At 40.8% G+C, this 143,765-nt stretch overlaps 7 protein-coding genes across 9 annotated transcripts in view; 5 read left to right on the plus strand and 2 right to left on the minus strand.

The window, feature by feature from the left end:
* Window positions 1–41,780: 41,780 nt before the first annotated feature.
* LOC101174656 (zinc finger protein 420) lies at window positions 41,781–66,201 on the minus strand. The gene is made up of 5 exons (XM_020702802.2): window positions 65,972–66,201; window positions 57,974–58,994; window positions 55,858–56,450; window positions 51,116–51,368; window positions 41,781–43,573 (listed from the first exon to the last, which is right to left on the minus strand). Exons 2-5 carry the CDS (start codon window positions 58,143–58,145, stop codon window positions 42,000–42,002), a joined length of 2,592 nt encoding a protein of 863 aa, XP_020558461.1. The 5' UTR covers window positions 58,146–58,994; window positions 65,972–66,201; the 3' UTR covers window positions 41,781–41,999.
* Window positions 66,202–66,474: 273 nt separating this feature from the next.
* Window positions 66,475–69,481, plus strand: LOC110014848 (myosin-2 heavy chain, non muscle-like). The gene has a single exon (XM_020701958.2). It carries the CDS (start codon window positions 66,623–66,625, stop codon window positions 68,936–68,938), a length of 2,316 nt encoding a protein of 771 aa, XP_020557617.1. The 5' UTR covers window positions 66,475–66,622; the 3' UTR covers window positions 68,939–69,481.
* A 1,057-nt stretch (window positions 69,482–70,538) lies between these two features.
* sgta (small glutamine rich tetratricopeptide repeat containing alpha) lies at window positions 70,539–84,004 on the plus strand. 2 transcript variants are annotated; one of them, XM_023954034.1, is made up of 12 exons: window positions 70,539–70,668; window positions 72,832–72,979; window positions 73,777–73,880; window positions 75,354–75,444; window positions 76,593–76,692; window positions 76,793–76,897; window positions 78,302–78,437; window positions 78,506–78,568; window positions 78,649–78,686; window positions 80,027–80,206; window positions 80,276–80,399; window positions 83,236–84,004. In XM_023954034.1, exons 2-11 carry the CDS (start codon window positions 72,880–72,882, stop codon window positions 80,385–80,387), a joined length of 1,029 nt encoding a protein of 342 aa, XP_023809802.1. In that variant the 5' UTR covers window positions 70,539–70,668; window positions 72,832–72,879; the 3' UTR covers window positions 80,388–80,399; window positions 83,236–84,004. The 2 variants fall into 2 exon arrangements, with proteins under 2 accessions (XP_023809802.1, XP_023809803.1); XM_023954035.1 differs by lacking the exon at window positions 70,539–70,668 and adding an exon at window positions 70,910–70,932.
* A 109-nt stretch (window positions 84,005–84,113) lies between these two features.
* On the plus strand, window positions 84,114–88,861 carry slc39a3 (solute carrier family 39 member 3). Of its 2 annotated transcripts, none has more exons than XM_004067637.3 (3): window positions 84,114–84,658; window positions 86,129–86,389; window positions 87,509–88,861. In XM_004067637.3, the coding sequence occupies exons 2-3, from the start codon at window positions 86,183–86,185 to the stop codon at window positions 88,247–88,249; spliced, it is 948 nt and encodes a 315-aa protein (XP_004067685.1). In that variant the 5' UTR covers window positions 84,114–84,658; window positions 86,129–86,182; the 3' UTR covers window positions 88,250–88,861. The 2 variants fall into 2 exon arrangements, with proteins under 2 accessions (XP_004067685.1, XP_004067684.1); XM_004067636.3 differs by having other exon boundaries at window positions 84,114–84,504.
* Window positions 88,862–92,054: 3,193 nt separating this feature from the next.
* LOC101174903 (excitatory amino acid transporter 5-like) lies at window positions 92,055–117,203 on the plus strand. Its single transcript, XM_011473785.3, has 12 exons — window positions 92,055–92,229; window positions 96,827–97,323; window positions 104,542–104,621; window positions 106,164–106,379; window positions 110,225–110,267; window positions 110,339–110,546; window positions 111,247–111,346; window positions 112,972–113,205; window positions 113,280–113,474; window positions 113,788–113,922; window positions 114,011–114,113; window positions 115,827–117,203. The coding sequence occupies exons 2-12, from the start codon at window positions 97,072–97,074 to the stop codon at window positions 115,989–115,991; spliced, it is 1,731 nt and encodes a 576-aa protein (XP_011472087.1). The 5' UTR covers window positions 92,055–92,229; window positions 96,827–97,071; the 3' UTR covers window positions 115,992–117,203.
* An 11,342-nt stretch (window positions 117,204–128,545) lies between these two features.
* LOC101175144 (tetraspanin-33-like) lies at window positions 128,546–136,721 on the minus strand. Its single transcript, XM_004067792.4, has 8 exons — window positions 136,533–136,721; window positions 134,846–134,903; window positions 132,996–133,120; window positions 132,841–132,915; window positions 132,669–132,764; window positions 132,459–132,587; window positions 129,311–129,472; window positions 128,546–129,225 (listed from the first exon to the last, which is right to left on the minus strand). The coding sequence occupies exons 1-8, from the start codon at window positions 136,587–136,589 to the stop codon at window positions 129,088–129,090; spliced, it is 840 nt and encodes a 279-aa protein (XP_004067840.1). The 5' UTR covers window positions 136,590–136,721; the 3' UTR covers window positions 128,546–129,087.
* Window positions 136,722–140,567: 3,846 nt separating this feature from the next.
* The window catches only part of LOC105353881, a 3,489-nt gene continuing 291 nt past the window's right edge, over window positions 140,568–143,765 (plus strand). The window contains exons 1-4 of the mRNA XM_011473786.2: window positions 140,568–140,715; window positions 140,840–140,929; window positions 143,236–143,501; window positions 143,618–143,765. The exon at window positions 143,618–143,765 is cut by the window's right edge and continues 291 nt beyond it. Coding sequence (XP_011472088.2) covers window positions 140,577–140,715; window positions 140,840–140,929; window positions 143,236–143,501; window positions 143,618–143,765 — 643 coding nt within the window. The 5' untranslated portion in view covers window positions 140,568–140,576. The remainder of the gene's footprint in view (window positions 140,716–140,839; window positions 140,930–143,235; window positions 143,502–143,617) is intronic.

The raw sequence follows: 143,765 nt of genomic DNA on the forward strand, positions 1-143,765 counted from the left end.
GCTTTAAATGCTGCCCAGGATAAACAGCAGGGTTAGCCCTCTTTACCAGCAGTGAGCTGTCAGCCTAGAAGCAGACACCTCCAGAGTTTAAAACTGCAAATAAGCAGGTAAAATGCTAGCATTAACAGAAGGAAGAAACATTAAAATGTTAATGTGCTAATTTTTCTTTTTTTTTTGTGAAAGTCTGGGTTTGGAGTTGTGGGGAGGAGACTTCATTATCACATAAAACACCTTCAGACAACTAAAGCAGCAACTCCAGCTGCTGCTAAAAGTTGCATCTGGGCTTTGCACTCACACCTTCTCCAACAGAAACTCTAAAACTGGTTAGCCGTTTCACATGGATGGCATGTTTATGGTTTTTGTTGAATCACTTGATGCAAAAGATCTGTCAGAAATGTGCCTTGCTTTTCTTTTGCTCATATCTTTGTTAAAATAATCCAACTAAACGTCTACAGAATGGCACATTTTCTGATCCAAGTGCATCGCAGGTGGTTGTTCTCTATCTGCCACCGTGTGGGTGTTGGGGGGCTGCTGCAGCGGGGGCCTTGGTGTTTGGATGACTGGGCACTCTCCCTCCTTCTTTTCTACATTCCATCATCCATTTTAGAAGAACATAAACACTCACTCAAGCACAGGTGTTTTCTCACCTTTGCACAAATAGTTTGCGTGACTGAATGAAATTTTTTACATGTGTTGGTCTGAATGCATAAGTATGCGTGTGTGAACATTAGTTGTATTATGTCCATGTTGACTTGTTTGCATGTGCACTTTATTTGAGGCCAAAAGGTATGTTTGTATGGACAGGCTCCGCCCCTTTAAGATTTGTTATACATCTAAACCTAACTGATTATAGGCGTCCAACAACTTGTTGCTTTATTATGCTTTATGATTTCACCCGACCCCCTTTATAATCACCTTTCTACCCCCCCCTAACATCCCTCTCTTCTTCCCTTCTTTTCTTTTCCGTCAGGTCAGACAAGAACTGTTACGAGTATAATCAATATAAATAAAGCTTGGTCTAAATAACAAAAGCGGTTTATACAAATATACACCTTATGTGTCAGAAGATTCCTAACCCCATGCCGTAACAGTAAAATATGTCCAACACAAGAGGCCTTCAGCTCTCATCTGTTTGCTCAGCTGTTGGACAGGAGAAGTTAAAAAAAAATGTGGTCTAACTAATGCGGACAGTTTAGGTTCAGAGCATACAGTACATGAGGCTATCATAACACAATCATGTGTGAGTGATTCTAACTCAATGAGGACTTCCATACCATTGATATCCGTGGGGGAGCAGCTGGTAGCTGCAGGTTTGGCTGCTTCTTCTTCTGTAGCCACATGGCGGATCCATTGGGAAACACCCTGTTATCAGTTTTACAGTGGGGATGGAAATGGACATGGTCTGAAAAATGGCATGTTTTTATCTATAGTGTTGCCCTGCATTTATATTTATTATCTTTTCTCTCTTTTTTTATTAAATGACCATATTTTATGTTAAGTGTTGTGTCTAGTTGGGAAATGTTTTGATTTTCCTCCAAGTTAAACAGTGGTTTGATAATACCCTATAGCCCGTCTTCTTGGTTGGTCAGTTTAGGTTTTTTTAATTTCTTTTAATTTTTTTGTATAGGTGTCAAGTTAAAAATTTTTAATTTCCTTGAGTTGATTTTGTAAAAGAGCCCAGGTTTGTATAAATGTTTAGCAAAAATGTAAATCATACGTTTTTGGAAAACTTCCTGGAGACATGCAGGAGGGACTCCGGGTCTCAGCTGCAGGAAGTGGAGGTCTCTACTTTTACTGCTGCACCCAAAAATTACAACAAATGCTGAACTGAAAACCTAATTAGGAACAAATTTGCCACGCATCTAATTCTTGTAGTCATCGGAAGAGACAGACAACAGAGAAAAGCTGCAAACTACAGACAGAAATTAAACTTTACGTTCAGCAGAGAAGTTAAACAGAAACAAATATAACCATAAAAGAACCAATGACTCATAAAAGACAAATCTCTAAAAACAAAACATCACTTAAAGCCAGCAAGAAAAGCCAACAGTTTCAGCAAAGTTGTTTTGATGCTGAATAGAATCACACTCGTCTCGTCTGAAAGGTAAAATGTTTAAAAAAGATGTGAATCTATTCTTTTTTTATAATTTCAAACACTTTAGGAGCTGATTTTCTGTTAGCTTTAAGTTCAGCTGACAAACCAGCCTTAAGTCATGGCAGGAGTTTCAATAGTTGAGGTGTTGCATTGTAGAACATTAATTTTATTATCAAGCAAAGCTGTTGGTCCCAGCACGCTCTGAAGTCTGCTTCAGTCAGAGCCTCTGATTCGCTCTCATGTTTTGAAAGTGTTACTGTCAAAGTTTAACACAATTCTGTGTCTTCTGGGGGCCTTTTTCTCACATAAAATACACCACCTCATGCGAGTCGCACACAGCCACACACTACACACAATCAAAACAAATCACAGTGGCAGTGCTGGCTGTGATGCTGCTCTGCATCTCGCTTTATTAACTACTGTTGCTTTATGAGAAACACCAAGGGAAGTAAAAGCAAAGCAAGAAACATGATAATACACCAGGTTGTTTCATTTTAATATTCATCTTTTATAAAAGATGAGTAATTTAGTTTAGCAGATACGTTTATGCTGGGCATGTTTTTTCTCCTTTTTTTCTCAAAATTAGGCTTCTGATGGTTTCACTTTTTTTCTTAATTTTCACAACTGTTACAGCCCCCTCTATCAACGGCTTCTCTTTTTGTTTTTTTCTTTAAATGAACAACATTTAAAAGTACATATTACACTATTCAGTTGTTTAAAAATAGAACCTTTAGTGTTGAGGGAATCCAAGATCACATCCGAATTGCTTCCCTGCCCTTTCTGCTTCTCCCTACCCATGTATCCCTCTAAACAGAGAGATTTAGAATTTACTACCACTGGATGATGTCATCGATGGTCGCTGGTCATCTTCAGCTGCCAGCGCTGGAAAAAAAAACAGAACAACATCGTTTTTAGAAATTGTTACGGTATATCAGGATGATATTCCCTCCAAATTTGAGGGAAGATCCAGAGTTCATTTAAAAACAAAACATTTCAAATTAATTTTTATAGTTAATTTCTTCCTCATCAAGCTGAGCAGGGGCAACCTCACAAAACCCAACAACTCAAATACAGGTGAGAAAGTCTTAGATTTTTTGTACTTTTTGTAATGATGATATTGGTGAGGTATACATAACAGCAAATTAGACGATGACATCTCTTTCTCAAGGAGCTAGATGTTGTAAAATATGTTGTTGTTTATTGATGCTTGTTTATCACATTTGATTTTGTTTTCTGGTCTGTTTCAATGCAGGTTGGCTGTGAAATCTAGGGGTCTGTATTGGCAAGAGTCTGGCGACACGATACGTATCGTGATATTGTACTGGAACGCATTTTCTTTTTTTTTTTAAGAATATGACTTAGGAAAAAAAAAGCTCTACCTGAATATTAATACGCCTTTCATTGTAATTGTCATGGCAAGCTAGGCGAGGCAGACCCAGACGCTGGAACCCGGAAGGAAAACACAGGTGAGTTATAAGGTGAGTAATAAAGTTTATTTTTGATCCTGCATGGCTTGGAGTCATGGCGAAGCGGGAGGCTGGATAACGGCTCATGGTGTGACTGGAGATTCGTCCGAGGTTCGTGGCGTGACTGGAGTTCAGCAGAGACTTGAATTCAGGAGGACTGAAGACTCCGGTGACCATTCGTGGAAATGATGTCCTGAGAATAAGGCATAGAACGAGATTAGACAAGAGCAGGGATACATGAAATGAGTAAATTTAGCGACCAGATTATGCACCATCAGGGGCAACGAACTGGCGATGAATACTGGAACTGGACCTCCTTTTGAAGGCTGTTAGGTGATGAAGTGCATGGTCACAGCTGAGTCGAATCAGGAACCAAGCAGAGTGGGGAGGGTGACGAGAGCTGACAGAGGCACCATGACAGTAATAAAATTATAGAATTAATTTCCTTTTTTTGATCACAATGTTTAGCACTGCAACTGTATTGCAAGTTGCTTTGATCGAACCAAATTAATTGTGCTTTTATTTTGCTAAATTAGATATTTGTTCTTTAAGGGAACGGTCAACATTGTCTGATTTCCACAACAAAATATTTTTCGGAATAAAAAAAAGATAGACTGAATGTGACTTAACCAATAAGGTTCTACTAGTATGATTGAGGAAGTAAAGTGCCTTTTTATTTTCAACATTGTTTAATGTAGTTTCTCCAGGACTTGCTATAGGAGCCTGAATGGTACATCAACAATAAAATAAAAAATAAACAAAACAATTCTTTCCAGAGACATTAAGTGTGATGAGGCAAGCACAGGATGAAGGGGAGCGCTTTAATGCATCTAAAATGCTTTATTTACATGACAGTCTGCAATGCAGCTGCAGCTCCTCTTCTCACATGCAAAAGTAAACACTATTTCACCGCTCATCGCTACGACGTTGCCCTTTTTTCAGGGCGTTGTCAACATCACTCTGACCCATCAGGTCGCTGAACTAGAATCTATTGCTGGGAGGTTCTGCAGAACTTTAACCTGATTTGCCAACAACATTTTGACTGATGCTCCGTGCATTAGCCGCTGTGCAGCTGCAGTGCTTCACTTGTTCTTATCTGAACCCATTATAAAGCACCACAATCCGCATTTTTACATGATACTGGCAGCAACATGGCACAGAGTTTCAGTTCGGTTCCCATCCTAACTAAAAACTAAGTATATCATGTCTCATAACAACGAAAAAAGCTGCCTGTCGCTCAGATCTTGTAGTTGTTTTGTGTGGTGTAGAGCTGCTCAAAGAGGCTCTGTGTGCTCTGCTGCCAACTAGTGGTCGGAGGGTGAAGTGGAAAACATGTCAGACGCTGAAGGACGCTCATAAGTAATTAAATAAATATCCCCAAATAAGTATCCCCAAATGAACTATCGCAACATGATGCCAAATTGATATTTTCCTACACCCCTTACATTTCCTGGGTGCTCTGCCCCCTTCTAATGGGTTCCCACAGGGCTGTCACAGCTGCCGGAACTTGATTTGCCCTTTTTAGTATAAGTCGCTTGTTTCTGTGTTCTCAGAGTCAATTCCTTTTTTATGTTATCTCTGTTGTTAGTGTCCAGCACTATTTTGAAGATATTCATGATTTTCCTCAATGTGATGCTGTTTGTGGTAAAGTAAAGTATATTCCTTTCGAATGTGACCTATGTTTCCTGTATTTTGTTTATCTGTGTGCAGATGTAAAATAACAAAATGTGTTAAATAAATGTGGAGACTCGATGAAAATATCAGCTTTTCAGGAAGAAATCTTCAAATTCTATCCTGATTTGTCATAGTCTGATTTCCAGCATTTTCAGATAAAGGGCATGGGATTAGATTGGATTTTTACTAACAAATGGGCTCAGAAACAAATTTAGAAAGAACAAGAAACCTCACCTCTGACATCCCCATCCGCCCATGTAGATGTTGTTTTTATTTATTTAATTATTATTTTCACCAAGAAATCCCATTGAGATAAAATCTCTTTTCAGGAAAGACCTGAAAAAGACTGACGCTCTACAGCACATGTGTCAAACTCAAGGCATGTGGCGCCCCTTGTCATTTTATGTGGCCCGCAGAACATAAAAGATTTTAATTTCTTAAAATAAAAAATAAAAATTGGTGTGTATTTATTCATATGTAGGGGGAATTGGACTTGAAATATTGGATTGGGCAGCTTTATATTAGGACTTAAACACTGTCCATATATATAACCTAACCTGACAGAATCAAATGTAAAAGGATTTATGCTAGAATAACAAGCAAACACATTTTTTTCTATGCAACTGTAATTGTCACTGTAACCCTTGTGCTATCCTAGGCACTATAACTTTGGGAGTTGGGTCATCTAGACCAGTGTTTTTCAACCTTTTTTGAGCCACGGCACACTTTAACCTTGACAAAAATCCCGCGGCACACCAGCATCTTAAAAAAAAAAAAAAACAGAAATTCATGGTCTGTATTGATCGACAGCCCCCCCCCCCCCCCCCCCCCCCCCGCCCGCAATCTCACGTGCATTTTTGTGATAATTGTGGCCGGAAAAGCAGGAAGTTGCGGCGGTTTTTTCTAAGAGATGAAATGAAAGTTAAATTAGAAAATTTAGAAACTGTTTGTTTGTTGGGGTTTCAAGGCGTTTCGCAAGGACAACTCATTGTGCGCTGGGACACTGGCCCTTTAAGCCAATGCATCATGGGAGATGTAGTGTGAAAACTGCCGAAAACTTGCAGAAAGACTCGCGTCTCTGAGCTTCATTGTATTGTCCACTTGTTTCACGGTCTGACACCGGACTCTGTGAAAAGCTACACCGCTAAAGAAGAGCTTTAGCTGGTATTTTTGTTAGAACTGAGCGACTTTATCAGCAGAATTAAGAACAAGGAAGTGAAGACTTTAACCACTTCTGATTGGTCAGACTGATGACATGTGATTAAGCCTTCAAGAATGATTGGTGGAGACAGTTAAAGGGATGGGACTTTTCCGCAAACTGTCATAGCTGCAGGGAAATCGCGGTAACGTCATTCTTATCAAAATTTCTTTAATAGAATTAAATAAACACAAAGAAAAAGTAATTTTAAGATCTTTTATATTCCTAACTCCTCAGTGTTTTATCAGGGCCTGTTTGGATGAACAAAGAGCTGATATCCTGGAAATGGGAAATGTTTTTAGATCATTGAATGATTAATGAGTGCAATTTCCCACGGCACACTTGACCATCTCCCACGGCACACTAGTGTGCCGCGGCACACTGGTTGAAAAACACTGATCTAGACCCACTAGACAGTGCTCTGAACCTTTTTTCTTCAATGATTTGTGATCTTCACTGGTGTCCATGGATTACATGATATCTTTCCACCTTTATCCACCTTTGTCATGGTAGGGAGAACACGTCAATGTAAGGGTGGGGTCATCTAAGATAGCACAAGGGTTACAAAGTTATAGTAAATAAATAATGAGTTATTTGACAAAACAAGAAAAGCCCACTAACTTGGTCGCGTGCTGAAAAATGTGTCTGATTCAAAGTACATGCAACCTAAAGCTCACGCGGACTGCGAAGGTCCCACCTTCAGCACTGTGTTTTTGAGATCTTTGATTCCCTCCATAAGTTCTTGCAGCCTGTCTCAGAGAATAATGATGTTCCTCAGAAGAGAGTCACAGAACAAACGCCCACACGTGCGGCATATAAAGGCCTGTGAAGACTTTCACTCTTCACCTGATTATGCCTGCCTAAATGAAACATCATATATCTGTGGAATTGCTTTGTTCCTTGAAATTAACATTGCATGTTGTGCATGAAAAGAAAAGTGGATCCCCCTCTTCAAGTGCTCCACTTATGATGTAAAGTGGTTTCATCTTCAGGGTCATTCTCATCTTCATGATCCTCGTACATTAAAAACAGGAAGCTGTGTTCTCCCACAGCCTTTAGATGCCATTGTTCATTGTCTTTTTGTGCATCCCAGAGATTCCCTTGTCAGTATTTTCAACATCATCTGGTTTCTGGAAATGTCTGAAAGTGCAGTTATCCTTTTTTCAAACCGCCCAACAGGCTTTTTGTACTTTTAGAGTGCTTCTGTCTGTGTGGTTTCCAGCTGAATCCCAGATGATTACTTGAGAATTTTAATAAACATCTGACAAGTATCCCACCCGCTGCAGATCTTGTTTTTTTTGTTGTCTGTTTACCAAAAGGTTGGTTAATGTGCGTTAGTTCCACACTGTCAGGTGACGGCCGGTTTAGGCTCCTTCGCCTGGAGTGAGACAGCGGCGCGTTGACACCTGGTTGTGCGGCCGGTGTTTTCACGATGGGTCCCGCTGTGTTCTTCCAAGCGTCTGATTGAAGCTCACTGGGTGGCGGTAACACCTCAGGGCTCGTGTCCTTCTTCTCTTGCCACGTGGCATTCAGGACACTGTAGGATAAAACAGTGCCTTTGTTTAGGACACAGTGTATGTCTGAGGTAGGGTGTGAAGCAGGTCCATTAACAAGTGCTCCTGAAGGCAATGAATTGCCTGCATGGGTAACAGCAGGGACACTGCTGTATACAAATGGATTCAGCTGGGTTCCATTTAAAGGGTTTCCGTGTTCATCTGAGGACAGACCTGCAGCATTGTTCTTCTGGGAGGATGTGTGATTCTGTAAGGGCTCCTGAGTACGACCTGGGCTGTCAGACACACCTTCCATGTCTTTGTCCTCCTTTTGTACTTCAACACTGTGAAGTACAAAAATGCTCAAGAAAAAGAACCCAAGTGTCCCGTTCTAGATGCAACTACGAACAGAAACACAATGCCCAACAGGTACGATAGACTTTCTAATCCTGCCCACGAGGTAATGCTGTTATGAAAATATGTTTGTTCTGGTTCTTCCCACCACTTTGTAAAATGAGAAAGGTGTTGTTCAGTCCCGTATTATGATTTCCCAACACCCTCTGTCTCCACCTCTATTCATAACAAGTCCTGCTGTTAGCCCTGAATACCCTGGCGAGGATGCTTAATTATGTGAGCCTTCCTCCGAGATCTAACCTCCCTGCTTCCCCACCTAAACTTCTCAGTCATCTGCTAAAATTGACCAATTTCCATGGGAACAAAGTACACCTCCAATGAGATCATATTGTGTCTTGTCACTCTGTGATGGTGCCAACACGGATCCCAGTGTGAGGCTGTTGTTACTTGAATCCTGACAAATTGGCAAAAACGCTTCTGTCTAAAACACAAACACAGAGGCGCACAAAGGCGCACTTTTGCCCACACAGCCAACATGCAGAATTAGCTGAGACGCAGAAGGACTTTTGCTTAGTGTTTGCTTCTAATAAATCAGAGCTGAGTGGATAGGAATATAATTTCATGTTTGCCTAAATTTAAATCAGATTACATTATGCTAGAGAAGCTGCCTCAGATTATAGCCAATGCTCAGTGGGTTTGACGTACAGGGCTGGTCTGTCTCTACAGGAACCTGCATTGCTAACGAAGTGGTAAATTCAGTGTTAATGAGTGGCTTCACTGTTACCACCTCAGAGATAAAGCCTTCTGAGCTCCATATTCTCCCCATCTGTTGTGGTGTTGGAGGTTCGAAAGGAGAACAGACGCTCTGCATTTAAAGGAAACTTCCCCGTTTCCCCCCAAACAGCAGGGGTGGCAAAGCCATCAAAATATCATGGAGGAAAACGAGCTTTTCTCATTAACAGCCCACTCACACAACCTGCATCTAAATATAACAAGGAGCTCAATAAAAAAAGCCATTTTTAGATATGTATTGCTTTCATTGAACTCTTTGGTCAATGCTTAAAAAGAGACTATTCCACCCTGCCTGATGATATTTACAAAGTTTATAAGCTTCAGTGTATCTCTATGTGCTTCTTCTAACCCCTTTCCACTAGAATCCGTTCTGAGACACTTCTTTCCTCTCAGTTTGGCTAATAAGTATTGGGGGTTTTGCAATTACTGTTAAACAGTAGAAAAAAGTAATTAACCAAAAGAAACACAAATGTGACCTTTTACTGGCCGTCCTTTTGTGTCATTTATCTTTTATTCAAGTCATAATATTCTTATCATGCTTTTATTGTGAAAAATTCCCCCTTTTGACTGCTCTCTCTAATCAGTCAGGGGATCCTGTGTGACAGGCCTATACCACTCTTAGTGGATGTGTGTGTGTGTGTGTGTGTTTTTCTAAGTAAACATCCATTTCTACAGACAATGCCTCCACGGAATCTGTTGCTCATCTAGGTCCTTAATAAAAATGTTTGCCTCATTTGATCCGGATCAAAATGAACTAAACTCTAGAAATATTTCTAAATTTAGCAATCTTAAAAAATGTTGGTTAGACTTTCTATGGGAACTGGGCCATGTAAGTGTGATGTCACTCATAGAAAATGGTTTACTTCCAGCTCCAACCAAATAAAGTCCATTAAGTCTGTTTTTGTTTTTTGCCACCCTGATTGGAACCAGAAATTGTCAGTAAGCAGTGATTGGTCCAAGTTGCTCTGAGTCAACGTTTCTGTGGCAACCAATCTCACCAGTCAGGACTGAGCTTGTTGGAAGGCCACACTCATACCACTTGAAACTAAGCTCAGTAGAATCTGTCAATCAGTTTCAAATGTTTAGCGTGTGACCACACACTTTTATTTAGGTATCTGACTGGTAAGTTTATGTAAGGGTTAATGGCCGACGAAGTGTGCGTTATTACTTTTTAACGCACGCCGTGGAAACCTGAACCGTCCAACGCGAAGTGCGTTAAAAAGTAATAACGCACACTTCGACCATACCATGGTCACTTACAAAAGCAATACACATTAACCAGTTTTTAGTCCTTAATTCTTGTTTTTTTTCCGATTTGGATCGCTTTTCTCACAAAGAGCGGACTATTTGTTGCAACTGACTTGTTTTTGTCCAAATGATGAAGCAAAAGGTTGTTTTAAAGAAGCCGGCGCAGTGACACAAAACATTTAAGCTAGGTGACCGGAACGTCTTTTTTCACCGTGCAGTCATCAGGTTTTAACGCACACCCAGCAGCCAATCAGAATTGATTATTCACCCGGACCATGGTATAAAACTTGAATAACTTCTTCTATAAAAATACTTAGAGTTATCAAGAACATGTTAAAAAGGTATCAGAGCAAGAATGGTTATTCTGACAAATAGAATGACTGAGTAATGGCTATTTCTTTTTCTACAGACTTTTATAGGATTTTCGCTTCTTGGTACTTCCTGTGGTGAGGGAGGGGTCGCTCAGTCTAGCTCTCTTCTATAGTTAGTGGTTGTTATTTAACATTAAGCTCAAAACTAACACTCTAGCGAAAATCCATCAGATGTCTACGCATGCTAAACCCCTTTTGAGATCACTTGGTTGCTGTAGCCTACCCCAGCCACTGATGGAAGGTGTGATACACCCTGAACAGGTCACCAATCCATCACAGTGCTACACAACCACTCACATACTCACATTCACACCTAGGAACAACTTAGAGACACCAAAAGCATGTTTTTGGACTGTGAGTGGAAGCCGGAGTGTCCGGAGAAAAGTCACGCATGCATGGAGAGAACAAGCAAAATCCACATAAAAGGACCCGGGCGGGATTTGAACTAAAGCCTTCGTACAATGAGGCACCACCACTTTTTACACTTGGACTAAACACTTAAATCTCTCTGTGTTAATAAAATCCTTTAATTTATTATCAATTTATAAATTGTTTGCCTGGATAAAATACAGGATTTGGGTCAAGAATGGCATCCAGTATAAAGCTCTGTGCGAGTCAGTGGAAGCTGGGGCGACCCTTGAAGGGATAAAATGAATAAAATGCACATTTAGTGCTTTTGTTTAGATATTTTTGTCAGCAGATTATTGGGCATTCCCAGTGGGAAATTAAAAAAAGTCTTTTTTCTATCGGATAACTTTAAATAAGCTCATACTTCACCAAAGAACCTGAGCACACATGCTGCAGACTTTGGACACAACATTTAGTCATGATTTTAAATGTTTCATGGTTGAGGAGTTCTAATACATCGTTGACTTTCATTTGTGCTCCTACTCAAACTTTCATGAAGAATATCTGCAAACACTGTTCTACGTTTGCTTTTGTTGGGTAACATAATTACAGTAACGCAATGAAAGAGGCTGCAGCCCAATAAACCTTGGAAGTAGTAATAAGTAATAATGATAAGGTGGTGTTGATGACAAACAGACGCTGTTATTTTCTTTACACCATTATTCACCAGATTGGAAGCCAACTACACGGTTGAGCATTTCTGTTAACTGGGATTTTTGCGGGGAAAAGAGATCGTGTCAACCCTGTCAGCATCGCCGTCACAAAGTAGTGGACACGCTGGGCACGTTTGACAAATTTAACTGATAACGTACATGTTTGAGCCTCTGGTTGGTGTGGACAGTCCGATGGTGGAACTTGTTCAAAATAAGGGGTTTTGACCAAAGTTGCAGTGATTGGATGAAGTTACATTATAGAAAAAAGGTGTTGGAATTGGTGTTATTTATTTATTGATCGGTAAACCCGTCAATAAATAAAAAAGACCTGAAATTTAAACAGTCACAGCCAAGTCATACGCGAGCGTGCTGTTTGATGTTTTCATCCCAGTGTCCATTCTTGCTTATATTATATATTATATATATAATAATATATATGATATAATAATATATATATATTAATTTGCCGTAAACAACAAATGCGGGGGGGGGGGGGGTCAGCTGTTTATTTGACTCAAATCCTGCTGACAATGTGTTCACTGCAGAGCTGCACGTTCAGCTGCACAGTCTTTGCAATTAATCCCTGCAATTCACCAGTTGCTTGTTTACTACATTTACTAATATTACAGGGTATTCTGTTTTTCCATTCCTTTTTCCATCATATTTATTATGCTATCCATGTCCATCCAATGTCTGTGGTGCAGAGGTAGAGCGGTCAGCCTCTGATGGGAATATTGCAGGTTACTGCCCTGTTGGCCCATGTGTCTTAGTGTCCTTAGGCAAGACTCTGAAGCCAACATGTCTCCTAGGGGTCACAGGTTGGCACCATTGTTAAGCAGCAGAGCTGCCATTAGTGTGTGACTGTATGGGTGAATGGGACTGTGAAGTGCTTTGGGCCTTCTAAGAAGATAGCCAAGCACTATACACACCACTTACCATTTAAGATATTAACCACAAAGTAACCACAGTTTCTGTCAGATTTTCGTTTAACTCTTTGTTTCCATCCAGTTTGGTGATAGGGAACTGGTTCATGAGAACTGGACTCAGTGACCCCCTCCACTCTCACGTTTGAAGCAGGAAGCACCTGCTGGCTCCAAGAAGCCAAAATCCCACAGACTTTTTTTTTTCATGATATTTATCTGTAGTGCAAGTTATTCAAATTATAAACTGACCAATCAGATACTTCAATAAAAGTAGGTGGTCTCATGTGCAACTTTCAAAACGTTTGACAGTGCCCACTTTCAGCTGAACTTCCAACAAGCTCACTCCAGATTGGTTGTGTGTTTGCCATAGAAATGATAACCCAGAGCAACCAATCACTGTTAACGGGGACGTCCGGCTCCGACATGGCGACATCTGTATTGCAAAAACACCTGAATTGACTTAATCTGGTTGGAGCACAAATGAAGAAAATGGAGTGAGTCTATGGGTGATGTCACACTCACCTGGTCCAGTTTCCATGTCAATGGTTGCAGTCTGTGATGTCACATGTATACCCTCTACGATCCAGACATATCACCACATCGGCTACTCTATTCAGTTGCTCATAGCAACTGAAGGTAGTATTCCAATCAAACTCCATTCAACTGTTAAAAATGTTGAGCTTTTTATTTCACCTGCTCCTAACTTTAATTTGATTTAAGTCTGCTTAAACCTGACTTTATAGAAACCATTTAGCTAAATTAAAAGATCAATTAACTGAGAGCAGTTTGCTGCTGTAGATTTGTAAGGCTGAATGTCTGACCTAATTCCTTCTTCCTGCTCAGCTGAAGAACTGGCAGCACAGTGGAGACGGCACTAAAGACCAACTGGGGCCAGTCAGCCAAACCATTTCAACTGCTGTAGCTGTCTGTATGTATCAACAGCAAAGGGCGCCTCTCCTCTGCCGTCGCCTTTGCTGGAGAAACACCTAAACAAAGAGGGAGGGGCGGGCAAGGTCTCTCAAGTACTGCACTGCAACTTCCTCGGTTAATGGGATGTATTGATTTATTTGACACAATGTGAATTTATGAAGCTGCCTCTTTACTGTGAGAGTATCAAAGCTCAGCTCAAAACAAACAGACCCAGATTCGGCCTGACACTCCGGTAATCCCACAGTGAGTGCGTTATCTCAGTGAAGGTGCCATGGAAAAGAGAAGCACTGCAGAGTTACCCCTTCAGCACAGCATCGCAGCAGAAAATAAGACAAAATGATCAAAACACAGCAGATTTTTGCTCAAGGAAGCAAGTTCCCCAATAAAAAGCTCAACAATCTGATGCTCCTAAAGCATCTCTTAATTTGCAAAAGGAGAAAATGAAGAGAGGGCGGCGTCACACAACATCTTTGTCAGGATTACTCTTTCATCCCTCTGAGCTCTCGTCACCCAGAGGTCATTTCCATAACAATGCCCCCCCCTCCCAAATGGGAATTAGCCTGTGATTATGTATGCCAGCGCCTTGTGCAGACACCATCAGCCATGTCTTTCTCACTCACACAAATGTAATTACACAAATCCCCTAATAACTAAACAAATATAATTTACTGCTTGGCTGAAAAGACATATTGGAGTCCAACATGTGAACAAATACAAGGTGAAGTGTTTCCAGTGAAATTGATATGAACACACCAGGAAAATGACTATGATTGACCTTCATAAATCAGACTTTTAGCCCGGAGCATTTTTATTAAACAAAAAAAGCCAGAGTTAAGTTTTAAAAGAGACTTTACCGTTCAGAATGTGTCAGAGGTGATCCAAGAAGACCAGAACATTCGCTGCCCACCCAGCACCCAATCCCTGCAGTCCCTCCAGTGAAAATCCAGTCATGACCCTGAGCTCAAGGTTGTGAACGTTTGATCATGGATATAGGCAGCGGGTTTGTCTCCCTTCGATGCACAATGACGCTCCATCATTCCTCAATCGTTGCTCACACAGAGGAAAACTAAGGCTGTTTGGAATATTCCTGATCAGGTGTCACCAGCATGCCCAACTATAAGGAGGCCTCATGCTCCCCATCCCCAAACATGTTGGAGAGACTTTGAGCACACTTACACTGAGTAATCTACACCACACACCACAGTCAACATTGCTGAGGCAGGCTTGCAGAGCTGGTCCAGAATATGTTTCAGTGATCTTCCAACCAGCAAGGCCAAGCGGGCCCCATGGTTTCAAAGTGGACAGAAAATGTGGGCCCTGAATGTGTTTGCGTGGTGGCCCTACCTGTGTTTGCCCACGTTGGCTTAAGTGAGCACTCAGTGGGAGTGGGACTTTAATGTTTAATGTTTTTTTTCATAAGAATACATTCAAACTAAACATTTATTAAATGAATACCCACACATTGGAAACGTTTCAACTTCCACATCCATGTATCACAGTTATCGAGTTTCTATGCTATCTGCCTTTAGTTAAGATAGCAGAAGTCATTGTGGTCAAGCACAGGTGCTGCATCTTTCAGTCTTTTAATAAAAAACCGGAAAAGGAAATATGGGACACCATCGATTGGATGATGATGTTTGATCTTTGATGTTTTTCACATGTTTCTTCAATATCCGCCTTCTAAGAAAGGTTTTAAAACTGGTAAGGAACATAACCATCAGAACTTCATGGCGACTGACTTTTGGTTGAAATGATTGACAAATGTCATCATCCAATCAGCGATGTGCATGGTACTTACCGGTTTTTCATTGTGTTTCATTTTTTTTAACAAATTCATTTTATTTCCGGAAATGTGCTAAAAATTTGTGATGTTGTTTTCTTATTTGTTTTGCTTTTTGAATTGCAGTGATCGGTCAAATGTTTTTGCATTAAGTGATCTGTTGATGGGCCACCGTAGAAAACAAAGGACTGTCACTTTTGTGGGACATGGCAAAATTAATGTTCATGTAATGTGGTTTGGAGTAAATTACATTTTCTTTGAGATAAATTGTATTATTGTATTAAAATGTCCTCAATATTTTGGGGGTTTTTTTGTCAAAAAATGTTCACGTTGAGTTTTTATATCTGTTCTGGTCTCATGACAGCGTCTTTGTTAGAGACGTTTTATGACAAAATGTTGGGTATACAACATTATAGTTCTTTTGTTTACCCTGTGTGTCGCTCTTTCTCATTTATTTGTGGGATTGTAGTGATGTGCAGGTGTGATGTTGGAGCAGTTGGATTACTAAAACACACGTTACAATGGAAACGCAAAATAAGGGCCAAGTTCAGGCACAAAAAAACGAGGCTGAAACTGCTGAAAGATACAGACAGTGTGGTTCAAACAAGCAATAACCTTAAACTCTCTAAACCCTTCACACTCAACCAAATCCAGTCCTTGGCAAAAGGTCAACACTGACAAGAAGAGACGAAAAAAATCCCCTTGAACCCGTCCACAACAAACTTTCCTTCTGCAGCACCGGCGTCTGAAAAAAAAAGAGCGTGAAATGGCTGTGATGGAAGATTTACTGATGAAAAAAGGTGAGGCGAGAACATTCGGAGTGATAAAAGGGGACAGGGAGCGAGTGACAGTTGGGTTAAGACAGAAGTCATGTTCAATAGCAGGTAGAAACATCAAACGGCGAGTTCACAGGAAAACCATGCAACCTTGTCTGAAGGAGGATTTTCTGTTGTGTGGAGTAGATTATATCTGCTGAAGCTGCTGACACGGCCTAATTTGCTGCCCGTAGTGTTGGAGGGGGATTAAAAGATATAAACTTTAAAGCTTTAAACAATACCTTTCAAAATTAAATGGATTAAGGGAGGGATGTCTGATGGGGATTTCCCCGGGCTTTGTTAGTTTTAAACTCCACTCTTTTTGAAAAAAAGGGGAAAGAAGGAGTTAAACATTTCTCAGGCATGTGACGGTTTTAATGAGGCTGCTCTCACGTTGAGGAGGGCAGTGGGCACAGGAGAGCTGCCAAGCAGATGGCTCTCATAAACCTCATATCTGCTCTGTTTAGATACACGACTTCTCATCTCCCAACACTGAGAGGAAAACAAACCCGAACATCACCGCGAGCACTACCCACTTGCCTGCTTTTGGCAAGCTGTGTCGGCTTGTTGAAATGGCACATTTCCATTTTCCGCACTGCTCCCTCATAACAATATGCATGAGCTACGCAATTGATATACATAACCTCTAATCTGCTGTAAGTATGCAGAGGAGATGCAGCGATTGCAGTGGTGGGTATTTTTGTTTAGTGGCAGTTAGGATGTTGACTTTTATTAAATGTTATTATTACCATATAACTGTAAGCAAATAAATGCAAAGCGAGACAGAAGCTGTTGCTATGATTAGCCATGCTCAGAAGCTCTCCAAGTGATACGCCAAAGAAAATTAAATATATATCAAACTTTGCTGCTTTGCTGCAGACATGTGACCATTCTGATGAAAGGGAGTCGGTGTCAAACTGCTCTCCAAATTGAGGATGGGCTCAGAGCAGACATCAGTGAGCCTAAATTTGGAGGCATGTCAAGCAGTGCAGCTGTTGGGATGAAATATCTCATTATCTATCTTTAAAACATAATTTGAGTGTGGTGCAGCGGGGATGAAGGAGAGGAGGGGCTGGGTGCACGCCGCTGAAATGAAAGTGAAAGTCCCCGTGAATTCTGTTGTTGGACGAGGAGCAAAGGTGCAAACGGGAACCAGATTAACCCTTGTGCTATCTTAGATGACCCCACCCTTACATTGACGTGTTCTTCCTACCATGACAAAGGTGGATAAAGGTGGAAAGATTTCATGAAATCCATGGACACCAGTGAAGATCATAAATCATTGAAGAAAAAAGGTTCAGAGCACTGTCTAGTGGGTCTAGATGACCCAACTCCCAATGGTAAAGTGCCTAGGATAGCACAAGGGTTAGGCAAAAGCTCGGCAGAGTCTGACTGAGTCCAAGAAGAAGTGGTCAAAAAAGGGATCAAAGTGAACTACGGGGGTCAAACTAAGAACAGGAAGTGGGGCCTGAATTTTCACAATAAATTCACAAAATCAAAAGCTCCTAAAGGGACTTCAGACAGCTGAAGCTGCAGTGGGACGCACACATCTGCACAAGCTCACGGACGCATGTCAGGGGATTAGTCAGTGCTGGTTGTCAATTGCACCTTTTCAGTCAGGATCAGTGGGTTATCTGCAGCAGGGTCCTATATCAACTCCACTCATTAACATGAGAATGCCACTCCATCAGCCCCAGCTTCAAATAAATCAAAGGGTCGGCCACAGCAGAAACGGCGCTAATATTTCCTCAATAAGCCCACAGAGGTGCCATGGAGGGATGCAAATTGCCTCCCAGGAGACCCCCAGGGATGTGAAGGAGAAACTAGCTGGGAGGCAACAGGAAGCTAATGAGTCTAATGGTAAATGTATACAAGAAGTGGGAGATGCTCGTCTCTATTCATACCAATTAATACAATCTTATCAATGGAGGCGTACTGTAGAGGAAGAGGCTGGCTCCAACCCCTGATCCTCCTCCTAGCTTGCGCCTTGGAAGCATCTGTATCCCAGCGTGACCTGGGCCGCGGTCATTAGCCCTGCGGGAGGCTGGGACCGGCCTGGGAAGTTAAGGAGGTTTTAAAAACCACTCACTCCTCACATCAAAACAAATCGAGCCAAATCAAAGCGGCTCTAACATGTCCTCTCTGTGAGGGAGGGGAAGTGCCATTGTTCTGAGCGCCTGCTCTCTGTGGCGTTCAAGCAAAAACAAACGGAGGAAAAATAACTCCATCTATCCTGTTTTAGTTACAGGTAAAAATAAATAAAGTTAAAGTGTGGTTTGAAATGTTCAGGTCAAACGCTTTCGTGAAATAAATCTGACACTGATTTAATTAAGCGTTTGGGACATTTAAGAATTTATTTTCAATTTCACATTAAAATCACTTGTTATGTGCCTCTTTAAATTGATATACATTTTTTTTCTTTTTAGACTTTAATTTAATTTTTGACTTTAATGGTTATTTTAAAAAACGTCAAATTATTTTAATAAAAGGTGATTAAGGAGGTTACAATTTCCTTACATTTGCTCCTTGAAGTAAAACGGTTAAATTATTATTAATAGTAAAAACAACATTAACAGCTATCTAACTCAGACAGTCCTCCGCATTGCTATATTACGTCAAAAACTTTCCAGTATTTTAAAAGAAACCCTGTGGCTCATGGCAGGAAAAACGTGTGGGCCGGGCCATGCTCTGAGGAAGCATTTGAACCACTGAAAGGGCACAGAAACGATGCAGAAGACGAAGAAGAAGGACTTGGCTCGCTGTAACGCTGAAGGTCATGTATCGGGTTAGAGAACTCTATCCGATTGGGGGAGGATTTGCCTTCACGATATCACAGAGGAGACTGAAATGAAGGTTAATCACTGTAGAACTTCCAGCGCGTATAATCCTATACTTCAGATTTCATCGAGAACGCCTGTAAAAGCTCTCTGTCAGCATAATTGCACCTAACCTGTGCCCCACATGCTCAAAGCTCTAAAATATCACATCCAGCTCTGAGAATAAATGGGAAATTAATGAGGGAAGTGCTGAGCTCAACCTCAGATAGGTATCACAGAAAGGGGGTTAGCTGCCTCACGGCTCATGAACAATGGAAGCTGGATAATCCCAACCCCAGAGGATCCAGCTTGTTTGGACTTGTGAAATGTTCTGATAGATGAATACTGGATTTGACAGCCCTGCAGACGAGTGTGCAGTGGATCAGATGGAAAAGTGACATGAGGTTCATTGATTTTATGCCAATACATTAAAACAGGTTGGAGGTGCATCGTCTTCTTTACCCAAAATCTGCACCAAGACTTTATCGTCTTTTCACATTTTCCAACTGGATCTGTTATCGTCTGAATCCTGTCTGTCTTTTGATCTGCCCGGTTTTTAACTTCATCACTCATTATTCATCGATCTTTGAGCCCTTATTAACCAATGTTGTTTTCACAGTTCCATCCCTCAGAGGAGGGCTGTGAGCAACAGTGATCATAGTCTGCCCCTTAGTGGAGGAAACGGGCCACATCCCGCATGAAAGGAGAGAACCTGCAGCGGCTCATCCAGCCTACTAATAAGCAAGCTGCATCTGTGAGTGCTGGACATGCACTTTAATGCACTTCCAAATTAAATACAGGTATTATCCCAAATCGAGACAGTGATCCAGTTTTGTTGTTCGCCTGTTGAATTATTTTAAAAAATCTGCTTCAAAACAAATGCCCAATCCTCAAAAGTGAAAAACTAAATTTGATATGAAGATGAAAAAGTAAATCTGCACCTTTACAAGTGAGCAGTCTGAAAAATAAAAGGATATCCTAATCTCATCACTGTTTGCAACAGCTGCAGTAATGAAGCCTTAATGCAACAGAATAACAACAAACAATACTAAGCTGTTAACAGCTGTTTCAGCTCAAAACGCTAAAACTAAATGAAATCAACATGCAGTCAACCCTTATTTCAGGCTCCAAACATGGAACAAAAAGTGGACTTTCGTTACTTAAAAAAATAATAAAATAACTCAGGAAATGCCTGAAAAGTGCAATAACAAATATTTATATCTTAATTTTAGAAGACTTTAATGCATTCATTGTTTCAATTTCACTGACAGAAATGAATATAAACCAAATAAAAAAAAATGTTTCCTTAAAAGTATATCAAGGTCATCATTTCAAAATAAAAGCCAAGCCAGAACGGTTTGTTTATACACTATACCTTATCGAAAAGCCTAAGTGCAGTAACAAAGTAAGGAACAAAACTAAAACAAAAATAGAAATACATTAAGTGAAGAATAAGTGAAATGGAAGTGAAATAATTGTCTATCATTTATTATAAACAGTCCCATTTAGGAGAACATGGACTGAAAATGCTTCGTGGTCTATTTAGGTGTTTTGTAATGTTGGATTTTCTTTAAAAAGACAGAAACTAAAACCAAAAACCAAAATATGTATTTTTAATGTCAATAAGCCTCCTAACGGTTCCTTAAACCAAAAAAAACCTCCAGTACTCAGAAAGTCACTTTTATGTCAAGACAGGCAGACAAAGACTGAATATTATGAAGAGTGGCGGTGGCTTCACAGAGGAAAATAATCAACAGCCATCTTGTCACTCCCTACAACCTGCCAAGTGTAGGAGTGGAAGCACTGACACATGTAACTGACATCTCAGGTTTAATTTGACTGGTAATCACACCCACCTTTAGTTTCAGAGTATTTCACACGTCTGAGCCACAGCTTCAGGTGTTAAGCTGGTTAGAAGACGCACAACTGTGTCGCTGCATAACACCTCCCAACAGACGCTCGCGTTTTAGGTTCATGCTCTGCAGCCATTGTGATTTTAATGGGGGCGGCAGAAGGAAGCTGGACTCCAAAGCAATAACTGCCATCTGAAGTCAAACCTTTCATCTCAGAATATTTTCAGATGCACAAATAAAACACTCTTAGGCTACGTTCACACTGCAGGCTGAAACGACGAAATTCCAATTTTTTTTTGCCCCCATGCCACCTGTATGTGATCTTTTCATGACAGTCTGAACGACACAGATCCCATCTTTTCAAATGTGACCCAGGCCACTTGGGTTTGTGGTCCTGGATCCGATACTTATCCGATCTTTTGAAATGCAACCGCTGTCTGACCCGTACGTCATTGATACGCTACAAAAGTCATAATTCTGCGTTGAAGTAGGTGAGAACTAGAACATAAACATCAACCAAGGCTGACGATGCTGCTGAGACCAGTCAGTGGAAGGGAAACGATCACGACTAGATTCTTGTACGTCTTCGTCACAGAAAACCACACTTATTTTTTTCGGCAAAAAATGGCACACCATAAGTAAAGGACCAATGGGACTGCTTATACAATAGTTAAAGAGATGATCAGAGTGGGACTTTAAGTTATGGAGAAAATTGTTTCCTTAGTAACCAAATGCCACATGATCCTCCAAACAAATCTTTCACACATTTTGGTAACAACCTAAAGTAACAACATAATTACGTTTGGGTAATTAAACTCAGATTAAACTTAGATTCTCTGTAAGAGAACAAGAACTTTATGAAAACCAAATATTTTTAAATGAACCAAAGGTACATTATTAAACTGGACTCATAATGTCTTATAAGAGTCACATACTCACAAACAGAAAAGCTGCAGAAACGTTTGGAATATAAATGTTATATGTTTTTAAACATCTCAAAAATGTAACTACAAAAATTAAATGAAAACAACACAAACACTGACAGTTACACATACACTCCTGCTACTTGTATACAAAATTAATGCATTTACTGCATAACTTAACTATAGATATGAGATTTAGTTTTAAAAACAGAAACAAAAACACACATACAGTATAAAGTATAAATACATAAAAGCATTCATAATTTCATAAATATTCACACCAACACACGCATGGACACATTATATAGTATCTATATCTTTGCTGAAATTTTACTCTCAGCTCCAACAAAGACTTGCTTACTAATGTAAACATACTATACACTATCTCTTACACATACTACAACTATAAACCCCTTATGACTAAGTCACTTGCAAACTTGTACAGGGCATGCAGGAAATATCAAGGTTGTAGACTGCTCTGCAAGCCCCTGGTGTGAAAATGTTCTTGCATATTTTTCTAGGGGGAATGCTGCGGGTACAGCTTGTATGGAACACTTAAAAAACATACACAGAGGCTTTATGCAAAATGTCAAAGCGGTACAAATATCTCGAATATTGCTCCAGACTTTTTCTTTCACAGCCTTATTCTGATATATGAAAGTCTTGATGTCATTGAATTCTGGCTGGGCACAAACCACAATTATTAACTTCTCCTTTCATACAGCTGGCACTTAAATGTCTTGAAAAGAACGCTATCCATACGTCACTACCAGATCTGAGTCTGGTTTAACTTTCAGTGTGCATTCAATTGGCGCACATTTTGTATGTAAAGCCTGAAAACCGACTTAAAAACGTGCACAGCAATGCGTGAATGCAAAGGTTTTTAACGAAGAAGCCCAAAATGTGCATAGGTGTGCGTTTACACATACTTGAAGCAGTCGCTCAAACACGTGTTTTCATGCCCGGTGTAAATGTAGTTTTACAAATACGTCACGATACACTTACCACACAGATGATAATCGTACGTTCCATTTTCATGACATCGAATGTGTGTAACACTCGAAGCTGCCATTTCCTTCAAAAACATGGAGAAAGTGGTCTCCAGTGGTGGGTGGCGAACAGTTTTCAGAGTTTTTGGATGAAAGGGTATCTATGACACTTTTCAGTCAGGTTTTCGTGCACAGCACTCTAAAGAAACAGCCCTGTTGAAAATTTTGAGTGACATTTGATGTCTGCTGATTCTGGCAAACAAACTGTTCTAGTTTTACTAGATCGTTCATCAGCCTTTGACACCTTGAGATCTTATTGAAAAGCGGATCTGGTTGGCAGTTCTCCATTGGTTTTTTTCTTGCTTATCTGGCCGGAGTTTTAGTGCCATGGCTAACCATACAATGTCTTAAGTGAGCAAAGTTACTGTGTGGTGTTCCTCAGGACTCTGTTCTGGGTCCTGTCTTGTTTCTGTTATACTGTATATGATACTCCTGTCCTTAAAGGTCTTCATTGGCTCCCGGTTGCTTACTGCTTTCAACATCAGGCCGAATCCGAATTCTTCCCCTCCCCCACAGCTCCTCCCTATACCCCCTCCAATTGTAGAGAAATCTAAGGGGTAGATTGTCCAAAATTGTTTTTTTAAGGGCCAACACTTGTGGTACATTGCACTGTGCCGTGGCGGAGAAGCGCTTTTCTTCATCTGTGTGTGCTCTGAAGCACAGAAGTTTACATTTTACAGTTTTTCTCAGTGGGTTTAGTACAATTCTCAGATCAGAATTGAAGTTTGCAAATACGTGTGTGCATTTCTCAAAACAATTTGTACAAACAGAAAAACACTATGGATTTCTTGCAAAAGCCTGTAACTTGCTCAAAATCTTTGGTTCATCTATTAAAACTAAGTCTTTATGTCATTGAACATGTCAGTGCCATCAGAATGTCAAGTCCTTGTGTCATTGTCTACGAACAAGACAGTCAAATGACTTAGTCATGTTGTCAATATAACTGTGTACTTTAGAGGGAGGTTCTGATGTAAACTATGGCTAAAGTTTTGATGACAATTATTGTAAAATGTAAGTTACACCTTTTTTGTTTGATTACAAGAGACTGGACAAGATTCACATTTACACTTTTATTGTTCATATTGTAATTTGTTGACAGACCATGTCATACCAACATAGAAAAACCCACTGCAAACAGTAACACAAAGGGGAACAAAAGATAGGACAATATTCTGTACAACAGTACAGGCAGTGCAGTAGGAATTGGTGTGGTCTTCCTACACCTCTTCTCGTTCCTGTATGTTAGGCCACAAATTCTCATCCACATCACAGCGAATATCCTCTCTTGCAATGCAGCAAAATATGTTTGTCACATTATGACAACTTGGTCAACCATTTTGCAGTTAATGATTTATACGATGAACTAATGACTAGGTGTTTTGAGGAGTAAGACTATTGCACAGTGAACTATATAATACATTTTGATCAACATGACATGAACAATTGATAATGTAGCAAAGAGCAGAGAATTGTATACAATCATTTGCATGGATGTACCAAAGCAATTGCAACTTGTTCAAAGAAGTGAGAAACTGCTTATATGATGTGCACAAGTGACATCATGATGTGAAGATTGAACAAATAGTTTTGGGAATTTCATTCTGATCTGAGAATTGTACTAAAGTGACTGAGAAAAACTGTAATGTAAGTAATGGCTTTTTTTTTTGGCGTTACCTTTTTAAAGTTAAAAAATCAATGTTGTATTTTCCGAGCGCTAGCAGGTCCGCTGACCGCTGACCGGTGACTATTGATGATGTCATCAAGTGGGAGTAATGTCTGAATTAGAGGACACTATTTTTCCAAAACTCTCCGTTTGGAGGGCTAGATGTAGGGATAGGGAGAAGAGTTTACTAGACTCTGGGAATTCTTTTAACGAACAACTCAAAACATTTCATTTCACCAAGCATTTGAACTGAAACTGGTTTTATTTGGACTTGACATGATTGTTTTATCACAAGGTGTTTTAGATAGATAGATAGATAGATAGATAGATAGATAGATAGATAGATAGATAGATAGATAGATAGATAGATAGATAGATAGATAGATAGATAGATAGATAGATAGATAGATAGATAGATAGATAGATAGATAGATAGATAGATAGATAGATAGATAGATAGATAGATAGATAGATAGATAGATAGATAGATAGATAGATAGATAGATAGATAGATAGATAGATAGATAGATAGATAGATAGTTGTGGTCAACTGCAAAACATGAGATCAACTGTAAAATACATGTAAAAACTTTTTTTTTTTCAAATACAGAAATAAGTAATAAAGTTCCCACCAAAACATACAGCTGTTGAGGAACAAAAACAATTGAAAATTGAAAAACAACAACAACTACAACAAAAGTAAATAAATAAATGAGTGAATGAAAAACACCCTTGGGACCGTGGAGTGTCACTGTAACATGGTCTTGTACAGTCTGATGGCTGTGGGGAGGAATGACCTGTGGTAACGCTCCTTCTTGCACTGTGGGTGTAAAAGTCTGGTGCTGAAGGAGCTTGTTTATGCACTTTGTGTTGTCTGTCTGCAAAAGGTGCTATATAAATAAAAAAATACTTACTTTCTTTCCGTCACTGATCTGACCAAAGATGATTATCTCAGTCTTGTTTGTGTTTAGCTGCAGAATTGGTACATTATAACAAAAAGAACATTTATTACTACTATAATTCTCACACATATTTCTGCTAATACTACTTTAAACCCTTTACACAAACAACTATAAAACAAAATACTAAATAATCTTATACACATACTCCTACACTCACAGACACAACTACCACCACTATTGCAGACCCCATACACAAACTACACCACACACACCTCTACCTACCACATAATTATACAAACCTTTTATACGTATATTTGCTAACGCAATACTACAACATACAGACACCAGTGAAAACTTATGACACAATATAAATGAATTATAATAAAAAGACCACACTGCTATAAGTCTAAAGCAAAAAAAAGTAATACCAGCAACTTCAAACAGAAAACAAATCCCTCAAGAAGTTTAAACTTCAATGTGTTTTGGCAGTGAGAGCACTAATTATTGGAAAGAGACAATTTCCTACTGTTAATGAAATCTATGATGGCATAACTGCTAAACATTAGAAATGATTGGTGAGCTAAAGTTCATGTCACCTCAACTGTAGGTAAACCTGTAACTGTGTTTTTCACAAACACACCATATGCTACATATGTCCTACCAGTTAATATTCCGCCTTTGTCATGATGACGTTACCTCCCACTCATGCTAACTGGGTTAGTGTTCAAAGTCCACTGCAGGTGTTGCGGTGACCACCGCCACCTTTCCTGTTTGTGGTGTCCCGCCAGCCTCATCGGCCGCTTCCCCTCCCGCTTGCCAGCTGCCAGGCTGCCCTGTGGACAACTGAGCTGCCCACTAAAGCCAATGTGGGCAAACACAGGTGGGGCCACCATGGAAACTGGAGACAAACACATTTGGGAGACACATTTTCTGCCCACTTTAAACCATATAGGGGACACCTGGTCTTGCTTGCTACAGTACGCATCCCGATATTTTACCGAAACAAATTATCTTTCTGTTTTTTTTTTAAAATATGAATTTGATAAAACTCTACCTGAATTTCAATGTCTTCCACTGTAATAAAATGGTCAAATTCAGTTTATTTAATGATCACACTGTTAAGCACTGCAACTGTATCTCATATATAAGTTGTTTTTACCAAAGCAAATTCATAGTGCTTTTATTTTGGTAAGTTAAAATATAGAAAGGGAACAGTCAACATTGTCTGATTTCCACATCAAAATATTCTTCAGTATAACAAAAAACAAAGAATGAATGTGTCTTAACCAATAAGTTTCTATGGGGGAAATAAAATGCTGTTTATTTTCAACATTGCTTAATGTAGCTTCTCTAGTGCTTTTAAACGGTTCAGGAGCCTGAATGGTACTTCAACAATAAAGGGTGGGGGTGGGGGGCACACTGATTCTTTCCAGAAACAATAAAGTGTGATGATGAGGCAGAATGACAGAACGAAGGAAAGTTGCTCCAATGTGACAAAGAAGGTGCTTTGTTAACATATCTGCTCTGCTGCACCATTGCCTGCAGCCACACTTCTCACACACGGAAGTAACTGGTAACGCTCCTCGCCACGATCTGACAATGTCAGCCTTTTTTTCAGAGTGTTGTACACATCCCTCTGATCCATCAGGTCGCTAAACTAGAATCTGTTGCTGGGAGGCTCTGCAGAACTTTGGCCCGCTTTGCCGATAGCATTTTAGCTGATGCTAAGCGCATAAGCCTATTAGTCGCTGCCATGCTTCACTCGTATTTATCTGAGCCGCTAAAAAGCACAGCAATCACTATATAACATTATGTTGGACAATAAATGCCCCTCTGTGGATAAATTTAAGATGGCTTGGGAAAAAGATATGGGCCTCCCTATATCAGATGATACTTGGGTTTCTGCTCTTAAACTGGTAAACTCATCTTCATTTTGTGCTCGACACCAACTAATTCAGTTCAAGGTGGTACATCGGGTCCATATTTCCAGGGTAAAGCTGGCCTCTATGTACCTCACAGTTAGTCCACTATGTACAAGATGTAATTTTACAGATGCCTCTCTGTATCATATGTTCTTTTCATACCCTCATTTGAATGTATATTGGAGGACAATGTTTGACACAATGTCTCGTGTATTTAACACTGATTTAAAACCAAATCCATTAACAGCCATTTTTGGGGTTGTGGAGGACCACGCTGTTTCTGGTACTACCAAAAAACACTGTTTAGCCTTTGCATCACTCCTGGCACGACTGCTTAAATGGAAAGATACCTCTCCCCTATCTCATTCACAGTGGCTACAGGATATCATGTTAAAACTGGAGAAAATTTGGTGTTCACTCCAAAAGTCTCTTGACATATTTGAAGATTTATGGGGTCCCTTCTTGAGAACATTTCCAGCTCTTTAGTAATATAAGCCTACAGCACCTTAGCTGCATGTGGTAGCACATAGTACAGGTCATGTGTGATGGAGTGATGGTATGACTGTGGCAGTGACAGGGAATGGTATGGGGTATTTTGGTAATCTTATTTACTATTCTTACGTATTATTATGTTTTTAGTGTTTTTTTGTATGTTTTTTTTGTTTCCCTTCCTTAGCTTTATTATAAACACTTCTTTCAGTAGTTTGTCTTTCAGACTTACAGAACCCTGTAATTGTGTTTGTATAATGTAAAACTCAATAAAAATACCTAAAAAAAACAAAACAAAAAAAAAGCACAGCCATCCACGTTTTTTATGTTACTGGCAGCAACATGGCTCAGAGTTTCTGTTTGGTATCCATCCCAAGTAAAAACGAAGTAGTTCATATCTCATTACAACAGAACAAGCTGCCTCTAGTTCAGATCTTCCTGTTGTTTTTTGTGGTGTAGAGCTGCTCTAAGAGGCTCCGTGTGCTCTGCTGCCAACTAGCGGTCGGAGGGTGGAGGGGACAACAAGAGTCAGAATCTAAAGGACCCGCAGAAATGATTGAATATATATTGTCCTGGCAGCATTTTTAATCGGTACAAGTATTGCCAAATGAACTATCGCGATATTTTGCCGAATCATTTTTTTTACACCCCTACATTTAAGTGTGTACAGCAGGACAACAGCAGCTGCAGTTTCGTTCTATTGCAGATGCTTTAATGGTGTCATTCGGTCCAGGGCTTCTCTGAAAACGCAGTGGCCTTATTTCCTTGCATCTGACACATTTCTGCAAACCCCAGTGTTCTTCATAGGTGCATCTGATTACTAAAATATCTCAGCAGCTGCTCCTGAGCTGAGCTGCTAATTCAGGCCAGTGTACTCCCATTTAAGAATTCCCGGGTGTCTTCATTTATAGCTGTGTAAGCAGCCAGCCAGGCCAAGAGACAGCGCAGAACTGTTTGCTATGCTGAGCATTCAGGGACTTCAGGCTTCTTGGTTAAAATATTTGACCTTGTCTAGTGACATATAATCAATTTCTGGATAACGTGCCTCAAACATGTGATTTATTTAGCTGGAGTGGTTGACTCCTTTTCTCTCTGAGGTATTCTGTGAAGCTGCGCCGTCTGCTTCTCCAGCTGCCTGAGCTGGTCCTCACACCTGCAGGGTGACTCACTCATGGGGCTCCACTCTTGAGTTCATTTAAATAGAATGTTGTCCATGAAAAAAATCGTTTAAAAAAAAATTTTAGTGCATGGTTATTCTTTTTTGTTATTATAGAAAGGACATTTGTATAAAATGTCATTAATTCAGGTTGATTCTATCAGAGTAAAACATCAAAAAATTCAACTGGACTTAATTTATCTTATTATTATTTTACCTATTCTCCACGAGGCTTTCATAATTCTAAAACACAGTAATACAAAAGCTGGCTGATCCTGAAGGTTTAAGGCATAAGCTTTATTCTATAGATCAATAAGTCTAGCAAAAAGTCCAAGGACATAATTTCTGCAGAGCGGCAGAAGTTCAGTAGAAATTTACCTCTGGGTTTTAGCTGTTAGTGTGAAGTAAGCTTGCCGCTTCCCATCTTTCATTTGTCTTACATGCTCTCCCACTAGCTTACAGCCCCAACCTAACATCACCAGTGCAACAAAACTGGCGAGCAATATTGGAGCTATCCAGCCGTACAGTTCTGATCCAGAATCCAGCTCAGACGAAGAAAACAAAGACGTACATGTATTTATTTGTCTGCAATGCTTCAGAATGGAGCAGAGCTGGGAGATTGTGGCCTCCCTAAGCCGCTTCTACATCACACCTACAAGCTTTTTCCTCATTTTGTTGGATCTGATTCACAACAATTTTATTTCCAATTCCAGAAACCAAAACACTATTACAAAATAGCAAAACTAAATAAAAATTACACGTTTCTGAAAAGTATTTTGATTTCTGAAAAATAATTTCCAGAAATCAACATGATGACTTGGTAACACTTTATATTAAGATTCCTTAACAAGCTTTGTTAACATATTAACAAGCATTATAAATGAATTTATAGGGTGTAAGTAAGACATTTATTAGTACAATAAGTCTAATAAGGTTTATTAAATTACTTAGTTAACACATTTACAAGCATTATTATTAGGATGTTTTCAAGATGCTAATGATGCATTTACTGATATTATAGGTGCCTAACAAATGTGTCAGTGTTAATAAGCTTTATAAGATTTATTAACAACCTTTGTTAACAAATTAAGAAGTATTATTATTGTTTGGGGTTCTAGTAAGATATTTATTAGCATTATAGATGTCTCACACAAGCCTAAGTGTTCATAAGCTTAATAAGTTTTATTAACTAACTTAACAAATTAATAGGCTTTATTAATGTGTCAGATGCTAGTAAGATATTTATTAGCATTATAGATGTCTTGCAAATACCTGAAAGTGTTAATAAGATTTATTATAATCTAAATTCAGACCATTGTCTTCTAAATCCATCTTACTAAACTGCTTATAAGCTTTATAAATGTATTAATTAACTTTGTTAATAGTTTATTAATTGTTTTGCAGCACCTCATCTAAAGTGTGGACGTTTTTTAGCACAAACAACCACAAAGCATAAAGATTGTAAAAATAACTTTATGACATCAAAACAGACTAAACATACACAAATCGTTCTGTAAAAGATATATAATAATTTAATTCAGACAAATAAAAAAAATTTAAAAACATATATACTGGTGTTGGATGACTAGCATCATAGCTAATAAGGATAAAGTATTAGCATCATAGATAGATGCATCATGCTAATACTTTATCCTTATTAGCTATGATGCTAGTCATCCAACACCAGTATATATGTTTTTAAAAAATGTTTATTTGTCTGAATTAAATTATTATATATCTTTTACAGAACGATTTGTGTATGTATAGTCTGATTTAAAGTTCTTTTTTTCATCCAAGTCAGACATAGAAGATGCTGTCAGGCGTGCGTTTGCTGGAAATGCACGAGGATCTGAGTTCGTTTGAATCTGAATAGAAGCTCAACAGCAGAACCTCTCTGTCTACAAATGTTCACCTTTGACCCCACGATAGCTTCAGAGTGTATGCAAATAAATCCAACCATGTCCAGCTCCTGGATGAAGAAACCAAAATATCTGTTTAGTTATTGAAGAAACATAAATTCCTACTCTTATTTCCCTGATTATTTTTTTTTCAATTTGGTAATTTTTATTTGCTGACATACTAGTTTAAGAATGAATGGTTTGGACACATTAGAAATTAGAATTTGTTTCTGTTGGATTCAGTGTTCTCCAGCAGGATGAAGGAGCATGGGGCTGTGATGGATCACAGTTTGAGTGAGTTGTTGCTCCCTTTGGGTTCAGTCAGGCTCATCAGTGACATCCAGCATGTTAGAGAGCTGCAGAGAAACAGAAAGAGTTTAATTTTGAATCTTACAGCTGTTCAGACGCGTGCATGAACGTAGCGCTGCAGATATGCCACTGTTGTATTTTTAATGTCCAGTCACTCTCCTACAAGTGCAGCAGTTAACATTTAAATTGTAGAATAATGATGCAGAATGCATGCAGAGGATGCATTATTAATGGTGTCTTGTGGTTCTCTTACACCAGTGTTATTTCCACCAGTTTGGTGGAAATTCTTGGGGTTATATCACATTATGTGGTTATCGATGTATTTCAAGCTTATTTACCGCAAACACTGCACCTAAGTGGATTCTATTCAAACCGCCCAGGAGACGGCGTGTCTGTGACGCGGTTTCTGCGCTGCTGCTCTCCTTAAGCGCAGCTGAAATTACCATTTTCACAAAAATGAAAAATTTATTGAACCAAGCAAACAACAAACAAATCTTGTTCTGCATAATGGTCCGAGCATCACTATTATCGACAAGAAATACTCTGCTGAGAACAAAAATATCTGCTGAATATTTATGGAGTCAGTGTAATATTACTTATTTATTTTTGCTTAATTATTGAAAGTGTGCAATGCAGATCATTAATAATGGATTCCAATATATTGAGGAACTCCAAGACATAAATATTTGGGCATAAATATTCATCGTCAGCGTGCCAGTGTGTATTAACTCTTGGTTTAGGTCCTTATTCTGCAGAGTGTTTCTTTCAAAGCCATTTCTGAGTCACTTACTGTATTTGTGTTTGTCTCTTTGTGATCTCAGCTCATCACTGCACTCGCAAAAGTGGCAGAAAACATGGAGCCCCATAAAAAAACCTGTTCTTTTTGTGTGAAATATAGGAAATGACACATTCCTTCTGTTTTCCAAGCATGAAGTAATTCTTTTAATGGCCTGCCAGCTGCGCACTCCAAAGTTTGATTTTGCTCGGCAAAATGAGAGCAAAAATCCTGAACGATTTATTATGCTGTTTGTGCTTCACTTCACTAGTTATTGCATGCAATTTATTTCCTACCTTGGGGTACTGCAAGCCACTTTTCTCTATTTTCAGAGACTCACTTGTCTTTCCTTGATCCTGCATGCTGCTGACTAAACTCCTGCCTCCAGCCATGGAGTTGGAGCGCCGTTGAAAAATGCATCATTATGCTGCAGCTGGTTAAGAAAGAGAGGCGGTGCAGATCATCGGGCACACGACTAACTGCATCACTCAGCTGTCCTCTCTCTGGTGCCAGGGGAACTGCCTTTCTGATGCTGTTGTTCAAGCCTCAGTTTAGTGTTGTCAACCAATTAATCTCACACTCTTTATATTAGCTGTAAATTACATTAAAACTTATTTTATGTGCTCTGTAACCCTTGTGCTATCCTAGGCACTTTAACGTTGGGAGTTGGGTCATCTAGACCCACTAGACAGTGCTCTGAACCTTTTTTCTTCAATGATTTGTGATCTTCACTGGTGTCCATGGATTACATGAAATCTTTCCACCTTTATCCACCTTTGTCATGGTAGGGAAAACACGTCAATGAAGGGTGGGGTCATCTAAGATAGCACAAGGGATAAACAAGAAAATTAAAAACGAGAAGATTTTTTCCATTTGGTTCATCTGAAAAATAAGCCAACCCCACAACTTCCAGATTGAGTCACATTTTAAAAAATGATTAAATTTCCACTCTGATCATAAATTCAGTTAATCAGAAATTCACCTCTGAGTTGTGGGCGGGACTATTGGCAAAGAGTAAGCCGGTCCCTATCTCCCATAATCCATCTGTTTACATTCTGTCCCTAGCTTACAGCCCCTCACACCTCCAACCTAACATTAACGATACAACAAAGATGGTGAGCAATATTGGAGCTACTCAGTCGTACAGTTTTGATCCACATTCCAGCTCAGACGAGGAAAACAAAGACGTTTGCGGATCTATTTGTCTGTAAGTGGATGCATCGGAATGGAGCGGAGCAGGGATCTTGTGGCCCCTGGTTGGAGGTTCTACGTAACAACTACAAGCTTTTCCAAATAGTAATTTTTCATCTGCTCCTGATTCACAACAAGTTGAAGAAATACTCAGAAATGCAAATAATCCATCATCAACAGCAAAATGCTACAAAATATGTTCAAAACACTATTTTCATCAGAGTGAAAAAATACAGTTATTATAGTTTGAGATTACTAGATTAATTTTTATATTTTTTTGTTTCATTGGATATGTCTCACATTATTTTTATTGTTTTTATTTATTATTATTTTTTTTACTTGTTCTGTCCAACAATTGAGCAAACAGATTAATTCAATTCAATTTTATTTGTATAGCCCAAAATCACAACAACAGTCGTCTCGATGGGCTTTGGAGTAAAACATGAACTCAAAAGGATCGTGAATACAAAGAGTTCAATAGGAAAATACTAAAATGAACTAACAAACTGACTAAGCTATACTGGCATCCCTGCCCTTAGACCCCCTTCACGGTAAGGAAAAACTCCTAAAAAAACGGATTCAGAAATAACGAAGAAACCTCAGGGGTGCCCACATGAAGGAGGGATCCTCCCCCAGGACGGACAGGCGATTTACCAGAACTCTTAGAGAAGAATTAACTAATCTAACGCTACAACTACATATATAAAGTCCAGCAGACGAGCTTCATCCAGCCGTGGTTGGGGGGACAGTCAGGGGCGCGAGTCGAGCCGGAGACAGGAACCACAGCCAGGTGTAGGAGCAGGAGCAGAGACGAGGTACACGGTCAGGAACCTGGAATCTGGAAGCACTCCCACTCCCCAGGAGGGGAGAGGGAAAGAGGGACAGTACATGAATCAATTAGAGCCGATTAGCGCTCAGAGCTGAAGGCCTTTTGTGTTGGACAGGTTTTTACTATCACAAAAAGGGGTTATGAATCTTCGAAAAACCAGAGTTTAACTTTTTGTTTTTTATTGTTTTTTTTATTTATTTCTCACATTTAGTGTGTGTGGGGAGGGAGAGGGGAAGAATGTGTGGGGGGGGGGGTGGAAGAGAATAAAAGGAAGAGAGGTGAAGAATGTGGGAGATACAAGCGCTGATTTGAATAAGTTATTATTTTAAGCTGTGTAACAATTACACCAGATCTGCTGAGACGACAAATATTACATCCAAAGGTGAAATTCTTACACTAAGATGAGCGGAAGACATCTATCCATCAATACACTGTGGGTTAGGAGGAGGGATGAAGCAGACAGGGAGCAGTGTGCCAGTGTGCACGTGCACGTGGGGATGGAGATACATGCATGCTGCCGAAGTGAACCGTGTGTTCATAAGGGTAAACCAGTGGCGCTTTATATAAAAATGAATGTAAATAAAAACCCAAGCGCAGTATGATGAAGCATCAGTTTGGAATAGCAAGTATTTGCCATAAATATATCCTTATTCTATGATTCGGTAATAAATACTCTTAGATAATCTGGAAATGTCTTGGTGGTAGTTATGTTTCAGACTGACAGAGCAGAAGTCGATGAGTCTGTAGAACTAAGGCAGAGTCGGGCAGGCAGAGGTCAAACAAAAGGTTCTGAGGTCAGGCATCGGTTACCGCGGTTCTGGCGTGGGTCAGGGTGGGTGGCAGATAGTGTTGGGTTTTGGAGTCAGAGCAGAATCAGGTTAAGAGAAGCTCAGGTCCGGACCTAAGCCCTCAGTAATGCGGGCTAAATGGCACAAATAATACTTTGAACCGGGCAAGGCTTGGTGCGCTGCTTAAGTCTCAGATGGGTGACTGACAATGGGATCCCGGTGAGCGACATCTGGGGACTATGCGCTGAGACAGCGTTGAGATGTAGGGCATCAAAAATCCTGGGATGCCTCCTGCTGGTGACCAGAGGGGGAGACAGAGCCCTGACTCCTGACAGAGTTGTATTGTTCAGCAAAGAAATATTGAGGTTTTGTTTTTAAGTTGTTTTTTTTTTTATTCTCTATAAGTTTCCACTATTTTCATTTGTTTGTATTTATTTATTTGTTAGGTTATAGAAAACGTTTTTTTTTTGTAAACATACCATCAAATCAGTTTCTTGAAAAAGCATCATTTCACTGCCATTCACCTCTCTTAGATATTATTTTAACTACTGTGTTTTTTGTATTTTGTTTGCATTTCACTGAAAAGAGGAAGGGGAGTCATTTCATTCAAGCTTGTAACACCTACAGCTTTGTCAGGTGAAGATGCTGAAAGATTTTGTTGCAGTAAAGTTTGTTGAGTTTGCTTTGCACCGCTCTGCACTGCAAAGAGGAGCAGATGAATCACCAAAGGGGTGCACTGGTGCTACATTCAGATATATCTGGCAGACGCAGATATCTCCAGTTTGATGACATGAAAATGGCCATAGTGTCTCCCTTGCAATAAGAGAAAATGGCCACCAGGTGGCAGAAGAAAATCTGCAGGCCCTTTTGAAAATGACTGTAATTACCATTAGGTTACTGCTCACAAATTGGATTTTTGATATGCAAAACGATTTTTAAATGTAAATTATATGCTTTTTTAAATCCCCTAATATCAGTAAATATGGCATATTAGAACTTTTAATATTCTTAAGAGGGATTAGCAGGCTGGGCTCTGCCGTGTGCTTATGCAGGGTTTGAGCCTGATCAAATATTAATTATAATAAACTCGCTCTTTTAAGAAGACCTCTTTGATGTTGATGTAATTTTTCATCAGATCTCACACGGTGGTGTCTTCTGCAGAGCAGCGGGCCATAATTCATTGATGAGCGGCGCACAGACGTTCACATCCTGATGTGGAGACGGAGCCCAGCTGCGGGCCGCTCAGACCTGCAGAGGCGGGGCAAATCAGCTTTCAGAGGGCTCCAAAGAGGGGATCTCTTCCATGAATTCTTCCCAACTTCTCTGCTGATTCTGCCGACAGCTGAGGGAGTTGTTTGGTTGTTTCCCTGAAGGTCACCTCTGTGCTTCAATTAGAGTGTGACACAGAAATAAAACTCGGAAAAACTGTAGAAGTGGTACCAACGCAGAACAAAGTTGGGGCTGTCATTGTTCTGTTGTTAGCATCATTTGGAAATGTTGGCGTGAAGAAGTGATCTCTGTAAACACGTTAAAACGGAGCAGATTGACACAAATTGCACAGACGAAGGCCTCGTTTCTGTTTTCTCCTTTCATCTCGCTTCACTTCAGGGTCTCAACGATGCTACTAAAATAAGAGAGTGGGGAGACCTGAGGCGAGGAACGCCAGCTGATTAGTTAGTTCACTGGAGACGAGGAGCTCTTTGGAGTCTGCAGATATTTGTTTTCTTTCCACTACGTATCTGAGGAAGGGAATTAAAGAGACTGCTCAACGCGTTTGTTCTCTTCAAAGCTCAGAGAAATCTTGCGCTTGCGTTGTGCGAGTGTGCTCATTATTTCAATAAAGCCCATTTTGCCCCATGTGATCACTCCAGAAGGAAAATGGAGGACAGCCTCTGCTCTCTTCTTACACTTTTAATAAAGGAAAGCAGACGCAGCTCAGAGCAGAGAAGTATGTTTTTTTAGAACCGCTGCTTCGTCTGGACACTTTGAGTCGTCCTCACACTGAGCCGGCTGGAAGGCCCTGGAGTCAGGAATCACACGAGGCAGGCTTCTGATTGCTCTCCACTAATGGGATAATGACTGACAGTCCTGTCTGTTATCTGTTATCTGTTAAAGCTGAAACACAGCCGAAAACCAAAGTCACGCCGCTTCTGATGAACAGCAGACATTGCCGCTATACACTTTTCCAGGAAATACAAATATAACAGAGGGTCCAAACCACAATAAAACACTTTGAAAATGTTCATCACGCGATTTGCAGACTGTTGAGTTTGAAAATGTTCTGTGGAAGTTAGCTGCTGTTCTTCTGGAAGGTGAAATGGAAACCACAGAGCTCAGTGCAACCTCAAAGGCTATAAAGACCCACGCCGGTGAAAGGGGTGTTTTTGGTCTTCTTGTTGCAATTCTGATGATGGAGGACATGTATGAAGAACATTAAGCTCAAAATTGCCTATTTGAGTATTTCTCAATTTGAATTATGGCGAATCAGGAGCAGTCGAAAAAAAGTTGTTTTAAAAAGAGCTTATGTGTGACGTTGAAAATAAACTGGGCGGGCCACAAGTTTCATTCTCTGAGCTCTCAGAATAGTTAGATAAGTTAATTCTTCTCTAAGAGTTCTGGTAAATCGCCTGTCTGTCCTGGGGGAGGATCCCACCTTCATGTGGACACCCCTGAGGTTTCTTCTTTTTTTTTTAGGAGTTAGGAGGGTCTGAGGTCAGGGATGCCCAGTGTAGCTTAGTCTGTTTAGTTAGTTTAGTAATTACCTTTTAAATTCTATGACTTTTTTATGTTCTTATGATTTTCATGTTCTTATACAATTACTGGTATGAAGCCCATTGAGATGACTATTGTTGTAATATTGAGTTATATAAACAAAATTGAATTTAATGGAATTAAACTGCAAAGAACAAAATATTGGAATGTTCATTGATGACCCCAAATGAACCCATGTGGAAGCAACCGAAACATACCATCTGGAGGAGACACCTTTATACCTGACACAGGTAGGGATGTTTGACATGAAACAAATGAATGGTAATGGTGTATACTTGTAAAATGCTTTTCACCACGATTTGAATAAAGAAATACACTGAAACACAATTCAATCCATCCATCCATTCATCATCTTCCACTCATCCAGGACCGGGTCACAAGGGCAGCAGTCCAAGTAAAGATTTCCATACTTTCCGTGGCCACTTCCTCCAGCAACTCACGCAATTTTAACCCATAAAAACCCAGAGCCACTTTTTGTTAAAAACAAAATGATGTGTATTTTACCACAAACCAAACGCACCACAGAATCCCTCTTTCTGATATTTTTCTGCCACACTGATGTCACCCTGGGTTCCTTTGAGGTAATCCTTATTTTATTTATACATGTCTTCCATCATCTGAAAAAAAGCCACAAAAACATGTTTAAAAACTCTTATTTTTGTTGGGTGCACACAGATGGTGGCCTTACACTGAGGCCAACCTCAACCCTCAATCCCCAGGAGTAACATGGGGTCTAACACCGGTCTTGCCCGTTGACACCGTGACACATGGCCGTGCAGCGCGGCTGGAACCGACCCTGAGATCCTCCGATGACGGTGTTCTACCTCTGTTCTAGAGCTGCCTAATTCTGTTGAACAATTCATCCCAATCAGTGTTTGATGGCTAATTTTCAGTCAACTTTAATTTAATTCTTTTGTCAGATTGAAGGTTTTTCAGCGATGATTGGAGGTTTATCTGTAACACAAAAGAGCAGGGCGGTGTCTCAAATCTCCAAAATGCGGATTTCCTTTGTCTTCAGTCTTTTAAAGTGACATCTTCTTCTTGGTTGCAGATGTTATAACACTTCTGTCCAAAAGCTGTCCTCCAGAAAGACTTTTACGGCCCCCCCTCCAAAGCCCTCATTATGACCCCCACCAGACTCTTCTCAGTTTAAAACGACCAGGCAGGAAGGCGGGGCGAGTCCATGCAGAGCCCCATAAATCAGTCAAAAATCCTCAAAGCTGAGCTGTAGACATTTTGTTGAAAGGATAAAAAGAACAAATTCTTTAAGAAGAGATCAAAAGTTACAGACAGTCTGATCATTTTCAAAAGACAGGGATTAATTTAAAGTTTTGCAACTCTTTCCCCATAGCTCCAAAAAGATCCACACAAAAGATGGAGAAAAAAAAAACACAATTTACAAAAACAAAAGCAAAACACAAGAAAACAGATCAAAACAATGATGGCGAATCCACAGCTCTTTCAGAATCAACGAGGTTCTTACGATCTAAAAACCTGCGCCATTTTCTAGGACATAGTTTTCAGGGAGCGGCAGTAGTTCAACAGAAATTCACATTACATAGAAATATAGCATTAATCTAATTTTCTTTATATATTTATATATTCCACTTATGCTGCGCAGTGGTTAGTGCTCTTGCCTCAAGAAGGCCCCTGGTTCAAGTCCCGGCTGGGGGACCTGAAACAGAACATCAATGGGGGGCCTTTCTTTGCTGAGTTTGCATGTTCTCCCCGTGCATGCATGGGTTTTCTCCAGGGACTCCGGCTTCCTCCCACTGTCCAAAAACATGCTTCATAGGTTCATTGGTTACTCCAAATTGTCCCTAGGTGCGAGTGTGCTTTGTGGCTCTACGACCTGTCCAGGATATCCCCTGCCTTTCACCTACAAGTGGCCGGGATAGGCTCCAGCAGCCCAGAGACCCCGAAAGCGTTTAGAAGATTAACGAATGAATGACTGTCTTCCATCTTAAGAAAAAGGCTACAAGAACCTTTTAGAAACACCAAGAACATTTTCATTGGAGTGGGTCTTTAAAGAAGCAACAAATCAAACAGGGAGCTTCAACCAACTACTTTCTCTCAAAACAGGGGTGTCAGAATTCAGGCCTCAAGGGCCGACGTCGTCCATGCTTTCCAACCAACCTTTGAATCTCCCTATTGGCTGAACACACCTAATCCAGGTAATCAGCAGAAGATAAGGCAGGATTTCTGGAAAACAAGCTGGAGAACAGCCCCTGAGGCCTGGAGTTTGACACCCATGTCTTAGAGTGAACCAGCCTTTTTAAGTCATGCCAGTTGTAGACGTGTACTTATCTCCAAAAGAGGATATCAAATTCATAAAAAAAATAGAAAATAATTAAAGCGAGGTTGACTAAGTCGACCACACTGAAAATGAGAGCGTCCGTGGTGCCCAATATTGTTGTCAGGATTGACTCAAACAATGTAAATAAACAAATGGTTCATACTGGACACATTCTAATACTTCCCTAGCATTTTGCTCTGCAATGTTTGATGATAAAGTAGGAAGAACACAACAGACTGGTGACATTGTCACAAGCGCATTACTCAAATGGATCATGTCTATGACACGGACACATTCAAATACACCTAAAAATTAATTGAATGGAATACACTTCCATAGTAACGCTATCAGTACCCGTTTTAAAAAGATCTGTAACCGACTGGCTTCTGCAGCGTTCGGCAGCTGTCGCTGTTCTTCCCTTCCATGCGTCTCACCAGCCCCGTTTCTCTCTTGCTGCTGATGTCGAAAGACTTGGAGCAAAGTCTGCATTTTGGACCTTTCTGATGCAAAATGTGTTTCAGGGTCTTTCAGTTGCTACAGCTGATACCTCTCCTTGAAAAGTCACTAGTTGTTAAAGCTACATTTCCCGGCATTTGGTAGCATTTCACGATAGCAAGCCAAAAGCGGCATGCGCTGGACAAAAGACAACTCGACCTGCTTTACTCAACGTAAACTACTATCACAGATAGCATGAGGTTGAACTTCAACCAAAATTTAAATTTGAATCTCAAGTTAAACCATTTTATTTTTTGCATCCCAAATATTCAATTTTCATGACTTTTCCAAAACTTTACAGAAGATTTCATTTTTGACCATCTTTTCAATTTTGACAACTTTTCCAGGTTTTTCGTGACTGTGAGAACCCCGCACTAATATCTAGAGTTTGAGGCCCCTGCAGTGCCATTCCTTAGCAAAAAGTAGTCTATTAGAGTGTACAACAAGTATACTTGGTCTCTACTAAATGTGAAGCATTATACTTGAGCTTTGACTTTTCATTTCTTATTTATATACCGGTATGTAAAATCCTCCAATTTAATCTAAAGAAGTATTCAGTTAGTATACTTCATACACTACAAGTACATGGTCTATATAAGACTTGTTATACTTACATTACAGACCAAAAGTTAGGACACACTTTCTCATTCAAAGAGTTTTTTTCTAGCACCAGACACATCTCTACAACAACTGTTACAAGGAGACTGTGTGAATCAAGTCTTCACGGTAGAAGATCTGCTAGGAAACCACTGCTAAAGAAAGGCAACAAGCAGAAGAGACTTGTTTGGGCTAAAGAACACAAGGAATGGACATTAGACCAGTGGAAATCTACTTTGGTCTGATGAGTCCAAATTGGAGATTTTTGGTTCCAACCACTGTGTCTTTGTGCGACACAGAAAAGGTGAACAGATGGACTCTACATGCCTGGTCCCCACCGTGAAGCATGGAGGAGGAGGTGTGATGGTGTGGGGGGTGCTTTGCTGGTAACACTGTTGGGGATTTATTCCAAATTGAAGGGATACTGAACCAGCATGGCTACCACAGCATCTTGCAGAGGCATGCTATTCCATCCGGTTTGCGTTTAGTTGGACCATCATTTATTCTTCAAAAGGACAATGACCCAAACACACCTCCAGGTTGTGTAAGGGCTGTTTGACCAAGAAGGAGAGTGATGGGGGGCTTCACCAGATGACCTGGCCTCCACAGTCACCGGACCTGGACCCAATCCAGATGGTTTGGGGTGACCTGGACCGCAGAGTGAAGACAAAAGGGCCAACAAGAGCTAAGCATCTCTGGGAACTCCTTCAAGACTGTTGGAAGACCATTTCAGGTGACGACCTCTAGAAGATCATCAAGAGAATGCCAAGAGTGTGCAAAGCAGTAATCAAAGCAAAAGGTGGCTACTTTGAAGAACCTACAATATGACATATTTTCAGTTGTTTCACACTTTTTTTGTATATAATTCCACATGTTTTAATTCATAGTTTTGATGCCTTTGTCATGAAAATAAAGAAAAAGCTTTGAATAAGGTGTGTCCAAATTTTTAGTCTGTACTGTATACTCAAGTTTACGTAATAACTTCATCACACAATGGTCGTAAGACAGAAAAAGTATCATGGAAGACCAGATGTTTCTTCTCAAACATGCAGAACAAAGCAGTTGAGTCCTGGTGCTCAGCACCGCTCCACACTGACGCTTTGAGACTGACGGAGGAGCGCCTCCTCCGAGGTGTGAATCTTCATGTGATCGTTGAACGTTAACGTACTTCCAAAGGTTTCTCCACACTCCTCACAGGCGATGGACTTGTGTCTGCTGTGGGCGGCCATGTGCCTCTTGAGTTTCCTGATCTGACTGAAGGTTTGCCCGCATTCCTCACAGGCGAGGGGCTCGTTTGGGCTGGTCACGTGCATGCGCATGTGGACTTTCAGCTGACTATTCTGCACAAAACGCCTGCCACAAACCTCGCAGGAGAACGGCCTCTCTCCTGTGTGGATCCTCAGGTGGCTCTTCAGGTTCACGCTCAGCTTGAAGCTTTTTCCACACACTTGGCATGAGAAGGGAGTCTCTCCGGTGTGGATCCTCGTGTGGCCTTGCAGGTGATCTCGTTTCACAAACGTTTTGCCGCAGACTTTACACAGGAAGGGCCTCTCCCCGGTGTGGACCTTCATGTGTCGAATCAGCGTGGAGCCCAGCGTGAAACTTCTGCCACAGACTTTACAGGAGAAGGGCTTCTCGCCCGTGTGGATTCTGGTGTGGTTTTTCAGACTTACGCTCTGTTTGAAGGTTTTCCCGCAAACTTTGCACACAAAAGGCCTCTCGTCTGTGTGGAGTCGCATGTGTCTCATCAGCCCGAGGTCCTGACTGAAACTCTTACCACATTGTTCACACGTATAGCTCTTGTCTTGTTTCTGCGTCTCCTTATTAAAGGGTTTCTCACAAGCGGTGGGACATCCCGTGGCGTCAGCCCCCTGATCCGTGCCCTCTAGGTCATCATCTGCAGCATGGACTCTTTTGTGACTTTTTAGCGCGCTGTTGCTTTTGTAACTCAAGCCGCATTCCTCACAGGAGTAGGGCTTTTCTCCCGAATGGACCCTCATGTGGACGTTCAGGTGTCGTCGTTGCTTGAAGCTTTTGTCGCACAGCAAGCAGGAGAACGGCCTCTTGTTGACGTGGATAATCATGTGGTTCGCCAGCGTCCCGCACGCCGTGAAGCGTTTGCCGCACACGTTACAGGAGAAGGGCTTCTCCCCCGTGTGGATCCTCATATGGGCGACCAGGATCGCAGCCGTGCGGAAACTTTTACCACACACTTCACAGGGAAACCTGTCTCCATCTGGGAGTTTTTGCGACTTCTGCGTGAAGGACTTCTTCGATTTTTTTGAGTCAGAGTAGGGCTGACTTCCCGACAGGCTAACCGTTTTACTGATGAGACTTTTGTCTTGGTCGTCTTTCTTCTCTGCTAAAGTCTCTGCATCTGCAGGGGGTGTCGATTCTTCAGGGACATTAGTGGCTGTTAAGCTAGTTATTACCTGGTGAATGTTTAAATAATCTTCAAAGCAGTGATCTTCCTCATATGGAGGAATCATTAGGGAGTCCGTCTCCTCCTTCAGATCCAGCAGCTCTTCATCCTGGCTGATGCAGAGCTCTTCCACCTCATCTTTAATCTGTGGCTCTTCCTGCTTCACGCTGGTGTAGGTGTTCTCATCACGGAGATCCTCATCTGTGCTCCCATGATGCTTGGTGAAGACTGCAGATATGGAAGAATCGGAAAGTTTACATTAATGTGGTAGAGATTGAGTAAAATATGCTTTTCTAACATTATAAGGCAGCATATCATAGATCTACTTAGTTATACTTCTTCGCTTAACAAGGAGATGTCTCCCAGTTTTCAATCCTAAGATGTAAAGTCCCTCTTTGACCATCTTTTGATCTATTTTCAAAGCATTCCCAGTGTTTATTTTAATTTTGATTATGCCGTTTCTATCCAAAATCCAGAAGCCTGTGTTGTTTTCTAGAACATAGTTTCTGCAGAGCGGCAGGAGTTCATCAGAAATTCACCTCTGAGTTGTGGGCGGGACTGTTGACACAACCCTGCCCCACTCCCCCCCCCCCCCCCTGTTGCTGAGAGCTCTCTGTTTACACAAATGAGTTATATCACTAGAGGAGACATCACGTGGTTCCTCATGGGAGGAGAGCACCGCCATCTTGGTGAGGTCAAGTTACTACTGCAGTGCATGTGAACTCATTTTTTGCATAATACCAGTTCATTGTGCGGGTTTCAACAGCCAAAATCGGAGAACTGAGTCCATGAAGGAGGAAGGTATATGATTTCACAGGTAAGTACTATAATTTTTTTCTTTTAATGCTCCAGGGGCTTTATTAATCATACACTTGTTGACATGCATGATGTACGGATAATTTGCTGTCGACATAAATTTACATTTTATTTTGCTAAACCTGTATACAGCATACCAGGCTATTATAGTAATATAGATTTATACATTTCTGACTCAGTGACTGAACTTTTCTTGCAGGTTTCCAATGGATTCAGACTTAAGGAAAAAGTGGATCTTAGGTATCAAAAGAGCTAACCCAGATGGATCACTGTGGTACCAACTAGCAATACAGTCTGAGTATGTTAGAAACATTTGTGTTTGCTTGAAACCCGACACCATGGCATCTGTGTTACACAAATTGATCACTCACATGAATCAGTATAAATCTATTGTTTTTCTTTGTTGTTGTTGTTGTTTTTTTAGGGTAAATCTATTGTTCACTTTTGGACTTCTTTTGAATATTTGTTTTATTATTATTATTATTATTATTATTATTATTATTATTATTATTATTATTATTAATAATAATAATAATAATAATAATAATAATATTAATAGACTTGTTTTTTTATTATTTATTGACTAATTATTTATTTATTGTTATTATTTATTGTTTCTATTTACTTACTATTGATTTATTATTATTATAATTAATATACTTATGTTTTATTATTCATTGACTTATTATTTATTTATTGTTATTATTTATTGTTTGTATTGACTTACTATTGATTTATTATTATAATTATTATTATTGACTTATTGTTGGGTTTTTCTAAATAATTTAAATTACATGTCAAAGAGGTCTAAAACTCCTAAATGTTTAGAAATTGTTTTTAAAAATTCTTTGTAATAATTGTTTTATTTGTAAGAAGTCCTGCAACAATGCATTTTCATTAAAGTTTGAGCTTTTAAGGAGACTGTTTCTCTTCTTTAACAACAACAAATGATGTATCTATATATATATTATATATATAAATATAATATATTTAGATATATGTATAAATATATATATAAATGTAAAAATATATATAGTATATAAAAGCTACTTAGACACCACTAAAAGCAATAGAAATCATTGTCATCTGGGCGTCGTCGACCTCACCAAGATGGCGTCGCGCTCCGCCACCGTCGGCCAGGCTTCTAAAGCGGGTGTGTCTCCTTTAGTGATGTAACTCATTGGTTTACACTCTCTCCCGTTAGCTTACAGCTGCCACAACCTAACAGTGACTGGGTAGCTTGGTTGGTAAGGTGAAGGATTGGCTTGCAGGGAATCAGGGTTTGATTCCCGGGGGGGAATGAACAAGTAGTAAACACCACCAAGTGGGAGCCCTTGGGCAAGACCCTTGACGCTTACCACCTACCAGTGCCCAGTGATGGTCAGAGGGACCGTAGCCACGAACTGGCAGCCATGCCTCTACCATAGATTCAGATTCCAGCTCAGACGAGGAAAACAAAGATGAACATGGATCTATTTGTCTGCAGGTGGATCCATCAGAATGGAGCGGAGCAGGAAGATTGTGGCTCTCCCAGTGTACTTTCTACACATTAAAAAGAATGTGTAGAAATGGCCTTTTTGCTTCTGCTAAAGGTTTGGATGACTTCCAAAGCTTTTAATTTGTACAAAACAATGTAGTCTAAGTTTAAAAAAACAATAGTAGAAGATCTTATTTCTCTGATTTTATCTTTTCTTCATTGTTGTTCATTTAAAGCCGAATGTAAAACTCTTTACTTTAAATGGCCCAGCTTCCTTTAATTCAAATAGTTCACAATTCCCTTTTTTTTTAATCAACAGAGCTGACCTGACAAGTTTGATATTGATGACAATACCCACTGTATAATACTTCATTTACCAAAAATTGTGGGTGTTTTTTAAAAATGGCGTTATGCATTGAGCGTGGATGACTGAGTTGTAATTTGTCTTTTACCCTAAACCAACCTAAAGTGGTGTGCAACTCATTCACACCGGACCAATAAGAGAAACCAAGAGCCACCCTGGCAGCTCGATTTTGGGCTAGTTGTATTTTGTTTAGATACCCCTGTGGAGGAGTGAACCAAATGACTGGCCAATACTCCAGATGTGACAAGACCAGAGACTGTACAACTGTTCTCATGACTGAAGGAGGATAATACTGCGCACACCTCCGAGCAAGGCAATACCTCTGCCCAACTTGGATAATATGTGATTAATCTGATCCGTCCAACTGAGCTGATCATCTAATTTGATGCCCAGAAGCTTGGTTTTAGTCACTTGTTCAAACAAACTATTGTCAAAGCTCAAATTCAGGAAACACTGTCCTTTCAACAAATATTATGTACCAAAAACAATAACCTAAAAGTGATCTTAACTTAACCCAAAAGTGATCTCAGTCTGTAAGATTAACAGCCTTAAACTCAGGCTCCTCTGTTCCTGTCTCAGTTCTGGAGGCAGAGAGCATCTCTGTCTTTACGACCTCCGATTGTCCTGACTGATGTAACTAATGGGTTGTAGGACGCTGTGGAGGGGCTGGCACGGCGGCGGTCTCAGCAGACTTCCTGTTTCCCTCTCATTGTTTCAGTGTCAGACTCCTTTCTCTGGTCTGATCAGATGTTCCATTGTTTCTTCCTCGTCCTCTCAGCTCCTCCCAGAAGATGCTTCCTGTCAGGATTCTGCTTCTACTGCTTCTTTCCTCCAAAACTCGGTTTCTATCAAATAAAGGCAGACTTCTTTAACACGCTACTTTGCATACAGATCATCTGCAGCCATTGACTCTATGAGAACTGGACTGAGTGACCCCTCCCCCTGGCGTTCCAACAGGAAGCACCTGCTGGCTCCAAGAAGCCAAAATGCCATAGAGAACTCATATTGGACTTTAGAAGAAATGGCCAAACACACACCTTTACAAATTTATGGAGAACAAGTGGACTAAGTCCCCTCCGTCAGACTCCTGGGGCCTCATTTATAAAACTTTGCGTAGGATTTGCGTCAGAAGTGGCGTACGGATGAAACATAGGACGTGCGTAGGCACAGAAATATTCAGATTTATAAAACCGTGCGCACGCACATCCTACGCATCTTTCCCTTAATAAATCACAACCAATTCTAAATGCTGCGCAGCTTTAGCGGCTTCATGACACGCCCATAGTTGCCCATAAATAGTCCGTGAAACGCCCACAAATGAATATTCATTGATTGCGAAACCATGGCACACACCGAGAGGAAATCAAAAAAACGTAACTTCACTCAATGTGAAGTAGAAGTTATCGTTGGCGAGGTGGAAAAGAGGAGAATAATGTTGTTTGGAGGGCACAGTGTGGACATTACTAATGCCAAAAAGGCACGTGAGCGGCAAACAGTGGCAGACGCTGTAAATGCTGTAGCCTCACAACCTCGGACCGTGGCCGAAATAAAAAAGAAAAGGTCAGACATCAAAGTCAAGGCAAAAAAACGTCTAGCGCTGAACCCCCCCCCCCACACACACACACACACACCCGTGTCTGCCACGGGTGTGGGGGGTGGACACCGGAGCTGACCCCTCTTGATGAGAGACTGGCGGCAATAATTGGGGAATCCCTTTTAAGTGGAGTGGTGACTGAGGCGCAGGGGGACACCGACGCGCCAGATGCACCGGGTGACACCCCCCAACAGGACGGCTCGAGGAAGTCGGAACCGGCTCATAAGCCACTCGTCCTCGTTTACCAGCAAGTCTTCTTGCTGTCTAAAGATGCGTTCACTCCGAATTCTTCCATTTGCCACATCTTCTAAGAGCGCAAGATCAGCCATTGTGCGTCATTACGCATTGTGATGGAGCATTTTATTTCCCTCCATTTAATTACATCTGACAAGCTGCAGATGTCGGTAATAATCGACGTGGAAATGGGAAATTGATCAGCGCAAATGTAATTTCTTGTTGCTTTCTGAATGGTTGAGACATACGTTGTTTTATCAAAAATAAAACAAACTAAAGGCATATGTATGAATACCATAATTCCGTAGCTTATGAAGAAATGTTTTACTATGAAAACAACTTTCCCTAGTGGACAATTAATGCATCTCTCTCTATCTGTCTGTCTAATTGCACCTTTGTCTGCTCCTCCAGACGGACACACTGACGAGAATATCAGTTTTGTACATTATTTCGTTCTGTTAACTATATTATTTATGAGGATGAATTGCACAACATGCCAATATTGCAGAACATATTTCACTTTTCTTTTTGCAAATAAGTGTTCATTTGAATTTCTGTTGTAATTTTCGTTTGATTTTTTTTGTTTGTCTCACTGCTGATCGGTCCAACGGGTGTTCGTGTAGCTGTTAATTGTAGGACTTGCTTTGTGAAGTCTTCATGTTATTTATGAGAGGCAGTATTGTCATTTTCACTTTCACGTGTTTCTTCCATCTGCCGACGGCGTCGCCGTTTCTCATTTCAGCCGTTTTTGTGCGTACGCCTGGGTCAGAGCTTGCGTGAAGGACCGCACATTTTCCCGTCAAGTTTGCTTTTTATAAATCTCAACTATTGCATAGAGAGTGGCGTACGCCTTATTTTGTGCGTACGCAACGTTTATAAATGAGGCCCCTGGACACCACCATGTCTGCTGACCTGTCCTGGTCAGCAGACATCAGGGTCATGGTGAAGAAGGCTCAGCAGCGGCTGCACTTCCTCCACATCAGGGGAAAGTGTAACCTGCACCAGAGGTTGCTGGTGAACTTCTACCGTAGCTCTGAATGTGTGATACCCAGGCTCCACGGCACTGGGCAGAAAGGCTGTGCAGACGGTCATAAACTCAGCCCAGGACAGGACATGGAGAAACGCCTGCTCAGGATTGGTGACAGTGGTTGCCCTAGAAACGGTGACTCAGACCGACTCTGACCAATCCCTTAGTGATATGAACTGAATCCAAACTGCAGCGCCCGCATCTCAGAAAAATGGGGACTGAATTGGCTGTTGGTTTTGCTTGAGATGCAGGTAAGGCTTTTTTTACGGGCGACGTCACAGCCATCTATGTCTATTTACAGTACATGGTTGTAACACATGTGAGAACGGGGAGGACAACTCCCAGATTCAGGGGAGAAGCTGACATGAAAGAGAAGCCTGTAGAACAAGCTTCAGTTTCTGCTTTTGTTGTGAGCAAACAAACGGAACAGATCATGTGACAGTGGAGGAATATTTGATGCAAAATATGTCTCCAAAACAGTGAAAACCTCTGTTTTCCCCCTCACGAAAACTTATTCAAAAGACTCATTCCAATCAAATAACAACCTATTGTCATTATGATTTTTCCGTTTTTAACGTTGGGGGGCGTATGCCTTCACTCATTTCCCATCATCCCAAACAAAGATGTACATGGATCTGTTTATCTGCAAGTGGAAGCATCAGGGGAGTGTTCCAGAAAGCAGGTTATGTGAGTTACCAAGGTAAGTTTGAGGCTAGGGAAGCAGATAACCTCAGCTTTCGGTTCCAAAAATGGAGGTTTGTTTCAGGGTATGACAAGTTGCCATAGCAACTCATGCTCTGAACATAACCTGTTCTGGAGCAGGTTTAGCTGAAGGTTAGTTTGTTTTCAGAGAGGTGAAGCAGCATGACGTGTCCATTTGAAGATGATTTAGTGGATGAAGAAGCTCAGATAATACTTTTTCCACCATGAGAGGATGATGAGACCATATATGGATGTTGGAAAGAGAAACTTTTTACTTTGATCTAACTTAATTATTTGCTTCAGTTAAGATAAATAATTTTTTTTGTTTAGTCAGTTTAAAAATAACACGTAGTTATCAGAAAGTTATTTTACTTTCATTCAAATTAATTCAATTAAGTTGGTATAACTTTGGTGCTGCTGTTAGATCGGCACCGCAAGGGATTATGGGATACCATTCCCTTTGCCTGTCTGGACAGATTTGGGTTTACATGTGGGTTTTTGACCAAATGCGTTTAGTTGTTTAGCTGTTTTACTGTGTTTTGCCCAGTTATTTGTCCTGTTCTGTTTAATTCTTTCTGCACCATGTGTGAGAGGGACGAAGAGGATGATGAGGTCATTTAGCACCACTACTGCCTTATGGCACAATGTCAAAGTTGGAGAAATGCTACATGATTCCAAGTTGAAAAATCCATGTTGTTACTTTCATTTCATTGTTATAAAAACGAGCAAAGCAGCAGGCTCAAACTTAGACATGAGAGTTTAAGAAGTACAATAAATTAAGATAGAAAAAACGTTTCATTGAATTGAATTGCAGTAATATGACATTTAGTTAGATAAATATGTAAATTTGAGATGTAGAAACAACTGTTGAGTTGGATAGACGTAAGAAATTAGGTTGAATAAATTTAACTCCATAGAAGTAATTCATTTAAGTTGGCAAAGTTAGATAATTTATATATGTATATTTCTACTTTCATATATTTTAATATATGAAAGTAGAAACATTTAATATATATATATATATATATATATATAAATGTGTGTGTCACAATGAAAGTAGAAATGAGATAGAAACTCGTGCGTTTACTTTGTCCGTTATTTCTTTTCCAAGCAGAAACTTTTTTTTTATGCTGATGCGGCCGTATTACTTTTTTTGATGGGTTTATAATCTTCATACGCCGTCATTAAAATCTCCGACTCCGTCTCACTGGAGTATAGCGCTTTCTTTTATTCTCCGCGCATTTCCATGGTGACTCAGGATCCATTGAGAATGTCTTTATGTTTTCATCTTGTGTTAGCGGCTGTCATCACCTGAAGATAGATCCACTTCAGAGTGGAAAGATCAAAGCAGTCTCTGGAGCTTTAACTGTTGCTTTTATTTGACCCTGAACATCAGGTCACCCAAAATCTTCTTGTTTGGTTGTAGTTACATCACATGTCCACTAGATGTCACTGTGGACTCTTATTTCAAACCATAAACAACTGCTACGCCTTTATTTACATTTCTGTAGACGACTCCAAGGATCCTTCACGGATCACCGCACTACGTCACGAACCTGCAGAGTTCCTCGGTGACGGATGAGTCTTCCGGCTGGTGTCCAGCAGTCTGCGCTGCCGGTCGATCTCCTCCTCGTACCGGACGATGGTTTTCTCGAACTCTCTCAGTATTTCTTCAGCAGCGGTCGTTAGTCTCTCGCCGATGAAGTCTCTCAGAGACTGGACAGAAGACATGGCGGCGGACAAACGTAAACAGACAGAACTGAAGCGAACGCTGCAAGCGCCTCTTTGGATGTCCGTCTGCCAGCTGTGCTTTTACTTTCTACAGGGTTGCCAGATCGAGTGCACAACTTTCAGCACCGGCCGAAAAATCAAAATTCACAGAGCTCCGTTTTTAAAAGCCCAAATGACCACCTTTGTAGAAAACTATGAACATTATAAAGATATTCTGAGAAGAATATCACCACCAAGAGGTTTTTCCAGACCGAGAGCTGGATTTCAGGGGTGGAAAGCACCATTATGAAGCTAATGTGCCGTAGAAATAGAAATATACAATATAATAATTAATAACGGTTTGGATTTTCAATATAAAAGTAAATAAAAAATTTAAAGTAATTTCTATATTTCTTTTACATTTTATCCACTGTCCTTTTTAGTTTGTTTTCTTATAACCCCCCCCCCCCCTTTTTTTTACCTGAAACACCATCTACCTGTTTGTTTGTTTGTTTGTTTGTTTGTTTGCTTTCTTGTTTGTTTGTTTGTTTGTTTGTTTTTTCAAAATATCCGTAATTTTGGCTTTTCACTGTTATATCACTTTATGGTAACTATTAATGTATTTTCTTCAAAAAAAATCTAAAAATCGGCTTATTATTGATTTTAAAAAACTGCCACTTTTTTGATAAAATATTTTTTTTGTTCAAGCCCGACTTTGGAGGACGCCCAGGGGGGTATTCCAGGAAGCATGTTCAAACTCCCCTGACTTTAAGCCTGAACTCTGGCTGAAATCCGCCTGAACTTGCTTACTCTGGGTATGTCGGTTCCAGAAGACCGGATATGAATTGGCGTAATTACGCTCGACTTGGTAACCCTGGGATAATGCACGCGCACAGCAAGTACATGAAGACATTCTCAATGGATCGCCGATTTCCGGAGTCACCATGGAAACACGTGGAGAAAAAAAGAAAGCGCTATACTTCAGTGAGACGGAGATTAATGATGGCGTATGAAAATTATACGTCCATCAAAAAAGTAACACGGCTGCATCATCAAAAGAAAGAGTTTCTGCTTGTAGTAGAAGAACAGACAAAGTAAACGCACGAGTTTCTGATCTTGTTTCCATTTTCATGTGACGCATGTATATATAATAACTTATCCAATTTTGCCAACTTAAATGAATTACTTCTATTGGTAACAAGTAATTGAGTTAAATTTATTCAACCTAATTTCTTACGTCTATAAAACTCAATAGTTGTTAATACAACTCAAATTTACATATGTATCTAACTAAATGTCATATTACTGTAATTCAAGTAATCTTTTTTCCATCGTAATGAATTATAATTCTTGAACTGTCATATGTCTAAGTTTGAGCCGGCAGATCCTCATTTTTATAACAAAAGGACAAAACGGCAAGTGCTTAGAGTGTTCATTGATTTAGGAATTTACCAACATTGGCAAAATTCTTTTTTGACTGTAGGGGTGCTATATAAACTCATCATCCTCTCCCTCTCTCTCCCTCATGGTGCAGAGACTTGAGCAAAGTAGGACAAAGTAACTCGGCAAAACACAGTAAAACAGCTAAACAACTAAACGCATTTGGTCAAAAACCCACACTAAAACCCAAATCCGTCCAGACAGGCAAAGGGAATGATATTCCACAATCCCTTGCGGTGCCGATCTAACAGCAACACCAAAGTTACACCTACTTAATTGAATTAATTTGAATGAAAGCAAAATAACTGTCTGAAAACTATGTGTTATTTTTGAACTGACTTAACAAAAAAAAAGATTTTTAATTATCTTAACTGAAGCAAATAAGTTAGATCAAAGTAAAAAAGTTGATTTTTCCAACATCCATATGTGATCTTATCATCCTCTCATGGGGGAGAAAGTATTACTGAGCTTCTTCATCCACTAAATCATCTTCAAATGGACACGCCATGCTGCTTCACCTCTCTGAAAACAAACTATCCTTCAACTAAACCTGCTCCAGACCAGGTTATGTTCAGAGCATGAGTTGCCATGGCAACTTGACCTACCCTGAAACATACTTCCATTTCTGGAACCGAAAGCTGAGGTAATCAACTTCCCTAGCCTCAAACTCACCGTGGGAGCTAGCATAACCTGCTTTCTAGAATACCCCCCAGTTAGGCGGAATCCTATCATATTTGGCAACCCGTCTCCAACGTGTTATGTTGCTAACTTTCCGGTAGGGACAGTGAACCGAACATTAGTTCCGCTTTTTAACAGTTTAGAATATTTGCTAAATATTTGTTGTACACATAGTTTCCTGCATAGAAACTGATTAATCTGAAGTTTTCCCTGCAGATTAATCAGTAGATTTTTTTTTTTGGGTCTGTTATTGCTTTGGGGGGTTTTACGCTTTGAAGAAATGTGAAAAGGTTTTCCTTCAATGCATAGATTTTATGAATAAATTAATTTAATTTAATTAACTCATGTTTTCATTTCCAAGAGTTATAAGGACAACTGCCAATCTTGTTAGAACTCAGATATTGGAAGTGAACACCTTTGACTCAAACCATTTCATGTTAAAATGGCAGATTAGTTAAGTCAAAAATCAGTCCGTTTCTTTATATGACACCTATTAAAATCAGAAGCAATCACAGTGCTGAACAAGAAGTCAAAGATTAAAACACCAAACAATGCAATGCAATACAATTAAAAAAAAAAAGGATAACAATAAAAGATGAGTTTTTAAAGTGATTTAAAGTCAGGGCTTTGACAGAGAGAGGGAGAGCACTCCAAAATGTGGGACCAGTGGCGGAAAAGGCTCTGTGTCCAAATTCCCACAATAATTACTAACTACTAAAAAAAACTTACTAGTGCCCTAGATTTTTAAAGTAATTCGGACAATATGCTCACTTTTTTTTCAACAGCGAAGATGATGCCACCAATCACACAAAGTGAAAATTGAATTCAATCTAATATAGAGACATTTAGATCGATCTAATATTTAAATATCTAAACATCCTCCATGTCTTCCATTCATTGTAATGAGAGACACACAGACAGTAATGTGAAGGTATCTGCTGTAAATCCAAGTATTGCTCACATCCATGTTCATCAATGACTTATCACGTGAATTATTATTTCAAGCATTAACTGTTCAGTTTGTATTATGAAAAGTAAACAAGGAGGCATACTCTCAGATTGTGACTTAATTTTGTTTATTTATGTGTGTGCTGTTCTTATGTTTAAGGAAGTATTTCAACTGACTATGCTTGAAGCTCAATTCATAAAGATGTCCCTTTTACAAGTTTACACAAATCAGCAACTTTATTTGATTGAATCTTCATTCTCTGTCAAATGTTTGCGGCTGGTTTGTACTTAAACTTTGTGATGAAGATTTTCCCTTTAATGTCAAAGTGGATGCTAACTAATGTACAGCAATAATTCAAGTTAGTGTACGCATTTCGTGGTCTGTCTGCAGTCAAGTACTTGGTACCGATCAACCCCCGGGGGTTGGGGAAAGTCTTGATGGATTGAGACCTTCCTATTCATCAGATCTCCTCAGTCCTTCCAAACCCTCCAGAACTCTCAGATCCTCCTTTCAGTAATGTGGTCCTTATCTATGGAGTCTGAGTTTCTGCTTCTCTGGACATTTAAAGGCAAATTTAGGATGCATCATTTTAACTTAGCATTTATTTCATCAATTTTATTACTTTTGTTGACTTCTATAGTATATCATTGGCATATATTTTTTTATCCCTTCTATCTTTTAATCAATGCAGTGCAAGTATTAGCTAGTGTTTCCTTCCATTTCATCTTTTGATTGTTGTTGCCTTTAATCTATTGTGCTTAGTGGCCCTTTATTGTTTTAACTCATGTTTACACGTCTTTGTATGTCAACCATCTTGTTGATGATATGGGTTCCAAAAATAAAGGGTTTGATTGATACTGATTGTGATTGGTCCACCATAAAAGAGGGCGGAGCTTCCTTCTGTGAGATCAGCATTATTTTCTGATCAAATCATGCTTTTCATACAATAGTAATGGAAAGTGATTAACAGGTCAAAAACAATTGCAGATTAAATGATTAAACACCTAAAATACCCCTTAACCCTTGTGCTATCGTAGGCATTTTACCATTGGGAGTTGGGTCATCTAGACCCACTAGACAGTGCTCTGAACCTTTTTTCTTCAATGATTTGTGATCTTCACTGGTGTCCATGGATTACATGAAATCTTTCCACCTTCATCCACCTTTGTCATGGTAGGGAGAACACGTCAAAGTAAGGGTGGGGTCATCTAAGATAGAACAAGGGTTAAGCAGTGGCAGAATCCAAGGAGGGGCAGTTATCCCCAGCGACAGGTTTTGACCCTGGTAATTTTTTGTTTTGAGTGAATTAATTTTGTTTCTTTATGCAAAATAAAATAATGTAAACATCCACAATAGAAATAACTGTTAAAAATCATTTGCTGTGTTTAACAGCCCTTAGGAGATAGTTGTAGAAAAAAAAGGAATCTTGAAAAATTCTGAATGATAAACAAACCAAACATTGTCATTGTTATTTTTTTATTAAACCATTTCATGTCCATTTTGATCCTGTCTGACCCCTCAGGTGCACTCAGGCTTCCTCTTCCTCCTCCTCCTCTTCCTCACCCTTGTCCCCTCCCTCCTGGTGTGGGTTTCCATGTGTTTGTTCAGATAGTACCGATCCACACAGTTTTTGCCACACTCCTGGCACAGGAAGGGCTTTTCCCCAGTGTGAATCCTTCTGTGGATGTTCAGTTTGTCGCGGCGGCCGAACGCCTCGCCGCAGGTTTTACAGGTGTACGGCTTGGCGCCGGTGTGGATCCGCATGTGGACCGTGAGGACATCAGGGCGCGTGAAGCTTTTGCCACATTCTCCACATGTAAACTGCTCCCCCGTGTGAGTTCTCATGTGGGTTTTTAGGCGGCACTTCAACGGGTAACTTCTACCACACTCTGGACAGTAATAGCGTTTGAGTTTCTTGAGGTTTAGGTCTTTTTTCTGCGACTCGGTCTCCTGCTTTTCTGAGTCCTGCTGCTCTTCATTCGGTTTGACACAGAGCTCCTCCTCCTCCTCCTCGTCTTTAATCCGTGGAGGTTCTGGTTCCTCCTGCTTCACATCACAGTTCTTCTCATGGTTACAGAGATCCTCAATTCCGCTCGGGTGAAGCTGGGTGAGAACTGCAAGGAGAAAAAAAAACCCAGAGAAGGATCATTAAAGTCTCAAAAAACGCTGGAGTATTTCCTCCTGAGTCAACATGTTCACCAATCCTTTGACCAAAAAGGAACAGAAAAAAGTCCAGACTGGAATCTGAAAGAACAGCTGACAGCAGATTTCCTTACTTTTACATGAAAGCCATCAGTAGTCAGTCTGTGTCTGTCCATAGATTTTTCTCAGTAAATGTTTAATGTTTTTTTACTGCAACATATTTTTAACACAAAAAAAGAGGGTTAAAGGACAGCTCAACCTCAAAACAAACTGATGTTCATCCACTTTGACTTGAACTTGACTTAAAGACCCAACCCGATGAAAATCGTAGCCCTTTTCTGATGATGGATGACATATATGAAGAAAATTGAAATCAATAATGTTTTTCTGAGTATTTATTTAGTCAAATCGTGGCAAATCAGGAGCAGATAAAACTGCAGTTTGAAAAATATCCTGTTTGTTTAGTAGCAAATACGCTGGCCAGGCCACAAGCTCTGTGCTGCGATGCTCTCAGCAGCGGGGACGGGAAGTGGGGGTGGGGTTGATCTGCACCTGAACAGCTCCCTTCCATGACTCAGAGGGGAATTTCTAATGAACTCCTGCTGCTCTGCAGAAACTGTCCTGAAAATGACACTTTTTGTGGCTAAAAACAGCATAATCATCATTAAAAGACCACTGGAAACACTTTTACTAGATGATCAGAGTGGGACTTTTTAAACCACACCCTGATACCACGGTCCGAATCGAGTATCCATCCAGACCGGGGATTATAATATAATATTAATATATTTTAAGGCAGTTTATTCAATAACAGAACAATATTTGGGGAACATTTTTTTAATAGTTTCTAATACGGGGGACTTTTTCGGTGAGGATGTGCATCTTTATTGGAAAGGTGTTGATTTAACAGCACAGAGTTAAAGATTTTAGGAGCCCGACGATCTAAAGAATTGGCTAATAAACATGCAAATATGAACACTCTTGTTTCCAACACTCGTAGTAGTAGAAAGTATCATTTTAGAATAGAAAATGTGTGTTGTGTTTTTGCATGTGTGAGTCAGTGCTGTGATTGGTTATGATGACCATCCGGGGGTCATTAGAGTCATTGGAAGCAGCTGCTGCTGGGAGTTTTTAGTCTGAAGCTCTGGCGGATGTTAGCTAGCAACACTCCTGACTGCAGAAGGTAAAGATGGTCACGTCGGTGTTAGCTGACGGGTTTTCACATCAGACATTTTTATTAGTTAAGTTCCATAGGCTATTTTCCTCCTAGCTTAACTATAATGCAAGTGGTCACGTGACACATTGAAGTATTTATGGTCGTAGCCGCTGCCAGATGTTTACCATCGCAGAATGTGGCGGCCAACCACTGAAGTACACTGGGCGCTCTGTTTGGTGGCTTTGGGGTTTCAATAGCAGGCTTTCCGGCTCCTACCGCGGTTATTTTTTCCATGGAACGGCTAACCCTTTTTCAGCATGATGGCAGTAAGTAACGTACCGTCTGTTTGCTCCTCAGGCTCAGACTTCCGGCGGGTGTCCGGCAGCCTGCGCTGGCGGTCCAGCTCCTCCTCGTACTGTGCGATGGTTTGTTCAGCCCTCGTGGATATCCTCGCAGCAGCCGCCGACAACCGTCTGCTGATGAAGCTTCCAAGAGCCTGAACTGAAGACATCGCTTCTGCAGCCGCTCCGACAGCACAAAAAACGGCTGTTTCCTCCAGCTTGGTGACGCGTTACCGCCCCCTTCTGGACAGGATGTCGAACGGGAAAATGTTTTTTTTTCCATCCTGGTTTTTTTCTGAGGAGTTCTTTTGTTTTTGTGTATATAAATGTTGGCTTTTGTTATAATTAAATGGCTTTTGAGATAATGCTTCCGTACTCTTGTGTCTATGATGATGGCGCCAGCGTGTGCGGTCTGTCAGCTCCGCTCCTAGTTTTGTTTGCTTTTTTTACTATTTTTAATAAGCTGGCACCCTGTATGCATCTGCTCTCCTGGTCTATGATCGCCAAGCTCTTCTAAAATTTGAGCCTTACCAGGAATTTATTTTTAAACGGACTTTTAAATATGAAGCTCCATTCTCGTCACCGCTCCTCTCTGGTTTACCTGCGCCGCATCCCGCCCAGCTGTCAGCGGGGAAAGAGGAGTGGGGTTCTTCTGAGGATTAAGGCCCTTCGGAGATCTTCTGAACTGCATCGTTCTGCTTCCTTGCGCTGGATCCTGTCTGTTCCCGGAGCAGCGGTGGATCAGGCTCACCTGCCGGCAGCGGCCTTCTATCTCCGTCGGCGCCGGCTCTCCAAACGCGCTGTAAAGCTCGGGAATCTTCTTCCACTGTCGGGCCTCCTCATCCTTCAGTACGGGTCAGGTGTTTGTGAGGTCGGCCCTCATCAATGCCAGATCTCTCACAAACAAAATTTATCCTGAATGACTTCTTCACTTCCAGGGAGCTGGATATGATGTTCCTGACAGAGACGTGGCTTCAGGCTGGAGACTTGATGCCGTTCTCAGAGCTTCTCCCTCCAGGCTGTGGATTAATCAGGCCATGATTAATCAGTTCATAAAGTTTGGTGACTGAAGCTTCAGTATCTTCAGAGCTATTGAGGATTTCTGACCGAATATGATTAATATTTGTATATGACTAATAGAAAAACGTAAACAAAGTTGATTTCTGACCAAGTCTTTGTTGTAGTCGGAGAATAAGGTCATGAATACTTAATACAGAAAGTTTGGTGACTGAAGCTTCAGTATTTTTAAAAGCTATTGATCACTTTATGATTCGTGTCTCCAATAAATGGTAAAAAAGATGTGCAATAAAATATAATAAAGAAAGACACACAAAATATTTATTTTAGCATGAATATGCTGACAGATATTCATTACCAGTTCATATAAATGTAGAGATGTATTCACTTTTCAAAAGAGTATTGATTTTTATAGAATGGTGTTTCACAGAGGTTGCACTTTGTTGACGGTCCCTTGGCAGCCGGCTCGCTGCATGTCTGCATTTACACCTCGAAGAGAACAATTTTGATCAAAAGGTGAAAAAACGATCTTTTTTCTTTTGAAATGCATTTGTAGTTCACTCTCTGGGTTAATACAAGAGGAATTAGAAACTTGCTGGCACATTTGAACGTTTATCGGAAGGGTTATTGAGGCCGGAAGTCCGAATCTGTGAATATCTTTCTAACTTTACCGAACTAAGATTTTCTGGACTTGATCAGCTCTTTTAACCTGCAGCAGTTAGTGAAGAGCTCCACGCACGAGAAATGACACATCTTGGATCTGGTTTTAACTCTGGGATTACATGGAGATGTCAAGGAGATTATTGATGCCCGTTTTTCTGACCATCTGTCCGTTTTATTTGACTTTGATGATCTCTTAACGCTGCCGCCTGATGAACGCGCCCCCGCGCGCCCCCGCCGCCCGATGAACGTGCAGACGGCGCTGCAGTTTTCAGCGGCTTTCTCAGCCTCTGAGCTTTGCTCCTTGGATGTTCAGGATTGTCGATGTTAAGCTCTTGGAGGATTTTAGCTCTTTTTGCACGGGTATTTTAGATCTCATTGCTCCATATAAGGTTAAACGCAGTAAACCGGCCCCGGAGCCTTGGATTAATGACCATACTCGCGCGCTCAGACGCTCCTGCCGTCGCGCGGAGCGTAAATGGAAAAAAGACGGGCTTCATCATGTTTCATTACAGATTTTTAGAAACTCCTTGACTGAGTATCAGGCTGCTGTAAAAAAATCCAAGACCCAGTTTATGTCAAATGTCTGAGAACATCAGCAAGCCTAAGATCCTTTTTAACTCTTTAAAGTCTCTTTTAAGTCCTGGTAATTTATCCTGCCTCTCCTTCTGTTTTACTTTGTGAACAGTTCTTAACATTTTTTATTGACAAAGTCAGTGCTGTCAGGTTTTTACCCTCTCCTTGTACCCCTGACCCCTCTATTTTAACGCCCCCACCTGCTTTTTTTGACCAGTTTGAGCCTGTCACTGTCTCTCAGATTTCTGAGATAGTTCAACACCTGAAGCCTTCCTCCTGCCCAGGTGACTGTATTCCCCCCAGACTCTTGAAAAAGGTCTTTGATACCATTGGCCCCTGGATAGTTGGTCTCCTTAACTCCTCGCTTGTCTCGGGGTGTGTGCCAGCTGCTTTTAAACATGCTGTTGTGCACCCCCTTTTGAAAAAGCATAGCTTGGATCCTAATGTTCTATCAAATTTTAGGCCGATCTCCAAGTTATCTATTCTTTCAAAAATTTTAGAGAAGGTGGTATATAGAGGTATATATAGAGAAGCTGCGGGACCATCTAACAAATTACGATATTTTCGAGAATTTTCAGTCTGGTTTTAAATCCTGCCACAGCACTGAAACGGCTCTCCTCAGGGTGTGTAACGACCTGCTTCTAGCTGCTGATTCTGGGGCCTCCACTGTTTTAATTCTTTTAGATCTCTCTGCAGCTTTTGACACAGTGGATCACAGTGTTTTATCATCCCGACTGGAGCAGTCTGTCGGTGTGAAGGGCACAGCACTCAGTTGGTTCAGTTCATATTTATGTGGCAGGAGTTTTTCTGTCCAACTAGGACAGTGCTCTTCTTCAGAGGCTCCGGTGGTGTACCCCAGGGCTCAGTGTTAGGCCCGCTTTTATTCTCACTTTATCTGCTGCCACTGGGGTCCATTTTTAGGAAATATAACGTGTCATTCCACTGCTACGCAGATGACATCCAGATCTATCTTCCCCTAAAATCTGGAGGAGCGGAGGGTCTCGACAGATTGCAGAGCTTAGCAGACATCAAGTCTTGGATGGAGCTGAACTTCCTCTGTCTGAACAAAAACAAGACAGAGGTGTTTGTTTTTGGAAAGACTGACCTGCTGACAGACTGCTGTAGTGCTGTTGGCCCCCTGGACCCTTCAGATGCTCCGTTCATTAGAAATCTTGGGGTAAACCTTGACAGGCATTTTAAATTTGACAAACAGGTCAGTCTTGTAGTCCAGTCTAGTTTTTATCACTTAAGGCTAATTAGCAAAGTCAAGCCATATCTACCTCCTCACGCTTTGCAACAAGTGATGCATGCTTTGATCTTTTCCAGACTGGACTACTGTAACTCTCTGTACAGTGGTATGGATCAGTCTCTGCTCCGCCGTCTCCAGCTGGTTCAAAATTCAGCGGCCCGCCTGTTAACGGGGACCAGACGGTGTGAGCATATAACCCCGATATTACGCTCACTTCATTGGCTGCCTGTGTCTTTTAGAATTTCTTTTAATATTCAACTTTTGGTTTTTAAATGTCTGAATGGTCTGGCACCTCAGTATCTTTCTGAGCTTTTGCATGTTTATCGTCCATGTCGAGTCCTAAGGTCTGAACATCAAATGCTTTTAGCGGTTCCCAGGACTCGGCTTGTGACTCGGGGAGACAGAGCCTTTTCAGTTGCAGGTCCAAAACTCTGGAATGCTCTCCCCTATTCTGCGAGGTCTGCCAGAACTGTCAGTAATTTTAAGACTCTTTTAAAAACACATCTTTTTACTCAGGCTTTTAAGTCCAGTGAGCATATCTAGTGGGACTTGTTCATTTTATTAATTTTATTCTTTTATTGTTTTTATTGTTTTATTGCTTTTATTGTTCAAATGATTTTATTGTTTTATTGTTATTGTTTCTTTATTGCATCATATTGTTTGTGATTTTATTGGATTTTATGTTAAGCACTTTGGTTGCCTTGGCTTTTATAAGTGCTATACAAATAATAAATTGATTGATTGATATTACAAAAAAAACCCCAAGCAAATGCCTGCCTTTACCCAGTAATAAAGTCCCTCAACAAATTGTATGAAATTGTGATTACCTGAGCTTGGCTAGTCAGCATGCTCTGACTGGTTAGTCAAGTTGTCTTAAATGCTGGAAATTAACCTGTGACATGAGAACATTTCAGTTCATTTTTGGCTCAGTTTTAACTTTTTACTTTTTAGGAAATGCAATTTGTTTCACTGCTGTGCAGATGACATCCAGATCTACCTTCCCTTAAAATCTAGACCTGAGTGTCTTGACAATTTTCATTTTGTCTGCTTGGCGGACATTTAACTTGGCTGGAGCTTCCTATGTCTGAAAACGAGGTTTTTGGAAAAACTGACTTGTTGCTGTAGTGCTGTCGGCCCCCATCAGATGCTTTCATTAGGAATCTTGGGGTAAACCTTGACATGGATTTATAATCAGGTCTTGTGTGTACGAATTGTCATCAAACCACCAGTTGGATGCAAGGCTGTGTGCAGCCATTTTTTCTAAAATGTAATCTAACTCAGCTTTATTTTTCTTCAGTTTGATCCTTCAATTAATGGAGTTGTGGATTTTTTTAAGCAGAAAAAAATTAAAAGAATTTCTGCTAGAGTAACAAGCAAACATGTTTTCTATGCTACTGTTACTTTAAAAAGTTATAATGAAAACATGAGTTATTTAACATTAAGGAGCAGTTACCTTTATCTTTCATGACATTTAGTTACATGTATAAGTTATATCTGGCCCTTTGAAGACGACCACGATGCTAAAGTGGCCCCCAGTGAAAATGAGTTTGACACTGCTCTGCTGGTTTAGTGGGATTGATCAGTCTCTGCTCCGCCATCTCCAGCTGGTCCAAAACTCAGCGGCCCGCCTGTTAACGGGGACCAGACGGTGTGAGCACATCACTCCCTTACTGCATACTCTTCACTGCCTGTGTCTTTTAGAGTTGTTTTTAAGATTTTACTTCTGGAATTTAATTGTTTGGTCTGGCATCTCAGTATCTTTCAGAGCTTTTACATCTTTATCGTTCACGTCGAGTCCTAAGATCTGATTATCTGAATTTTGTTTATTGTTAAATGCAATTTCAAAATAGTTGAAGTGACTAAATGACTGGTCTCTAAACCATTACTCAATACAACACAGACGTTACTTGTTTGAGATTTGTCTTTCCATGTCATTCTTGGGCCCTATAATACCATAGCAAAGCTTCATATTCTTTCTGAATTGCCTGAAAACTATGGAAGCGATTCTGTAGCATTAATAAAAATCAAAGTCAAAACCAGAAATGCTTTTTCATTTTCAAAATGAAGCTGCATTTTTTGACTGAAAAATAAAATGAAAAAGCAATCCACCAAAATGCTTTTTCATTTCCTTCCTCAACACAGCTTATTCTGTCACTTGATTAAAATTAAAATTAAAATGGTATTTGACATTTCATTTTCAAGACGTTCCATGGTAAATGTGTAGCATAATTCATTTAGAAATGTTTAATTTGACAATTAAAATGGATTAATAGAAATTCTTTTTCATTTTCAAAATGAAGCTGCATTTTTTGACTCAAAATTTAAAAGAAAAAGCAATACAGTAAACCCTTGTTCATCGCGGGGGTTACGTTCCAGAAAGAACCCGTGATAGGCAAAATCCGTGAAGTAGAAACCTCTATTTTTTTAACAATTATTATACAATTAAATACTCTGTTATACATTCCTCAAGCTGTGTTGGGGAAGGAAATGAAAAAGCATTTTGGTGGATTGCTTTTTCATTTTATTTTTCAGTCAAAAAATGCAGCTTCATTGTGAAAATGAAAAAGCATTTCTGGTTTTGACTTTGCTTTTTATTAATGCTACAGAATCGCTTCCATAGAAAGCTAAATGTGACAGAATGAAAGGCCAAAGGTGAGGCAACCTTACGGTGGCCCAGAAGGGTCACAACACAACACATTAACTTTACACACAACACATTAACTTAACACACAACTCATTAACTTTACACACAACACATTAACTTAACACACAACTCATTAACTTTACACACAACACATTAACTTAACACACAACACATTAACTCACAACACAACACATTAACTCACAACACAACACAATAACTCACAACACAACACATTTACTCACAACACAACACATTAACTCACAACACAACACATTAACTCACAACACAACACAATAACTCACAACACATTAACTCACAACACAACACAATAACTCACAACACAACACAATAACTCACAACACATTAACTCACAACACAACACAATAACTCACAACGGAAGTAAAGCTGCAATGGAAGTGCTTTTATTCTGAAATTTCCACTGGGCTGAGTGGCTAACTGCCTAACAGAAAGTAAGGTCACAGTGAGCTGTGGAGGGAGCATGTTTCCTCTACAAGAGAAGCTACACAATGCACTCACACCCCTCTCTGTCGCTGCACGTGCTCCGCTCCTCTCCTTCTTCAGCCCCCTCCTCTCACACTCACTCGGTCCCCAACACCCCCCACCCACCCACACACCCTCCCAGTCCCTGCACGCGCTCCTCTCCTTTCTTCCGCTCCCTCTTCCTCTTCCTCTCACACACGCACGCGGTCCCCAACACTTGACACGACAAATGTGGAGAGATCGAACTGTCAGGCTTTAATGAACACAATTTCTAAGAGGCGGGGCGTTGCACTCCCCCAACAACAGGTTAGATGACAGAGCCCGGTCCATTAAGCTCTGCCGTTCACGGAGCTTCAGTAGAACTCCAAAAGCCACACGGCCTAATGTAGGCCGCTATTATATATTCATGAGTGGGAAAAAACCCGCTGAACCGACCTTAAAACCGCCCAAATTATGCATTTTTGACCGCAAATTTACACCCAAAACCGCCCAATCTGGCAACGCTGCTGCTAGCTTCTCGTAGAAAATCATGCTCCCTCCACAGCTCACTGTGACGTTACTTTCTTTTAGGCAGTTAGCCGCTCAGCCCAGTGGTAATTTCAGAATAAAAGCACTTCCATTGCAGCTTTACTTCCGTTGTGAGTTATTGTGTTGTGTTGTGAGTTAATGTGTTGTGAGTTATTGTGTTGTGTTGTGAGTTATTGTGTTGTGTGTTAATGTGTTGTGAGTTATTGTGTTGTGTTGTGAGTTAATGTGTTGTGTTGTGAGTTAATGTGTTGTGTTGTGAGTTATTGCGTTGTGTTGTGAGTTAATGTGTTGTGTTGTGATTTAATGTGTTGTGTGTAAAGTTAATGTGTTGTGTGTAAAGTTAATGTGTTGTGTGTAAAGTTAATGTGTTGTGTGTAAAGTTAATGTGTTGTGTGTAAAGTTAATGTGTTGTGTGTTAAGTTAATGTGTTGTGTGTAAAGTTAATGTGTTGTGTGTAAAGTTAATGTGTTGTGTGTAAAGTTAATGTGTTGTGTTGTGACCCTTCTGGGCCACCGTACAACCTTTTTGTTTAAAAAAAAAATAAAATTTAGCTGTAAATTGTTTCAAAAGTTATATAATAAACTTCATAGCTCAGAATTCAGGTTTGGTTTAAGGTTCTTGAGAAAACCTGACACTCTGAGGACAAGAAAAGTTTTCCAAAGGCAAAAAAAAAAGATACACACTTATTCCTGCGAGGGTTTATGAAATTGGCACTTTAAAGGAATCACCTGTTAGACAATATTTTCCAAGTGTTCATTTTAGACAAGAATCACACCCCTCCAAGCAGCTCATGTGTTGCCAGATCTCGCGAAGCCACTAACCTGTAGGTTTGATGTGAAGCTCGTCTCCAGCAGTCTGTTGGTCTGTTTTGCCGGTCGATCTCCTCCTCGTACCGGAAGAGGGTTTTCTCAAAACACGTCCTCAGTATTTCTTCAGCAGCGGCCGTTAGTCTGTCGCTGATAAAGTCTCTCAGAGACTAAACCGAAGTCATGGCGGCAGCAGCGCCACCCCTCTTCCCATCAACACACTCTCAGTCACGCACAGTAACAAATACACTGCTAACACTGTCAGCTCATTCTCCACCGTTCTATCAGGCAGTTGATCAACTCAACGGCGCATGAGCGCCACCAAGCGGCAATAAATCCGCGTCATTTTTATTCACAAGAAGAAATTGTCCTTGTTGTTTTTTTATATATCCTTTATGACGACTGATGATGTCAATGATGATGTCATATAAAGTCATCAGATGGGTGTATGGTCAAATTCACACACCTGATGACAACAGTAGTCATCAGAGCTAGGAGGATGACTTAACGTGACATCATGTGACATCATTGACTGCATTGAGATTTTCCATAAGTACACACAGCAGTGAAGCAAGCAGGGAAGGTATCAGGATTGTGGATCCACTGTTTGAGATTTGGAGATAAGAAATCACATTGAAAATTTCTGACAGAGAAGATTGTGCGCAAATGGAAGCCAGCAGTGGTTCTATCCAGGATGTAGACCAGGTTACTGAGGCAATTCTAAAGCAAAATGCCACTTTGACCAGGCACGTGGAAGAACTCTCCAAGAGTCTGCAAAATGGGAAAGGTTGGAAAGAAACCTTGAAAGCTGCTTTAGGGGAAAACAAAAAACTAGTAAAGCAGGTAGAGTGTCTGAGAAAAGACATCCAAAAGCAGACGGACGTGAAAGAAATGTATGACCTAGAGAGGACGAGAATAGCTGACATCACTAAGGGTAACAGAGACAAGGTACAAGAGATTGCAGCGCTTCAGTTCCAACTTCAACAAATTGATGAACTGAAACAAAATCTTTCTAACGTAAAGTCAGAAAGAAAAGCTTTGGAAGAGGAGAGCGTAACTCTGCAGTCCACGCTGAAGAATCTGAAGGAGACTGCCCACAAAGAGGAGCAGAGGCTTGGTTTGAAAGACAAAGTCAACCACTTCCAGACTTTAAAACAACAAACCGATGCCCTTAGGCAAAACCTTCAGGACATGCAAAAACAAATTCAGCAACAAGAAGAGCTGGTAAAAGACTTTCCCCAAATCATTGAAGAAACCTCCCAGTTGGAAGCTTTAAAGATTCAGTTGGAAAAAGAGATTTCAGATAGGAAGCAGCGGCAGGAGGAAACACGTCAGCTGACTCTTCAGTACAACGATCAACTAGAGGCTCTGGAATCCCTTCAAACAAAAACAAAAAGCCTCAAAAAAGAAAGAAGAGCGCTGGGAGATTTTCTTCAAGATCCAGAAATTGTGAGGGCTGAACTTGATCAAATAAAGGTAAAAACGGAGGTCTTGGAGAAAACAAACGTCAGCCTTCAACAAGAGCTTGCAAACCTGCAACAGCAAATTTCCAATCCGGTTAATGCGGATGAAAGGATGACTGCTGCAAAGGAGGAACATTCAAATGCAAAGAAAGAATGTGGCCTTCTCAAAGAACAGATCAAACAGCTGAAGGCTCAGATCCAGATTCCAAAACAGGAAATTTCAACATATCAAAAGGATATCAGAGATCTGGAGAAACAATTAAAGAAACTAAAAGAGCTTCAAGCTGATCTTCATTCTATTTTCCAACAAAAGTCCCAAATGGAAGAGGAGAGGAGGATGCTAGAAGAGGAAGTTTCACATCTGAAAAAGCAGAGAGAACATTTGCATCACGTGGTTGTTGACTACAACGAACACTTGGATGTAATGGAAGCACAGCGAAAGAAAATAACCAACCTCGAGGAAGAAAAAGTCCATCTGAGCGAAATGCTTCTACAGGAACCTGCATTGGAGTCTGAACTAAATTATGTCAAAGCAGAGACTAGCAAGCTGATCCAGACAGGGAAAGCTCTGAACCAGCATGTTGAAGCGCTCACGAAGGATTTTAAACGTGTAGAAGAAATGAAGGATCATCTGAAAAAGGCAAAAAAGACAAATGAGTCTCTGAAAGCAGAAAATGCCTCCTTGGAGAAGACAATCCAAGACATGATGCAGGAGATCCCAACTCTGGAAAGGCGCAACGGAGCTCTTCAGAAGGAGCTAAACGAACACCAAAGTCATTTACAGAAATACAATGACATGAAACAAGACTTCAGCAGAATAGCACAAGAAAAGTCCTTTCTGGAAGACCTGGCAAAACAGCAGGAAAAGCAAATTTTAGCTTTGAAACAGGAGCTGAAAAAGGCAGCAGAACTGGAAACCCGTTACAAGCAGCAGAAGGACCTTTTGGTTTCATTGAAAAAGAAAACAGAAAACCTTGAAATACAAAAGGCCAGAGAGACAGAAATGCTCCAAATTCTACAAGAGCCCGATTCAGAATCTGAAGGAATCGAAGAAGAAACTGAGATGGTGCCGAAAAAGAACTTGGAGCTCAGCATGGAGGTTTCAGCGCTGCAAGACCAAAATGGACGAGACAATCTTCCTGCTGCAACCAAGGAACGTCTGACTGCAAAGAAAACAACCGACTCTCACCAGAACAAAGTCAAAGACTTGAAGGCTCAGGTGCAGACTCTCACACAGCAAACAGACCGTTTCCAGGAGGAGTTCAAAGATCTGCAGAAACACGAACAGGAGGAAGAAGAGATGAGGCTAAGCTATCGGGCAATGTTAGAGGAAAAATGGGACTTAGAACTCCACAAGCAGGAGCTTGAAACTCAGGTTTCCTTTTTAAGAAAGCGGCGAAACAAAAGCAGAGATTTTGTTCTTCAATATGAAAAGCAAGAAGAACATTTGGGTTTGCTTAAACAAGAAACCGTAAGACTAATTGAAGAGAAAAACACACTGGTCCAAAATGGAACATGAGGGGCTTTAAATTAGTAGGAATCAAAGGAGCGCCAGATGGAGGTTTTAAACCTGCAAGACAAAAGCTTTGGCGCTCCACTAGAAAATAAGGAAAAGGTATTTTTAGATACAGGGGTACAAAAAAAGAAAAAGTTTTTTTTAGTCTTATAAAAAATTAGGATGCATGAATTTCAGCATGAGGCTGAAATTTATTTTTAGCTATATTTTATTAAGGGGGGAAAGGAAAAACCTTGTAGGACAAACTGATATTTTTTTAGCTATATTTTATTTAGAGAAATAAAAGGGAAAACTAGGATAGCTGTAGGACAAGATGAATTCTATTTTTTAGCAATATTTCATTTGGGATTTACTTACAATGTTAGAGGCTGTATTATTGTGTTTTATTTTATTGTTTGACAAAAGTAAAAATAATACATTAAAAATTTTAAAAGAAAACGTAACAAAGTGCTTTTAATTTTACTTCCTCTTACTTCAAAACCTGGTCAAAAAAAGAGAGATAACACACTAATGTGAAAGTCAGCTACAGTCTCATTTTTGATGGGTTGTGTGGGTTTCCTGAGTGCTTCAGTTCCCACACCTGACAAGAGGGTATTGATGTTAAAGTATTTTAACTTTTTTTCAAAGTAAAATTTAAAAAAGGGGACGGGGGGTCGGGGTATTAAAAAAGAATTGGGGTAAAAAACAAGAAAAAACTTTTGCCCTATTACTTCAAAATCTTATGGGCCACAGATAGGAAGATATTAATGTTTATTAATCAAAAACAACTCTCCTCCGTGAACCGCCACCTTAACGTGGTGGGGCAGTTAGAGCCCGAGTGATCCCAGGAGCGAAGCTCCCAGGGGCTTAAGCCCCTGGTAGGGTCTCCCTTGGCAGACAAGTCCTGGGTGACGAGTCAGACAAAGAACGGTTTAGAATCCTCTTTTGAGAAGAAAAAACAAGGAATCAGTTACGTTGCTTGGATTGGTGTCACCAGGGCCCCACTCTGGAGACAGGCTCCGGTCGGGCCCTGCCCAAAGGAGTGACGTGGGACCACCCTCCCATGGGCCCACCACCTGTAGGAGAACACACGTGGAACACAATGTGGTTTGGGTGGCAGTCAAAGGCGGGTGCCTCGGCGGCCCAAACCCCGGTCATGGAACTTGGCTTTTGGGACATGGAACATCACCTCTCTGGGATGGAAGGAGCCTCAGCTTGTGCAAGAGGTTGAGAGGTACCGGCTAGATATAGTCGGGCTCACCTCCACACATACCCTGGGCTCTGAAATTCAGTCGTTCGAGAGGGGTTGTTTTGTTGTTGGACTACTGTGCTCGTCATAGTTTGTCCATTACGAACACCATGTTTGAGCACAAGGGTGTCCATCAATACACGTGGCATCAGGATACCCTAGGCAGGAGGTCAATGAGGTCAATCGGTAGGTAACTAAATACTTTTCGCCCCACTGTACAAATAAGTGTATAATGTGAGTCATCCCTGGTTCGATTCCCAACTTGGACCTTTCTGTGTGGGGTTTGCGGGTTCTCAAGATGGACTTGTCCTGTATTTTTTCATAGGGCCTTATTAGCATGGTCGCTGTTGTTGACACTCCAATCCAGAAGGTGGCAGTTAGACGTCAGAAAGTCCCCCTGCCTACTGGCTAAAGCTCTTCAAGAAGAAGAAGGAAGAAGAAGTAACTCTTAGGTCAATCTAGATTCTTACCTGGATAATCTCCATCTGAAGTCCAGACACAGCAGGTAGGCGCTTCCTCGTGTTTTCACCCCAGATTCACCATCAGGGCGGATTCATGCAGTTGTGGATAAACTGGGATCCTAAAGTCAGTCTTCTGTCTCCGCGATCTTCAGGATGAGAACACGTCACGCCACAGACACCAAGCTTCAGTGACTTCATGCGCAACCCCGGTCCGCTCCTAGAGCAAACTATACTAAACGAAGACCCGGTTTTGATTCCGGACCATGTCACACTAACGCGGTTCATCGCTTTGGTTTACGGTCAGAACGGTGCGGCCCGTTTAGATCTAAAGCTCGGATGTGTTAGCAGGCTAAAAATTAGCCAAGCTAAATAAAAGCTCGATCGAGTTTACATCAAACTTATTTGAACACAAACAAGGTTCACTCATTGATCTGAGTAAATCTGTTGGCTGTCTGGACCATTAACACCGAACTGCTTTACAAATCAGAACCGAGTTAAAAGATACCAGAACTGAGCTGCTAGAATGTTCTCCTGCTGTGGCTAAAGGAAAGCTAACATTCAGAGTGTGACTCCGCAATGTTTTGTTTTCATATGATTCCATACTCGGTCCAGTCTGTAACCCCAAACGTTAAACATAAATGTAAATACCTGAAAATTACGGCGAAAGCTGCTGGTTTAAACCAAAGAATATGCTAAGTAAGTTAGCTCCAGTAAAGACCCAAAAGTTATTAAACGTACCAAGCAATCGAAAAGTGATACTTTATTGAATAACAACAAAAGCTTTGGGGGTTTTGTTGCTTTTTTGCAGGGGGGGGGGGGGGGGGTAAATAAGTGCTTAACAAAAAATAAGCTAAATTGAAGAAATACAAGGTTTAAAGCCAAAAAGCTGAACGCTGGAAGTTTACGATTGGCTCTACTTAAGCAAGGTGTTAAAAATAAAAACTATTTCAAATCTAGGAACATTTTGAATATAAACGTAATTTGTAGTTTCCTAATATTTAAAGAGTAAATAACATTTCCAACGTGTGACAAGTTTGTTAATTTCGCAGCTTATTTTTAATTACTATAAACTAGGGGTGTAACAATTAATCAATGATTTATGTTCCTAAGATTCAACCAGGTGGATCTTTCTGAGGCAAGCTGTTAATCGAATCAAACTGACCTAAACCAATATTAAATCCTTTCAAAATCAGATCAATCGAATTGAAAATGGAAAATGCCATTGAGATTGAGACATGGTAGGTTTATTTGACTGTATAATGAAAATGAACAAGGGCATCAGTGGACAACACACATGTGATGTCAGCCAAAACGGATCTGTCCATCATTCCAGTCCAATGTGTGAAAACTTTTGAATTTATAAAGTCATGTGACCATCCAGTGTTCTAGAATGTTCTAAGAATGTTCCCTTTGGATCATTTGGATGTGGAAAAACAACAGTGGGCTGAACTTTAGGAAACTCAAATGTGAATGGATTTAACATTCATTCTAGTTTACTGGTTTGTTTGGACACAGATTTCATTTACACTTAATGATCTTGAAGAAATCCAAGAATCTGGAAAACTTCACTGTTCAGTAGCAGGAATTTCTGTCTGAGTCTCACTGCTGGAAGTTTGGATAAAGATGTTCTGAATCCATTTTAGATCAGTGAATCAGATCGTTCAAAATCAACCAATATCAACCACAAATACATGATATGATTCAAATCATTGTTAAAATAAATCGTTACTCCCCCATTTTGAACGTTGGACGTGAGACCACATACCTTTACGGAAGCATCTGATTGGTTTCAACTTTCATTACAGAAAAAAATGTAATGGGGGGGAAAAGTAGGATTATCAAGAACATGGTTATTCTGACAAATAGAATGACTAACAGCTGTTTAATTCTCTGTAATAGTCTTCTTTGGAACCAGTGGGTACTTCCTGTTTGGGATGCCAGGGGGGAGGGGGTCTCTCAGTCCAGTTTTCCTTTACAGTCAACTAACTGTCAGCAAAAAGAGAGGATTTGTGCCCAGTTTAGCTCAAACATACTTTCTGTCACCTCTTTAAAAAAATGATATCAGTGCATATTCTGAGCTGGAAGTTTGCCCAGCAGAAGTCACATCTCTCATGCGTGAAACCAAGTCTTTCGGCACAACAGGTGTAGTAAATCAGGCGGGTGGTGTCAGGTGACTGACTGGCTGTTGCTGATCTCCTCTGTTGCAGGAGTGCGTCTCCCTCATCGAGCGCTGGGACGTCTGAGCCTCCACCACCATGACAGACAACAAGCGTCTCGCCTACTCCATCATCCAGTTCCTCCACGATCAGCTGCAGTCCGGCGGTTTGTCCTCGGACGCTCAGGAGAGTTTGGAAGGTGATTCCTGCAGCTCTGCCACACCAGCCAGGATCTCAGGGTTTTACGCTGCAGTTTGAATGGTGACGGACCGGAGCGAGCAGCTCTGAGCCGTCATTGGATGGGTCCAAAGGGACGCAGTGCCGTAACTGTCCTAAAACACCAGACGATCTTATGAGAAAGGAGAAGCCAGCATTAGACCGTCTCATTGTGAAAAAACACACAAACACTGAAAAACAAAACTAAAAAATCACTTTATTTAGAAATAAACTGCACAGATTGAAACAGATTATTGACGGGGCTGTTTCACCCAAACGAGATGTTTTTAGGAACAGAAGAAGACAAAATAAAATGCAATGAAACAAGACGACTCAAATCAACACATCAACAAGAAATGAGACGAATCTTAAAAAGGATTCACCTTTTGGCATTTGATTCTGCTTTTTGATGAACGGCGCATAAAAACCAAAACACACATTACTAACAGAACGTTCCTACTGAACCTGAAAGACCTTCTTAAACTCATTTACTTTCACTTCAAATAAGCAAACAAATCTGCCAATTTAAAAAGGGGAAACATTTAAGCTTTATTGTGTGAAGTGAGTTGTAATGCAGAGAAGGCTTTTGGTCTGTGGACCGGCCTCCTCCAGCCTCGGCTGTGATTCTTCTGCTTGATCTTTTTACCCAGCATCCTCTGGGCTGTGATGGTTACTCTGCTAAGGTTTTCTGTGGCGTTTTGAACTAAAGTGTCTTTGGTTTGATCAGAGTTCAATGTCTCTGTGTGAGCTGCCTTCTCATGGCTTTGGGTCCCTCTGCAGTTGCCGTTCAGTGTTTGGAGACGGCGTTTGACGTTTCCACGGATGACCAGAGCCTCGCCGTGCCCGTGACGTTACCAGAGATCTTCGCCAGCGCCACGGCACAGGTACTCGGTCTTTATTGCTGACACTTCATACTGGACTTTGGTTCATATCCAGAACTTGTTTTTAAGTCAGGGCACATATTTCATATGGTGCTTTCTATGTGTAATTGCTCCTGTTGCTTTTCTGTGACCAGAAAGTTATTTCTATTAAATCCCAGAATTAAAAAACCAAATAAATAAAAGTTGACTATTTATCCCACAATGGGGACGTTTGTTCTCCACATTTGACCCATCCCCTGTGGGGGCGGTGAGTAGCAGACACAGGGGATGGGTCAAATGGTGGTTTAACTCCCCAATCCAACCCCTTAATGCTGAGTGTCACGCAGGGAGGCATTGGTGAGCCTGGGTTTGAACTCATGAACGTTCAGTTACAGGGCTGACACTCTAACCACAAGGCCACTGAGCTGGTCCAAGGGCCCTCACTGGGTGATGTTAATTGCTCACAATTAACATTTGCCCCATTAACATTGCTTGACATAATTGTTCATTCCCCCCCCCCCAGGAATCGAACTGGTTTCCTGCATGCCAGTTGTTCACCTTACCAACCGAGCTACCCAGCCAAATAAGATGCCCAGTTTCTAAAAGTCCCACTCTGGTTATCTTTATTTATCTCTATTTGGTTTTAACCCAAATCAGAAAAACCTGTCGTTTTCTAGGACATAGTTTCTGCAGAGCAGCAGGACTTAAGCTGTGGGTTGGTCCGTTGCTGCAGAGAGAGTGGCGCTTTGTTTACACTCTCTCCCACTAGCTTACAGCCCCTCACTCCCCCAACTTAACAGTAGCGGTGCAACATAAATGGCGAGCAATATTGGAGCTATCCAGCTTTTGATCCAGACTCCAGCTTAGACGAGGAAAACAAAGACGGACGTGGATCCATTTGTCTCTAAGTGGAGCGGCGCAGGGAGCTTGTGGCCCGCTCAGAGTATTATCTACACCACAAAACATCTCTTTTTCAAATGGCTTTTTTTTATTTGTCTGCTCCTGATTCACAAGGATTTGAATAGGAAATGCAATTTGAAGCCTAATTTTCTTGATTATCCTCAGAAACATGCTACACGAACATTTTGAAATCACCAAAAACATTTTTATTTTTTTTATCAGTGTGGGTCTTTGAAGGCAAACCACACATTTCTGTCCCGAGCTTCTGCATTAAAGAATGAGTTGTTTTCTATAGTCTCTGCTATTTGTTTCCGCTGAGACTTTCAGATGATCAGCTTTTGGTGTGAATACCAGCCGGTAGCAGTTTATTGCTGATCCCTAATCTAAAAATGTTCTTTCTGTCCTCATTCTTGCGTGTATCCTGGATATTAATAATTTGTTCCGTAACCTTCTTGAACACTCCCAGTTCTGAGCCCAAAGGATCTTTGTTGGTGACTGAGCGTCGGAATCACTGCTGTGCTTCAGAAAGTTTGGACTGCTGAAATCTCCACAGTGACATGTTGTCTGACGGGACGTGGTGTCTGCTTCCTCTGACAGTTTCCGGCTCAGTCCCAGGTAAACAACAATTCCAGGACCAGCTCCCCGACGGAGGAGCAGAGGGCGGAGGCCGAGCGGCTGAAAAGTGACGGTGAGTTTAGAGATCCTCCCGTCATTTGGGCTCAGACTGCATAGATGTGAACAGCTGATCAGCTGATCAGCTGCAGCCCAGTCAACCTTCAGAAACCTCAGTGTTTTAGCTCAAGTTCCTGAACTACAGCCAACAAAGAAGGAGCACAAAAAGATTGAAAAATGCACAAACATACATTTAAAAGCTGGACTCAGGCATCCATAGAACAGAATAAACTAAGAAAAAAAAAAGAATTCAACCACTTAACAGATGATCAGACCAGCAAACACAGTACTGTCTAAACGTTTCACATGGACGGACAGATTTAGTGAGATGAACAGGACTTTTAAGTATCAATATTTAATGTAAATATTATCTTGATCAGGCTGCACCTTCCCTTACAGCAAGAAGGTCCCTGGTTCAAGTCCCGGCTGGGGGACCAGAGACAGAACATCCATGAGGGGCCTTTCTGTGTAGAGTTTGCATGTTCTCCCTGTGGATGCGTGGGTTTTCTCCGGGGACTGCGGCTTCCTCCCAACGTCCAGAAACGTGCTTCATAGGTTCATTGGTTACTCTAGATCAGGGGTGGGCAATTCCAGGCCTCGAGGGCCGGTGTGTCTGCATGATTTCCAGATAGTCTTGCCCTACTCATGGCTGATTACATGGTTCAGGTGTGTCCAGCCAAAGCAGGGTATGCTGGAAAACATGCAGGAATGCGGCCCTCAGTGCCCACCTCTGCTCTAGATTGTCCTTGGGTGTGAATGTGAGAGTGCATGTGTGTGTGATTGTGGCCCTGCAACAAATGTTGACCTGTTCAGGGTGCCCCCTGCTTTCGCCCGCAAGGGGCCGGGATAGGCTCCAGCAGCCCGTGACCCCGAAAGGGACAAAACCGAATAGAAAATGAATGAACAATCATTTTAATGTCTTTATATAGAAAATGGTTTCATGAATTGCTTGTTCTTGTAAAAGTTTCCGATCATGGTTTGAGACCCGCGTCTTTCTGCTCTGACATTAAAGCGAAGTTCAGAAACCGTCCACCTGATTGTCTCAGGAAGATCAGCAGAATCCCGTCTGCTCATTTCCATCCTTTTCTGCTGCTTCTAACACGAATGGTGAGCTCATCCCAATGCAGGACTGCTCCAGACGTCATAACGTTCAATCTCCTGCAGGAAATGACCAAATGAAGGTGGAGAACTTTGCCGCCGCCGTGGAGTTTTACTCGAAGGCCATCGCCCTGAACCCCCAGAACGCCGTCTACTACTGCAACAGGTGAGTGAGGCCGGATCCCCACCAACACTAGAATGAAAGAAGTTCACTAGGCTCACGAAGAACCCCGTCCAGACCTGAAGGAGGTTGTTTCTCCCTGCAGGGCGGCAGCGTTCAGCAAACTGGGGAACTATGCCGGCGCCGTGCAGGACTGTGAGCAGGCCATCGGCATCGACCCCAACTACAGCAAAGCTTATGGGCGGATGGGGTGAGACTGCAGACCCATCAATATTTTAGTCAACTACAGTGTTCCCTCGCTGTATGGCGGTTCACCAGCGGTTTCTCCGATTCTTTTCAGAGCAAGTTAACATGTTTGTTTTTAAACAGTGCTAGGATTGTCAATCAATCTTCTGTACCGAGTCTCCTGTCCAGATACATATAGATTTCCATATCGACAGAAATCTTCTAGATGAGATCTTTGTTTTGTATTTTATTATATTGGACGTATTTTTCCTTGAAGATTTAACCTTAAAGATTAGTAAACAAATAGAAAAGTGTAAAAATCTTCCTTTCTGTCTGACTACAGTGTGTAGTGAGGAGTTTTTCAGCCTTAAAACATCTGGAATCCTGCATTTAATAGTTATTATTTGAAGCCAAATGCACTTTTTTCATTTAATAGTTAATTTAAATAATCATTGTTCGTGTAATTTTATTTATTTTTTGGAATAAACAGTTGATGAAGAACACGTCTCACTCGCGTTTCAAATAACAGTTGCTGGACAGACTTCAAACGGTGGTACAAGAGAAAGACGAACAGAGAGAGTGCCACTACATGCGTGAAAATGATGCAAGAGGCAGAATGAAGAGGTTAACGGTTTTACCACTACAGGGGCAATAATTTGGATTTTTTTAGTCACTTTTAAAACCCTTTTTTTTTTTACATAAAAATAATTCGATATCATTCAAGTAGTTACAAAAAGTTTCTTTGTTTGTTTTTGTTGATAAAATGGAATAAAAATCCTCTGCAAAAGAGGTTATTTGTTTGCACAAAAAAAAAGTTCTAGTTTTGAAATCCCAACTAGTTAAGTTCGGGGGTTTTGTTCCACGAAAGCGACGGGTTAGGGGGTCACCTTTGTGATATTGCCTGATTCATGGGTCATAGTCCTTTTTCTGTGTAAAAATGTTTCCCTTTTGCCGCTTTTCCCTTCATGTTCCCGCTCAGGAGGAGCCAGAATGCGGCTCTCTGTCATACAGCGCAAAGCTTTGGGCCTGCAGCTGTTACAGGGCTTTTAACTAGGCGTCGACCGATTATCGGTGCCGATATTTGTTATTGGGACAGAGATCGGGGGCCTTTGAAATGGTTATTTTGGCTCAGATTCTGTCTCCACCACTGTCTGGCTCATGGCGTGATCTGAATGGCTGTGCAAACGCGCTGCTGGTAACTCGGGTGAAACTTTTAATGTGTTGACGTGTTTTAACGGCGTTAAGAAATCAAATGTTTCCCGTACTAAGGAAGAAAAAAAAGTGCTTGTGCGTCTCAGCGGCTCTGTGTGCAGGTTTGACTACAGCCCCTCCCTCCCCACCAGATGAAAGACTTATAGTTCTGAGTTGACTCTGAGGGGGACTGTTTCCTGTGTCTGAGTTTGTGTGTCTTTGCGTGTTTGTGTTACAGCTTGGCTCTTGCCAGCCTGAACAAACACACTGAAGCTGTCGGTTACTACAAGAAGGCGCTGGAGTTGGACCCAGACAATGACACCTACAAGACCAACCTGAAGATCGCAGAGGAGAAGATGGAGACGTCCAGTCCGGTAAGGAGGCGGGGCGTTTGGCCGGCGTCCGGGGGGGGGTCTGGTTCTGAAGCTGTGTTGTGTGTCAGACTGCAGGTATGGGCGGGGTGGACCTGGCCGGTCTTCTCAGTAACCCCGGCTTCATGAACATGGTGAGAGCAGATCGGTGCGACGTCGGCAGGTTGAAGCGCCGCTGCTCGTCTCTCATGCTTTTGTCACTTCCTGTCCGCAGGCGTCCTCTCTGATGAGCAACCCTCAGGTTCAGCAACTGTAAGTCTGACTCTTTCTTCCCTCTACAGTTTCCTCCATGGCGGCCAGCTATTTGCCGTTAAACTTTGATATGAAGAGGTCATTCCTCTGTTCTTCCTCTTTGTCTTTCACACACTGACACACACACGCGCTCTAGACACCATCTAGATGTCCCGATCTGCTCTCAAGCAAGACTGAAGTAGAATCGTAGCGGAGTCTTATTATGATCAGCACTTTCAAATAAATGCTCTACTAGAAGTCTGCATATCATTTTTATATACATATCTAGAGAGAGAGATCTTAAAAACAACCAAAGCCAATAAATGGTTACTTTGACACAAGTTAGCCATTAGTATTCATCATCATATTCTTGCCACAACAGCAATTTTTATTTTATTATTTTTTAAAGCAAGCTGTCAATAGTTAAATGGAGATATGAATCACATCTGATCAAAAATGTTCAATAGTTCTGAATATTCTAAAGCTACAATCGCCAAACTAAGTTAATAGTTTCTCTATTGTTACTTGATTGATAAATCTACTTCCCAGAAGTGCTCTGATTAAGTGTTAAATAACAAAAGAAGAAAAATACAATACGTAAAATACAAGTCGGGGAAAACCGGGATCTGTTTAAATTTCAAATGGATTCCAAAAGTACTGGATCAGGTCTCTGAATCAGCAGATTCTCAGAATCAAATGACTTGGAATCAGATTGGAGCCCAAAAGAACTTGATCCGGACTTTCCCATCGCGCACACACACCTCTAAAAAAGCCTCCAGGTCAACGACTGAATCCAAAGTTATTTGGTTGCTTTTAGTTCAAACTTAAAAACAAAGTTAGTTTTTTTCTTATTTTTTCATTGGTTTCATGAAAGAAATGTGATCCTTTCTGGTTTCTGAAATCATATGCAGCATTTCAGAAAATGAGAGATTTTCAGGTGTCAGTCATTCAGTTCAGAAGACGATCACTTCCTGTGTCTGACCGAACCAAACGCACCCCCGAGCGTTCTCCTGCAGACAAGCGAAAATGTACAACGAAAGGCCAAATAAAAAGAAAGTTAGCAGCAGCCATTAAAGCGTTTAGCAGCTTTTATTGGTCAGAGGTGAGTAAATGCTCGGCCGCTCTCACACGGAACCACCGAAGAGCCCGAAACTCGACAGATGTGGTTGAAGACCGTTTGGAAATGAAAGTTTGTCATCACGAACCGGGTTAAAGAAAGCAGAAAAAGCAGGAACAAAGAATGAAAAGCTGTTCAAGTTTTACTCACTGATGTAATTTTCCTTCAGTTTTTTAATTTTTCAAATGACTTTTCAATGAACATCTTTGTTTTTTTTTTATGGGCTGACCTGTTTGTTCTTTAGGATGTCCGGGATGATGTCTGGAGCTTATGGCGGGTTGGGAGGCGGCAGTGGAGGAGGTGGAGTAGGAGGAGTAGGAGGAGGAGGAGGCGGTGGTGGCGGCGGCGGCGGCGGCAGTGGCATTGCAGCCCCCACACCCCCCACAGCCCCTGCAGCAGGAGATCTGTCGGGGCTAATCCAGGCGTGCGTACCCACACTCAGGTCTGTGCTGGAGGGAGAGCTTGCCAGGGCTGACCGCTGTTTGTGTTGCAGAGGGCAGCAGTTCGCTCAGCAGATGCAGCAGCAGAACCCCGAACTCATCGAACAGCTGAGGAATCAAATCCGCAACCGAACGCCCAGTGCCGGGAACGAGGAGCAGCCGTGACACCCGCAGAAGGTACCGAGCTGCAGCCGCACTGCACACAAAGACCAGCCACCGCAAGCTGAAGGGAAAACCCATTCAAGACGAAAAAGTGGACCAGATCAAGAGCTAAAGAGCTCCAGCAGTCAGTCCTGTGCACTCAGCAGATCACTGACTAACCCCACCCGACATCATAAGCTCCTCCCCCTCACTCCAAAAATACCTCTAGATAATAATGTCCACATGCAGATGGTTCTGTTTGATCCTGTCAGATCTGAAAGAGCAAAAAAAAAAAAAACAGTTCAAATAAAATCTGAAGTTCAAGTTTCCTAATCTCCATTAGGATTAATGAAGACGGAGAGCTGCAGCACCTCTGAGGCCTGCAGTCCCTCCAGCAGTTAGCGTGGAGGCCGGTCAGCCGGGCATAAAGAGCCGCTACATTGAAATCTGGATTTTTGGTGTTCTTAACTTGTTCTTGTGGGAAGTTTCTTATAACAGAAAATGAAAATGTGAGCAGATCTGCCTCTTCTTCCTTTAGGGCTGGTTTATACTTCAAAGTCATTTGTGAACGCTGGCGTCTCAGTGGCCGTAGACAGCTATAGGAGCGGAATCGCCCCAGTCGCTGCAGAATATCACCCCTGCTGGTGACGTCATCCGCAACTGGAATTTGACGCCTGTGGTGCAATCGTGTGCTAATCGCGTCATTTAGCCTGAGTTTCTTTTGAGCAACTATAGTACGTGATCACGGAGCAACTCTGTTCGTGGAAATGTCTTTTAGACACTTAAGTTGATGAAAACTTAACTGAAGAAGTTAAAGGACATCTGTCTGTGTCACACTGATAAACCGAGCGAGAGGACGAGGGAGAAAAAATAAAGCAAGACTGGAAAGATCTTAACTCAAATACAGTGGGGCAAAACAAGTATTGTCTGCCTCCAATTGTGTAAGTTGTCCCACTTAAAAAAAAATGAAAGAGGCCTGTCATTTTCATCATGGGTAAACCTCAACTGTGAGGTTTACCTACGATCCAGAAAATCAGTCTGTTTGTTTTTCAAAGAATTTGTTTGTAAATTATGGTGGAAAATAAGTATTTGGTCAATAACAAAAGTTCAACTGAATAAGTTGTTTAATGCCCTTTGTTGGTCAATGAGTCAAATGTTTTTTGTAAGTCTTCACAAGGTTTTCACAAAGTGTTGCTGGTATTTTGGCCCATTCCTCCATGCTGATCTCCTCTAGAGCAGTGATGTTTTGGGGTTGTCACTGGACAAAATAGATTGTCAACTCCTTCCAAAGACTTTTATGGGGTTGGGATCTGGCTAGGCACTACAGGATCTTGAAATGGTTCTTATGAAGCCACTCCTTCATTATCTGGTCAGTGTGTTTGGGATCATTGTCATCCTGAAAGACCCATCCATGTTTCATCTTCTATGCTCTTGATGATGGAAGGAAGTTTTCTGAATCTGACAATACATACATTCATTCTTTCCTTTACAGGGATCAGTCATCCTGGTCCCTTTGCTGAAAAACAGCCCCAAAGCATGATGTTTCCACCCCCATGCTTTATAGTAGGTATGGTGTTCTTTAGATGCAACTCAGCATTCTTTCTGCTTCAAATATGACGAGTAGAGTTCTCACCAAAACGTTTCATTTTGGTTTCATCTGACCATAGGACATTCTCCCAATCCTCTTCTGGATCCTCCAAATGCTCTCTATCAAACTTTAGACGGGCCTGCACATGTACTGGCTTTAGCAGGGGGACACGTCTGGCCCTGCAGGGTTTGAGTCTCTGGTGGTGTAGTGTTACTGATGGTAGCCTTTGTTACTTTGGTCCCCAGATGGAGGGAGATTATCAGTGGTCTTGTCCGTCTTCCATTGTTATTTCATTCATTGTGAGTTGATTTCTTTACACCGAGCTGCTTATCTAATGCAGATTCAGTCTTCCAGCCTGGTGCAGGTCAACAATTGGTTTCTGGTGTCCTTAGACAGCTCTTTGGTCTTGGCCATAGTGGAGTTTGGAGTGTGACTGTTTCAGGTTGAGGACAGGTGTCTTTTATCTAGATAACTAGTTCAAACTGGTTTCATTAATAAAGATAAAGAGTGGAGGACAGAGGATCCTCTCACAGAAGAAGTCTGTGAGAACCAGAAATCTTGATAGTTTGTTTTCCACCATCATTTACAAATCAATTCTTTAAAAATCAGACAATGTGATTTTCTAGATTTCTTTTCCTCATTCTATCTCTCACAGTTGAGGTTTACCTATGAGGAAACTTACAGTCCTCTCTCACAACTTGCACAATTGCTGGCTGACTCAATACTTTTTTGCACCATTGTTGATGCATGTCATATTTTGCACTAGATGAGAGAAAGCAAATCCCCTCTTCTCTTTCTTCTTCTGCTTGGTGGACAAACGCACCACCCTCCTCTGCCTCAGCGGGTTCGTTCATGCAGCAGGTCAATGAGCAGAATGTCATTCATATTTTATATAAACCCTGAAGACGATGGCATTGTTCGTATAAACGCCGCTCAGAAGTTCATCACAGTTCTCACGGACTGTCGCAAGCAAATCCAAACATTAGTTTGAACTAGGTGAATGTGACTGGTGCGACCAGCCTTAAAACTTTATTTTTAAAAAAATGTCCGTTTTTTTTTCTTTCTCACAAAACTGAAACCATCACAGACGGGCTTTTCGTTTGTTCTGTTCATAAGAGTCCATCCATCACAGATTGAGTTTGTGATCTTTCTCCGAAGAAGCCCCTCCACCTGGAGGATCCGGTTCATTCAGTTCATGTGTTGCCGGGCAGTTTAGGTTCAAAGGGTACGAGTAAAACGCTTTCTTGCTCTGTCAGAATCTGACCCTCACTCTTCGCCTTTCAGGTCGAGCAGAGGAGGAGGAGGACGATGAGGAGGCGACATCCGGCCTTTTTCTTTCTGACATGGATGTAGAACTCGGAGGACTAAAGGATTGTTTTGTGTTTTCATCACTGCGTAACGGCTGCATGACAGACGGCGAAGCCTCCCGCTTCGCTCAGGAGCCTGGGCACAAAAAGTCCCCGCCTCCTGCAGCTCTGTGTGCTTGGAGGGACGAGTGTTCCACCATCCGGGGTTCGTTGAGGAAGCTACGGGAACACAGACATCACTTTGATCAACTTGAAATGTTCTTAGTTTTCTCTAAAAATCAACAGCGTTACTTTTAAGGGTTTTTTTCTTCAGGTCGGTTTTTGTGAGGAATGTGTGCGAATGAACGAACTTCAGGGTCGTCTGCTCTCGACCACACGGAGCTGCGGGGCCACACTTTGAAAAAGATTAAAGAAAGAACCTCAATATTTTACCTGCTTCTCTTTGTTTTAAAAATCCTGGGACACAGTCGTCATGGCAACCCACCAGCTCATCAGGTGTGAAAATGGCAGAGAGGATGATGCGTATCTGCATCCATTCTCTTGGGTCACAATTCAAGTACACGTCTGATCACTTTTTCAGTAAATTGATTTAAAATGAAAGGTTAGTTTCAGCAATTAAAACATTCGTGTTTAAAATAAAATACCAGAATTTTATCATTCTGGTATGTCGCTGATGCCATTATTTTTTTAGCTCAATCCAAAATGTTTAAATTGTTTTAATAAACTTTACGTGAGCAGTTGTTTTACCAGCTTTCCTTTGCAAGTTCATTGATGCTATTAATACTGTTAATTTGAGTAATATTCTGAAGTTATTTTTAACCGCCTCTGGGAGCAGAGCTGCGGTAACACTGCGATAATCTCAAGTAGCCAGCAGAGGTCGCTGTCTGCAAAGAAGTAGCGCGCAAGAGCCTTGACGTCTCGGCATTGGCTATTTAATCGTAGGGAATTCTTTCGTTTAATCACATTTTTTGGATCTGGATATTTGGTACGTTAAGTAAAAATCTTCAAGGAAATTTAAAATGGATTTACTTCGAATTTACAAGATTGAAAGAAATGGTTACGTCATCAAGAGATGATCCAATCACCGCGCTGAAAGTGTCTGACGACAGAGACGGAAGCATCTGTGCACCTGCTGAGGACGGACGGACAATTAAATGCTTTCTATGCGTGATGTCTGGAGGTTTAACGTTCATGGGAGTCTAAAGTCAGCTTTTATTTGACCAACGCCGGGAGGACAGCAGCTGGGGTGAGGCAGAGGCCCGCGCGGCCGCGGTTCAGCCTGTTGGCAGCGGAGGAGCTAACTGTGATGAGCCGTCAAGCTAAACACTGTTAAGAAAACCGGAAGTTGTTTCACAGTTTTACTTGACTGGATTTTATTTTTTTAAAACAAATCAAACAGAGTAAGTTTAGACTGACTGACAGATTTTTGTTTGATACAAAGCAAGCATAAACAATATTTTCTGTTATTTACTTACATGCAGAAAATTATTAAAAAGAGGAGCTTGTTCTGTTGTTGGAAACATTGCATAAGAGGCCTCTATTTTGAAAGTACAGAGGAAGTGGACTGTCTTTTCCATGAATTTGTTTTTACGGTTAAAAAAAGTCAGTTTCAGCAAATTGAGGGTTTTCTTGATTTGTAGTTAACCATAAAAACAAAAAAAGGAGCTGAAAAATAAGTAGAATTTCATTAGCTGAATTAACACGAGCATGTAACAAAATGTGAACAGGAAACGTTAGAGAGACATTTTAAAACCAATTATCTCTTAATTACATCGATCAATAATAGTTCTGCTTTTATTTTGACAGAAGTGTTGAAGCCTGGAAATAATCTTATTCTAAAGATTAAGATAATGTAGATGATGAAGGCTCTTATAGAAAAGAGTCAGCTGTGGCTTCTTTTATCCTCTGACCAACAGCGCTGATCAGCGAAAAGAAAAATACGATTTTTTTGAAAAGTGCAGTGACAAAAAAAAAAATTTTGAGAAAAAACTAGATGTGACTTTATTCAAGTTGCATTCAATTCTGTCCTGGTCTGGTCCAGGTTTGGCCCTGTTCTGAACCAGGTTTGGTCCTGGTCTGATCCAGGTTTGGCCCTGGTCTGATCCAGGTTTGGCCCTGGTCCGATCCAGGTTTGACCCTGGTCTGATCCAGTGCTGGTCATCTTGGTTTGGCCGGTGTTGAAAGCTCACCTGAACTTTGGTTTGAAGAGAACTCTGGGCCGCCTAAGAAAGAGGGTTTCTGTTTAGTTGCAGATCAACTCTGGTGTGATTCACTTCAGTGTGAATACAGACAGACACACGAGGAGAAAAAATGTTTAGAATTTGGATTATTAGATTATATTATGGTTTCTTCACATTTATTAGATACATTTAATATTTTTTACATCTCTACCTGCTAATTAATTCTCTAGCACAAAAAAAAACGTACGTAAAGAAGACTTGAAGCCAAGGGTAGGTTGGCGCATCGACGCGACCACTGCTTCCTCCTGTGATAAAAGTATTAAAGCAGTAATGTGTTTTCTATTTTAGAAGCGTGTTAGTTCCTTCATTAGTAAAACTATTGGTAAAATCCTCTGTACAGCCACGTATACAAAAATAGTCGGCAGACGTTTTGGAGAAAGAAAGAGGAATTTCATTTTATATGAATAACATCCTCTGACATCAGTCAAATAATGGGCTAAAACATGTAGGCCAAAAGATTGTGATGATCACATTTCCAAATTTCTAAACCAAATATTTGGTAACTCGCAGTTACCTTTTTTCATTTCTGTTTAGATCATGTAAGAAGACTGATTTTGTGAAGGTGATCCTTTTCATTGAACTCCAAACTCCTTCAAACATGTCAAATCTTCCTCTTCTGCCTCTCTGCAGGGATCGGAGGGCTGCAGAAGAGGCCCGTCTCATGCCCCGCTGCTGAGCATCAGGATGCAGATCCTGCTGGCAAAGCTGCTCGGCCTGCTGGGGCTGTTTGGCCTCATGCTGGCTGGCGTGCTGATCCCGGTGCGCCTCCTGCTGGTTGACCACGAGAAAGCAAACCGGTACAGACGAGCGCTGTCTCTCTGTAACTCGTTTGGAGGAGGCGTGTTCCTCGCCACGTGCTTCAACGCTCTGCTGCCCGCCGTCAGAGAAAAGGTGAGCCCACTAGCCGTCTGTGTGGAAAGTCGTTCATGGGCAGCAGTTGATGTCACATCGGACAAGACCTTTTGACTTTTACCGTATAACAGAGATTGATTCATTGATTGATTTCAAGCATTGTAGTCAATACAATTAAAAATTCACAGAAGAAAGTACTGAAAACCGAGCGTAAAGCGGCTGGGTTGAGGGTCAGCACCGCTAAATTTGAGGCCATGGTTCTCGACAGGATAAAGGTAGCTTGCCATCTCTCAGTGGGTGGAGTGTCCTTGCCCCAGGTGGAGGAGTTTAAATACCTTGGGGTCTTGTTCACGAGTGAGGGAAGACCGGAACGTGAGATTGACGGGCGGATTGGAGCGGCGTCCGTAGTTATGCAGTCGCTGTATCGGTCCGTTGTGGTGAAGAGAGAGCTGAGCCAAAAAGCAAAGCTCTCAATTTACCGGATTTACCGGTCGATCTTCGTTCCAATACTCCCCTATGGTCATGAGCTATGGGTCATGACCGAAAGAATGAGGTCTTGAATACAAGCGGCTGAAATTAGCTTCCTCTGTAGGGTGGCTGGACGCTCCCTTAGAGATGGGGTGAGAAGCTCGGTCACTCGCGGGGAGCTTGGAGTAGAACCGCTTCTCCTCATCGAAAGGAGCCAGTTGAGGTGGCTCGGGCATCTAGTCCGGATGCCTCCTGGACGCCTCCCTGGAGAGGTGCTCCGGGCATAGCCCACTGGGCGGAGGCCCCGGGGGAGACCCAGGACACGCTGGAGAGACTACGTCTGTCGGCTGGCCTGGGAACGCCTCGGGGTCCCCCCAGAGGACCTGGAGGAAGTGGCTGGGGCGAGGGAAGACTGGGCATCTCTGCTCAGTCTGCTGCCCCCGCGACCCGGTCCCGGATAAGCGGAGGAAGATGGATGGATGGATGGAAGTACTGAAAAAATACTTCCTTTGCTTTTTTATAGTCATAAAAAGAATATATTTTTTTCTGCTGAACTGCATAAAGTGGTTTTGTTTTTTTAATCTTCTGATTTTAATATGTTGATGTTAACTTTGTGTGGCAGCAGGGATGTGACTGTGTTCTGTTTCACGTTTTAACTTCTCCCTTTGATGTCCCGTTTTTGTCCACCAGGTGGCAGCACTGTTTGAGCAGCTGAAGATCAGCGGTGATTATCCTCTAGCAGAGACTATGATGATGGTGGGCTTCTTCCTCACTGTGTTTGTGGAGCAGGCGGTCCTCACCTTCAGGAGGGAGAAACCGTCCTTCATCGATCTGGAGACCTTCAACGCTGGAGGCTCCGAGGCTGGCAGCGACTCTGAATACGACACGCCCTTCATCTCCTCTGCTCGAAGCTCAGCGGATGTTGCCAGGCGGCACGGACACCATCATGGACATTTCAGCCCCTCCGAGTTGGCAGGGGCGGGGCCTCTGCGGCTGGCTGGGCTGGTTCTGGCTCTGTCAGCGCACTCTGTGTTCGAAGGCCTGGCGCTCGGCCTGCAGGAGGACGGGGCAAAGCTGGGCAGCCTCTTTCTGGGCGTGGCCGTCCACGAGACGCTGGCCGCTGTCGCCCTCGGGGTGAGTGTGGCCAAATCATCGCTAGGCATGCAGGACGCCATCAAGCTGGGCGTCACCGTCAGCTTGATGATCCCTCTGGGCATGGTGGTGGGGATGGGCATCGAGTCGGCGCAGACGCTGGGGGGCGACGTGGCGTCCGTGCTGCTGCAGGGCCTCGCAGCCGGAACCTTCCTGTTTGTCACCTTCTTTGAGATCCTGTCCAGAGAACTGGAGGACACGCGAGATCGGCTGCTCAAAGTGCTCTTCCTCATTCTTGGCTACGCCGCACTCGCCGTGCTCGTCTTTTTTAAGTGGTGACAAACAGGAAGTTCATGGAAACCAAATGAAGAAGAGACCACCTCAGTCCACCGCTGGACTCAGCTGCTTTTAGAAGATTCGGAAGAGCTTCTGAACCGATGTGAAGTTTTAACCAAAACATGAATTTATACTTTTGATAGTTTTTGATGAATAAGGAAAATCATTTTGTTGAAGAAAGAAGCACGACTTCCTCCATCTGGACATCCATCCTGCTCCAGTTTGATTTCTAACTTTTACCAACAGATTTGAAGGTGTTTGCTGTTAAAGAAGAGAACCAAACTCCTGATTTTTACCCCTTGCAAAAATATAGAGAGTTTTTACTGTGAGTGGCTTTCACTTTCATGGAGTTTGAATTTTCCAGCTGATCCCTGAAAGCACAGCATGATGTGGTGATGATGTCAGTGAGCACACGACTTCCTGTTTCTGCATTGATCAGCAGTGCAGGGACCTCATTTATCAATGAAAGCAGCAGCATGCTGGTTTGAATCCCAGCTGTCATCCTTCTTTTGTGCTGAGTTTATGTGTTTGTGCACCAGGTTCAGGAGGAAAATTGTACTGTTAACTGTTTGCACTGTTTCTTTCAATAAAAGTGTTTTTATGGCCTGCTTTAAAGAGTTTCTGGTGGTTTTATTGAACACAGGATCTCGGCTTTGAATTTGCAGAGCGCCACCTACAGGCTTAGAATGCTTATTCCTCCATGTGAAATGCAGAAAAACAAACCTGGAAAAAAAGCAAGAGCTGACACGAGGAGGAAGAAGCTGTGATGTGGAGAAGCCGGTTCTCAAAAATTGGTACGGTCCTTAATAAATGGAACCTCCCTCTCTGAGAATAGCTGCATCACAGGCGGGGACCAGCCCCACCACAGCAAAGTGGTGACGCAGGCCCCCATCTAGAGCTGCAGAGGCTGAACAGCAGCCGACCCAGAGGGAGAGGACCCAACTAAGAAATGAAAATGAAAATTAGAAAAAGTAAACACACCGATAAAAGCAATTAACAATAAAACATTAAAATATGGAATATTAAAATGAATTAATAATATAGTGTACATTCATAAACCGAGATAAGATAAATAAAATAATAAAAGTTAGCCAGGTTAAAAAGATAGGTCTTTAGCCTTTTCTTAAAAACTTCAACGCTCTCTGCGGCTCTCAGGTCCTCTGGCAGACTGTCCCATAAACAAGGACCATCGTGTTGAAAAGATGCCTCTCTGTAAGTTTTGGTTTTTACAGTCGGAATGGTTAGAAGACCAGTGCCAGAGGATCTCAGGGTCCACGAGGGTTCATGTGTGACTAAAAGATCTGATAGATAAAAAGGTACAAGACTGTTAAGACATTTAAAAACTGTTAAAAGTAGCTTAAATCAACCTTGAAGCATATGGGGAGCCAATGCAGGAATTATAAAATTGGGGTGATGTGAGCCCGCCTCCTGGTCTTTGTGAGAATTCATGCAGCAGAGTTCTGGAGAAGCTGAAGGTTCTCAATGTTGGTTTTTGGAAAACCAGCATACTGGTTGTTCCATTAATAATTTTACTCATGATAAAAGCATGCATTAGTATCTCCATATTAGCAAGAGAGAGTAGTGGGCAAACCCTAGCCAGATTTCTGAGATGATAAAAAACAGTTTTAACCACCTGTTTTGTTCACGGGTTAATGACCAACGAAGTGTGCATTCTCAGAAATTAACGCACGGCGTGGAAGCCTGAACCATCTGACGCGAAGTGGAGGTTTGGATCGCTTTTTTCACAAAAGCGGTCTATTTGTTACGTGGAGCGGCGAGTTGTCACGTTACCACTCCAACCACCAACTCGCCTAGAGCGGCAAAGGAAAGCGATATATGTGCTGGTCATCAATATAGGTTAACTAAAGCATCACATCAGAGAGAAAGTTCATCTCTTACCCCAGCGCAGTGATATAGAACATTAAAGATATGTCACCGGAACTTGTTTTTTAGCCATGCATTATCACTGTGCATTATCACTTTTTAACACACACTCAGCATCCAATCAGAATCTAGAAAACACCCGGACCATGGTATAAATAAGGGATAAAAGTTAGCTCAGATTCAAAAATAACGCCCAAGTTTCTGACCGTTTCTGAATGGCTTAACGAAATTTGTTTTAGCTTAAAAAACTGTTTCTCTTTCTTAGCTTTAGGACCAATAACTAAAATTTCTGTTTTTTCCTGGTTGAGTTGTAGAAAATTATTTGCCATCCATGATTTCACATCTAAAATACAGTTAAAAAGTGCTTCTATTGGCCTTGTGTCATCTGGAGACATAGCTATGTACAGCTGGGTATCATCAGCATATCTGTGAAATTTGATGTTGTGGCTTCTGATGACATTCCCCAGGGGAAGCATGTAAATTTTAAAAAGCAAGGGGCCAAGGATGGAACCTTGAGGCACAACATATTTAATTTAGAGAAGGGTTTTCCATGCTTACCATACAGTTTCTCTCCATGAGATAAGATTCAAACCACTTGAGAACAGTCCCTGAAAAGCCAAGACTTTGAAGTCTGTTTACAAGGATCAGGTGATCAACAGTATCAAAAGCTGCTCTTAGATCTAGTGGAACTGATACTGGGATCTGACCTGAATCCAAGGCACACCTGTCAAGCTCTCAGTACTGTGGCTCCTTCTAAAACCAGACTGGTTTATCTAAATTAATGTTTTGCAAGAGAAACTCATTCAGCTGAATAAAAACAAGTTTTTCTAAAACCTTGATTAAAAATGGCAAGTTGGACACTGGTCTGTAGTAATTAAAACCTGAAGGGTCTACATTGGTATTTCTTTAGTAACGGTTCAACCACTGCAGTTTTAAAGGCACCAGAAAAATACCCGTCCGTAGAGAGTAGTTCATAATATTTAAAATCTCACTCTCAAAAGACCTGTAAAATGATTTTAAAAGTGATGTAGGGATGGGATCTAAAAAACAGGTCGTTGGATTAACTTGGGAGAAAACCCGATCAAGTGTTGCAGCTTCAACCAGGTCAGAAAGTGCTTCCTCAGGTAAAATCAAGCTATCGTTTAAAAAAAAAAGGCTTGTCTGTTAATTTATGATGTTAGATCGGACAGAATTGATCTTCCTCATGAAGTTTTTAAAGGTAGAATGATTTCTCTAGCTGAAAGTTTCCGAACGTTTAGAGATCTAAAGGAAGTTTTTAAATTATTATGGGATGGCTTGGCGGCAGTTTTGTGGCAAAGGTTGAGATTTGGAGATTTTCACATTTTCCCGCAATATGGTAAATGGAAACATTTTTTTAAGCGATCTTCAGAAAACGTCTTAAGTCTACAATGACCACAGTTGTCGACTTTTGACCTCAGGAAGAAGCCGGCATCTTGATTTTTTTTTTGTAACACCTTAATTACTGGATACAAACAAAAACTTGTCCTGGGGATCGATCGCTCTGAAGCATCATTTAAAAGCTACTGTGGAAAAATTGCTCGAATAAGTAGTTGTAGATTTTGAATGGTGTGCATGTGGCGAGCTCCAAAAGTGGCGTTCTCCTGTTACTTAAAAATATAATCCATAGATCCCTGGCTAGAACTGAACAAAATACTATAACTGCCATGGTTTGGGTTTCTTTGTATTAGTTTTTGCTTCCGTTATGTCACTGTCATGATTTGAGTTCTGTTTCCTGCTTTATTTTGAAGGTTTCTTGCATGTCATGTTTTTGAGTTTTACTTCCCTGGTTCCAATCTCTCCTGATGGTTGTCACCTGTGTCTTGTCAGTCCTGTCACCCTTGTGCTATCCAAGGCACTTTAACGTTGGGAGTTGGGTCATCTAGACCCACTAGACTGAACCTTTTTTATTTATTTCACCTTTATCCACAGTTGTCATGGTAGAGATAACACGTCAACTTGGGGTGGGGTCATGGGATAGCACAAGGGGTATATAAGTCTTGCCTCTGTCTTCTTCTTGTGCTGGTCCATACTGTCTCTTCCCTGACTGTCTTCTGCCCTGGTTTCCTGTTTAGCTCACAGTAAGTTTACTTTTGTTTCCCTGCTCTGCAACGCTTTTTGTTAAGTAATAAACTAGGGATGGGAAAAGAAGCCCCAAGAAGCTTTCACAGGGTTCATGTAATTGTGCTGGAAAAACGAACCAACCATTCAGGGCTTTGAAAACACACAGAATAGCGGCCTCTGGTGGCGGACTGGACGTACATCGACATATGCTTCATCTAAGCTCCTTGTAACACTTCAAGGTGGAAATGATAATGAAAACACGTAAAACAAAACAATGTTTTTAATGAAAAAAAAAAAAAAAAGGTAAAACACAATGTGTGACGTTTTCTATGAGAAGTGCATGACACAGCAAAACACACTTACATGAAGAAAATAAACGCAATGCAAAAATAAAACCAAAACATTGTAAAACTCAGGTCCTGAACCCAGAACCTCTGGATGCAGAAGCCATCGACTACCCCTGGCTGCGGCAGGAGGAACGCTCATTATCGCGGAATGCCTGAATGCTACGGAATATTAACCCCGCCCACGTTGAGCCCCTCTTCTTCTTCGCATTTTACAAGTTTCCATGTGCAATATTGCCACCTAGCAGATGAGGCAAATTATCCCGCGATTGCCGTCTTCACATATATGCATTGTACAAGTTTCCTTGTGCAATATTAGGGAGTAAATCAAATTGAGGCTCGAAAGCAGTACTTTTTGCTTGGCCTCACGGACCCAGAGGAAGCATGTGTGCTCGACTTTTATCCTTATTTATCCTTACTTAAAATACGTGCGGGCAATGGAGCAATGTGCATCTTGGCTGCATTTATTTATTAATTTATTTTTTTATTCATTCGTTTATTTAACAGGGACAGTGCATAATTAAAAGCATGGCTGCAATGTGCCAGAATTAGCCCAAAGGCTAAATTTCATCTGTAGTCCCCGGACAGGTGTTAAAATCATCAACCAAAAATCCTCAAAACATCAATTAAATACATTTATAGAGAATATACATGTACAATGAACAATTCTTTAAAATGCATAAAACATGCTCACAGTGAGAAACATAACAAATACAAAAGACAAAAGGTGACAGATCGGATAAAGAGAGGCAGTCATTAATATAGTTCAATGTAGACATGTTTGTTGTGATATGAACCAGTTTTTTAGGTGCCTTTTAAACAGATAGTTGGTGGTGAGGTCCCTAATAACGTGAGGAACAGAGTTCAACTCTTGTGCTGCTGCTACCGAGACAGCCAATGTGAATTTCCATCTGTTTTTATGTCTGAATGCACGTAAATAAATGCAATTAACCATCTTTAGGATATGTACAATCGTGCTTTAAGATCTTTTGTTTTATTTTTTTTAAATGCTCCCATATGGCTACAGGAGAAAAGAAAAGGGCAGACTGAACAAAGCTGCTGACTAACTTTTTCTTTTGGAAATAAAGATTAACTTTACCTGTCCTTTATTGATCAATGGTTTATTGTTGTATGTATAGTTATATCACAATACAAAATATATAATTTATCACACCCAGGTTCCACCAATATATTGTGTAATAACTGTTGTGTATTTATGCTCAGTCTCACACAACTCCAGGAGTGCATAGTCTCAGGTCGGTTAATCGTGGAAAGTAAAACTCCTGACCCCATGCTGAACATGCATGAGTGGGTTTTCTCCAGGCCTTTCTCCCACCGTCCAAAAACATGCTTAAAGGGTAAATTGGTCACTCTAAGTGTCCATAGGTGTGATGTGAGAGTGTATGGGTGTGTGATGTGGTCCTGCAAAAAACTGTCCAGGATGTCCCCTACCTTCACCAGCAAGTGATAGGCAGCCCCGTGACCCCAAAAGAGATAAAGTGTTGTAGAAGATGAATGAATGTAATGCTACAGTCATTTGTGCATTACACATATACAAATATAGACAAAAAAAACTTTTTTTTAAAAAGCGACAGGCACTGCGATTTACTGTTTCTCAAAACACACATACACCTTTAATTTTCAATTATCCATAATTTCTGTGCGAAATGTTTCACAGTCGATGAAAAACTGAAATGAAAAAACGAAAAGCTCCCTCAGTTCCATCAATCTCTCGTCACATTCACTCACGAGGGAGCAGTTTGGGAGCTCTTTCAAAATTTCCTTCTGTTCTCCTTCATCCATCTTCAGAACATCAGGCAGGAAACATCTTCCTTGAAATGACGGAGTTCTGCTCCATGTGGTTGCCTGAATGGTCATGAAGTAAAGCATCTTCTTCCTGCATGGAGAAAAAGGTCATTAATAAAATAGATGCTGGAGATGCACAAACAGCAAGTTCAGAAGGATCCATACATTCCTTCCTGTCCCACTGCTGGTCTTCATGTCCCCTTCCCCCACAAAGAGAATAGAATAACGATGAAAAGATAGAAATGACACTAAGAAAAGATCCTGGACATCCCATCGCCTAAACTTTTATAATAAATACAATATTCTATTATATTTGAAGGGGCATCTGAGGTCACCTAAATAATCTAACAGAAAATGAAAGCATGCAGGAAAAAACTATGTATGAGTACCACAGCTCTACCTTCAATAGGACCTGATGAGATGGATTCAGAAGGCATCTTTTTCAGTGAAGCATCTTCTTCATCCTGAAAGTGGCAGAGGGATTCACAATAGCCTTCAAAGAAGTAGCTTCAATATTTCAATATGTGCCTACTGAATTAAATGACCTCTCGATTCACAGCTTCCGATTTGTGAGGGCACTAAAAGAACATTCCACTGCACTTTTCCCACTAAGGCTACGTTCACACTGCAGGCTGAAACGACCCAATTCCAAATTTTTTGCCCCTAAGCGGCCCAATTTCGATCTTTTCATGACAGTCTGAATGACACAGATCCGATCTTTTCAATTGCGACCCAGGCCCCGTGGGTTTGCCGTCCTGATTCCGAATTGTAGCCGTTCTTTTCAATTGCGACCGCCGTCTGACCGGCCAGGCGACTTGATTCCGAACCGTACGTCATCGACACGCAACAAACGTCATCATTTTGCGTTGAAGTAGGCGGGAACGAGAACGTAAACATCAACCATGGTGGACGATGCTGCTGAGACCAGTCAGTGGAAGGATTAATATTTGGATTAATATTTGGGCTGATCGCTCTATTCAGGCCAAACTCCAGGGCTCTTATCGCAACTGGGCGGTTTTTGAAAAAGATTCCAGCTAAATGGCAGAGCGTGGTGTTGAACCTTTCCCGCGATAACTTTTTTTTCTTTCTCCCCGGCCTTTCCGACCGTGCTCAAGCGCGGGGGACCCGAGGCGATCCTCCTCCTCCTCCCTGTTCTGATCCTTAGATTCTCCAGAACGGGTTAATAAAGAGTCCATAGCATTTATTTTGGGGGAAACCTTCTTTTATTACCGTCATCCGTAACACACAACATGAATGCGCGCCCACACTGCCCCCCCACCTATTCTCTATCGCGGCACGCGCTTGCACACACACACGCGGGGGCGCGGCCCCAACACATACACATTCCTCTTCCACTACAGTGGATACAGACGATCCCGACTCCAATGCCTTCTTAAAATGAGAAGATTGTAATTGTGCTGCTCCTTCGTGAAAATAAATTTAATATTACAAAAAGAGCTCCGCTTTTGACAACACTGTTGTTGACATCCATTGTTAACGTTGGCTCCGCAAACAACAAGTGACGTCGTTCACCGTTGAGTATTCTTCTGGCTTCTGCGCATGCGGGTCTCGTTTGGGTCGTGTCACGGTCACACTGGAGATCACAAAAGTTCGGATTTACTTGGAAATGTGAACGGTCTAGCAAACAATTCGGATTTTTTGAAAAAATCCGAATTGAGCATTAAGCCCTGCAGTGTGAACGTAGCCTAAGATCCCCTAGAACCAGGTCCTGTTCAAAAACCACAGGACCTGGACTGCTCAAAACTGGATTAAATTATGATTTAGATAGTAAAGAATACATTAAACACAGTTTCTGCCTTGTGAAACTGTTAAATAGAGGGATTTTTATCGCATTTTACGCAGAGAGTCCACCTTAGACCAGGTCCTTCACAAAATTAGAAAGAACGTGTCTCTGTCCAAATATTTATAGTCCTGACTTAATAATGGTTGCTATAGAAATAAAACCAATAGAAAAGCAGCAATTTGAAAAAAAGGAGTGTATTTTTGTTTGTTTTTTACAGAAATTTGTAAAAGTGGGGGCCATGAGGATGGAGCCCATAGGGGCTGCTTAGCAAGTGAGGCAGGGTCAAAGGTGGGCGGCGAGGGCGGAACATACAACACCCTTCACAGCTTAAATTTTTTCCTTGATATTTCGTAAAGTTCATAACACATCAGTACCAAAAGTACAAGCAGGACAGTCCTGAATGAGCTGAACGTTTTGATATGAAAATGTTGGAAAAATTATGAAGTGATTTAAATGAGCTAAAGAACTTACGGTAGTGGAAAAGCGATGTTAGTGTGAATGCTTGAAGCACTGGCACACATCACAGAGATACTTTAGAAAGCATCTCTGTGATGTCAGCAGCAGCAAACTCCCACAATGATGCAAAGGGCTTAGCCACAGATCTCTGCAGATCACTCTGACATTTCCCTCTTTCAGAGCTGTCCCCACTGTCCTCCTTAGGTGGAGCATCTCCATCTGACCTCCATTCACTAAAAAAGTATTGAAAAGAAAACCAACTGGACCAGATGCCACAACAAAGGCTGGAGAGCTTTCCTCCCACCTGTCTAAGCCTCTTAGTCCTGTAAGTCTGTGTGGCTGCCTCTGCTCTTATCACTGGCCATCTAATCCTTCTCTGGAAAAGGTTAGCTCCTCTGTGGACCTCTGCTTTGTTAGCGTGCCAGGACGACCCCACAACCTTTGAGGTGATGGATGAGCTTCTGTTACCGAGGGGTGAAGAGGAAGTGCGCTCGGACCAGAGTTCTTTCGCTCCAGGGGGCACAGAGAGGAAAATGGGAGAGCGGATCAAGTCCTTCTTCGTGGATTCAGTGACGGGAGACCTGGTGAGGCGCGTGAGGGATTTCTGCAAGAGGAACGGGCTGCTGACGCTGTCTGTGGTGGCTGTGATCACCGGCTGCACGCTGGGCTTCACGCTGAGAGGAACCCAGCTGTCCTCACAGGTACAGAACCTGCAGAAAAATTCTCCATGAGTCCTTCAAGACGTAGACAAATACAAAAGCGTTTCACTGTCACCCAGAAAAGATTTGTGAGATCATGAAGGTGTTTCCTTCATTTGTCACTTCAAACATGGGATGATGATCTCCTCCGTGCACATTTTTCTGTAACATAAACTGAAGAATCAGCAATGAATGTTTGAAAAAAGTCCCGTTAAACTGAAGCACCCTTATCTTTTTCTCGTAAACCAGAGAATTCGATCGAGTTTGATATTTATTGACAATGTATTCAGTAAGTTGGTTAATTGGTAAACTGGGCGTGGTCGGTGTTGTCAGAAGACCAAGGAGATTTTGGCTAGTAGTCATTTGTTATTGTCAACCCCTTTTCTACAAGAAATGCTGTTTTTCTGTTTTTACGTATTCAAATAGCTTACTAATAACTCTTTAACTGTCCAGGTTGAATGGTTTGGTTGGGGTTTTTGGTGCTGCACTTGACTGGTTCTCATGCTTTTGGCTGAGAGAACTAATGTATGTGACTGTCTGGATCCTATTCTTTAACTGCTCCGCTGTTGTTGGTGGTACCACAACAACCGGTCCTAAACCAGTCCTAAACTGGTTTTAGTTTAGGCCCTTTTTGTTTTCCATGTACCTCCTTCTTCTGGGCTCCATCCTGAGTAAACACATGGTTTCCTTTCACTGCTCTGCTGACGATAGTCAGATATATTTACTAATTCAGAAAATTTGCTCTGTCACATCACTACTGTCTTATCTAACCTTTGTGCTATCTTAGATGACCCCACCCTTACATTGACGTGTTCTCCCTACCATGACAAAGGTGGATAAAGGTGGAAAGATTTCATGTAATCCATGGACACCAGTGAAGATCACAAATCATTGAAGAAAAAAGGTCCTCCAAGGCACATTAATGTTGGGAGTGGGGTCATCTGGACCCCAAAAGATAGCACAAGGGTTAAAAGACATCAAAGACTGGATAGCTATGAGTTTTTTAAGTTTTGATGATTAAAAAAAGGAAAGTGATGTTGTTTAGTCCTAGCAGCTCCTGTGACCCCTCCTAAGTGGAGTTGGGTCTCCTGGCTCCACTTTTAGAACAGTCTGTGTCAGACCTGGGTTTTAAAATAGACAGTGGTTTAAACATAACAGCCAAATCCGTTCAGTGGTAAAATCCAGTTTCTTTTATTTGAGGCATTTTTAACTAAACATTTCAAGACAGAAATCTATGCTTTTACAGTTTTTCTCAGTCGCTTTAGTACAATTCTCAGATCAGAATTGAAGTTTGCAAATACGTGTGTGCATTTCTCAAAACAATTTGTACAAACAGCAAAACACCATGGATTTCTTGCAAAAGCCTGTAACCTACTCAAAATCTTTAGTTCATCTCTCAAAACTAAGTCTTTATGTCATTGAACATGTCAGTGCCATCAGAATGTCAAGTCCTTGTGTCATTGTCTACGAACAAGACAGTCAAATGACTTAGTCATGTTGTCAATATAACTGTGTACTTTAGAGGGAGGTTCTGATGTAAACTATGGCTAAAGTTTTGATGACAATTATTGTAAAATGTAAGTTACACCTTTTTTGTTTGATTGCAAGAGACTGGACAAGATTCACATTTACACTTTTATTGTTCATATTGTAATTTTTTGACAGACCATGTCATACCAACATGGAAAAAACCCACTGCAAACATTAACACAAAGGTAAAAAAAAGATAGGACAATATTCTGTACAACAGCACAGGCAGTGCAGTAGGAATTGGTGTGGTCTTCCTACACCTCTTGTCGTTCCTGTATGTTAGGCCACAAATTCTCATCCACATCACAGCGAATATCCTCTTTTGCAATGCAGCGAAATATGTTTGTCACATTATGACAACTTGGTCAACCATTTTGCAGTTAATGACTTATACGATGAACTAATGACTAGGTGTTTTGAGGAGTAAGACTATTGCACAGTGAACTAAATAATACATTTAGATCAACATGACATAAACAATTGATAATGTAGCAAAGAGCAGAGAATTGTACATAATCATTTGCATGGATGTACCAAAGCAATTGCAACTTGTTCAAAGAAGTGAGAAACTGCTTATATGATGTGCACAAGTGACATCATGATGTGAAGATTGAACAAATAGTTTTGGGATTTTCATTCTGATCTGACAATTGTACTAAAGCGACTGAGAAAAACTGTATTGCATCTCGGCTGGATTACTGTAATTCTCTTCATGCTGGAGTTGGCTAGTCGTCCCTCTCATGCCTCCAACTGTTCCAGAACGCTGCTACTCGGGTCCTGGTTGGAGTGCGAGAGAGAAACCACATCACCCCTATTCTGGCTACCCTTTAGTGGTTGCTTGTGAATTTTAAAGTTCATTTGAAGATTCTTTTATTTGCTTTTAAATCTTTACATAATTGTGGAACGCCGTACCTCTCTGAGCTTCTCTGTTCTTTGTGGAACGCTTTATTTCTGAGCATTTGGCAAGCCACCCCCTTTTTTAAAAACTTCTTATAATCTATTTTTTTTGTTTTTTTTGACACAGTCTTTGTGATGCTTTTATCTGCCGTTTTTACGTGTTCATGAGATTTATTCATAGTTTTTACCTGTAACTGTTTTAATCTCTTTAATCTCGCTGTTGTTTTTAATGTTTTAAGCTTTTAATATGAGGCGCCTTGTTTGACTGCAGTCATTTTAAGGCGCCACAATCAAAAAAAACTTGAACTTAATTTGAACTTGAAGGTGAGCGACACTGGTTCACAGAGAAATAACTCATAATACTTTAACGCTTTGCTTTTACTGGAATTTTGATCTGTTCTTTTTGAATTAAGGAATATTTTATTAACTATGTTCCCCAACAGCATTTAGTAATTGCCACACACACTTTTCTCCGTCTGTAAATTACTCACCTTATTTCACTCTCTGTCACAACAGCATTACAACAGCTGTTGATAGGACTGGAAAAACATGGATCCAAATTCAAATATATTTGGACTGCGGAGAACCGAACATTTTTATTGGACTTATTATCAGAATTGCTTGAGAGTTTAGGGCTCAGAGAGAACTTGGATCATGAAAGTGAAATGAAGGAACTTCCGCTGACGCCTGCAGACTCAGATGGCGTGACGAAGCTCACAAAAGTGTCACACGCCGCGGTTAAACCTAAGCATTTCTGTTTATAGTCTTGCTTCAGCAAAGGAAGAAGGTTCGCACGGCTGTTTGGCGGCAGCAGAAGTCCTCGTTGCTCCCCCTTTGCAGCAGACTGGTGTTCAGGAGTTTATCCAGAGAAAATCATCTGCTCCTCATGCTGACCTTCTGTCTTGGGATATTCTTCATTGAGTCTGTGCTGTTTGCACAACTCTACTTTGCTTTGACTGGAACTGAAATGTAGTTTTATCTATTTATTATATCCTGCTGTTTATCTGTTTTCTTCATGTGCCACATTTATCTCACTGAATGTTTTTAATGAAGTTGTTTCTCCTTCAGCATTTTTTTGAGAGCTGGCAACAAACTTTGAAATAATAAAAAAGTAATTTCAGCTTCCTTTTTGTTAGAGGAGAGGCTGTGAGGACTGAATATTAGCTGTTTTTGTCCCTTACTCCAAGAATGATTAATTTCCATGATATTGAAAAGAAAAAGAACCGCTTGGAAAGAAAAATCTTGTTTTTACAGCAGCATGTCATGTCAGTGCTAAAACATTTTTACACGCTTGCGTAAAAGCTCAGGAAGGGGGGAAAAAATCATCCTGAAAAAAAAAATTCTTTAAAGTGAATTTGTTTTGAAGTCAGTTGTTTGGATAAATGTAGAAAAATTTCTTAACACATCACTTCTATTTTAGTTAAGCGAGCCAGCAAGTTGTCTGGAAATAGTGGATAAGTCTTCGTTTTTGTGGCTGACTTAAGCTTTTTATATTTAACCCACTAAGATGCACAACCACAGAGTAAATGTAGCAAAGTGAAGGAAACCAAAAATGACGATGTATGCAGCTCACATGTGTGTTTTTTTATGAAGACGTTGAAATAAACCCACACACTTTGATAATTTCAATGGAACGATTTTTTTTTGTTCCTTTAATTCTTTAATTCATGGGTTGTCTTGCTTGAACTGCCCATTTGAGATCTCTGCAGAGTGACTCAGTAATATTGATGTCTGGAGACTGAGATGGGCAGAACCTTCACCTTATTCTGTCGGACTTGGGCTTGTGTTTCTGATCATTCTCGTGTTAAAATGTCTCATGTCCAGCCTCCAAGCTGAAAAGTGCAGATTTTCCTCCAGTATCTTCTGATAAATGTGGTGCATTCATCTGGCCTTCAGTTCTGGCCAAGTTTCCTGTGCCTTTGTAGCTCACACATCCCCAAACCATCAGCGGTCCGCCTCCGTGTTTTACAGTAGGAATAGTGTTTTTATCATCAAAGTCCTTGTTGACATCTCTCCAAATGTAGCGTTTATGGTTGTGGCCAAAAAGTTCAGTCTTGGTTTCCAAATTACTTTGGTCCTGAGGTTTGGAGGTTTGATTCTGTGCTGTTTGGCGCATTGTAAGCCAGCTATTTTGTGACATTTACGTCACAAAAAGGCTTTCTGGATCACAGTGGAAGTTGTGTTTTTCTTTTCATCCCTAATGATTTTTCTGCCAGTTGTGGCAGAAACAGATGTGACGGTGGTTTGGTTTCAACAGAACCCATCAATTGCCACTTCTTGATCAAAGTTGATCACTGCTGACCTGCATTCTCAGTTCCTTGGCTATCTTCTTATATCCTTTTCCGGTTCTGTACAGTTCAGGTGCCTTTTCCCGTAGATCTTTTGACAGTTCTTCAGCTTTCACCTTGACTCAGGATCCAGAAACCTCAGTGTAGCACTGGAAGAAGGATACAAGGGTCTGTTGGGAGCCCAGAAACTCCAAGACATTTTGTGCACACACATTCATAACAGACAAATGAGTGGTGAGGATGTTTACCTTTAGCTGTCATTCAAACCTTTTTTTGTATCGGCTTGTCTGGATGTTTTCAGATCAAAGACATCTGGGTGTGTAAACGTTTGAACAGGGTAATTTGGGTCGTTTCTATAGAGCCTGTGACCTTACATGGGTTAAAACAATAATTACTTTTTTTTCCACAAAGTAATACTTCACGTGATAAGTCAGTCAGGAACATGGATGTAAGCAATACTTGGATTTACAGCAGATACCTTCACATTTCTGTCTGTGTGTCTCTCATTACAATGAATGGAAGACATGAAGCATGTTTAGAGATTTATTTATTTATTTATTTATTTTAAAAAGCTCAACAAAAGCATTGATAATCACATCTCCATGTCTGGGTCCATTCATGCAGAGCGTGCTCCGGCAGCCGAGCTATGCCCAAGTGCAGACTTAAATTCAAGGTACTTTAATAGTACTTACCTTGTTCTTACATGCTCTAAGTACCACAAAGACACCTTTGCACAACATGTAAATACCCAGTAAGTACCACATCAGTATGAACCAAATAGTACCACATAAATACACAGCAAGTACCATGTAAGTACAGAGTAGACACAAAAAAGTACCATGTAAGTACCCAGTAAGTCCCATAAATAGTACTATGTAAATAACCTGTAAGTACCCAGTAGTTACACAATAAGTACCATTATTATTATTTTTAATAGTAAATACCACTTAAGTACACGTTAAGTTCTGTACTGTAAAAGAAAGCGTTTCCAATTTTTCAAGTAAATTTAATTGATTATTTCCACCTCTTAGGATCTCCAGCTGGCATCAGTCACACATGGCATTTCACAGAAGAATCAGCTTTTCTTTTTTGTGATTCGAAGAAGAAAAAAAGCCACCAACCTGGCAACACAGCTGCACTCTTAGTTAGCTATGACAGCAACCAAAAAATAACACAATATCAAAATTCACTCATTTCTATTAAAGGAAAATGTTCTACAGTGACAAAAATGCATGAACAAGTCAAGTAAATAGAAACATAATCCTTAGCTATGGATGCTGTAAACATGCAACACTGAGAGTGATCAGAGCATCAGAGCAAGTGTCTGTAATACCTCCACAACCTACAGGTTTGAACAGAGTACATGTGAGCTACATAGGAAGCAGTCATCCCACTTTTGTCAGACAGTGTCACATATGATTCTCTAGGAACTCTGGAAAAACAGGAACTGATCCTCGTCACATCTGCAGTAAACTGTGAAACTCTCCGACTCTGGACTCACACATGGAAGTGTTTGTGAGCGGATCTGATCCGTGAGGTGAAAATAGATCTGTTTATTCTGGAGTCCTGTTTCCTGGAGGAACTGATCCTGCTCAGCCGGACGGAGGTTGGCGTCACTCATTTCACACCTTCTGCTCTTCAGTAACTTCAAGGCGTCATTTAGACTGTTTTGGTTAGCAATCGTCTTGTAGGAGGGGCTTCTGTCAACAGCTCAGGAGTCGCCCTGTAGGGGACGCAGGCTGGCTAGGAAGATTACTCATCAGATTGATCTGAAATTAATTGGATAAGGATAGTTTAAATTTCATGATTCCATCCATCATAGGGATGCTGGAGCCTATCCCAGCCACTGTCTGGAGACACCTTTTTTTTTTGGGGGGGGGGGGGGGGGTACGTTTTTTTTATTAAAAAAAAGCAAGAAAACTTCAAATGAGTAAGCAGAATGTTGGATGACTTCATGTCTTCTGGTCCCAGTAAATATTCATCTTTTATTAGCCTATTTATTTATTTATTTATTTATTTATTTATTTGTTTATTTATTTTTAGCTTAATTATATATTATTTATATATTATTTTGTGCCCACAAAATAATATATAAATAATATTCACAGAACGTCGAGGGACCACAGGGGCTCCACAGCTGGGATTAAACTTTTTTCAATGTGAAATTTTCTTTGGGGTTTTCCATGAAAAAATGATGTTATAAATTGAATAGACATTTTGTAGTTTGTTTTCCTTTCATCAATATTATTTTTGTTAGATATGTACAATGCAGTGAAGTCTCTAAAAGCCTCAACAGCAGGTTGTGTCAGAGCATCTGTCTTTGTTACTCCTTAGGGGTTCATCCTTCACTCAGATCAGTCCTTCTTCCTTGTTTCCAGCACTTCTTGTCACTCCCAGATTTATCTATGGTCTCATTTATTTGCAATTGTTTTAAACAGAAAGGTTTTTTTTATTTTAAATGTCTTATTGATTCCAATTTTCACTCCCTCATGTTTGATCCTCTTAGGCCAAAATCTACTTCTCCTTTCCTGGAGAGCTGCTGATGAGGATGTTGAAGATGCTCATCCTTCCTCTCATCACATCCAGGTATAAAAAAGCACTGTGAATGCATTAATTCATTCATCGGTTTATTGGTTAAGGTTACCATTTGTACTGTTCATATAATATCCAGTATAAACAAACAACCAATAAAAAAGATAATAGGCAGAAGCATACGCAGCTTGTTGTTCAATGTCCTCAATGTCCATGCTAATCAGTTTAACAAACCAAGTAGATACAATCAAAATAAAAAAACAATCCTTTACAAATGGATACAAGTAAATAAAGTCCTTCTACAACTGGGTTTTGTAATTGTTCTGTGCATTTACATTCTAGACTCTTCTTGAACTGTAAAAAGATGTTCCTAATTTTAATTCATCACTCAATTCATTTCATAATTTCACACCAAGAACTGAAACACATCGTAACATTATTTCTAATTTTAACATGTTCAAAGTGATGAAGACCTGCTGAATTATACTGACTAACTGTTAAAGCAAAAGTCTCTATTTTTTTCAAACTAAATTATGTTTAACTTTTACTAAATGTTTAACTCTATAGACCATTTCTAATATTTTACTATAAACAATGTCTTTTAATTTGAAACTTTTAGTTAAATTAAATAGAGAATGTGTTGGTTCACATGACCCTGTTCTATTAATTATTCTAATAGTTTTTTTGTTATTTAACCACTGATTCAATAATAGTTTTTCCTGCATTTCCCCAAACCTCTGCAAAATATGAAAGATACAGGACAACTAATGAACAGTAAATAAGATATACACTCTTTTTGTTTAACAATAATTTTTAACAGAATGCCAAAGATATAGAAAGTTTGTATTTTATGTAGTTTATACAATAATTCCAAGACAATTTATCTTCAATTATTGCACCTAAAGACTTGAACATTTTCAATTTCTGTACCACTTAGATATAATTTCACGTTTCCCACCTTTCTATTACCAGAAGAAAAATCATAAATGTAATTACATTTTTATTTAGGGATAACTTGTTGGAATCAGACATTTTTTAATCAACTTAAATTCTTGTTCAACTACATTCAGCAACTAATCAATGTTTTTTACCTGTACAAAAAATATTGGTATCATCAGCAAACAAAATAAATCACAACTTTGTTAATATTAAAAAAATATCATTTATGTTTATTAAAAATAATTGTGACTATTTATGGAATTTCATTTCATTTAGACTGTCTCTCTAGCAGAAAAAGAATGGCAGCAGCATAACCAGTTGCATGGGTTAAGATCGCCCAAGTTAACTTTTACTAGTATTTTTGTCAGACAGAAGAGTTTGCTGTTACACAACAGACACCAACATCTCTGCTGGCAGACATGAACAACCAGGAAAATAGGAAATTAACAGCTTTTTAACACACGATGCAGCCTGTTGAGTCATAAAACGAGACGTTTGATTAGATCTTTATCTGGAACTCCTCAGACAGTCAAGCACAGCGGTGGAGGGCTGATGATACGGGCTGGGTTCACTGTCATCTAGCAGACCCCAGACTGTTTAAATCAAGAGCCAGTTGTGAGTCTTTGCCATCGGCATCATTTTGTTGTTTCTCCGCAGTTTGATGTCGGGGTTGTCGTCTATGGAGTCAAAGGCTTGCTGCAGGATGGGTGTCCTCACCGTCACCTACTACCTGTGGACCACCTTCATAGCCGTGGTAGTTGGCATCATACTCGTCATCATCATCAAACCCGGCGTGGGGACAGAGATGGATAGCAACCGGCTGGGCGGCGGCCCTGTGATGACGTCAGCCGACGCCCTGCTTGACCTGATCAGGTAAGGGGGGCACAGGTCATCAGAATTTTGGGAAAATGTATTTACATGTGGGAAAATGTGCCCAAATTCTTTTAGAAATAATGATTGAATTGAAAGCATAAAGATTTTTACTGGAAAAAAAATAGAAAGAATTTGAATGTTGTGGAGTTCCTCTGCTTAATTGGCATTTCAAACAAATACAGGAAGCTCAAGAAATGCGCTCCAACTTAATATATTTAATGCAAATGTTTTTTTTGTTTTTTTTTATTAACAATCAAATTAAAATTTTCTGGTTTTGTAAATCCTGAGCAGGCAGTTCTCCAAAAATTCTCCAAAAGTCCACAGATTGCTAAAAGGCTTTTGTATTGAATGAGAATTTGAGCTTTATGGATCTTATATTTTGTCCAGAACATGTCACAGTTGTTCAATAATGCTTATTTGTGTAATCTTATAACTTTGCGCTCATGAGCATACATGTTAGGCTTGTGTCTTTACTTCATTAGGATTTTAGATAATCACTGTGCCTTTTTTATTATAAAAGACATTTCAAATGTCTTTTAAGGTATTTTTTGGGCTTGAGTGAAGATTTTCAAAAAAATTAAATTGAAGTAGCAGAAGATTTAATTATTTACTGATAAGACAAGAAAAAACACAGAAGGAAAAGCAAGAAAAGCTAAATTCATGCTTTAAGCAATTAAAATTGCTTTACAGAAAAGACAAACCAGATGCACATAGAAAAGGTCAATACAAGAAATGTGAAATCAAAATGTAAACATGACTAACAGGTAATGCATTAAAATCCCATTTAGAACAGTAAAATCATAGATTATCATCAAAATAATTTCAAAACATTATTAAAAGAGGTCAAGGCTTTGTTCTGAGACAGTCACAATTTTTAAACCCAGTAAACAAATCCTGCCTTTGAAATAATACTTTAACCATTCAAGAGCAGTTTTAAAGATGCCTACCTGGCCTTCTAGTATCTGCAGGATCACACGATCGTCTGTGTCAAAGGTCGCATTCTGATCCGACAGCACAGACACAGATGTTGCCAGTGTCTGCATTAAGAACCGTGTCATGAACTCCTTGGTCAGAGCAGTTTCAGTGCTGTGATGGAGCCTAAAATTCTTGAAAACCTCTGCTCATCAGGAGAAAGCAGTTAGCTGCTGGTGAATTACTTTTTCAAGAATGTTACTCCAAAATTGAAGTTAAAATTTAAACAAAAAATTACTGTGCTCAGTTTATTTACAGTATTACAGAGGAACATAGCTGATGGTTCACACGGTGAAGTTGTGGGAAAGAGTAGTAGAAGCTAGAGTGAGGTCAGAAGTAAATATTTATGAACAACAGTTGAAGATGTTCCTGTAGAAGAACAGAGAAGGTCAGTAAGAGCTGCATTGTGTATTTGTAGATCTACAGAAAGTCTTTGACAGGATCCAGAGAGAGGAGCTGTGGTTTGGATAAGAAAGTCTAGAGACAGAGAAGAACGTTGGATATGTTGGACATTAATGAGAGCTGGAACACAGTGGTGAGATGTACTGTAGGTGTGACAGAGGAGTTCAAGATGGAGGTTTGACTACACCAAGGATCAGCTTCTAGTTTCTGTGGTGATGGACAGAGTGACAGGTGAGGTTATCAGGAATCTCTGTGGATCATGATGTTTGCAGATGACATTGGGATGTATAGTGAGAAGCAGGGAGCAGGTGAAGGAACATCTAGGTGGAGGTTTGCTCTGGAAGAATGAAGATCAGCTGCAGCAAGACTGTGTGTTATCTGTGTGTCAATGAGAGGAACTCAAGTGGAACAGTGAAGTTACAGGAGCAGAGGGGAAGAAGATGGAGAACTTTAAATTCTTAGTGCACAACAATGGAGAGTGCAGAGTTGAGACCAGGAGAGACCAGGATGGATCAGGTATGAATCCATCAGAGGAACAGATCATGGTAGATGTTCTGGAGATAAATGCAGGAAAGCGGGTGGAGATGGTTTGGACACATTCAGAGGAGGAACAGTGGTGATGTTGAGAAAAGGATGCTGAGGTTGGAGCTACCAGAAAAGAGGTCTAGAGGGGAAGACCAAAGAGGAGGTTCATGGATGTAGAGGAGGTGAACATGGGTTAGATGGAAGTAGACATGTTGCAGTGGTAACCCAGTGTCATTATTTTCTATGCCAAGGCTGTCTTTTGTATGTCTGGTGCTGTTTTTGTCGTACTTTTAAAATTAATAAAACAAAATAAATGAATGGAACTCTGAAATAAAGGGAAGCACAAATAATGGAAATCATTTTCCTTGTTATCTTCAGAGTGAAGAATCTGTTTCCTGCAGATCAACGCCAAAGAGCATGCTGCATCCTCGCCACACTCATATTTTTATGCATCACTGAGATTGTCGACCCGGTATTCGGGGTTGACTTGTTTTCTTGAACAGAAAGCTTGTGCAGCGCTCCAAGTCACCTGACCATAGATCAGTGAAACTCACTCACTCACATCAATCCCATTACCGCTCGGGCTGATCAGTGTATTTTTAGTAATCCTGCGGGGATGAGTGATAGATTACCCGAGTGGTGATCTCTGCTGTGACACGTTGGCAGACCGTGCCAGCTTTGGAAGGAGCTGCACGAGCGGATCAAACACGCCGTCATCCTGCTGACCTCCAACCCCGCTGAGGGTCAGCTGATCTGAGCAAAGGAAACGTCAGACCAGGAAGAGACACTTTAATGAAAATGTCAGCATGCTCGCACAGATCTTTGTGAAGAATCTGTGGCTGCGCCATCGTGTTCAAAAAGACATTTAAAGCAGAAAAGCCTCAAACACCGGTGGAGCCAAGAGCATCTTCCTATAAAGGATTTATATAGAGCAGCAAAGAAGTTATTCTCCTATAGTAAATCCAAGGACTTCTTTTGATCAAAACCTTCTTTACAAGAGAGACCCTGCAAAGATTCTGTCAAGTTATTTCCATCCATCCATCCATCTTCCTCCGCTTATCCGGGACCGGGTCGCGGGGGCAGCAGACTGAGCAGAGATGCCCAGACTTCCCTCACCCCAGCCACTTCCTCCAGAAATATTTTAAATATTTGAGTTTTACTGAATTCGTTCAGCGTCATCTGCTGGCAGGAATAAAAAAAAAATGAAAATCTGTCAACAAAGAAAGTTTGACAGTTTCATTCATTAGTTTCCATTTTTTCAGGCCTTTATTCCAAACCAGCTTTTGGGAGCCGGTTTAGCTCGTGCTGGTTTGCAGCACCTTCCATCCATGAAACCAGGGTTCAACTCCGGGCTGCTCCCTGTTCCCTTCTCTACTTCTGTGCCAGTCCCAAGCCTGGTTGCTTTGAGAGGGTTGCATCAGGAAGGGCATCCAGCGTAAAACATTACCAAGTTTACCATGTGACTCGTTCACTGTGGTGACCCCTGATGGGAAAAGCCGAAAGAGAAACAGCATTCCAAACTAGCTTTTCTCTATAGAGACAAGGTGCTGCTCTTTATCAAAGCCCTCATTATTTTTGCTTTTGGAATCCTTCAACTGCATCAAGAAATCAGACACCAGATGTTAGTTAGAAATTCTCATTTCACAATTTCTTCAATGTTATAGGATTATCCCCTTGACGTCTATTAATGCATGAAATCACTTCAGTTCCTAAATTACTATAACTTAACATTTACTAAAAACATAAGTGACTTGTTTTTCCAAAGCTGGAAATAAATTCAGGTGTCATAGGGTTAAGCAGGAGTCCTGGATGCTTTCTACTGAGATTTTTCAAGTGTCTAAACAGTTAATTAAATCACTTCATTAACATTTATTTACATTTTAGTTTTATTTTGTTCAATTTATTAGTTTTTGAAATAATAATTACATTTTCTTCTTTCTTTATAGAAACATGGTTCCCTCTAACTTGATCGAAGCCACATTCCAGCAGGTTGGACCACACCCCATTGAGATTCGTTTAGTTTTATGACTCCCTGTAATCAATTGGCTGTCTCTTTGCAGTACAAAACCGACCTGATCCCCATCCTCAAAGTCCCGACCAGAACCATCACACCCAATTTTGTCTACATTATCCCTGACGACAGCAACCCCAACGGGCGCACGGTGTACCTGGAGCTAACTCCTCCCCCAGAGGTCATGTATAAGACGAGTCCCGGCACCAGCCAGCAGATGAACGTACTCGGCATCGTCATCTTCTCTGCCACCATGGGTGAGCGGAACAGTAGAGTTCTCGGGTCACCGTGTTTAAACTATGGTTCTAGAACTGAGCATCCGTCATGACTCATTTATCTGCTGAATGAACATTAGTTCTGCAACGATTATTCAATTATTAAATAAATCGATTTCCTTTCCTACGATCCAACCTAGAGTAAATCAAGTTGTTAAAGGGCCAATATCATGCAAAATCAACATTTTTGAGCTTTCAAGTATATTATAATGTTAATTCCTCACAAAAACCAAGCAGTATTTTGATCCATTCACACATTTGAGTTTTTCTCTAAAAAGCACCTCCCTGAGCACCAGCTCCTCCCAATCCATAACAACGAGCAGGTTCTCACATTCGGAGAACTAAACTGACCAACTGTAAAACAGAAAGTTTTCACACCATGACCCTTGTGCAGAACAGTGTTCATCAAACCTGTTTAGTCTGAAGTCTGGATTTCAAATCAACACATCTTTCTGTCTTAGACAGAGAACAGCTGGCATGTTAAGATAAAATAATTAATTAAATTATTGTAATTAAAATAATGTAAAAATAAAATAATTAGAAATAAATAATTAGAAGATGTGACCCTTGAGACCAAAGCTTTACTTGAAACACGATAGATGAAGCATGAGTCTGGTTCATTGTAGGAGTTTTTTCATTCTTATGGTTTGTCGTAAAGGTGGCATGTTTGATCATCTTGCAGGTCTGCTGCTGGGCAGGATGGGTGAGCGTGGAGCCCCTCTGGTCAATGTGTGTCAGTGCATCAATGAGTGCGTGATGAAGATCATCAACGCTGCTGTGTGGTAAGATGAAATCTCATATGCTCATAACACCTGGAGGGTTTATTTTAGTATTTATTTAAATGGGCATTGATGGTTTTTTTATTGGCTGGACAGGGGTGTAGTGGTTAGCGCTCTTGCCTCACAACAAGAAGGCCCTGGTTCAAATCCCTGCTGTGTTCTTTCTGTCAGCAGTTTGCATGTTCTCCCTGTGCATGTGTGGGTTTCCTCCCAACACTCCAAGAACTTGCTTCGTAACTGGCATCTTTAAATTGCTCCTAATAGTGTGAGTGTTCGCCCCTGCAAAATGACAGGATGTGCCCCACCTTGCCCCTGCCCTGGCATAGGCTCCGGGAAGCCATGACCTTAACAGAGATCTAGTGGGTTCTGAAGATAGATGAAAGGAGGTATGGTGTTGAGACGCCCACCTCGATAAATAGATCTTAAGCACTAAATGGTAATTTTTTGTTTGATTAAAAAATCTGCTTTTCTTCCTTTGACCCTCTTTTTGAAGAACCACGGCATAAATCTTTAGTACTTCTCAGTGTTATCTCTGTAAATCTGGCCCTCCCATCTGTGTGGTGGTGGCACTGTCTTTGTTTCAATCCTCTGACGTGCAGCAGGGTTGTGAACATCTGACCTGATGACCCCTCAGGTGCTGAAAACGTGCTGCTTGTGTCATCAAGCGCTTTCTCCCTCTGCAGGACTCCGCCCCTCTCGCTGTGGAACTCCGCTCTGCCGCTGCTTCAGCAGCTGATCTAATTGAAACCGGCAGCAATACAAGTGCTAAAGATGCCCACCCCAGTGTAAATAACCCACAGAGCTGTGGATGTGTGTCTTCAGAGCAGACGACATTAGTAATTGTGGATCAGGTCAATCAAGGACAGAAAACCTTTGTTTTTAAAATGTTCTATACATTTTTAGTTTTTTTTAAACTGCAGCAACATTTTGGGACTTTCTTCTGGACTGCTCATGATGTTGTGTTTTGGAAGCAAACTTTTCATGATTGAGCAGCTGATGGACATGACCATCCATCAGTCCATCCATCTTCAGAACCTGCTAAACCCCCTCCCTTAGCCCAGCTACTTTTGAGGTCGCCAGCCTGTTGCAGAGCCACACAAATACACACACACTAACGCATGCACACCTAGAGGTCATTTAGAGTCACCAATTAACCAAAGAAGCATGTTTTTTGACTGTGAGAGGAAACCGGAGATCCCTTAGAAAACCTGTGCATGCACGAGGAGAACGTGACAACGTGCTGACCACTCAACCACTGTGCAGCCCGGACAAGAACCTAAATTTGTTTTAAAACCTGAGAAAAGAACTGAGAAACTGTTTCATCTCTCCATCATCATAACAGCTGATATAGAGGGAACAATAGGACTGTACTTCAGTCTGAAGAGCAGTGTAAGGTGGGAAGAGCGGGTTTGTGACCCAAACCTATGAGTTTGTCTTGTGCTAGAAAAATATCATGACTAATTTCACCTGCGGACACTAGGTAGTTTATTTAGCACCCCCTTTTTGCGATCATCTTTATACACGCAGGCATAGGGTCACGTCTCAGGACACGCCACGGTGACATCCTAAAGCTCTCTGGTATATTTTAGCATCGATCTGAATTAAGGTTGTATTTGTTATCCTTACAGGTACTTCCCTTTTGGGATAATCTTCCTGGTAGCTGGGAAGATTCTGGACATGCAGGACCCGAGCACCCTTGGGAGGAAGCTGGGGTGGTACGGCCTCACCGTGCTGGCCGGCCTCTTTGTCCACGGCCTCATCCTCCTTCCTCTGTTCTACTTCCTCCTCACCAGGAAGAACCCCTTCACCTACATCCGCGGGCTGCTGCAGGCCATGGTGATCGCTCTGGCCACTTCCTCCAGGTCAGGGATATCCCATTCTTTTGTGGTTTCGGTCACGTTTTGGGGAAATGTATTTGACTTCCACCTCTCCCTAGCTCTGCCACACTTCCCATCACCATGAAGTGTCTGTTGGAAAACTGCCATGTTGACCGGCAGATTGCTCGTTTTGTTCTTCCTGTTGGAGCAACAATCAACATGGACGGAACAGCTCTGTATGAGGCTGTGGCGGCCATCTTCATTGCTCAGGTTAATGACTATGAGCTGGACTTTGGGCAGCTGGTCACCATTAGGTAAGACCCCCCACAGGGATCGGTGTATGTCTGAGTAAATAAACATGCAACCATATGCAGGAGATACTGTCATGTATGCAAAAAACAAGAGGAGTTTCCAAAGTTACTCTTGACTTTAGAGGACCACTTTAAATTATCTGTAATGGTTTGATGCTCATATCTTTTAGAGTCAAAGCAGCAGAGACTTTTTGTTTGTTTTTTAATAAAATGTATTTTATTGTTTTAAAGAAAGATCAATTTTTTGGAGCAGCATGCAATCTTTCAGTTGATGTTCTTTTTTTGTGACAAATACTTTTTCCTTTAACATCTCCAGCATCACAGCTACGGCAGCCAGCATTGGTGCAGCTGGGATCCCCCAGGCTGGCCTGGTTACCATGGTGATTGTGCTCACCTCGGTGGGTCTGCCACCCGATGACATCACTCTTATCGTGGCCATCGACTGGATCCTGTAAGTCAGAGTTCCAACAAAAGGAAACCTGCGGCATCAAATGTTCTGGTTGGTCGTGGTGAAAACGGTTGTTCTTCTGCCTCTGCAGGGACAGATTTCGCACCATGATCAATGTCCTCGGAGACGCTCTGGCAGCGGGAATCATTGGGCATCTTTGCCGGAAGGACTTTCCTCTGAGTGGGACAGGAAAGGTAAAAAGATTTATAAAATATAATAACAATTGCCCAAAAAGGTCTTCCAGCAGTGGCAGCTATGATATTCCAGAATGAGGGTTAGATGGCGTTAGGAGGTCATGTCCTCTCTGTGTACCAACAGCGTTTCATGTTCTTCTAGGTACAACAGAGTGACAAAATTCTAGCCTGTATGGAGTATTGACAACATGTCTGAAAAAAATAATTTCACAAGAAAAACCTCAGTATATGTTATTTTACCTCATCCAAAGACAGTTTCTGCATCTACAGGTCAATAAGGACCTTTGTTCCTTTGAACATTAAACTACAGCCACATAAAACACTGTCTTGTATGAATGCTTAGAGTCCAAAAGTATTCAGTAATTCCAGAAATAGTTCTGTGTTACTGATTTAAAACTGCTATTCAGCCTGTTTTATACACCGTTGCTTCAAAGGGCTCCAGGGTTCAGATTTTTCTAGCATATAGTGTTTCTATCAATACAACTCATAATATCTGAGACGTTATGCCTTTATTTTGGGTTTGTGCAAGGAGCACATTTCTATATGAACAGTGGACTTTCCCTCAGAAAAGCCATTGTTCAAGAATAAATCTATTAATCGTGTCACCTGTAGACTGTCTGTGTAAAAATGAGTCCTAGATTGGAAACATAAGCCTGTTACTTCATTCATGCCTGCAGGCTGACATGTGATTAGATTACTGCAGCATTTGCTCACATTGGACCAACAACCATAACAGATTATCTCCCTGGATGTCAGTTTGAATCTTGCTAAGCCACCAACCAGCTCATCACCAAGCATTTCACTTTATTGTTGTTCCACATATGTGCTTGAGCACTTTGGGTTTTGTTTTGTAAAGTTTGAGGATTTTTTGGTTCTGTTATAGTTTCATTATTTTCCATCTTTCTTCCGTTGGGTTTTTTGTGAAGCATACCTGGACCCTACTAACTGCTGTTAGTCTGTACCAGTCCACTGGTGCACCAGTTGTCTGGCAGGGACCAGACTAGACTGCTGGACCTCTCAATTGTTTTTCTTGTCTGAATTTGTTCTGTCCAGTGCTCATATTGTCCGTAACAATCCAACCCATAAATAGCCCCCCAATTGCAGTTGCTGTCAATATAACTCTTTTTGCCTCTTTGGGGTCACCAATAAATTTAGGATGAAAGGCTTGTGGGTGTGTCCATTTATGGCGTTCTCCACTAGAATGAATGTGGAATGCCTTCAGATTGAGTTGCTGCCCCAAGAGAAAGAGGTTACGTCTTTATGCAGTTTGTTTACAAGTCAGGAAAGGATGGAGTGGGATATTGACTAACAGACAGATAGTAGTTGAAGCTCAGACATCCAGGTTTGTCTGAGCTTTGAGCTTTGATTTATTTCTAATCCAGGAAGAAATTAAAGTAGTTCCTATTGTCCTGCACATTCAAAGAAGACAACTGAAGAGGTTTGAACTTCTGGAGAAAATGACACCCAGAAGCTTTTCTAGTGAGGTGTCATGGATATGTGTCATGATATCTCTGCTGGTCGAAACACATTTTTGGTCGTGGCTAAGTAAATATGACTTCAAATCAAGTTGTATTTAAGACTTTATATAGAGTAAGAAAATAACCTGCCACCTGCAGGTCCTGTACATTTTTTGTCTTCGTACACCCCTTATTGTAGTTTGAGATGAGCTTTTCCGTGGTTTGTTGCTGAGTTGTTTCTGTGTTTCCTCCACAGCCTGTGCCATCATATGGGACGCAAACTCCACACAACAACTCCCACAGCATGGACGTGCCTTTGACCGAGATCCACACGCACAAAGACTGCATGTTTGAAATGACAGGCGACTCCATGGGCCAGGGTCATGCACACACCGTCTACTACAACATCTGTCAGGTGTGAGGGCCTGGAGACTCAGCAAACCCTGGCAGAGTTCTGATAGGACTCATTGTGCCAACAGAACTGGACTCCTTTGAGCCAGGCATCGTGGTTCTGCCAGGGCGTTTGGGCTCAGAGGTGGAAGCAGACTAGTATATCAGAGGATTATCTGAAAGTGATGCAAAATCCTGCAGGAACAGGATGCTGCTGATTTGACCCAAGGAGAATGGGCATGTTCTTTACCCTTGTCACACACCTAATACACTGAAGGAAAGTCTGTCACAAACAAGATCGGGATTGAGGAACTGAAGAACTGTCATTCAACCCCCTAAAACAGTCCTTACCATTTCTGTTAGTGTGATGGCCTCCATCCAGCAAGCCTTTTTCTTCATCCACAGAGAAGAAACTACACTTTCCATCTGCCTATAGGAGTCTGGCTTCCTTTTTTCAAAAGGAAAAGGTGAAGAAAGAGTCCAAACATTTCTCATACAAGGGACAAAGATCATTTTTTTGCATTTGAAAAGTCAGGATTTTCTGTAAAATGAAGATATCTGACGTGTTCTTGGACTTGTGGACCAAGTGGCGATTCATTTTTCAGACTGGAAGAGAAGTTCCAGCAGGATTCACCTCTGTCTGAGTTTGCAGGAAACCAGAACCTCTAAGTACCAAACCACGGACTCTAAACATGTCCTCCTTTTACTGGCTTTTCTCCTCTGATAGAAACAGGGTCCTGATCCAGGATCTGAATCATTGTAGAGTCAGACCTCAAGACCAGGACAGGTTTCTTCGTAGAACCTTGGAGTCAACTGACCTGATCGGTCATTTCTGGACCCACATGAAGGGTTAAAGTAATGAATGAAACCAAGTGCTCTTCATCTCGCAGACTGGACCCTTCTCGTCCTCTGCATGCAGGCATGCGCTCTGACTGGCTTCATTTGAAGCCGATGTGCATTATCTATCCTCTTGTTCTTGTTTTCACCCGAAAGATTCAAAATATACAATGTGCAGTAACATTTGTGAGAATTTCAACAGTTTGTTGTAGCCAACTTTGACTTCTGCCTCTTTTTGGCCAAAATAACATTCACAGTGGCTGCTGTTGAGTGGGCGTGGCTTAACACTAATTCAGAACAGTTTTCCTCTGCTGCTACTGTAAAGAAGGGCACTTACATCAAACAATTGCAGTTGATACTCATTTACTTTACAAATGGACATAGGAATAAGTGCTGATGATCATAAGTACAAATAAAGATGATCATTGTTTTAGAAAGGCATTGTAAAGCAAACAAAACTTTTTTAAATATTAAACAATCAATAACTCCTTTAATTTTTGTACTCAATTTTGTACTCAAAATAAAAGGGTATTTAACACTTAAATTGAATCCCAAAACAAAAAAAGCAGAGGCACAATAATAAGAAATAATAATAAGTGTGTTTTCTGAGTACAGAAAAAGATGTGTGTTTTCAAAACAAGTTCAACTAACATGGACAGTGCCTTCTTCAGCTACAATGAGACAACAAGGTAAAGGGTAAAGCTATTTAAAAAACATTTTTTCATTTTTACAATTTTTTATGTCAAATCAAATCATTTAACTAACTTTAAACTTAGTCTTTACTTTTAAATGTACATTTTTGTTCTAAAAGGGCGATTCATTGGCAGCCTGATCAACTAACGAAACATTGCCCTATTACTTATCAATCACAAATTAATAATTAGAATTGGGTTCAAGTACTTTTGTAAGATTATGGTTATTTTGTTTAAGTTATACAAATCTAACTGAAAAAATTTAGTTGTAGAAATGTTCATCAAATTGGACCCTTCTATTCCAGGAAAAGTGTTTAATCTCCCCTCGTCCAACTGTTCTTCGTCATGAGAAATTTGTCGTGAGAAACCGAATCAAAAGCGTCAGCTGAATCCCCTCTGAGGCAAAGCTTTGAAACAATGATTTGAGCTTCTTTGGAGGTATCTGAGACAAAAATGACAACGTTCCTCAGCAGCAGCCTGTGACTGTACAGACAGAAGTCTTCATCTTCATGCAGAACAAGCCATCTGTGTGCGTCTATAGTTGTGGTTTGAGTTGAGCATTAAAACATAGATCTGCCTTAATGTAACCTTGGAAGTTCATCTGCCAACAAACATCCTCCTAATGAGCCATAGCTCAACCTTCATCAGTCTTCATCATCTACACTAATTTTTTTATCCTGTGTCACTGATTCACTTTTATTTGTACTTGAAAATAAAAATGTGTCCCTGCAGCTTTCTTATCTGTTTCTGTACTGTAACTGACAAAATGTACGGAAAGACTCCATGAAAACCTGTCAAAGAGCACTTCCTCTTCTCCCTTGTGCTAACTTAGATGACCCCACCCTTACATTGTCCTGTTCTCCCTACCATGACAAAGGTGGATAAAGGTGGAGAGATTTCATGTAATCCATGGACACCAGTGAAGATCACAAATCATTGAAGAAAAAAGGTTCAGAGCACTGTCTAGTGGTTCTAGATGACCCAACTCCCAATGGTAAAGTACCTAGAATAGCACAAGGGTTAATCCATGTTTTAGATCCATGCAATAGAGAGAATTCCGTTTTTCAGATAATAACTTCATTACTACAAGGCTGCACAGTGGTGCAGTGGTTAGCACTCTTGCCTCACAGCAAGAAGGCCCCCAGTTCAAGTCCTGGCTGGGGGACATGAAAAACACAACATTAATGGGGACCTTTCTGTGTGGAGTTTGCATGTTCTCCCTGTGCATGCGTGGGTTCTCTCCAGCTTCCTCCCACCGTCCAAAAATATGCTTCATAGGTTAATTGGCAACTCTAAATTGGTGTGAGTGTGAGAGTGAACAGGTGTGAATGGGTGTGTGATTGTGGACATTCTACCCTGCGGCAGGCTGGAAACCTGTCCAAGGCATCCCCTGCCTTCGCCCACAAGTGGCTGTGATAGGCTCCGGCAGCCCTGTGACCCTGAAAGGGACTAAATGGAATAGAAAATGAATGAATGAACTTCATTACTGTTTCTTTAATCTACTAAAACGGCAAAAAATTATCAAAAAGAATCAGTCAGCGGACTCACAATTTAATCTTCAGGAAACGTCTGTCACACCTGTGATAAAAATATAAGGCTAATTTAATTCCTAAAGTACAATCAAGTACAAAAGACTTCCATTGAGAAAATTATAACAAGTTTTGTATTGTTGAATAATGGAGGCAAAATAAAACCTGAATCAAAAAACGAGCAGCATTGGCAATGACTACTCACCCCCGCCGCCCCCTTTTGACCCACCTTCACTGACTGAGCAACTGCTACACCAGTCTTATCCTATGTCCGAATTCACAATTCCTTCACAACTCCCAAGTGTGTTCACCATTTTGAAGTGCTGTCCAAATCTACACTTCCAAAGTTGAGTGCCCTAGAAATTTCCCAGAAGTCTCTGCAAAAAACCAGTGTGCATTGGTGCTCACTACATGGGCGAATGTAAACCCCAATGCATTGCATTTAAACAATTTTTGCAAAGAAAATAAGTTAAACGACTTTTATAGTAAAATATCAACGTTTTAATCTTCAAATCTTCGTGGATTCATGAATGGCTGTGACATCATATTCGCAGTTTAAAAAAAAAGAAGAGGGCCACACTATATAGTTTTTTTAGTGGTTAGGAAGTAGGGTGGGAATTCAGACACAGCCTAACATTTCCCCTGTGGCCATGCCACTCTGGTCAGAGCTGCACATGACATTTTCCAAAATAGCATCTTTTCTGTTGGTTTAAGTCAACAGAAACCATTTTATGTTTTGGTGTCCTGGGTGTGACCAACGAGTCTATGAAATTACTAGAGGAATCTGCAAAAGTAAATTTGGGGATTTCTTTGGCAACTGAGGTTTTTTGTCAAACACACCCACATTCCTAATATGTTAATATGTTGTATTTTTTTTTGTTTAGCTTGAGCCAATAATTAATGTATTCAATTTTCACATTGTTCCTGAAAAAAATGTGCGAGCAACAAGGGAACACCACTTTTGCAAGGTCGTCACACTAACCCCGATCAAAATCTACAACTTCTAAACCCAATATTTTTTCCTCAAGTAGCTTCCCAATGATCATCGAGGAGTATGTAGAAGATAAATCAAATTCCCAAGGAGGAATTTAACTTGTTAGTGGGCCTAAAGGGAATTTTTCAGAAAATTCAAGATGGCGGCCTGTTCCTAAGGTCAAAGATCAATGAAACTTTGGTTGTGGCTGTAGACTTAACTCTGGTTGTATGTGAGTGAAATTTCTAGAGGAATGCTCGTAGAAAGGTTTTTTTTGCCCTATGTTGTATGAAAATGGGAAAATCGCCAAATTTCACACCAGCTGTAGGTCCTATGAATAATTGTGAAAAGAATGGGGGGAGGGAACCATCTCCAGAGTTCTAACCACACTTCCTGGATGCTAACTCTCATTTACTCAATCAACCACAGCAGACGTGTGCACTGCACTGAGCTCAGCTCAGTGTAAAGGTTTGTTTGTGCCACTGTGCCTTCCTTACCGAGCTTTATATCTGGACCTGGTCTACAGTCTACTGACTCTGCTTGTATTTTGACCATCCCATCTATCCTCTGATGATTTCATGCCTGTTATCGACTCCTGCCTGCCTGACCATGATTTAGCTTTGTGGACTTTTGAGCTACTAAACCTGCTGCATTTGGAACCAGGTGGGGGATCTAAAAAATAAAATGCACCAGGAGGAGGAGGTGCTGAAATCAAGTGTTCTTGTTTTTTGGTATATTTTGAAAAATTTGAGTTGTGTTTCCTGTTTGTCACAAGTTTGGTTCCTTTCTGGTTTTGTGTGTAATTGTTTGGTTTTCCCAAAAAGTTGTTGAAACTTCTTATTTATTGAATTCAATTTTAAAATGAACAATGAAACATCATTTCTTTAAGGGAAAGTTTCATCTGAAAACTAAAAGGACAGCAGCTTTTTCCTGCTCCCAGCCCCCCTTCAGTAATTAATCCAATCAGGTGAGTGTGAGCGCGCACGAGACCTGATCCTGACAATGGCACAGAGCTGCAGGTGCCTCTTCTGCTAATCCACTGCAGATTAAAGGCACAACAATGGTTGAAAGGGAGAGGGAAGAACAACAGGGACTTACTCATTTATTGATAGTCACATGACATGGGGAAGAAACAGCATCCAAGATGGCAACTTAAAGACTTTCTACAAAAAACTTTACTATATATACATATATAAAGAAAAGTATAGATTCCTTGACCTATTTCCAGGTGCTGTAGAACCAATTTAACAGCCAACTTTCTTCAGAGATGCTTTCATCTAAATGACAAAGAAGCCCTCACTTTAAGCAGAGCAGGACGTGAAAGGATTAAAGTTGTGAACGTTATTTGAAAGGATCACTACAATGCTGTAACCTAGGAGGTAAAGAGAAAGAAAATCTTTAAATAGGAAAACATTCCTAGTAAAAGTAAAGATGAGCACCAACAGCTAATGTTAGTTTTCTACGGTGGCCCAGAAGGGTCACAACACAACACATTAACTTTACACACAACACACTAACTTTACACACAACACACTAACTTTACACACAACACACTAACTTTACACACAACACATTAACTTTACACACAACACATTAACTTTACACACAACACATTAACTTTACACACAACACATTAACTTAACACACAACACATTAACTCACAACACAACACAATAACTCACAACACAACACAATAACTCACAACACAACACATTAACTCACAACACAACACAATAACTCACAACACGACACGTTAACTCACAACACAACACATTAACTCATGGCCCAGAAGGGTCACAACACAACACATTAACTTACCTCACAACACATTAACTCACAACGGAAGTAAAGCAGCAATTGAAGCGCTTTTATTCTGAAATTTCTACTGGGCTGAGCAGCTAACTACCTAACAGAAAGTAATGTCACAGTGAGCTGTGGAGGGAGCTGCGCGCACGCTCCTCTCCTCTCCTTTTTTCCGCTCGGTCCTCTCACACAGGCACGTGCAGTCCCCAACACACACGCACACACAGGACGGAGCGGAAAAAAGGAGAGGAGAGGAGCGCGCGTGCAGCGACAGAGGGGGGTGTCAGAGCGGAGGGAGGAGTGTGTGTATGAGGTGCCGTGTAGGACATTATTCAGAATTAGCATTCACATACACATGTGAAATCTCTCACACACACTAGTGAAATGCTTGTATACATACAACTGAAAATGTATTCATTCACATACACATGTGAAATCTCTCACATACACATGTGAAATCTCTCACATACACATGTGAAATGCTCTCACACACACTACTGAAAATGCTCTCACATACACATGTGAAAATGCTCTCACACACACTACTGAAAATGCTCTCACATACACATGTGAAAATGCTCTCACACACACTACTGAAAATGCTCTCACACACACTACTGAAAATGCTCTCACACACACTACTGAAAATGCTCTCACACACACTACTGAAAATGCTCTCACATACACATGTGAAAATGCTCTCACATACACATGTGAAAATGCTCTCACACACACTATCCAAAATCCTCTCACATACACATGTGAAAATTTCAATAAAAACGGAAGGCATTTCAGTAGAAACAACGTTTTTTTTTTTTACTTTATTGTTAGAAACGAAGTTGCTCGACTGAAGGCATTTCAGTGGAAATGAACCTGTGTCCGAATTCCTGCCCTGATCCCTAACTACTAAAACCCTATATAGTGCAGAACTATATAGTTCTATATAGTTCTCTGAATTTAAAAGCAATTCAGACACCCGTGCTCAGTACTTTTTTCTTTTGGGTGTTGTTCATAACGCGCTTGACACGGAAACAAAGTGGCGCATTACCGCCACCACCTGGTCTGGAGGCGAACTACTCCTATTTAACGCGGAGAATGACACTTATTTGTCAGAGTAAAAACATAATAAATATGAACATTTTACAGAGACTATTTATGAATCTGCTGTGTTCTGATCATGGAAAACGTGACTGATTTATAAATAATTAAATTACAAACACTTTGGTGTTGATTTAATGTATTTGTTCATAAATAAACCCCCAAGTTATTTTTTCATGCCAATATTTATTTTGTTTTTGTGCCACTGAACGATTAACGGGCTCTTGCAAGGAGGCATTTTTTTCTGTAGTTTTCTTACACCTTACTGAAAATGGCTTTGAAAATGAATCTGTCCGTGTTCCTGGCAATAATTCAACCGTTTTTCGTGAGATCAAACTGAAAACGAGCAGATATGCAGCATCACAGGACGGCAAGGAGAAGCAGACATCTCAGAAGATTTCCTCTGGATGCCCTGACCAGACAGAATAACTTGTGAGTTAAACTTAAAGCTTTTTTTTTAGTTAAACCTAAACTTTAACTTAAACTTTGTTACTAATCATGCTCAAGGTTACACAGTCTGCTGGGTAACATTCTTTTTCAAGTGAGTTGTGTAGTCCAATTACATGAAACACTTGTGAGTTCAAAGTTTAGAATTTTTTATTCAGAGTCAAACCATATCACTTGTTTTAAACAAAAACAAAACAAAAACTTTCATTTTTAAAAGTTTAAATGAAAATCCAAAAACCCAGCCAAATAAAAACCACGAGATTTTCCAGAATTAATAAATACTTCATAATCTAAAATGTAAGACATCAAAATAAATAGAAACATTAAAAAAATTTGATTTAATTTCCTCAATGAAATAATTAATGTTGCATTTTCCAGGGTCTTCCACGTCTCTACTGCTTTACCAACACAAAGGTGTCTGTCCTGGCCCTTTACGCTGACGGTCAGTCCGACACAAGACTGGATTTTCGGTTGACCCGCAGGACCATCGAGCATCTGGGTCGATGGTCCTGAAGCATCAGCTTCGGGTTCCTCACACTCTGGGGGGTCACAGGAGACTGACGTCCTGGTGTTTCTTTTCTGGCTGGCGTGTGGCACATCTTACAGTGTGGTAGCCAGAGTCTTTGACATGACACGGTCCACCGTGAGCGATGTTGTCCACAGGACGGCAGACCGCATCCTCCAGCTGATGAGCAGGGTCACCCAGCTTCCCAGTGGGAATGAACTACCATAAGTCGCCTCTGGATTTTAGCAGCTCGCTTGGTCTTTCTCCTTCCAAAGGGTCACAAGGAGCATTGATGGCTGCCACATAAGAATAAAGGCCCTAAAAGATAATGCAGCTTGTTATTTTAACAGGAAGCTTTTTTATTCCATTAAAATGCATGCTGTATGTGACTCTAATGCCAAATTTATAGATATTTTTGTTGAGAATCCAGGATCAATCCATGATTCACAGGTTCTACGTAAAAGCCCAATTTATGTAAATCAAACAAACCCACCTGAAGGATCCTTTTGGGTGATGGTGGGTATCCCTGCATTGCACATCCCATCATGCTGCTGACACCCTACAGGGAACCCATGAGGAATGCCATTGAGGCAGTTACAACCAGAACCACTCCAGAACACGCTCTGTTGTGAAGAGAGCATTTGGCATGATAAAGATGAGGAGGAGAGCAATATTTCTGGGGGCACTGGAAGTAAAACCAACCTTTGCAATGAAAATCATTGCCTGCAGTTCAATTCTGCACATTCTGTGCATCAGCAAAGGCGACTGCTTAGCCACAGATGTTGAGCCACAGCAGGACAACACCAGGAACATGCAGGACGAGCAGAGTCACGTCTGTCTGCAAGGACAAATCTTTGCTTTCCTTTCAGCTCCAACTGTGACACACATGACTCTAGAAGACCAGGATTATTGTTAACATGTATAAAAATAAATATTAACATATAAAACGAAATTCTAAATATGTACATCTGATATTTATATGAAAATCCTTTTAAGATTGTTAAAAATAGCTCAGATTTAAATAATACATGTAAATTATTCATTTTTGTTCATACATTTATTAAACAAATTGGAAAAACAATGGCTGCATTACATTTTAGAACAATAATTTCAACTCAAGTAAACTTAACAGACTCTCCTGTCGCTGTTCCTCCCTTCTAGCCCTTTCCTCCTCTCTCTTCTGGGTCTTTAACATAAACCTTTAACCCAGTTCGACAACGATTAACCGTTTATTAAAATGAAGTCAAATCTGATCATATGTCTCTACCCATCTGGCACGAGCTAGCTTGAAAACAAACAGGCTATCTTTCTCCATCCGCAAATGGATCGGATTTTCCTCATCCTCGTCTGTCCCTACATATATGAACACATTTAAAACATGTGTTAATAACTTGTGACTACGGTTAGAAGTCACTGCTTTTTGATGTAATATCTAGCGTTTGTTTTTAGCCTTCGGCGCTAATTCGCGTTAGCGTTAGCTTTAGCATTACTGAAATTGATGAGCTTCAAAACAATCTAGGTTGTTGATTGAGGAATATAACATATTAAACACATCATCCTAAGTATTTACAAATATATTTTACAACAGATACTGGATATTTTTTAATATACTTACACGTTTCGGTGGTTTTCCTTGCGCAACCGGCTGCCATTTTCGAATGATTCAGACGAATGATTATCTCGCGATAATCAGCCAACTTCCGTTTCTACTGAAATGCCTTCCGTTTCTGTCGAAAATTTCAGTAGTGTGTGTGAGAGCATTTTGGATAGTGTATGTGAGAGCATTTTCACATGTGTATGTGAGAGGATTTTCACATGTGTATGTGAGAGGATTTTCACATGTGTATGTGAGAGGATTTTCACATGTGTATGTGAGAGGATTTTCACATGTGTATGTGAGAGGATTTCAGTAGTGTGTGTGAGAGGATTTCAGTAGTGTGTGTGAGAGGATTTCAGTAGTGTGTGTGAGAGGATTTCAGTAGTGTGTGTGAGAGGATTTCAGTAGTGTGTGTGAGAGGATTTCAGTAGTGTGTGTGAGAGGATTTCAGTAGTGTGTGTGAGAGGATTTCAGTAGTGTGTGTGAGAGGATTTCAGTAGTGTGTGTGAGAGGATTTCAGTAGTGTGTGTGAGAGGATTTCAGTAGTGTGTGTGAGAGGATTTCAGTAGTGTGTGTGAGAGGATTTCAGTAGCGTGTGTGAGAGGATTTCAGTAGTGTGTGTGAGAGCATTTCACATGTGTATGTGAGAGCATTTTCAGTAGTGTGTGTGAGAGCATTTCACATGTGTATGTGAGAGATTTCACATGTGTATGTGAGAGATTTCACATGTGTATGTGAGAGATTTCACATGTGTATGTGAGAGATTTCACATGTGTATGTGAATGAATACATTTTCAGTTGTATGTATACAAGCATTTCACTAGTGTGTGTGAGAGATTTCACATGTGTATGTGAATGCTAATTCTGAATAATGTCCTACACGGCACCTCATATGTGTGTTCATATTGTGTGTGTTTAGAGGAAGGAGAACAGCCGTAACAGTACTAAAGACAAAGTTTCTGGCAACACTGCTGCTAGCTTCTCTTGTAGCAATAACATGCTCCCTCCACAGCTCACTGTGACATTACTTTCTGTTAGGTAGTTAGCTGCTCAGCCCAGTAGAAATTTCAGAATAAAAGCACTTCAATTGCTGCTTTACTTCCGTTGTGAGTTAATGTGTTGTGAGGTAAGTTAATGTGTTGTGTTGTGACCCTTTTGGGCCATGAGTTAATGTGTTGTGTTGTGAGTTAATGTGTTGTGTTGTGAGTTATTGTGTTGTGTTGTGAGTTAATGTGTTGTGTTGTGAGTTATTGTGTTGTGTTGTGAGTTAATGTGTTGTGTTGTGAGTTAATGTGTTGTGTTGTGAGTTAATGTGTTGTGAGCTATTGTGTTGTGTTGTGAGTTAATGTGTTGTGTGTTAAGTTAATGTGTTGTGTGTTAAGTTAATGTGTTGTGTGTAAAGTTAATGTGTTGTGTGTAAAGTTAGTGTGTTGTGTGTAAAGTTAGTGTGTTGTGTATAAAGTTAATGTGTTGTGTGTAAAGTTAATGTGTTGTTTGTAAAGTTAGTGTGTTGTGTATAAAGTTAATGTGTTGTGTTGTGACCCTTCTGGGCCACCGTAGTTTTCACACAAATACAGCTTCAGGAACATTGGACTTGATAAATAAATGTAGATAAAGACATACATAAAATAAACAGCTAAATGTAAACAAACATTTTTACAAATGTCGGGTAATTGTCCTGCAATTTAAATGAGACTCTAATGTCTGTTTATGTCTTAGTCTAGGTGAAGTGAAGTGGGACCCCATCATAAAAAAAGTCCTCCAAATAAAGTCAAATGCAGCGTTACTGAAGAATGTAGTGCAAGAAGTGCGGAAATACTCAACAGGTAGGTAGACAAGACAAGACAAGCATGAGAATAACACATGGGCTCAGGGATGTACACACTGGAGGAAAAGAATGGGGGACATTGCTGTTATTTCTGTACTGTAACTGATGGACAACATTTACGCACAGACTCCAGAAAACCTGCCAAAGTGCGCTTCTTCTTACTCCATGTTTTAGTGCCCATTGCAGTGGAGGGTGATGAATAAATAGGTAATATAATCTCAAATCCTTCTCTAAATCCAGAAATGCCGTTTCAAGAGGGGAGGAACAGGGGCAGATCCAGCGAGTACAAGGGAGTCAAAAGGAACAGAGGTAGAGATTCCAGTAGTCTGATCAAGTTCAGTAATAAAATAAAAGCCAGGACAGAAAATAGGGTTAAAGCCATCACAACATACCACCTCAACAAGATTTGAAAAAATGGGCGATTGGACACGTAGACACAAAGGCCGATCAGAATACCCCCCTACCCATAGCTTCTCGCTAACCCTACAATTAGCCCTCTAAATGGTGAGTAATGGAAAAACAGTGTCTTCTAATCTGGACGTCCTCACAGTGAAGGAATACAGAGCTCTCCATCGTGAGGGTTTCCCATTTAAAAATCTATTTTAGACACCTTTATCCTTCAAAATAACCCTACAATTGGAGGGAAAGGGAGAAGCTGAAGGGGAATGGGTAAGATCCAGATTCGGCCAAACATTCACACAACCACAGTTGTCATGAACAAGGAATAAAGTATCAAACATTAGGGACAGACTGTTGTTGTTGTTCACCTTTCTGCTTCTCCCGTCAGGGGTCGCCACAGCGAATTAGCTTTGACTGATACTCACAGGTGGTTTGGCACAGACTTTTATGGAAAGTGCCCTTCCTGAGACAACCCTGTATTTTCAGGCAGCAGCGTGAAGGACTCACGCAGGATTTTAGCTTATGGCCCACCCTGGGAAGCAAACCCAGGTTTCCTGCATGACAGTCCTACATCCAGACAGACTGAAAGTTTAATTTTAGTGAAGATTTTTTGACAAGAGCAGGGCTGGTCAACCCTGGTTGACAAGAGCCACAACCCTGCCTGTTTAACAATTCTCCCTGACCAGCTTGCTGCATCTCAGCTGAGTCAAGTGATTCCATTTGACTGAACACACCTGATCTATAGAAATTCGTTCCCTTTTGAAACTAGCCCCAAGTGGTCATTTAAGGAACTGTTACAACTGTGTTGCTTAGTCACCAAAAGTGCTGGATCTTTGATGTGAGTAAAGCAATAAAATTATGATTTTTTTTTTTTTAATTTTTAGGAAAAGCAAGAATACCCGTCATTGTTTTAGTTAATGTGAAACTTTCAGTTCATATTTGATTTCCTCTTATGGTCCTCCTGGTTTGGCAGGTGTTAAAGGTCACCCAAACTTTGTCCTTTTGGTCTCTGTTTGCTTGCAGATGAACTCTGGTGCGGTTCACCTAAGCAGTAGTGCAGACAATCTGTCCATGAACCATGGAGAGGAAGAACACCAAAGGAAGGAAATGGCACACACTACATCTTGATGGTCAAAGAAGTTGCAGCATATTCCAGCTGAGGTCAAAGTTCTCCAATAAATAAACCTGCTACATGCACTATCAGTCTTTACCGATCTACAGAACTTCACACAACATGAAAACAAACATGCTTGCAACACACCATTATCACATCTGTAGTACTGATTTTTTACAAACTGTTTGGGCTAAAATTGAGGCAGACATTTTTTCTTTAAACCAGATGCAAAGGATAGTAAATTCCTGAAGTGGACTCAAAGCCTTGTATTTCTTGACTCATCCAGGATCCCATGGTCAGATCTGTCATTCAAAACCTGGAAAATCAGTGAACTCTACGCTATCCTTCCTCCCCGTTCGTCTCCCAGCTGTGTTGTCCTCTGTTTTCTTCCGAACTTTCTTGATCCAGGATATCTGAGCGATAGCCAATGACATCATGCACACCTGCCGCAGGATACAAGCACAGATTAACCATCCCTTTCTTAACTATTACGAGCACAAAGTCTTCAGGGGTGGACAGAGATGCTACCTCAAGTAGCAGAAGGCCGGCAGTCAGACCGCCCACCAGACGAAGGTTGTTCTTGGCCCACCAGAGGATCTTCTCCAAACAGCCAACAGTGAAAATGTTCTTACTGGCCAAATCTTCCTTCTGCATCTGCATCCCATACCCACACATGGTGTTGTGCACAGTCTGCACAGAAAACAACACACACATGGTTCTAATGCTGAACCAAGCAACGAGAACATATCAGCAGGAGTCTGGAGTATCTAGATCTATGGTGATGACAGGTTCTGGATCCTTCAAATGCATCTATGTATTTAAATCAATCCCTTTTCATACAACTTCCACCATGCTCAATTAGAAGACTGGTTTGAGGTCAGGGAATCTTGTGTGTTTATTTTCCTAAAATCACTGCATAAGGCTTTAAGGAAATAACAGCATGCAGCATTAATATAAGATAATACATGGAACCATGAGATCTTTAAAGGGCCTATATTGGGCTATTCTTTCGGAGTAAACTATATCTATATATGGGATAAATCACTACCTTTGGCAAACTAAAGAACACATTTTTTATTAGATTACTACTATATATTATACTATACCAGGGGTCGGCAACCCATGGCTCCGGAGCCACATGTGGTTCATTCATCCTTTTGTTGTGGCTCCCTGTGACTTTGGAAAATAATGAATATTTTATAATAATTAAATTTTATTTTAGTTTGTTCATCTGCTGGCTGCGTACGAAGCGCGTACCACGTCAAAACCAGCTTCCTAAATGAGCTCGTATTTATCGGGCGAGAACTGCAGAGCTGATAGCAGGAAGAGACACGCGGGGCGGAGTGATCTTCTGCCGGGAACTTGACGTGCTGCGGGGCAGAGACCAACTCGCTGATGACAGAGAGTTTTCCAGCCCAAAAGTTATCTGAAAACCGCCAGACCAAGCCAAAAACCGCCCAACATAACTTTTGTTGATGTTTTTTTTCGCACTGGACTGATTTAGCAAAATAAAAGATTTTTCTAAATAAAAGATAGTTCAGACTAATAATAAAATGTGTACAATATTGAATATTTCTTCAGCGGACCGCCTTCTTCCATTCATTTGCTTAACCCGCTCTATCTCCGCTATAACCTGCGTCTTGCTCTTTCATCCTTGTGCTGCGCTGGAGCGCCCCGACTATCGTGTTTTGCGCTCTCTGTGTAGGACACACTGAGGAGCGCGGGGGAAACAAATCTCAGCTACAGAGGATGTGAAGAGGTAGAGAGGAAAAGCAGGTAAAGAGGTGAAGGAGGGGCTTTAGCTTCAAACTCTGTCAGAGAGATGCAAACACGGGCGTCAGATTGAGACGCAGCTTTCACTGCAGGAGTTGAAGCAGAGACTTTCCCTGGGATGATTTTATGAACTCAAACATGGAAACATGATTACCAAGTAGAACTCTTCAAAATAATAAACCTGATCTCTCCACATTCTCCATGTCTACCATGCATTGATAAACACATCGCTCCATGCAGCGATCAGACCATAACTTCAGCTGGTGGCTCCTCCCAACGCGACCGCGGTATCACCTTTTTAAGAACACAATGTGCATTTGCAGTGATGTATGTTTCAGAGGATGTCCGATTGGCCAATCTACATGTCAATCAAGTCCCCTACTTCTCAGTGAGGATTTTGATTGGCTGGTGGATTTTTAAGAAGTACTTTTTATTATCTTTTCTGGCCCGCGATCTACACTCATGTCCTTGAAGATCGACGTAATGAGCACCCTTGATATAATATATATAGTGATGTCAAAACGGGTTGTGGCTCCGGGTGCTTTCTTTTCATTAGGGGCGGTCCCAAATGGCTCTTTGAGTAAAAAAGGTTGCCGACCCCTGTACTATACTATACTATACTATTATATTATTACTTATCTTCACAGCTTATTTTCCTAGCCAGAAGTAAGACGACTCAATATCTGAGACATCGCCTTTCACTCCTTGTGGGTGCCGCCCATTTCATGACGTCAACCTAGAGTCAGCCTTGGCAGTGTATCTGCGTCCCGCCCACGAAAACAAACAACATCCAAACTTTTGCAAAGATGGATGTGCAGATTGTGGAGCCCTACAAATGCGTTTTGCTGATAACCGTTAGCTCTGTGGAAAAAGTTTGTGTTAGCCTGGGGGCAGTGCTGGCAGCACAGGCTCATCCCAGAAAGGGCTGTTCCTCACTTGCCTACGTCACAATGTGAGAACCTACTCATTTTCATGGATTGGGAAGGGTTCGGGAACCTTTTTGGCCAAGAGAGCCATAAACACCACATATTTTTAAATGTAATTTCGTGAGAGGCATACAATATTGTAGAGTCCCTTTCCCACACTGAGGCACGGAGATTTATTCTCTTTTAGGGTTCTGTATTCTGGTTACTGTAGGCCATAACCAACGCCGTACAACTTATTCAGCAACTCCTAAATCTCTCCCGCCGAGAGCGCTTCCCCCAACTTTTTATTCCCTCGCTTCTGCATCAGCCCTCTTATTGGCCTATTCGGCCCACAGCTGAACCCCATTGTTCCAAACTACCCAACGACATGCTGAGCGACAGAACTGAGGGCCAACCAGCATCTCTGCTTGATGTGTTCAATGAACTCCGGATAAACAAAAACCAACTCACGCAATAAGTCATTCAAAAACATGGAGATGGATGTAAACATTACTTTGATTTAGAGCAGATGCATTCAAATTTCTACCACGACACCAGCGCTCATCATCACCTATCAAATGAGTCGCTGACGTATATCTCTCCTTGCACGTGGGAGCGGCTACAGATGAAGCCATCTTGAAAATGGTGGTTTGTGATTTTACAGAGGAGCTGTGGATCCAATGACACGCATTACCACGCTCAACTTTTGATGAGATGTGTGATGATGTCCGACCTCTTGTGGCGCCTGCTGTGAAGTGCATAAGACGGCCAGTTCCTACCAAGGAAAAGTGTTTCCATTGCAATTTTGCGAATTATGTCAATTTTTTTTCGCCTCAAATTTTCACAAATGTGAGGGTTTTTTTTTTGTTTTCTTGTTTCCATTAGTGATTTTATTATTGAAATCCAATTTGTGCCATTTCATAGTCGATGGAGACGCAGCTATTGATGCCAACAGGATGCTGATCCAAGCAAAGTTCCTCGTGCCTCCATTTTCTGACCTGGTTCTTTAGGTGGATGCAGCAGGAGAAGGGAACTCCACAGGCCTCCAGACTGGGGTTGGTGTCCAAACAATCAAAGTAAGGGTTCTGTGACCAGTCTTTGTAGTTCTCCACACCACAGCACTGGAACTGGACACAACAAGCAGGACATCACCACATATTTGATACATTTGTCTGAATGATTGTGGTTCTCAAAACCTTCTTCTTTACCTTTTTCTGGACAAAGTCAATGGCGTTTTCCAGGTCTCGATCCTCCCTGTAGCGGACGATGGCCTTCATCATCAGCTTCTCTGTTCTCTCCATTACCTGAGGAAGATTAGCATCATGTTTCTCTGTTGAGCGGAGCAGCGGTGTGTTGTAAATCTGTTGGTGATTCTTCTACCTTGTCAGTAAAGAGGTATCCCACGACTCCAGTTGCAATCTGCAGGAGGAAGACTACTGCCAGGATCACCAAGAACTGCAGAGGTAAACAGCAGTTCTAAGAGAACTGAACCTCAATGACCAAAGCTGCATAAAAACCAGATCCTGAGGTCCTACCATCTTCAGTGGACATGTGGAATTGCGCAGTGCTCCAAAACATCCCAGGAAGGTGATGAGAAACATCACCGATCCAACCATGATCAACAGCAGGGCGGGATCCACCGTCAGCGTGTCCACAACATCTGCACACAAACACTCATCTGTCTGTGGTTGTGGGGGTGATCACTAATCCAACAGATTAAGATAAGTATGTTTGGTGACAAAATTCTAACAATATTATTGGAATTAAATCATCTGAAATGTTTCCTCAAAAATTTCTAACTAAATTGTCACAATCTAACACCTTAACACCGGGATATTCAATTCAAACTTATCCAGACCAGATGTCAATTACTAAAAACTTACAAAAAGTTGTTTTTAATGTTTTAACAAAACCAAAAATGTTTTACAAATAGAGTATAAGCAAAGGAGCATTTATTTGTGCTTTACAACAATATTAGTAAAAACAATTAAGATATTAAAAATGTGAATGCAGCAATATGTTTCACACAATTAAGTGTTAATGTTGGTCCATCCATCCATCTTCTTTCACTCAAGTGCCAAAGAGAATTGATCATGGAGGAGAAATTAATAATTGCAATTGGTGCCTGGCTGGAATTCTATGACACCAAGTCTTTCATATGTTGGATTAGAGTTGTGAAAGAAAAAGTTTGGATAAAGAGTCACGAGATTTGCACCGCAGTTTACACCAAACCTCTTCCAACCAAAGCGGTTATGCATTAGGGTAGTGACAGTCCATTGTTAAGAACATATGCTAAAAGCCCATTCTTGAACGCATGTCACATGACCAGTGTGAAGGTAACATCAGGGAGCGCTAAGCCACCGTGCGGGGGAAGCTCATTATGCCCACTTGTATACAGGATCCTTGATGACGCAGAGCTCATAACTACTGGTGAGAATTGGAACAAAGATCAACCGGTAAACTGAGTACTTTGTTTATGTTGGTATAACAATGCTACATAAATATAATATTATACGAATTAACACACAGCAAAGTCACTCTATGACCAAATGTTAATATTGAATTAGTTTAATTAAGATGAACCTGTAATAAACGATGGACAAGAATCTGCAGAAAAAATTCCGGTTTTACTTCTGGATCGCAGTTAAAGTTCACAAGGTCACAGCTACTTGCTAATTCAAGCTTTAAAAATCACAACCTAATAAAATTCTAAGAAACAAAGGTTAAAGAAATGCTTCAGTGTACGTTGTAAATTTCTGTGCAGTGTCTTTGTCTAATTGGTCCTTTTTATCAGAAAATGCTGTCTTGTTCTGTCCTGCAAGCACAATAGCAGCTCGTTCATGTTGACAGAGACTCTCGTAACAATCTGCTGTGATCACCAAACAATTGCTCAGAAGGTCTTGATGTAAACAAAACACCATACTCAGACAGATGTGACCAGTTTCCTTTTTTTTTTTCGGAATACAGGTTAGGAATCCCCGTCTTTTTCACAAAGACACAGGACCGAGCATGATTGTGTTGCCTACAATCCAGCAGAAAAAGTTGAAACATGTCAGAGAAAGTCTTCTGCTTCAAGAATGTAAACGGAGAAGGTGTGCTTGGACCCTGCTGCACACAGAGGTGTCTCATCACTGCACAGATTTTCATGCATTAAACCCACTAAATGCTATTTTGCCCTTTCTTTCCTTTTCTCCACCATAGTGACGGGAAGCATTGGAAGAAGGGAAGGAACTTTTTCTTTTGTTGATGAAAGTGTTCTACACATTCAGCATCACATAATCCATCATGTATTGCACAAAGAGAGACAACCCTGTTCTTGTACCAAGCTCACTTGTACACATCCGTTTGTGAACATCAACGTCAAGAACAGCAGCTGGATACTAACCTTTCTCTTTGGCAATCTTAGCATAGACCCCCACCGCAATCAGGATAGCACTCACAACCTGCAAGCAGAAGAATTGCAGGCACTTTGTTTTTATCAATTAGACATCACTTGGTATTCAACACAACACCTGTGACTGAAAGATGGAAGGAGAAATGCAGTATACTATGTAGGTGTCATCATCCAAAGACCACTGAGGTAGGGTGCCCACCTGGAGATCCCAGCAATGCTAACATCCCAACCAGCCTCCATACTCAATATTCATCCTCAAAGGAAGTTTAGGACCATGCCAACCAATCCTAGTGTCCTGGATAAGAGATGGTACCACACAGTCCCATGATGTTCTTTATAAATGTCAGATAATTGGAAACCTTTTGGAAGGCAGCAAATTCCGCACTTCCACCAAATCCAAATGTGACGTTTAGGTTTCTTTAAATAAAACAATCGGCTCAATGAAGAGGAATAACTCTAAAAACACATAAAAAGTAAAACTAGAGATATAGATATGTGTTGAAAATCCATCTGGCATTGGGAGCAACACCAGTATCAGTTGGAAACCACAGAAACAAACAAGACAATGTTGGTTAAAAGGTATAAAATTGTTCGGGAAATAAATAACCAGTTTCTTGTCAACTTTGTCAGTTTCTCTTCCTGTTGTATCTCTACTGCAAAAAATGATGTCCAATCACAAGCCAGCTTCTACCAATTCGAATCAGTTAAAATTGGCTGAAGGTGAACCACACGTGTGTGTGTTTTTCACAGGACTGCAACAATAACTGAAGGGAATAAAATGACAAACTTCAAAAGAACAAAACTGTAGAAAAGAACCAAAATGTTGGTTTTAATGTCTGAAGCTCATATGTCAAAAACATTTTGTTTTTGATGATTAAAAATAAAAAGTGTCAGTGAGCGAAAAAAGAAGAGTTTCTCTGTTAAAAGACCTTTTCATTTATAGTTTTAAATTCCAAATCCATAATAAATACCTAGATTGTGTCCATCTAGGTAAAAGTCTTGGACTGTATCGTATCGCCACAAAGTCAGTTGAGTCTTTTATGGACTTGTAGAACACGCATGAAGATGAGAGTTCACAACATGTGAGTGGAAAAGATACACATCTTTAATGGAAACATTAGACTCAGCAAATCTGGTGCTCATTTCTAAATCTGGAACCATCTCAACCTGATTTGAAAATCTTTTCATGTGAAACATTTGCAAATGACTAAATTATCTTATTGTTCATTCTTTAAGAAGAAAGAAATCAGAATTTTATAACCTTTCAAGTTAAAACTACCTCATGTCCATCCTTCCATTTTCCAAAACTGTTCATCCCTGTTCAGGTTTACAGGAATGCTGGAGCCTATCCAGCTACTGAGGGACAAAGACAGTGTTCTTCCTGAACAGTTTACCAGTCCATCACAAGGCAGCACTTGACTTTTTAAGTTAACAATAAATTATGAAAATATGTTCCACATATAAGTTTGTGCATATTTTCAATATTTTGTCTCTCCAACATACTTCAGTCATCCACTTATTTCACTTAAATTCCTCTTTGTTGTTTGTGTCAGAAACTGTCTGGTCAGGACTTTTTCCAGACACAAGCTAAATCAGAATCAAACCAGAAGCACTCACAGACCAGATGTGCTGGATCTAACTCTCATGTCGAGCTGAACCTCTAAGAAGTCGGACTCACCCAGAAAAAGTAGCAGAAGATGAAGAGGGTGTACTTGATGCCTCTGTATCCTCTCATCTTGTTTTTTCAGACGGAGGGCTGCAGGTTTGCTTATTGCTCGCATGACTGCCGGAAAGCCTGTGAGGGCCTGCAGGCTGCATTCCTGCCGAAGAGCTCGCCCTCATCTTCTTCTGCAGTTGCTGTCATCTGTGGCTGGGAGGGGCCAGCCAGCTACTGCAGAAAACCTCCCATCTCTGTGAGAGCCCAAAGTTCATAAAAAAGTAGTGCCCCCCTCAGGCGAGTGTGTTTTACTTTTGAGGGTTTGAGTGCAGATAAAGAGCCGTGTTTCTCTGCTCCATTTCTTTGGAATTGACCATCCAGGTACTTTGATTGTCAGGACTCCAACGGTTGCATGAGGATCATTTGATAAAGTATCACTGGCGAAAGTAAAGTATTTTAAACAATTTAAACTAAAACTAAACAGGTAAATACACACTGGAAATTGACTGTGGGGCAGAGGTAGATTGGTTGACTTCTTATCCACAGCCTGCAGGTTCAATTACTACCCTGCCCACCCATATGTCTATGTTTCCAAGTGTCCTTGGGCAAGACACTAAACAGGTATTAACCAATGTAAGCCTTCTGAAACATTTTTAACAAATGAAGCCATTAATTAACATGCAAACAGAACAACACAATTAATTTAAACAAAAATGTTTTTAATGTTTGAGTTAGTATTGTAATCATAAATGAAATTTGCACTTAAAAGGTGTTAAAACAACCTAATTTTTAATTTTGCTGTATTTGTAATTCCACTTGAGTTGGGAAAAAAACTGTCATGGTGCCTCTGGCAGTCTCTCCTCCCCCACCCCTCTCTGCTCTGCTTCCTGATTTGGACCAGCTGTGAACACTCACCTCATCACCTGCCAGCCTTCTCAAGGAAATCCAGCTCCAGCATTTATTGCCAGGTTCCTGCTCCTTATGGTGCTTGTCTGGTCTCTAGTAATAGTTCCATGCTCATGTAGTTTTGCTCCTCGCCAATCTTGTTCCTAAACCTCGTCTACAGGACTATTGACCACGAGTGCTCACCTGAGTCAGACTTCCTCAAGAGCAGCCCTATCCTCGCTAACGATTCTGAGACTCCAACCCACGTCAAAACCTCCAGCCACGCCACGACTCCCAGCCAAAGTTCTCGTTCACTACGCCGTAATCTTCACGTCGCCAGAGCTCCTTCAACAAACTCACTCTCGGATCCTAAGCCAGGAAAATAAACCCTTTAACTTAACAAATCATTCTCCTGCGTTTCCTTCTGGGTTCCAGGATCTGGATCTTTCCCACCTAGCGAGTCATGACCAAAACATATTTTGCACTTTTTTCCAGCTGAGATATTTGGCTGAAGACATTAAATCCTGGCGTGATGACCTTGTTGCAAACAGAGACTAAAAAGGGTTAAAACTGCCCACAAAAAAAGAATAGTAAAATAATTTAATATCTTCTCTTCAATGAGTTCTATCAGGTTTTAAATTAAATTTGTACCAACAAATTTAGCATAAGAAAAAGTTAAAATGGAGCCACTCAAATAACTTCAATATTGGCGAAGTAATTTAGATTTTAGAACTTCCAGCATTTGCTCCTAAATTCTCAAATAACATCTAAGACAAGCTCAAATGAACCGCTGGATTGTTATTAACTTTTTGACGTGTTTTTGTGAAATTTCAAAAAATAATTCATAGGCTTTCAAGCGTGAAAATGGGACATAAATGGCCCCTGTGTACCGAAGGAGACCAGCAATTCACCAATCCATCACCTGGAATTGAAGCAAGAAGACATGAATACTTAATTATAGGTCAGATGAAAGCATAGCTCAAAACAGTACAAAATAAAGTCCACTAAAAGTCATCTTTACATGCAGATGTGAATCTGTCTTCTGTCCCATTGACCTCTGCTGTTACCATTGTCTGAGCAGTCAGACCTGTGAGACAGCGCCCCCTGTTGACCAGCTTGTTCTGTTGGTATGGTGTCAGGGGAGAGCTGGATCTTGTCAGGTCAAGGCATTGTTTCATTTCTGATGTCGGATTAGTTAGAGTGATTTAGGGTCCACCCACACCAGAACAGTTGTACAGATCCATGTTAACTGGAGGCTTTGTTGTGGATCTCCTGCTTCTTACTATTTGCATTCTTTATCCTCCTGACTACCAGCAAAGCAAATGTCCTCTGTAGAGGACATCTCTCAACCTGATTATGTCCCAACCACCGCATACTGAATGAACTTGGTTTGGTATCTACAGAGGACATGTGAGACTTTTCAGTGATACCAAATGTGAATGGGGTGAGGCTCTGGGAATTGTGGTTTTGACTAGACTTTTCCCCGTTTGGGATCATAGAGTCTACTTGGCAACTGAAGGGTGAAGGCAGGGAACAACCCCTCACCAACTCACTCTATGAAAATATCTAAAGTTCCTTCTTTTAGGGATTATATTTTCTACTAGGATTAGTATTGATAATAATTCACTTTCCCTGCAATCTTGTTCAATCCTCCATTTTTGGGTCACTTTTTTTTTGTTTGTTAAATTAGTTCAAATACTACCAAAATAACCTGAAAACATAGAAAAATCTTTTTGTTGATTTGCTAATAAGCAAATTACAATCTAGAAAAACCTTTCAGTTGGTGAGCCTGGTATGACGTAATAAAACATTTCAACACATTACATGTTTCAACACAAACATGCTGGTACAGAGATGCAACGATTCCATGGTGTAACATACGGTTCGGTTTTAAACCAAGAATTCATATTTTTTTAAATACTGAATCTAAACCCGCTTCTGTTTTATTCCAGTGAGACTTTTGAAGCATCAGCTATAATCTTTCTGCGGGGGGATTTCTTCAAAGTAGTTTTAAACCAACAATGTTTTTTAACTCTGTTAATATTGTTAATCAAAGTTTTTTTGTGCTGCCCTTCAGCACAGTCTCACTGACCAGAGCCCTTCATACCAATAAAGGCAAAGGACAAAATAAATTAACATGTTTCTTTATGTGAAAACTTGCAAACATGTCATAAGCTATTTGTAGAAGCTACCAAGCTCCCAAGCTTCTCAATGAGAACGGAAACAGATCAGACATGGTCTCAGTGGACTTAAGGTTCTGGAACAGTCTGATCCCACAGACCTGATGCTGCATTCAAACTGGCTGCATCTGATGAGTTCAAGAACACACTAAATGCTGTATAATGAATTCATGTAATCAGGAATGAATGTCAAATTTAGTTTCCTAAAGGTTAGCCCACTGTTGTTTTTCCACATCCAAAGAATCCAAAGGGAACATTCTTAGAACATTCTAGACTCTGGATGGTCAATTCAAAGAGTTTCAACTCATCGGACTGGAATGATGGACTGATCAGTTTCTGCTGCATCACAAGTGTGTTGTCTGCTGTGATGGTACTATGTTGTTTTTACCTTAAATAGGTAAGATGAATAAATAAGTAAGATAAATACATAAGTTAAATAGGCATACTGTGCCTCAATCCAAATAGTATTTTACAATATCGATTATCAATTTGTTTCTCTTTGAAACGATTTTGTAATGGTATCGGTCGATTTGATTCAAAAAACAACTTTCCTCAGACAGATCCATCTGGTTGGATAGGAAGACAGTACATTTATTCATCAATTAAGTTGATTATTGTTGCACCCTACATTAAAGTTGCAACAGAAATTGCATCCAAGCTTCTTTGACTGATGTTTAGTTTGTGGTTCTGTTCCAGAACATCCAACATCTTAACTGAAATACAGAAAACATTATTTCAGTGTTTTTTATCCTTTACGACCTTCTTGTCTGTTCAAGCCTCCTGTTTTTTAGGATTAGTTGAGCTGAGCCTCATTAGCATAGTGATGGAGAAGACAGACAGCAGAGCGAACACAGAAGCACCTATACCCCAGGTTTGACAGTCACGGTTTAACAGCAGCAGTTATCTGTGGTTTGCATGAATGATGCGTCTCTGCTTTTGCATACACTATCTGTAGACAATACACAGAATTTAACAGAACACGAGTTACTGCCACGCCTGGATGAAGATGGGCTGCGCCGATAATCCAAATATATCCAGATTAGAAACGTATCTCGACAGAAGAAGAAGAAGCAGCTCGAGGAGAGAGTGGATTTTTGGTTTTCAGACACTGAAATATCCAACCCAGAAGAAACACCCAGGTGAGACCTTTATCATCTTTACTGATTCATGTACCGATAGTTCACTGAACTCATATTTAGAGTAGTTCACAGAGAAAAACGTTTGCTTTCTGAAACCTGTGTCTATCATCGATCACCTTCACAGCTGCAAAGATGCGGGTTCCAGTCTGCTGGATGCTGCTCTGCCTTTTCTGCCTAAGCTCAGGAACCGGTTTGAAGTCCAAAATTATCAGAGGTGAATTCCCTCGGTTTTCTTTTTTACTTAAAAGCCCTTAAATAGTGTGGAGAAAGCATGAGTCATTTTCATGCCCGAAAACTCCAGGGTGGAGGGTGTGCTGATGCTTAGGACATGATAGATGTTTTACTTCATCCCTTTTAGGAATAAGTCTTTATTTCTTTCAAAAATAAGAATAAACATTAAACGTAGCTCTGCTAAAAAAGCTAAAGAAAAAAAGCTGAAAGCTTAGAAAGTCTAAGAAAAGTAAGCTTAGTGTGGGAAGTTTCACTAAATTAAGGCCAAATCTTCACTTACTTAAAGAAAGAAATAAGAAACTGATGAAAAAGTTAAAAAAAAAAATCAATATTACCTTCGATCTTGTTCGAGCTTTAAAAGTAAAATGTTTGGGTAAAAAAAATAACAAAATGTTTGAAACAATTTTCCAAAAAGAATCCTTTCAAAAATATTGTGAACCCCTTGACACCTGTTGATATAAATATGCATCAACACTACAGCTCCAAAATTACACTGATTTAAAGGGAAATAAATTCAGGTGTCAAAGGGGTTAAAATTGAAAAATTTCATGTAAAATGTAAATACATTTAAACTGTTTAGATTTCCATACATTAAATTACTGTAGTTTTTTTTCTTGCTTTCTTTTTATTGCCTTTTAAACACACAGTTAAAACATACATGAAAAAAGCAGAAGGAACAGTAAAATAGGTTTAGAAAGCAAAACAAAAAAGTAAGAAATGCCTTGGGTTGCCTTGGCCCTATAGGTTTTTTTATAAGATTATGTCCATATGTCCTTATAAGTCCTTATAATATCATTTTTAGTGCATTTCTCCCATCTTTTTTGACAAACATTTTTTTGAGTTCTTATCCCGTAGTTCAACAATTCCATCACAGGTACTGTATTTCCTCCACAATCTTTTCCTGATTTCTGCTATGTTGGCGAATATGTCTTGTACCAAGTCTTGTGATTGTTTTCTTGGCTGCAGCTAGGAACATTTTGACTACATTTTTGGTTTTCTGATATGTAGCCCAGATACAGAAATAAGCATGTCTTTGGTAATCTGGTGAATATTCTTCAAAAAGGGACTAGCTTAGGGGCAACACCAAAATATATAGGAATGATCCGCCTTTATGTCTCCACATTTTCTCTAACATGGCTGGGGCACCAAAGTGTGCTTGTTTGTGATTTTTGTTGTTATAAAATATCTAATTTTGTTTTTCCAACAATGCAGTCTCCATGTCCGTGATGAAGTGGATGTGTTCTGTGTTTGCCAAATGTGGAGCCAGTCATAATCTGATATTTTTATATCCAAGTCCCTTTCCCATTTCTTTTTGATATATGTTGTGTTTTTCCCTTTTTTTCATTAGTATTCATAATGTTGATATAATTCTGTGTTTTTTAGAATTGTACGTTTTTACAATAGTTCTAATATTTCCATCTTCATCTAAATTTGTTATATTTCTAATTTCCTTGTCAAATTCATCTTTTACTCTCATAGAGTTTTAACAGCAGTGAAGAAAAACTTGACATCGGAAAAAACACTTTAAACCTACAAAGTATAAAACGACAACAGGAACATGAAGTTGCAAATACATCTCAAAGCAAAGTTTAATTAACAATATTTGCAACTGAAACCGTACAGAGAAGCAAACAAGTATTTGAACACACTGTGATTTTGCATGATTGTATCATGGAGGGGTCTGACATTTTCATCTTAGGTGCATATTAGATGTGAGAGACATAATCTAAAAAAACGATAGGAATCCTGTTGCATGATTTATAAAAATATTTTATTTGTATGCTACGGCTGCAATTAGGTAAATCAATGTTGATATTTGGTACAATAGCCTTTGTTTATGATTGATGTTTATGACAGGTCAAACGTTTCCTGTCGTTTTTTAACAGGTTTGCACTCACTGCAGGAGGGATTTTTGCCCACTCAACCACACAGATCTCCTCTAGATCAGTCAGGTTTCTGTGCTGTTGCTAATTTTGTCCAGACCCCAACCCAATTTTTCTATTGGGTTGGGGTCTGAAGACTGGCTAGGCCACTCCAGAACCATCCTCTCCTTGATACAGTGCAGTCGTCCTGGCCCATGTGCAAAAAATCACCCCATAGTATGCTGCTACCGCCCCCATGCTTCCCAATGGGAGTGGTGTTGGGATACATCAGAGAAAATAAGATTTGTTGAACCACTTATCTTTTCTTTCCTTGTTAATACACATCAGAAAAGTGGGATCAAAAAATAGTTTGAAACTTCAACAAGGTTTTTTGTTCCTGTTTTTTTGTTTGTGTTTTTAGCCGCAGATGTTTACGAGGGGCTGTGGAACAAAAATCTGAACGTTGCCAAGGATATACTAAAACTGACGTTCCTGCAGAAGATGGAAAAAGGAAAACTGTCACAGGACGCATTCAACAACTTCATGAAGCAGGACATTTATTATGTGGGACAGGTTACCAACATGTTAAAGAAATTATCTGAGACTCCAGGCGAGCTTCAAGACTTCTTCAAGAACAGATATAACAGCTATGACAAGTTCCTTCACACCTTGCTGCACGACTACAATCTTAAGGTGAAACAAAAGTTGTTTAATGATGTTCATTATAGCGTCAAAAAATACCATCTGTGAAGCTCAGGTTTTACAATTTAACCACAAACCTGTGTTTCTCATCATCTGATCCTTTGCAGGATGTCTCTGGCATCAAACCGATCCCTGCCATAAAGAAGTACATTGACGATTACAGAGAGATCATGGAGAAGGAGGAGCCAATCTACTTTGCTGTGGGCATGTATCCCTGCGCGAGACTCTGGCCTTTCATCGCCACGGAACTCAAAA

This window comes from Oryzias latipes, chromosome 4 (assembly GCF_002234675.1).
Source record: "Oryzias latipes chromosome 4, ASM223467v1".
Classification (NCBI taxonomy): Eukaryota; Metazoa; Chordata; class Actinopteri; order Beloniformes; family Adrianichthyidae; genus Oryzias; species Oryzias latipes.

Excerpts from the sequence above, each read along its gene's own strand:
- LOC101174656 (XM_020702802.2), bottom strand. The coding sequence starts at position 58,145 with ATGTCTTCAGTTCAGGCTCTTGGAAGCTTCATCAGCAGACGGTTGTCG. Across the intron at positions 56,451-57,973 it reads GCCTGAGGAGCAAACAGACG|TTCTCACCCAGCTTCACCCG; the intron begins GTACGTTACTTA and ends TTCTCCTTGCAG. Across the intron at positions 43,574-51,115 it reads GTCACCGAGGAACTCTGCAG|TCTTCACCAAGCATCATGGG; the intron begins GTTCGTGACGTA and ends CCATATCTGCAG.
- LOC110014848 (XM_020701958.2), top strand. The coding sequence starts at position 66,623 with ATGGAAGCCAGCAGTGGTTCTATCCAGGATGTAGACCAGGTTACTGAG.
- sgta (XM_023954034.1), top strand. The coding sequence starts at position 72,880 with ATGACAGACAACAAGCGTCTCGCCTACTCCATCATCCAGTTCCTCCAC. Across the intron at positions 76,898-78,301 it reads AAAGCTTATGGGCGGATGGG|CTTGGCTCTTGCCAGCCTGA; the intron begins GTGAGACTGCAG and ends TTTGTGTTACAG. Across the intron at positions 78,438-78,505 it reads AGATGGAGACGTCCAGTCCG|ACTGCAGGTATGGGCGGGGT; the intron begins GTAAGGAGGCGG and ends GTTGTGTGTCAG.
- slc39a3 (XM_004067637.3), top strand. The coding sequence starts at position 86,183 with ATGCAGATCCTGCTGGCAAAGCTGCTCGGCCTGCTGGGGCTGTTTGGC. Across the intron at positions 86,390-87,508 it reads TGCCCGCCGTCAGAGAAAAG|GTGGCAGCACTGTTTGAGCA; the intron begins GTGAGCCCACTA and ends TTTGTCCACCAG.
- LOC101174903 (XM_011473785.3), top strand. The coding sequence starts at position 97,072 with ATGGATGAGCTTCTGTTACCGAGGGGTGAAGAGGAAGTGCGCTCGGAC. Across the intron at positions 104,622-106,163 it reads CTTCCTCTCATCACATCCAG|TTTGATGTCGGGGTTGTCGT; the intron begins GTATAAAAAAGC and ends GTTTCTCCGCAG. Across the intron at positions 113,923-114,010 it reads GTGGCCATCGACTGGATCCT|GGACAGATTTCGCACCATGA; the intron begins GTAAGTCAGAGT and ends CTGCCTCTGCAG.
- LOC101175144 (XM_004067792.4), bottom strand. The coding sequence starts at position 136,589 with ATGAGAGGATACAGAGGCATCAAGTACACCCTCTTCATCTTCTGCTAC. Across the intron at positions 132,765-132,840 it reads GATACCTCTTTACTGACAAG|GTAATGGAGAGAACAGAGAA; the intron begins GTAGAAGAATCA and ends AATCTTCCTCAG. Across the intron at positions 129,473-132,458 it reads GCATCCACCTAAAGAACCAG|ACTGTGCACAACACCATGTG; the intron begins GTCAGAAAATGG and ends TTTTCTGTGCAG.